We start from the raw sequence: 144,179 nt of genomic DNA on the forward strand, positions 1-144,179 counted from the left end.
CATCTGATTAATTTACAAAGCTGAAGTGTTAAAATATCAACCACTAAATATAAAATCAAGTACTCTTTACTTATTAAGTTCCATAAGGTAATATATTTAAACATTATGTGTGTTTTCATAAATTGGTAAATGGAAAAATGTTTAATATTGCTTTGTGTCTGTGTCTTTGCTAAAACAAGGTTACTAAGTGTTAAGATTCTATCATGTGTAATTTATATACAAAGAGTAGAAAAATTTTCAGTTGGGTTTCAATTATAGTATTATAGTATTATAAAAAACATGAAAGTCTTTCATCTTATTAAAGTGGAGTAATTTGTCTAAATCAGAAATTTTATAAGAGTTGTTTCAAAATGTGAATTTATAAAAAGGGTTAACAGTTAAAAAAAAGAGATAGAAAAAGATTCAAGATGTGGAAATATATTTTAATATAAAAGGTTAAAGGAGAAAGAAATGTTTTTAGATGAGATAATCTCTGTGTGGTAAAGTAAAAAGTTGTAAAATGTCATTTAAAAAAATTTTGAGGAAACTAGACTTAATTTAAAAGCTTGAGAAAGGAAGAAAGAAGAAAAAGGTATTTGTACATGGCAGATTGAGACAAAGCTTCTCAATGGAGTTTAAAAAAAAAAAAAAGAAGCCTTTGGTTGAAGGGCAGCCATGTAAACTAACATTGAAGCGATTTAAACAAAATCTAACCCTCGTTTAAAAGAGTGAAGCTGTAGGTGGTGAAAAAGTACATTTAAAAGTACAGTATAGATGATAATTAAAAGGCTTTAAAAGGTTAAATTGAAGGTGGTTAAAATGCCTTCATGATGGAGGAAAGAAGCTTAATCTTAAAGGCATTACTTTAAAAAAAATCGGAAGATAATAGGATAAAAGATATTTAGATAAAGAAGATTAAAAATTTAAAGTGAAAAACTTTAAAGACAGAAGTATAGAAAGTTAAAAAGAATAAAGATAAAAAAGATATAGGAAGATAGAAAAGATGTAGGAAGACAATAATTTTAAACCCACAAAATAGGAAAAAAAAAACTAGGAGGAAAATAAGCAACTAAGGGTAAAAATACAAACCTTAGGAAAAAAAAAAAACTAGAAGATAGAAATAAGATAGAAAATGGTTGAAAATGTCAAGTAAGGTATTACACAGATAGAAAATGCAAAAAGCTAAGACAACTATTAGATACAGACATATACTTATTAAAGCAAAAAGAGGGAATTGGAAGGGGGTATATATCCCCCAAAGATAAACTTAAAGTAACGCTTTTTACTCTAAACTTTTTAAATTTGGATTCATCAGGACTTAGTGCTGCGGAAAGGCATATGTATCCAAAAAATGTACATAAGCCTAAAGTACTTTGGAAAGATATTCTAACAGGACAATGGAAAGGTCCTGACCCAGTGATTGTCTGGAGTCGGAGGTCTGTTTGTGTTTTTCCACAGGGAGAACAGCAGCCCATTTGGATTCCAGAGAGATTAACTAAAACAGTTTCTACAGATCGAAAAGAAGATGATTTGACTTAAATCCATAACAGCTGATATCCAGAACTCCAGCTTGGCCATTCTTACATCTGCGACAGTGATTAACCAGGATGCTTTTTTCAATAGCTATTTTATTATTGCATTTTTCCACATCATAAGGTTCTATTTTAATTTTTTGAGCTCATACAAACCTAGGTTAATGTTTTTCTGATCAGTTTTATTTTTTGACTGTGGAGTTTTTAAACATTGCAATGGAGATTTCACCTAGGTAAAGCTACAAGGCCTTTACTATTTTCTTATGTGTTGTACGTTTGTGTACACTCTTGTGTTTTGTGTTGTATGTCTGTATGTGCGTATGTCCATATTTCTTATATGAGGAGCGCTCATGAAAAAATGGATCCGAATTATTATTATTTTTTTTATTCACGTGATTTAAATGGTTTAATTTAAATTATGTAAACAGCTGTTAAGGATTGTTTTTAAAGGTGGTTAACAGATCTGTTTGTTTACTAATTTAAATTAGGTAAAAAGCTGTTAAGGATTGTTTTTAAAGTAGGTTAACAGATCTGTTTGTTTACTTTCACCTTTCCTTTTCGTTATATTTAATAATTCTTTTCAGGATAATGTCTCTTTAGCATCATTGCCAGAATTCCTATCTCCATCCCAGTGCCGGTGAAGAACTCAACAAGTAATGCTCAAAGAGTCAACTTACTTTGGGAGGAAACGGATTTTGGGAGGAAATGGACATATTGATAGATTCCTCTGCTTTGAACTGCTTACAGAACTTGCCTGGACTATGTAACTATCGTTTGGTGCAGCGAATTGTGGTAATGCTGGCATATCTTTGCTGATGGTGTCACCAGTGATGCAATTTTTCCCAAGGAGCCGTCAATTGGCTTGGTGTCGTGGCATTTCTGTATCCTCCTCCCTTCTGCTAGTGATGGTCTAAAATTTGGGGGCCAATGGCTTATGCTGGACCGGTAGTCAGTGACGGGTATGATCCAATTGCAGTGGTATCAACCTAAGACAGGAGGCTGACGCCTAAAGGTCAGTTTTCCGATGACGGGTAAGAACCATATGTTGAATTGGACAACCTACCAGGCACGGTCCATAAGCCACATTAACCTCACTCCCCCACTGGCACCAAGGCCAAATTTGGGGGCCAACAGAGGTGAGGCAAAGAACCTCACCCCCCCACTGGTGCATAGACCTATCCACAAGTATGGCTGTATGCTGGACCGGTAGTCAGTGACGGGTATGATTCAATTGCAGTGGTATCAACCTAAGACAGGAGGCTGACGCCTAAAAGGTCAGTTTTCCGATGACGGGTAAGAACCATATGTTGAATTGGACAACCTACCAGGCACGGTCCTTAAGCCACATTGCTTGTTGTTTAATTAATCAGAAGGGGGGAGATGCTGGGAGCCATTAGCCAAGTAGGTATGACAATTTCCTTGCCAGCGTACCCCATGTTGCTGACATGTTGCAGTGACATTGAATGTAAGTGACCTTGCTCAAGGACCAAGGCAGATTAGGGTGTTCCCGGTTTTAAGATAATCTTGTTTAGGGCGTTCCCAGTTTAGGTTCCAGGTTTAAGGTTTAAGATTATTCCTGCTGGGAATAGGGCGTATCCTGCTGCCTGAGTTCCCCTTGAGTTCTCACGGGATTCAGACAGTATATTTTGGAGATAGAAGCCCAGTGGAGGGGAATTTGGGAGAGAAGGTGGATTTGGGAAGAGAACGTGGATTTCCCCAGAACGTGATTGTAGACGGCTGGTGTGAGTTCGGGAATAAAGAGTTGCTGTTTGAATCTACAAGCTGTGTGGTGGCTCGTGATTGTGTGCCCAGCCAGACTGCGGCATTTGTGCCCAGCCAGACTGCGGCAAACTTTTTTTTTTTAAAAAAAGGAAATGAGCACATAGAACAAATAAAATTAATAGTGAGATGGTAAATTTAAACCCAAATATCATTAAGTAGATTAAGGCAAAAGAGGGAGGGAGTCAAAGTCAGCGTTCTCTTAATTTCAGACCCAATGAACATAGCACAAAAAGGAAACTGAATCTCACTGTAAAATATGGAGACGAAAATTTGAAATGCAATATTTGTGAACTCATTCCATCAGGATGCTAAAAATACTATAATTTGAGCATGTGAGAGTTTTTTATTCCAGGAGTTTGGGGTCCTAAAAAAAAAATCTGTGTAACTGAGGTATCCTTTAGTTCTATAGCCATCAAGCATCACCTGTCCTTTCACTTTAATACTCTGAACCTCACTGGAGTCCTGATTCTGCATAACTGCAGGGTTGTAGTCCTGGAGGATACTTAAAAATCCTGCAAATATGCCCTGGCTGTCCCTTATCACTTAAAACTATCATTTTTAGAAAGCTATCTACTTTATGAAGATTATTTCTCATTATAGCTATATTTCCAGGATGCTGTTGCAGAAATTATAAGGAAAAAAACTCATGAATTTTTTTCTGTGTAAAACCAAAATACTTTCATCATTTTTTTAAATGGGAGAAGTAATATGGAACATATGTAACAATGTGTTACTTAATATATAAAGCATTCTATAAATTAGATAATTTTAATTCATAAAATTTAAAGTAAAAATTAACTGGAGGTAAATATAGAAAAACAGCAAAGGAAAAGGTGTAGAGAATTCTAACACAAAGAAAGTTAACCAGTAGAGAGATTGTTAAGGCGAGATTGCAATAAATCACTGTCAGGGGCTGCCCTGCGCACCATCAAAGCAGCCCACTTCAGTCTTGAGTAATGAAGGTATTGAACCGGCTTCGAACGCCAAGTGCTGTGCAAAGCAAGTGGGTCTTAGCTTCACTCAGCAAGGAAGTGCTTCAGCTCTGGGCTTGAGTGTTACCAAATGGGATTGGGCAACCAACCCCCTCTGAAATTCTATTCCCTACCTTATTTGGGTGGAATATTCTATCGAATAAATAATGAGGTTCTGGGTGCATTCGTTCTCTTGCCTTCCACTGAGGAAGAGGACCCTTGAGGTCGTAGACTAGAGTCCCACCCTCGACCTGAGAAACTCATGTCTGTGTGTTGCGTGATTTCTTCACCATTTTCTTAATTTAATGTTGCAGTCAGCTCTTTTGAACCTGGCTCGTCTCATCAGCCAGACAACTGACTAGAAATCACTGAGTCCATCTTAAAGTAGGAGATGGAAACTTTATTCACCAGCAGGCATTCTGGATCCACTAGCTGGGAGACCAAGGGGTAGGCTGCAAGTCTATACCCTTTGACCCTCTCCCAGGGTTTGAGTACACCTTTTATAGTCCAAAACCATATTAAAGCATAAATACCTGTTGCTATGATTTAAAACCATAAATGAACGTCATGAGATCTTGATAAGCTCGAGTTTGGGACCCCCAAAAGACCAACAGAGACCAAGATCGATGTAAGCAGCCCAGAGGCATTTATTGCAAGCTAGCTCAGTCCTCTGTGCACACACAACAATTGGTGACACTGAGAGGTCCCAGGGTTTGCAGCAGTTTTATACAGTCTTTGGGGAAGGCAGGGACTTCACAAACATCATAGCATCTCTTAGCAAATCATCACACACCATGGGAAAATCATAAAACAACTCTAAAACATGATTAGCACATTCACTGGCGGGAACAAGTTGGGTAAGGGTGATTGGCTAGTACAAGAGGGGGATTCGTTTGAACTGATTGGCTTAAGCCATGTGGGGTGTACATGCTAAACTACATGGTTTCCCAACATGTTATCAACCACCATGAACTAGCAGATTGGTGGTTGCTAGGGAGTTGCTATGGGTCCTCACCTAGCCTGATTGAGTCAGTGACACCTAGCACCCGCAGATCTCTCCTGTTATTTACAGACAAACAACTCAGCAGGGTGGCTATCTGCCTGGAAGTGCTCTGTGGGTTTTCCAAGGACAAGGGTCACGCCCCCTTTCTTGGACAGGCTTTGCTCTGAGGTAGAGGCTGGTTTCTCAAAAATGGAGTCACATCAGTTTCTCAATCTAAAATCATAAGCAGAAAAGGGAGTGGGTCAAAACATCCCTAGTTGGGTACAAGTTAAAGAATAATTACTCTAGTATGGCAGTATGTAAAAAAGTGGATGTGTAACCGATGTGATTCTGCAATCTGTATACGGGGTGAAAATGGGAGTTCATAATCCACTTGAATCAAATGTATGAAATATGATATGTCAAGAGCTTTGTAATGTTTTGAACAACTAACAATAAAAAAATTAAAAAAAAATGTGAAAGATTCATTCAAGACTCTAAAATGATTAAATTAGAAAAACAAAAGAATTAGAAAAAAAAAAGAATAGTTACTAGCATCTAGACAATCTCTGACAGGGTACATTGTCCAAGAAAAATGGGAACCAAAGAGAGGACACTTCCACATTGTATAAGAATTGCCATTTTGTGTTGTCAAGCATGCTATGCTAAAAAAACTGTTTGATGGGTACACAGGTAGCTTTCTATGGGAGAAACTTTCTTATATGACGTGGAGTCTCAGGGCAAAATGGTTATTTGGTTATTGCCCATATAGTCTAGCCCATAACAAAATAAATAGGTGTTCAACCTAACCATTCACATATTTTTTTTAAAGAGAGAGACAGAGAGAATTTTTAATATTTATTTTTCAGTTTTCGGCGGACACAACATCTTTGTTTGTATGTGGTGCTGAGGATCGAACCTGGGCCGCACGCATGCCAGGCGAGCACGATACCGCTTGAGCCACATCCCCAGCCTGTAACCATTCACATATTAAAGCTACATTGCAAACTTGTATTCCATTGTAATGGATTGGCAGTTTTTAAAAAGGAATGGTAATATCTGGTGTTGACATAAGAATAATCACTTGAGGGGTGTCGTCGCAATGGGCAAAAGGTGCGACTTATGCAGTCCAGGAGGAGAAATAAAGAATGTCTATACACTTCTGCCCTTTCCAATGTTTTATTCACTCAAATTGTTCAATACAATTTCACTCTATAGGTTCTTAATCAAGAAAATGACAATCCTTAATGCTAGCACTGCAATAGACATAGTCAATAAACAGCAAACAATTCTAGATTAATTAATTCTAAGCACTGCAAACACATTTAATCATGACAGACTAATGACAGACATTCCCTCTGCGTGATAAGTTCAAGTGTCAGATCAAAGTCTCAAGCCTTAGGCTTTATGTACAGCAGATGCACACTCACTCAGACCCTGGTGATCAGATCAGGAACCAAGGCAGGCTTCTCCTGGGGTGGAGCTGATGGCCGGCTGAGGAGGCAGTCCTAGGGAGAAATTGTGGCTTTCACCAGGGTCAAGATGTGGCTGTAGAGTTTGAGAGCGTGAGGACCACGCAGAGGATTAGGCAAACGATGACAAGCGATGGAATGTCAGTCCAGGTCCTCATCAGGTTCTCCAGCTTGTGTGCATCAGTGTCAGATGGCTGAATATCTGTTTATTTGCTCTATTATTTATACTAAATTTGGGGGCTTTTGACCTCCCTTTCAATCCTTATCAGCTACCACCAGGATTTCTCAGTGACATCATTAACCCTGGGGTTAAAACTTCTGGTCTGGCAGTCCCCACCCTCATCTTTTTGTCTTTCCCTCTTATCAGGCAAGGACAGCCTGCCAGAGGCTTCACTCTGAGTTTATCAGGGTCGGGGGAAGTAACTTGTTTGTGTCTGCGGGCCATACTGGAGGGCTCCATTAGGCGAGCCTCGACAGACTGCAGGTTTCAAACTGGAGTTTTTAAAATGGAGTTACTTAGGCTCAGGCCTCAGGCCATCCTCACAAGGGGAGAGTGTGAATGGATACAAACTTTTTAAAAGGGAAATTTTCTGAATTATCCATTAGGCTTAGTTTCTGAAAGCAGAGTTGACAGATGTGTTGTACTCCTCAGAGCTTTTATCACTTTTAAATTGGGTCGAAGATGTGTTCTGACTCAGATCCAATTCCACTCCTTCTTCCTTCTTGACATCTTTTATAATTTCTTTCTGCTCTGGCCCTTTTTTTTTTTTTTTGGCAGTGCTGGAGACTGAGCCCAGGGCCCAGTGCATGCTGGGCAAGCCCTCTAACACTGAGTTATAGCCCAACCATCTTGTATTCCTTAAGGAGGCAACTTGCCATAAGGAGAAAGCAAGGACTGTGAAATCAAACCTGGGATTAAACTCCTGTTGTTCCCCAAAGTTGAACAAGCAGATTAAATTTCTGAGTCTCTGTTTCCACACCTGTGAAATGGGAGGTGATAATATTTGCCTCACAAGATTATTATTCAACTTAAATAAGATTAGGTATACAAAGAGCCTATAACATCATAACAAAAACCTAGTACTTCATACTGCTCAGTAAGTATTTGCCATCTTTTCCCTATGAGCTACACTATGCACAAATGCAACTTGGCACTTGATGTATACCCCTTCCTTTTGTTTCCAAGGTTCTTAATTTGTGATTATCCTTCCTCTCCTAATTAGATTGTAATCTCTTCCGGTTCAGGGACAATATCGCCTTTGTCTTTTGTACCCAAAGTTTAACGAATGATTTTAGAGTCAGAGTAATGCTTATTTGAGGAAAGATGACAAAATACATTCCTGAACAACACTGTATTATGTCATAGGTGTCTTCATAGCAGATCCAAGGGCTGTTTGAGACCTTGAAGAAAAGATCTGCAGTTGCCATGAAAAGTATAAATGATAAAAACGTAATTTATCGTGCAAAGTGAGAATGCTACCTTACATTTAGGAATGCTCCCTTTGAGCACTGGAAATCCCAGGCTGGAGCCTGTGCTGGCTATCATGAACTGCTGCCCCTAAAACTAGCATCTGAAGTCATACATAATACCTTTTCTGGGCAAGAGTCCCATTGGCTTAATCTTGCTAAATGGGTGTTTATTAGATCTGACTGTTGAAAAATACCAAGTTAACATGGACAGTTAAAAAACATCAACACGATGCCCATAACTGGTTTAATTTATCTTTCCTGTTCGATAATCCCACACATTACCTACTTATTTGCTGTAATGAACATGCCATTCAGCTAAAATAAGATTAACTGCTTAAACCATGGCATTACAGGCAGAGAACTTCAATGCCGCTTTGTATTTCATTGGAAGGTTCAGCAGTTAAACGATATGGAGTTGTCATTTCTTCTTTTGTAATCAAGACGGTTTCACTTGGGATTAGTGCTCCCCAGCCGATTCTCCTGATGGAACATTTGAAGCAGCAAATTTATATGTCTAGGTTGCAGCCTGGCAGCAATAACAACCTTCAGAATCCAACCTGTTGGCCTCATCAGCACTCAAACTGCACTGCCTTTTGTGGAGTCCCCCTCTGCTCTAATGGTGATGGAAATCTCAATCTCACCTGCCATCAGACTGTAGGAGGAAAATTGAAAGGGGACTTGGTCATGCATCTGGAAAATAACACTTTGATGCCTTTGATGGGAGTTAGGGTCCAGAAAATTAACCCAAGTTCCCCTGCCATGTGAATGAACCTGTTCTCCACATCAAGATTAGATCTACTTCTTTAATGGAGGTTTCTGGATCATTCCAGCTCCACTCATATCTCTTTTCTTTTTTCTAATTATAATCATACTTCTCCCTGCATTACTTAAGGTTGATTACTTATTGATTTGTATGATTCATATAATTGTTCTATATGAGCATTTACTGTCTTTTTCAGTTAGACTTCAAGTTCTCAGAAGCCAAGGACAAATAACTGCATGGTCCTGTGTTCCTTGGGAGAAGGAAATACCCTGGATACTGCCACCTGTTCTCACTGTTCTGCCTATCTGGTCTGGAGTGTGGAGGCAGCTTCGGCAGAGTGTACAGGAGGAACCCTGTCCTTGTCCCTTCTCTTCCAGGGAGCGCATCTCATTTTTGGGGTTCATAACACCTAGAACCACAAAAAGAGTCAACATGATGATCAACAGATTTGTTCATCTGTTTGTTGATTTGTTCATTAAGTACTTATTCAGCTTCTTTAGTTTATGAACCAACAAGCTCCTTTGTTAGAGTCTGTAAACAAGTCAAAATAACACCTGGCATTTAGCCAGGGGAATGTTAGAGTTCGTAAACAAGTCTGGATGGTGCCTGGCAAAATGCCAGAGGGAGTGGTTTGAGAAGTAACAAAAGTGAGCCATTAAGTGTAGAGATTCCTTATTGGTTGACTGATGTATCTAGTTTATGCTAATTAGATAAGGTCTGTGGAATGTATAAATACTGCTCCTGTCCTGCAATAAACGGCTCCCACTCCTGCTGTATCAAGTACACAAGTTATTCGTCACCCCCTGGCTACTTTGCTGCAGCCAGACAGACTGCGGCACTCCTTGCTAAGCATTTTGGCAAAAATGGGAGAAAGTTTAAAAGAGCTAGAGGAAATCTCATTTCTTCTACCCATCAATCTCTACTGTGGACCAGGAGCAAATTTCTTTCCTGTGTTTTTTCACCTCTTCTCCCCCTTGTCCCCTCCCCTCCCTTGCCTTCCTGGATGTGATCATGGCAGGCTATTGGATTATCCTATGTGCAGCTAGTTTGTTCAGCTCTCCACAGGTGGTCTGCCCCTGCCATGTTGGATGGATTCCAGGTAATGCTCATCTGGATGGGATTTAGTCTGATTTAGGATTCCTTCCATGGGTGGGAAAGAGTGAGGAGAGAAGGGGGAGATTAGATTGGTTCTGCCCTCTCAGCCTAGGGAATGACTTTTTTAGCAAAACAAGAAGACCTGGAGTGGATTCCACACCATCCCCTCACCCCCGTGATAACAGTTTCTTATTGCAGAACATGTCTTAACTTAGAGAAGAAAACTTAGAGCCTTAACTGCCTATGGGATAATCTGAGGCTGGTTTGGGGGCGTGTTGTAATAGGGGGAGAGAGAGAAAAGAATGTTGGAAATGTGAGATTAAGGGAATAAGTCTATAAAGTGGGCCCATTGTGCTGACTCACACATACTTTTTTCCTAAAAAAGAAATTTACCTGCAGCCATGCCTGGCTTAAGTCCGCAGGAGATGTTACATTCCTCAGCAAACTACCTGTTATCTGCAGGAGAGATGCAGGCCCTGAAATGCTAATATGGTGAACACAAATTATCCTGAAGGGGATGGGGGACTTCTGTCATTCTTATACAGACCAGAGCCCAAAACTCAGATAAGGATAATCCCCTCTAACTATAAAATCTGTAAGAATAGTTTCCACTTTGATTGTTGGCCAAAGTGACCTAGAGCTGTCAGGGCATTGGGGACTTGAAAGTCCCATGTGATCCTGCTATCAGTCAAAAGTCAAGAGGTGCACCTGGGTGGGACTCTCTGGAAACTTCCGTGGGACCCCCAATAAAACTGGAGGGCAGTAGAGGCAGGCCATGCTATCCCCCTAGTTGGGAGCAGTGGCACACACCTGTTAGCCCCGCAACTGGGAGCCTAAGGCTGGAGGATCGAGAGTTCAAAGCCAGCTTCAGCAACTTAGCAAGACCCTAAGCAAACTAGTGAGACCTTGTTTCTAAATGAAATATTTAAAACGGGCTGGGGATATGGCTCAGTGGTTAAGCACCCTTGGGTTCAATCCCTGGTATACCCAATAAAATAAAATTGTCCCCCTTTCCTGTTTCCCATCCCTTCTAATAAACTCATGCTTGCTACTTTGAGTGACATGGCTGAGATCTTCCTGACCTGATCTCAAGAACTGGGGTTTGAAGGGGGGCTTTGACCCTGCTTCAGTTCCTAGAAGACCTTGGTTCTGTAACAGTTGGAGCAGCCTCCCTCAGAGTAGGACCCCTTGGGAAACCTGAGCTCAGGCTCTTGATAGCTGGAAGTCCAGTGGTGATGCTCCCTATGTCCTTGTCTCTTTTGTTTTCCAACTAGAAATAGGACATATACTACACTATTAGACTGTTACTCAAAACAGACATTAAGTACACTTTATTCCAGGCCTCTTTATTTCTTGGAGAAAGAAGTTACAACTTAGTCTAAGAGGCATACCTAAGCAGACAATCGTTAGTGGCAGAGCTGGAACTGTGACTGCCAGGCTTGCTCCCTTTCCATGACATTCCTCCCTCTGGGCTTCTCCAACTTGGTTCCCACCTCATTTATTTGCCTCTCAATCTATTCCATGTTCCGTGATTACCTTACTATTCCTCTTCCTTTTACAATTTGAAAAGCAAAAACCATCCATATGAAAGGAAAAATAAGGGGCTGAGGACATGGCTCAGTTGGTAGAGTGCTTGCCTTGCATGCACAAGGCCCTGGGTTCAATCCCCAGCACCATTAAAAAAAAAAAAAAAGAGAGAGAGAGAGAGAGAAACAAAAATGAGCAAAACCAGTTTTCCTAACATTATCCTAAATAACTTTGACTTGTCCGTAGTTGGCTAACAAATATTTCTTAGATTCATTCCACTGAATTTACTGTGGACTTGTAGAAGCTTGTTAAGCATATTTCTAATAGGAAGAACATTCTACTCTTCTCCTTTTAAGTTCAGGCTTGTTTTGATTACAAGTGACAAACCCAACTAGCTTAAGCACAAAAGGAGATTTATTGGGTCACATAAGTGGGAATTGATTTAGCGGGAATTGATCGAGCTTCTGATTTGACTAGACTCAGGAATTCAAAGAAGGTGGCCATCTGTATCCTCTGCCCACTTGTCTATGTTGGTTTTATTCTTTCCTACCACTGATTGATGTTGCAAGAAAAATGGCTGCTGGTGGTCCCCATTCACATACTTCCAAAACAAAGTCCTCTCCTACTCCAGCTCTGAATGGAATACCAGAAAAGGACACTGATTGGCCTAGACTAGGGCACATTCCATCCCTGGAGCAATTACTGTGCCCAACAGAATGAGATACCGTGATTGGCTGCTTCCACCACTACACAGGAACACACACACACACACACACACACACACACACCTTTAGTCAGAAGGTAGAGTTCTTCATTTGGCAACTTCATCACAATTAGAGTGGCATAGGAGCAGTTCCCCACAAAAAGACGTCTTGAAAATATAAAATTGGCAGATTCCTTCTTCAAACATCCTCCTACTTCCTCTCCATCAAACACTCTGCTTCTGTATCCTCTGGAGTAAATCTCTATTGATAGTCTTTCTATTCCCATTGAGCACCCCACTTGTCATTAACCATGGACAAGGACTGCGCCATATCTGCTCCCTGGTGTCATCTCCAATCTCTCCCTTTCCTAATCACTTAACGCCCTACTGGGTTAATATTGTTACCACAACTCTGATTGTATTTGCTTGTCTACTTCGAAACCTATACTAACACTCCAGTCCTAAGAATTGTGGAGGTGGTCACAAGGTAACAGTATGGACATGCCAGGAGGATGCCATGGCTACTAGTTGACTCCATGCTCTTTTGTGAAAGATACTATACTGTTACACCCAGCTGTTCCCATCTTTTAGATATGACACATATTCTGTAATTCCAGTTATGGCTAATGTAACATCCAATTTTGTGCCTTGACTTCTTGGTGTGTTCAGGTTGTGGCTCTAGTCTAGGACAAGTTCTTCTGGGGCTCACATTTGGAAATTGTGCTCTGAGAAGAGTCTGAGGTGGGGACAGAGTGGGACACAGTACAGCTTTCCAGTTTACTCCAGTTTACTAAAAAAATTTTTTTTTTTAGTTTTTGATTCACCTTTATTTTATTTATTTATACACAGTGCTGAGAATCGAACCCAGTGCCTCACATATGCTGGGCAAGTGCGCTACCACTGAGCCCCAGCCCCAGGCCCAGCCCCTCCAGTTTACTTTTGATTGGACACCATACCACGCTGAGGGACTGAAAATTACTTTAAATGCCCTCCTTTAACTGTTTGAAATGACATAGATTAAAAAAAAATTCCTTGCCCGTCTTTCCTATTAACTGTAAGGAAGAAGGGGAGTGGCAGAAAGGCAGGTATCTGTGTCAGAATCTGCTGTTTCCAGTATTCTCTCTATATTTATTTCATAGTTACTGAAGTTTAGCTGGACCCATGACTTCACAGAATAAGGGCAAAATTTCTCAGCATCCCTTCTACCTAGGATGGCATCCAATTGAGTTCTAATTATGAGCTCATAGGCAGAAATGTTGAATGGCAACCTCCAGGATTCTTTTTTTTATTTGAAAATTTTTTAATAACTTTATTTTATTTATTTTTGTTTGTAGTACTGAAGATTGAACCCAGTGCCTCACACGTGCTGGCAAGCGCTCTACCACTGAGCCACAACCCCAGCCCTCAAGATTCTTGTTTTAAGAGAAAACTAGTGTAGTTCTTTGTCTTTCTCCTGACTCTGTCCTGCTGCTTGCAATATGGCTGTGATGCTAGACCTTCATGTTAAAGATAGGTTGAGGCCATGCAGAACAAGACAGAGGGGGAGCTTGCGTGCAAGACACCCGGGAGCTCCCTACCAGCCCTCACAGCTCTCCCATGTTTTATATGATGTAGGAATAACTTCCATCTTTTTTATGCTGCTATTCTTTTGAGGTTTTGGTCATTCACAATGAAACTTAATACAAACTGATTCAATATAATTCGAGTGAGCAGATGAGAAGGGGAGAGATTCTGCTTTGCACTAGGGACAAGAAAATGTGTTGGATTATCTAAAATAGGTGAGTGTATGATAACCTGATGTGGAAAGGGTGAAAAATGAGATGCTGGTTTGGGGGAGTTGCAGGAGCAATGGTATTACCTAAAAGTAACTTGGGCAAAGGCTTTTCATCCCTTCTGTCTCTGCCATTGATCCCTAATCTACCAGTGCAAATCCCTGGAACACTCAATGTCCAAGTGGGGAAAGACAAATAGTGTCCTGTGATGTGTTTGGCTTTTAGTTTCACAAATAAGAAACATTGAACCATCAATAAGAAATAAACATTCTCAGAATTTCAAATGGAAATAATGGAATAAGAGTTCCAATTTATTAAGTTGTATATTTTATAAGTACTGTGCTGTCCCAAGTGCTTTAATAATAACTTATGCTTAGATGGAAAGGTTAAGTGCATCTAGAACATGTCTGCAGGGCAGGAGTGGTAACTCAGCGGTAGAGTGCTCGCCTCACACTTGTGAGGCACTGTGTTCGATTCTCAGCACCACATATAAATAAGTAAATAAAATAAAGGTCCATTAACAACTAAAAAATATTTAAAAATAACACACCTGCCTGACCCCAAAGACCATATTCCTAAACAATATTTGGATTGAAGTTGAGAAGGAAACCTATTCTGTTCTCTCTCTCTCTCTCTCTCTCTCTCTCTCTGTCTCTCTCTCTCTTTAGTTTATAGATAGACACAATACCTTTATTTTATTTTTTAATTTTTTTATGTGGTGCTGAGGATTGAACCCAGTGCCTCACACATGCTAGACAAGCATTCTACCACTGAGCTACAACCCCAGTCAGAGGTCTCTTTTTTTAAAATTATTATTATGTTTTATTTGCTCTTCTTTAAGATATACATGACAGGAAAATGTATTTTGGCATATACAAAATGTATTTTGGCACAAAAAAACATATACAAACTTATCCTAATTAAGATCCTCTTCTTGAGGTTGTACATGATGTGGAGTTTCACTGGTTGTGTATTCATATATGCACATAGGAAAGTTATGTCCAACTAATTCTACTGTCTTTCCTAAACTCATCCTCCCTCTCTTCCCTTCATCCCCCTTGTCTGATCCAGTGAACTACTATTCTTCCCTCCCCCATCTAGGTCTCTTTTAATAGCTTCCTTTTGAAATGGAATGTCAGTAGGTGTATCAGTGAGGCTCCCATAGAGAACAGAATTCAGATGGTTCAGTGAAGAGACTTTAATCAAAAGACTGAGAGGTGTAGGCAGGGTTAAGGAAATGAGGAAATTTGAGGCACCCAGAATCTGGCACCAGCAGGTCATTTTCCCCTTAGGATAGAATAGTCAAGGGAGAAAGAAGTGGCATTGGACTCTGGTGAGAGGGGCCTCCTGCTGAGAGTGATAGGTGTGGAGCATCACAGCTGCCCAGGGAGACTCAGCTCCTAAGCCAGTGTGGGCAGAGAATAAAGCCTGCCCCCTCTCCTTCTGTCCTCTGTTCTAATGTGCTGAGAGGCTCATGCAGCTCATCCTGCAACCCCACTCTGTCTGTTCCTTGATGCCTTGATGCCGCCTCTCCAACCACCCTTTAGCATAGACTCAACCTTTATTGCTCTATTCCTATGTGTTACAGGGAGGAGAAGCTCCTGTCAGAATGCAGAAGGGAACAGATAGTGGTCAAATAAAAAGTTGCTTCAAATACCACTATTTATGTATAATTATTATAGGCCAATAAAAAATTAATTTAAGAAGTCTTCAATGACATGTATTTCTTACTTGTACCTACTGTACTTGGTTGTTTTGTTTTTGTTTTTTTGAAAATAAATGAATATTATACCAACACGAACCAAAAATTTAGCTTCGAATTGCAGGAGACACTTCTTACCTGACAAGTAACAATGGATCAAGGCCAATACATATCACTACTATCAGTTCTGTGTATTTCATAGTACCCTCGAATCTGCTTAAGAAAAGGAAGAAAGGTGCAGGGAATTTGTGGAACAATATTTTGAGTGAAATGAAGAATAAACAAACTGATGATAATCTATTGTCTTTTGACTTCCTTAGGAGGAAAAGAATTCAAAAGTTATAGATTCCTCTCAAATATCTTATACTCAGTAACTATGAAAAATAACGTTATTGCAAGGAAAAAAGGAACAGATAAGTTCTGATCATATGAGCCTCTGGGATGCAGGAGTGATACTGTCACCTAGAGCATAATCCCGTTTTAATGAGAAAAAGTCTGAAAATTTTTCAGCAGCCTACATGGTCCAAATCTTTTTCTGTTTTAAGCAGGTATTGACACTTTTGGGGTCACTAGAAAGTAAAATCTAATCTTTGGGCAAATTATAAGACAATACTCTTAGGAAATATGAAAATCATGACTCATTCTAATTCTAAAAATGTGGTAGTAGAATCACATTCTAACTCTGCTTTTGTGGTTAAACCTCATTTAAATGTAGTTTTAAAAATTCTATTTTAGTAAAATTGCTTTCTAACTTCATGTTCTTTCAGAAAAACAGTTTTGGTGTATCTTCCTGATGGTCACTAAAGGACTATTTTATTAAAAAAAAAAAAAAGAAAGAAAAAAGAATGGAAGTCTTGGCTTCTATAAGCAAAACAAACAAACAAAAACCCCAAAATATAAGGGGAAATATATTTCTTTCTTATTTAAAAAAATATAAATATGTTTTGGGATTTTAAACTTTCGTTTTGGCTTTTGCTGTGCCTTATAAAAAGGAAATGAAGACCCTTAAAAGTGTTGACATTTAAGGGGAATTTCTTTAGCACAAGAGTAAAAGTACTCAATAAGTCAGTATTTCCATAAAATATTCTGCAGCATTCTGGTTTTGAGAAGTGATATATATACACATGCACATGCTCATTCTCTTAGAGATTCATAATATTCATATAATGTCAATATTAAAAGCTCTGAGAATTACAACAATAAGTAAATCTGCTTAATATATGCTCTACTCACCCTTTTCTGTCTTCCACAAAACCCTATTAATCTCCCTTGTAAGTTATTAAGAAAAAATTAAAAGCATGCTTCAGGGAATGTGGCCTTGAGCTGAAGTTCCCTTAACTACAATATAACCCATTGTAAAGATATTTGTTGTCATGTTGTTTTAAGTTTTAAGCCATCCTGGGAGGAATCTGATTTCAAGAAAGGTCCTGCGGGGACCAAGTCTAATCTTTAAGCTGGATGATCTGCCCAAATGTCACATGACCAGCGCCAGAAGAATGATACCCAGGACCCTTGCTTTGTTCTAAGCCTGTGAATCATTTCAATTGTCATGTTCACACTCCAAGCTCCCTGAGGAGTTCCTGAGAAGTTCATGAAGTCCTCTGCCTGAACTTTCCCCTTATCTCTCATTTTTTTTTTTTTTTGGCCTCACAAAAATCCCTTGAGGGAAAAAACTAAAATAGCACATTTGATACTTTTCTGGTGTTGGCTCCCTTCCTCTGCTTTGATTCACATTTACCCCTTGCATTCTATCTCCTTTCAGCTACTCCAGAAATAATCCAACCAAATTCAATTTATCCCAAAGCCTGGTGCTGGATTGTGTCCACTCATTCATTCATTGAAGAAATATCTCAGGTCGCCTAAGACGAGGCTGGCAGTGTGCCAGGCTCCAGGGCTGCGGCAGAAGTAACCCGGACGGAAGTGTGACTGTACAGAGCTTGGGATCTCATGACAATGCCATTGGGTCTGCTCCTGCCCAGGACAGGATCCAGGTCAGGACCCAGGCCCTAAACCAGGGATTACTAATTATTAGTGATCACTGAGAATGGAACTTAATTGTATGTAAGTACTTTAATTTTATTTAAACATTTAAATTATATATCTTTTAAAACAGAGTGCTTGTTTCTTTTTCTGTTTTAATAAAGAATTCTAATATTCCATGAAGAGTGAAGTTGATTATAAAAGCATGATGATATCCCTCAGGTGAGCCCATCTTAATATAACCCTACTGAGTTTACTTCGTGGCTGCATAGTATAATTTCAGTAAAATAGTGGAGTCTCTTTTCAGCGTCACCATCTTAGTCCGAGCCATCCATCTAGCTCATTTACAATGTCCTCTCCTGAGCTCCTTAGCACCCTCTACCACCCTCTTTTGCCATGTACTGTGATTGGAGTTTATTTGCCCACCTCTCCAATACTAGCTCAGGGCCTGGTTTGTTGAATCAATGAATATACTTTCGGATGTCAAGTGAATGGAAATTATTCATCAGAAAGAGAAAAGAATTCATTATAAAGACTATTTCTGGGTACAAACTCTTTTGAACTGACAATTATTATTTTATCTGGGTGCAGCTCTGGGTGGGCTTGGAAGGAACTCCTAGGTTTGGAAAACTTTGAAGAACAGCAATGTTTCTGATATCTGAGCTCAGGAAGCCTGGCTTTAGTCACACAGTAATCTCTTTTTCTCTCTATTTTCTCTTTGTGAATATGCAATTCCACTAAGTCCAACTTCTCCCCTTTCCTTTTGCTGACTGTTTAAGATGATTGAGCTTCTTTCCCAGGAACGGAGATGAACGCTCTTTTAGAAGTTTGGGATCTCATGACAATGCCAAAGTCAAAGGTGGTGGACTCGAGGGCTGGGCTAAGGTGTCACTATGGAAGAAGCTACTGGGGAAGCAGGCTGTACCCACCCTTTTGGGGCAGGATGTGGACAGGAACGACTCCAAAAAATCCTTCACCAAACATAAGGTTTGTAGTACCAGAACAATAGCAGCAGTAAGCATGCAGGAGAACAGTCTAGATTAAAATGGCAGGAGCTTTCTTCCATATTATGTGCCCATTTCCATTAAAATGTGTTTATTACGTCCACTGCCTATTAGGTCCATAGGCAGTGGATGATTCCTGATTCTACATTGACAGCCCAGATGTCTGTTGTTACTCTAGTTTCACCCTCATTGATTCTTTAAAATGTACATATTCCCCAGGAGGAATTAAACCTTAATTTATGAGTCATAGCTCATCAGATAGCATGTCCAAAACAGAATTCCTAATTTCTCATTAAGTAGGTACCAATGTCTCTTCCTCCTAAGGCCAGTTGCTCAAATTACAAACATACTTTATCTCTTAATGTGCCTTATGCAGTCTATCACTCTTTCTTTTCAGTTTTTTCTTCTAACATGTATCTACTTCTCTATGTACCGGTCTGTCTGCTTTTTTCAGTTGCTACCATCCTAGTCTGCACCCCCTGTACTGTGATTGAAGCTTATTTGCCCACCTCTCCCCACCAGCTCAGGGCTTGGTTTGTTGAATCAGTGAATGAACCTGAGCAAGATTCTTTTCTAAGCTGCTTCTGGAGACAGGTTGTGAATTCTATTTAGTATGCTCAACGAGAATATTCTTTCTCTAGATCTGACTTCTAGACACTTAAAGGAAATTCCAGATCTATTTCTAAGGATAACTTGGCCTGAAATGAATCCAAATCAGTTTAGACAGGAAAAGACTCAATTTAGAACCAAGAAACTTTTCTGGATTCACCTATCAAAGAATCTCCAGAGAGACCATCTGTTGTTGAAATTCCTAATGATGCACACTGTGAAAGGATTAAGAGGAAATTCTAGCTAAATTAACAACTGGGATAGTTTTGAATTATTGGGAGTGGTCCATGCAGAGAAAAGACCTCTTTTAAACTTTTTGGACTTTAGGTTCAAATTGTCAGGGAGGAAGAACAGCCACCTTTACATCTGGATGGTTTGAGGGTTGACTATGCAGTGTCTGAACATCCTGTCATTTCATTTCTTGTCCTTGTTGCTCTAGCTCCCTGCCTTCCTCCAAGGTAGTATGATTTGCACTTCTGCCAGCAGGTACACAGGGAACAAGAAGAAAGGCTCTGGAAAGTTAATGTAAACTGCTTAAAAAATTTAACTGGGAGCAGGTTGACTTTACAGCACAACACTAAGAACTTTTTCTTTGAATCTTTTTCTGTCTCTTCTTGCCTTCTTCATTTTTAATTATATTTTCCTTTATCCTTCCTCAGACACATCTTCTTCCAATACAGACTCACTCTTAGAATGAGAACAGTTTCAACTGGTTTCCTGAGGAGGAAATTGAGGCTCAGAGATATGAAATGATTTGCCTCTGACCATTGGAAACCAAGTACTTTGACTCATGGTCTCAAATTCTTTCTCTATGTAATGCCACTTTGCTTTTCGAAAGATAATAGTAAAGAGAAAGAAAACTCCAGTCATTGTTAAAAAAACCAATTTCTTTTATTGGAAAATATAATATCAAGAACATACATGCATTTGTGACTTCAGAGTGCTTTCTTAGTTAAAGAGCTAAACACATGTAAGAGAATTTTAAAAATCCCAATTAAATAAAAATGTGTTTAATATCAGTTTAATCCTTAGATTTCTGATTTGTTTCTCCAGTTAATTTGTCAACTGTCCAGTACTTTCCCCTTGCCTGCCTGCCTCCCTCCCTCCCTCCCTTCTTTCCTTCCTTCCTTCTACTTAGGATTGAACCCAGGGTACTTTATCACTGAGATACATCCTCAATGCTTTTTATTTTAAGACAGGGTCTTGCTAAGTTGCTGAGGCTGGTCTTGAACTTGCAATCCTCCTGCTCCAACCTTCCAGACTGCTGGAATTACAGGTGTGCACCACCACCTCCAGTCTCAGTATTTTTCAAGTACAAAACTCTGATAATGACCTAATCACACTCCATTGAGCAACGGGGACTCTCAGTCCCAGATGAATTCAACAGGCTTAGAACTCACTTGTGTACCTTACTCGTTTTTTCACTCCCCTCCCCATGGATTTGTTTGACTATTTTCCTTCCACATTCTCAGATATTTGAAAGGTATCCATCCCATATCTCTTTATCCAAGCATACCATAAAAATTAAAGTGGCAACAAAAGTGAAATTTCTTAGAGTTGTGCTCCATTTGTGTACAATGAAATGAAATGCATCCTGCTGTCATGTATAACTAATTAGAAAAAATAAAATAAAATAAGTTTAAAAAGTGAAATATCAAAGAGATTGCTTTTGACAATGTTTCTAGGGAGGCTGCTTCCGAATCAGACTTGAAACATGAGTCTTTAATTAAAGTCTGTGTCTTGCTAGAAGAAACAGACTGAGCTGTAACTCATGGTATAATGTGATCTGTAAAGCAAAGGACTTGTGTGTGTGTGTATGTGTAATTCATTAGTAACTTTCCCTCATTTGGATGCTGAGGAGGAAACTGAGACTCAGAGACATGAAATCATTTGTCTCTGGCAGTTGTAAACCAAGTCCTTTGACTCATGGCCTCAAACCCTTTCACTACATAATGCCGCTTTGCTTCTCTAAGATAAGAATACATTTCTTAAGGCCAAAGTTGCCCTCTTGGTACTCCACAGATGGGCCAGCATATACACAAACAGGAAGCATCCACTGAGCTTTCTGTGAGAGAACCTTAAGAACCAGTGGTCAGGCTGGACCCCTGGCCTTGTTTAGCCTGCATGACCCTGTGAACTGACCTCACCTGCTTCTCCCAAGCTCATCTCAGAGTTCTCTCCTTATTCACCATGCTCAGCTGTCTTCCTCAAATTCCACCTGCCAATCTGTACTTCGAGGCCCTGCCCCTGCTGTCACCTTCCCTTGAGCTAGAACACCCTCCTAATTTGGGACTGGCTCCTTCTCCTCCCAAGGGAAGCCTTTTGGAGGCACTTCACCTGAAGGAGGTGCCACCTCTGTCTACACACTCTCCTGCCCATCATCCTATTTGCTTCCCTCATGGCACCTGGAGTGACGTCATTGAGTTAATTTTTTCCTATTTGTTGTCTGAGCCCCTCTGCTCCCTCAAAAAGGGAAGTTCTGCAAGATTTTGCTCATCTTGTTCATTATACGTATCCCCAGCATCTTAGCACATAGCATCCGGAAGATGCTAAATATTTGTTGACTAATGGATTCATAACTAAAATAAGCTGAAGGATTGTGGACTATTGTTCAAATAGCAATGGGTTGTGTAGTTACAATGCCAACTGGATTTGGAATTGTTTGCCGAGAATGAAGTCCCCAGAACATCCTTGTGGAAGGTAAGACACATACACTCATTGGCCCAAGGCAGTTGCTTCTAATAGGAACTATCTGTAAACCTGACAGGCACCCCGGTAGACCCACGTTATAATTCCTGTCACCTTGCAAAACTGTACATTATTAGGACTTTTCCACACATCAGCCTGAGATCTAGATGAGAGAATGCCCAAGCAGCACGGGGTCCGTGCTAGGGATGTAGGAATGAGGAAGTCACCATTCCCTTCTTTAAGGCTCTTGTCATCTAATAGGGAAGACATGGAGTGCTTCAACTTTTGTAAGTGGCCCAGAACACAGGCTTTTCATTAGCACGTGAAGCCATCTCAGCAGTGCTGTTCTGCAGTGTGGGATGTTGAAATGGTTCTCAAATTCTTCACCTTTGGAAACTAGGACCTTTGAACTTCACTATAGTGTCCAGTGTTTCAAAACTAATACTGGCAGAAATTACCCATTACTGAGATATTGCTATGTGCCAGATTCTACCCTGGGCATTTTTACATTGGCTTTTTATTTTTATTTTTATTTTTTATTTATTTTTTTTTTAAAGAGAGAGTGAGAGAGATAGAGGTAGAGAGAGAGAGAATTTTTTAATATTTATTTTTTTTTTAGTATTTGGCGGACACAACATCTTTGTTTGTATGTGGTGCTGAGGATCGAACCCGGGCCGCACGCATGCCAGGCGAGCGCGCTACCGCTTGAGCCACATCCCAGCCCCTACATTGGCTTTTGCCCCAGGTAGTTCCAATTATATTATACTCACTTTTATGTGTGATGAAATCGAGACTCAGGAAAGTTCAGTAACTTGTCCAAGGTCATCACATAACTAGAAAGTGCAAGCCACAATCAAATCCAGGTGGGTTTTTTTTGGTTTGGTTTGGTTTGGTTTTTTTTGCTTCTGGACCTGGGGATTAAACCCAGGGCATTCTATCACTGAGCTACCGCCCTTTTCTTTCTTTTTTGTGGTGCTGGGGATTGAACCCATGGCCTTGGGCATCCAAGGTAAAGACGCTACCAACTGAGTTAAATCCCCATCCCACATTTCCAGCCCTTTTAAATTTTTATTTTGAGACAGGGTCTTGCCAAGTTGCTGAAGGTCTAAGTTGCTGAGGCTGTCCTTGAACTTGGGATACTCCTGCTTCAATCTCCCAAGTAGCTTGCACTGGCAAATCCAAGTGTTTCTAATAATAGAGCCCATGTGTTTTGCAGTATGTCACAGGCTTTTGTTTATGCCAAATCATAAAATAGAGAGGTGACTGACACAAGACCCTTAATGGGCTCAGCTCGGGCTTCCTCATTTATAACTGCAGAGCCCTTCTGCATGACAACATTCGTCCCATAGGTCCGTCTAGGTACCTCTCATCTTTTGGTTTACCATAGATATTTTTAGTCCTTAATGGTCCCCTATGAAGTGTTCATCGATGAAAAATGGCTGTGTCTCCCAAGCAGTGCTGCTTCCCAAATGCTTGGGATTCCCACTGGAGCTGAAAGTCACCTCAGGGAAGCAGCTCTGCTGCTCCAAGCTCTTTTGGATATGCTTTTCATACTTTTTCCTTTATATATAACTACAGTACTTGGAAAATGTGATTTTATTTCTATTCATTAAAACTTATAAATGTTATAATTTGACAAGTCACATCCCCCAAGGAGTTTCCTCTTCATAAACTCAGTGCTGTTTGACAGATAAAAAAAAAACTAGGTAAGGAGACTGGAGGCAGTAGGAATGCGGGCAAGCACCCCCCCACCACACACACACACACACACACACACACACACACATGCCTGCTTGCTTTCCATATCCATAATCCACCAATACCAGGACACAGCCAGCAGAGGACAAATGTAAGAGAGGAAAACTTTGAAGAGTAATTATTATTCTGAGGTAATAAAGTTGACTTTCCTTAAAGCCACTTCTTTGGATTACCAGGCAAATATATTTTGATATTTTCTCTTTTTTTCAATTGTTTTTTCAGTACTGGTGATTGAACCTAAGGGTGCTCTACCATTGACCTACATCCAAAGCCCTACTTTTTAAAATTTTTTTATATTGAGATAGAGTCTCATTAAGATGCTGAGGTTGGTCTCAAACTTATGATCCTCTTGCCTCAGCCTTGTGAGACTCTGGGATTACAGGATTATAGCACTGCACTCAATCATTTTGACTATTTTGACTTCTCTAGTGTGAAATGTTTTGAAGGTACACATGGCTGTTGACTTCAAAACAAGTCAGGCGTGGTGGTGCACACCTGTAATCCCAGCAACTCAGGAGGCTGAGGCAGGAGGATTGTGAGTTTGAAGCCAGCCTCAGCAACTTAATGAGGCCCTAAACAATTCAGTGAGACCCCGTCTTTAAATAAAATATAAAAAAGGGCTGGGGATGTGGCTTAGTGGTTAAGCACCCCTGGGTCCAATCCCAAGTACAGGAAAAAAAAAAAAAGCTTTTGGATCTCCACTGGCTACTTTCTTGTCTACGCGTGTTTTATAGGAAGATAAGTGTTCATGGTGGGAAGGAGGGAGAGAAGGAATTAGGGACCTGCAGCGGAATAAAGAAGGGCAGTAGAACAGGGTAGAAAAAAGCAGGGACCAGAAACAAGGGACATAGGGAGGTAAGTGTTCTTCCTCCTTTCCCTTCCACTAGCACAAATGATGGGTGCACCAGAGAATTTCAAGTTCATTTGAGCTGTGGTTGGGAGCTGGTTATGGCCTGAGGCACCAGCTGCCTCTCAGAGGAAAGCTTGGCAATAAGAGAGGCAGAAGTCAGACAGAAAGGCCCTGCCTGACATGTGAGCTGTGGAGGGATGTCAACAACAGCTGACCCATCATGAGACCTTAGGAAGAAAACCAATAGGAATCTTGTTTCTGAGCTTCTAGAGCCTTGTTCGCTCCCTGCTAGGTGCTTGGAAACAGATTGACTAACATAATGGAGTGATTTTGAAATCTGTCATAATACCATAAGCCACAGATCCACAGACTTTGACCCCTCACAGGTATAATAAGCTCCTTTATTCAGCTGCACATGTTCTCCCTATGGGGACGGAAGGAGGGGTCCCTGCTTCTAATTACACAACCTAAGCATATGTTTTGCTGGAACACAAAGCATTATATTCATTAGCAACAATCTTATAAGCCAGGTTCTTTTTACTAGCCTGTTAACTAATTGACAGTTAAGAATTTGTATTAATAATATCCTGCAGCCAAGCATGGCTTAATTTGACAGTTTGATTAAGAATGTAGGCAAGCTCCGCAAGCCGGCATGACTGTCAGCCTTTATGTAGGAATCCTGCTTTTCAAAGCTCATAACTCGCCTGTAAAACAATATCACTCTGCCAGAAAACTGCTCTCCCAGGTCGAAGTTTGGGGAGTCAGCAGAGTCACTTGCTTGGAGGAGTTTAGTGACACATCTAAATAAGGAAGTGATTTTTGCTGGTATTTTCTTGAGATCTTTTTTTAAAAATATTTTATTTACATTTTAGTTTTCGGCGGACACAACATCTTTGTTTGTATGTGGTGCTGAGGATCGAACCCGGGCCGCACGCATGCCGGGCAAGCGCGCTACTGCTTCAGCCACATCCCCAGCCCCTTCTTGAGATCTTATTGGTGTGATTCACTTGTTCTGCACCAAATGGTTCAGGGGGTGGATTCTCCTAACTCTTCCTTTCTGTTTTTCTATATCTTTCACCCTCTTTAATTTTTTCTTTCCTTTTATGGAATGTAGAAAGAATGACACCCACAGCAACTCCATTGAAAGTGGTGTAAAGCGATGGGAGAAAGGACAAAATTGAAAACCTATCCTGTCACACACCGCTCTTTCCAATCTTTGGTTTTGAAATTCTACCCAGTTTTAAAGACTGAGCTTCAATCTTCCCTCCTCCATGACACCTCCCCCATGGAAGGAAATCAGGTATTTTCCTCCTCTTCTCTCCCAGCACATGCACCATCTTCTCTTCTAGCTTTCTGCTCACCTGATCACAGCCCGCTCGGTCACAATCTGTCCCTTTCTTCCAAGACCACACCAAAGCACATTCGTCCACATTCAAATCTCTTTCCTGTGACCCCTTATAACTCCTCTTCTGCCTTAGCTCACTCATTTGTTTGGGTCTTATACATTCGGGCCCCTGGAGGTGGTACTGTACCTTATTTAACCTTCTAACTCTACCACAATAGGTGGAATCTGGTGGGGATGAGACGAGGTCATGAGGGTGGAGCCCTGAGCGGTCTGCAAGGCTTGAGGAAGGAAGATGTGAGTTCAAAGCCAGCCTCAGCAAATTAGTGAGGCCCTAAGCAACTTAGCAAGACCCTGTCTCTAAATGAAAAATTTTAAAGGGGCTGGGGATGGGCTCAGTGGTTAAGTGCCCCTGGGTTCAATTCCTGGTACCAAAAAAAGAAAAAAAAAAGATGAAGAATGGACCTGAACTCTGTTTCTCATGTGAAGGTATGGCGAGAACTACAAGCCAGGATGGGGATTCCTACCAGGAATCAAATCTGCTAGCACCTTGACCTTGGACTTTCCAGACTTCTGAACTGTGGGGTGATAAATGTGTGTTGTTTAAACTACCAGGTCTGTGGTATTTTGTTATAGTAGCCTGAGCTGACTACAGTGAGTTTTATCTATCTGATGTGTTTTTCTTTCTTCTATAGAAGAATTGCTTGATTTTAACACAGCAAACTATACCTTGTTGGCTGGAAAAGAGAGGTTCTCCAATGTCAGTTGAAGTGTGTGTGTTCCCTAATACCATGTCTGGGAGATGATTACATCCCAAAATTTATGCCTTTCATCACCTATAGCACATTCCCATGATTGGCTTATTGAAGAACATATTTAAAGGCAAAAGAAAAATGAAAGTCATAAAAAATCCTGGAATTGTTAATTATGTAAACCCATGCTGCTGGTCAATTATTTTGACAAGTAATTGGAAATTTTTGTTCCCAATCACTTTAGTAATTCAGGCCCCACCCCTCTTTATTTCTGTCTGCTGAAAATTCTAAACTATACCCACGTACAGTGGTACATGACTGTAGTCCAAACAACTCAGAAGGCTGAGGCAGGAAGATTGTTAAGTTTGAGGATAGCCTGGGAAACTTAGCAAGACCATGTCTCAAAATAAATAATAAAAAGGGCTGGGGATGTAGTTCATGGTAAAGCACCACTGAGTTCAAATCCCAGTACTGGGAGTAAAAATAGTCCTAAACAATTTGCAAAATAATATTACTCAGTTGCAGGAAAGAAGTTCCAGAGGCAGTTATTATTATTCTTTTTTTTAAAGATTTATTCTGATATTTTCTATTGCAAATTTCTTTTTTTAAAGACATTCCCAAGGTCTAATTTGCATACAACAAATGCACCCATTTGATGGGTTTTAATAAATGTTTGCATGCATCCATATGAACACAACCACAGTCAAGACAGAGCATTTCCATTGCCCCCGCCCCATGTCTTCATTCTCCAGCAAAAATTGGATACAAAAGTTCCAATGTGTCCACTGTAAAAGGATTTTACTTTCCTAAAATCTAACTCTTGCTTCTGTAAGAAAACTGATATGACTTTGTAGAAGATACTTAACAGTTTCTTTCCAATAGGTCCTGAACAATGCTTATTTGACAAACTGTTTTAGTTATTGGTTAATTAAGAGTCCCAGGCTTGCTTTCTGTCCTTATATTGAGAGATGGCTCAATGTTAATTTTTCCCACTTCTGGACCCTCAGTCATGGCCAGGAGAGACTTGAATGCCCCTTAAATACATCACATTCAATATCCAATAAAATGCAACATCCACACTTTTCTCACGTGAAGTCCTATACTAGGAAACCCTTCCTCCAGGAATCAGCTCAAGCCCTCCATCTCTCAGAAGACTTTTTCAACCAACTAAACTTTTGGAGATCCCCCTTTCTCCAGAATGTTGCATTTGGTATTGCACAACATGCCTTGTTAGCATTGCCAATATGGGTGTCAGTCTCTACTGCTGGACTGTGCACTCTTCAAGGGCAGGAGTTTCCCCTCAGCCCAGCAGTATCCATTCCACTAAATGACTGAGCCTGTGAGACCTTCCTGGAACAATATGTTACATTTGAATAGATCTCAAACCACTTTGTGACTCATGACTGATAATTGGATACTTATCCCAATTCTGCTTACAAAATTAAGATTTGCAGAACAATACATTAGTGGGATAGGGCACATAGGACACATATTGAGCCATTACACAGGGCTAGAGGTGGTGACAGTGGTCAGCTGAATACATTTTTTGTCTAGTCTATATCTCCTTCTTTTCTACTTCCTTAGGAGGTAAATTCTGTTACTAGATATATATATATTCTTCAAGGTATTTATATAGATGGGTGTATACATCTACATTCAGCAAAAAAGTATTGAACTAGCATCAAACTATTCATACTGATTTGCACTTGCTTTTTTCACCTGAAATTTTCCAGAGCCAATAATCCCTACCTTTTGGCCACCTAATCCATTCCATCCTCTGAATAGAAGCCTAAATTCTACTTCCAAAACACAAAACTGATCATTCCATTCCCCTACTTGAAACCTTCATTGGCTGTCCACATAGTCAACAGGACAAAGTCCAAATCCCTTAGCATGACTTATAAGGGCCTAGCCTTTCTAGATTGATTGTTTTCTAGTGCCTTCTACCTACCCCATGATTCAGCCATGGTAACTACCCATGATCCTCTCTAGTCATGGAGCCTCCTCTTGCAAGCTCTTATCTTTTAAGAAACAGTTCATAAGTGTTTCTGTCTATGTGAGACATCTTGGCTAAGGTTATTCACTCTTCTGAAGCACTTTGGCACCTGGTACCCAATGCTTTTGTAACATTTAGCCTTTGCATTATCATTATTTTTCTTCTCATCATTTTTCCTACAAGGACAATCAGCTCCCTATAGACAGAACCTGTGTTTTATTTATATTCTGTGCCCCATGCTTAGTAGTTTCTGGCACCATCACTCAGCTGTTGAATGAATGGACTCCTATAGAATATCTGAAGTAGTTAATTTTTATTTCAGCTGACCACTGTCACCACCTCTATCCCCGTGTAATGGCTCAGTATGTGTCCTATGTGCTCTATCCCACTAATGCAGATATCCCTCCTTTTCAGCTTCTCCAAAGAATCTATCCACACTAAAGCACTAGCAACCTATGCAGATCTTAGCACCAAAACAAAAAATAAAAAAGGGAAGAATGTAGAGAGTTGGGGAAATTCACTATAATTTTGTTGCCCAATAAAAGAGGATATGAATGTTCTCTCTGATGTGTGGATACTAACACACAATAAGGGCGGGGGAAGGAAGAATAGAAGTTCATTGGATTAGACAAAGGGGAATGAAGGGAAGAGAGAGGGTATGGAAATAGGAAAGACAGTAGACTGAATAGGACATCGCTTTCCTATATTCATACATGAATACATAACCAGTGAAAGTCCACATCATGTTCAACCACAAGAATGGGATCCTAATTAGAATAAGTTATACTCTATATATGTATAATATGTCAAAATATACTTTACTGTCCTGTATATCTAAAAAGAACAAATAAAAAAAGAAAAAAATTAGTTAAAACACCTACTGTGTACTAGGCATCTGTGCTGAGTATTGAGGATCAAAGTAGTATACCTAGACATAGACCTCCCCTCATGAAGCTGTCTGTATTTAGATATTTAGGGGGGTGACAAACTTGAAATAAATGAACAGCTAAACATTAAAATAAATAAATAAATACTCTCATCCAGTAAAGACATTTTCCCTAAAACTGAATTCTAGATAAAATTCACTACAAGAAAACTTATGTGGGGACATTGGTTTTCATGACAATGTTGTCAATCTGAGATCTGAAAATACAGAGAAACATTATTCAGATGGACGTTCTTCATCACTTTCATCCAAAAGCCTATGGAATAATATTCAGGGAAGGCTTTCCTGAGGGCAATGAAAATAATATAGTCTGGATGCAGTTTTTTCCTGATGATTTAATGACCTGAAGTTGACAAATAGATTGCATACATGCTGAAATGCTGAGCTGCTATCCCTACAGCAGACATTACTATTCAATCACAGCAGTATTTCCTGCTGATCTAGGACAAAGATCTCAACATAGCAAATGCCACTAGTGACTAAAGTTAACATATAAGGTGAAAAAACCAAAGTCCTACCATCCAGCTTATTTAATGCCTGATAGTTTTTGTGTCTTAGAGAAACACTCACTACACTTTGTGCTTTGTTCAAGGCCAAGTTTATCCATCTGATGAATCTTTAAAATTATTAACATTTACTTAAATAATCAACAAACCTTTAAATATTCATACACAAATGAATCAACCCAAACTTGATGGATTTATCTTATTTATTTATTTATTTATTTTTTGCAGTACTGAGGATTGGACTCAGGGCCTTCCACATACTAGGTAAATATTCTACCAGCCCTTGATGAATTTAAATAGGTTGTATTTCTCCAAATATTTAAATATTGACTCAAAGTTTATTTGACCAAACTCTTGTAAATATTTAATGCAAATCCCAAGTCCATCTTATTAGGATCTTTTAAATGCTGTAAACACTTCAAAGGGCAGACAAAACAGGACATCACAAGAATTAGTAAACTGCATGTTTATACTAAAATTGGCTAGAAAAGTCAAGGACTGAAGATTTAAATGTTTGTTTATGCTTATCTTAATCTCATTTTAAAAACTTCCTTAGAGTTACATTTTGGGTGGGTATAGTGAATGCTGTAGTATGCCACCAAAATCTTCTGACAAGATCAAGACAATCATTCTTAAAGCTTCCAATAATTATGAGGTGATAGCTCATAGCCAAGTCCCTCCCAGAGCCTCTCTGTCAGTAGGAGCTCTAAAGTGATGACTTCTCCCAAGGGGCTTCCTGTATCTAATGATTGATTCATAGGAAGGAGCAAAGGCCCAATCTTTTGGCTTAAAAGTTGAAACATCTCTGAAGGGTCACTGCAGCTTCACAACATTCTGCAAGATTTCCTGAGACATTTGTTATGACTGTATTGCAGTTCAGCTTAACCCTCTTCCCCTTTCATACATAGTGATTATAAGAGCACTTCCCAGAGAGCGTCCTTATACAATCTCAGAATCCTGAACAACCTGAACCATGATGAGGAGGATGCACAAATATTGCTAAATACTATATTCACACTTTCCTGGGGTTGTACTAATTTTACCAGGACTAAAAGGATAAAAAACCAAAAGTGAAACAAAAACATCTTGGAACAACCAAAGACAGAATTTAGGGTGTTGGCTGATTATTAGTTGGGAACCAGGACTTGGTTAATCAGTTCAAAGAGATCCACATTAGACCACGGGAAGGTCACTCCACTGGTTCCTCTTTATAATTTGATCTACTTTATTTCATCATGGGATAATTAAGTTCCTACTTTTCAATTAGGTGTTTATCTTTTGAATCTTGTTTTCTTTTTATGCACACAATAACTTTATTTTGTTTATATATTTTTGTTTTTTTCTCATTTCACAGTTTTTATTATTATTATTATTTTTTTTTTTAAAGAAAGAATTTTTTTTTAAATATTTATTTTTTAGTTTTCGGCGGACACAACATCTCTGTTTGTATGTGGTGCTGAGGATCGAACCTGGGCCGCATGCATACGAGGCGAACACGCTACCACTTGAGCCACATCCCCAGCCCCAGTTTTTATTATTTTTAAATTTTGTTCTAATTAGTTATATATGACAGTAGAATGCATGTTGACACATACATAAATAGAGTACATCTTCTTACTCTTCTGGTTGTACATGATGTAGAATCACACTGGTCATGAAATCATATATGTACATTGGGTAATAATGTCCAATTCATTCTACTGTCCTTCCTACCCCTGTGTTCCCTCTCCTTCCTTTTCTTCACTCCCCTCTGTCTAACCCAAAGTACCTCTATTCTTCTCTAGCCCCCACCCCCTTATTGTGAATTAGCACCTACATATCAGAGAAGACATTTGGCCTTTGGTTTTTTGGGACTGGCTTATTTCACTTAGCATGATACTCTCCAATTCCATCCATTTATCTGCCATAATTTCACTCTTCTTTAATGTTGAGGATTATTCCATTGTGTATACATACCACATTTTCTTTATCCATCCGTTGAAGGGCATCTAGGTTGGTTCCATAGTTTGGCTATTGTGTATTGAGCTGCTATAATGTTTATCTATTTTTATGTGGTGCTGAGGATCAAATCCAGTGCCTCATATGTGCCAGGCAAGCGCTCTACCACTGAGCTACATCCCCAGCCCCTCTTGGCATATCTTTTAGGACTGATGTATCCTTTATGCTTTGCAAGTAAAGCCTGGCTCTGCCTCACTGGTTGTGCTGGGTCTTTAAATATATTAGAAACACATGTTTGCTTTGTCCACATCTCATAATAATTAGGAAGGTGTACCAGTAATTCTCTTTCTTGAAATACTTTGGAAATGTGTCACCTTGGTGCACAGATTTGACTTCTCTTTTTTACTAAGCGAGCGACTTCCAGTGTTGATCAGCTCCCAGAGAGAGCTTTTGGCCTACTTCTATTCACAATCCCCTGGGCACATCAGGACTTTTGTTTTCTGGTTGAACACCTACCTCTTCAGGGCTAGTTTGTCTCTTAAGTTCTATATTCATTGTTTTCTTCTTACACAATTTAAAAGAAAAATCTGTGCTTTGTAAACCAATTCTTATACAGAACAACTTCTAAACAAAACCAAAAAAAAAAAAAATTAAACCTATCCTATCACAGTCACCCTTTTGATTTATTCTAACTTCTACCCTTTGCTACTTTTTAAGAATGTTTCTCCTTTGATTATGACTATAAACTCATGGCTATACAAATTCAAGTAGTTCAAAATAACTGTCATACTACTACTTCTATTCCTATTATTACTAACTACAGCTACTACTGCTGGTACTAAAAATATCTAATATCAATATTATTATTTTTAATGCTCACATTGTCACAAGATGGCCAATGGAAATCTCTTTTAGTTGGCTTCCTTTGCTTTCAGTATTGCCTTTGACATCTTTGCTTTTTGCAAAGACTAGGAAATACCAGACAGATGGGGAATCCTTTCATGGAATTGGCCACCCGCTAAGACATCCATTTTGTTTAGTGGAGAATACCATTAGAAAATAAAATATGGGTGTTGGAAGTGTATTAAAGCATAGGTGGTGGCTGGGGTTGTAGCTCAGCAGTAGAGCACTTGTCTAGCATGTGTAAGGCACTGGGTTCAATTCTCAGCGCCACATAACTAAGTAAAATAAAGGTCCATTGACAACAACATCAAAATACTTTAAAAAACATAGGTGTGAAGGCAAGAGAAGTACCACAGTGGGGTACTTTCAATGATAGAGCTGGGAAAAACATTTCCTTGTTATGTTGTGATTTTACATTAGTATTTCACACTATGATAATTTATATGTGTCTTACTTTAAAAAAAATTATTGGTGTTTTAATTGGCCTAGTGCATCTATGTAAATTTTAGGTGTGCCTGAAATAGTAGATCTGAACATTTATTTTGAAAAATTTATGGTAAACCAGGTGTGGTGGTGCATGCCTGTAATCATAGTGGCTCCGATGGTTGAGGCAGGAGAATCACAAGTTCAAAGCTAGCCTCAGCAAAAGTGAGGCACTAAGCAATTCAGTGAGAATGTGTCTCTAAATAAAATACAAAATAAGGCTGGGGATGTGGCTCAGTGGTCCAGTGCCCCTGAGTTCAATCCCTGGTACCCCCCCCCCCCAAAAAAAAAAAATTCTGGTAGATGGCAACAAAAAGTTTTGTTATAACAAAGTCAGAAGTATATGTTAGAAGGTTGTCTTAAGGGAGGAGCACTTTTTTCTAATTTGCTCATAGCTATACATTGACCACCATGACTTTCTATTATGCTGACAGGACATAAAGATGGAACTCAGAGAACTGAAAGGAAAAATGGTTAATAAGTCCTTACACAGTAACTCTTAAACAACATATTTCTCAAGAATTTTTGGCATGTACCAAGTTCATGTCTAAATTTTATGGTAATTATGTTATAGAAATTTTGAAGCTGGATTAGTTTTCACATTTTACCTAGTTCTGCATAGATGTGAGTCATGTGGAGGGTCTTTAGGCAGAGCAAACATTTTTTCCTCTCAAATTTCCCATATAATCTAGATCAGAGTTGCATTTAACTTGGTGGGGCCTGGATCTCAAAGACAGTGAGTAAAATGAAAATTGGAAGAATCAATATTAACAAGGATGATTTTTGCTTTTGTCCACGAAGGACTAAAGATTAACATAATTGCCTTTCCACCATAAATAACTGAAAATTAGACCTACATTTAAAATGACACTATTCAAACATTGGACAATTAGAAGTGCAGATCTAGAGCTGGGGTTGTGGCTCAGTGGTAGAGCACTCACCTAGCTTGTATGAGGCACTGGGTTTGATCCTCAGCACCACATAAATTTAAAAATAAAGGTATTGTGTCAAAAAAAAAAAAGAAGTGCATGTCTGTAATATCTGAGAGAAGAGAAAGAAACAGGGTAGGTCTTGTCGGAGTTCTAGTTCATTGTATGAACATTTCTAGGTCCTGAGGCAAGAAGAGGGAATCTAATCAGAGCCTGATGGTCTCATTGAGTTGAAAGACAGAAATCAGAGTTGGCAGAATCTGATACTCTGAGTATCAGAGTAGAGAACTCCAGAATGCTACCGTGTGGGCCCTTTGGTTAAAAACTGATCTGAGCATGTGCAAAAAGAAACTCCCCAATGCCTGGGAATAAACCACTGAAAACAGTAGGATTGCCAATTCCCAAAGTTCACCCTAAGCTGGTAATAGTTTGGATTCCCTTCAGCCAGAGCAGAGTTAGAGTTCTCAGAAGAACCTTACTCTAAGAGTGGAGCTAAATTAGTTCTAGAATAGTAACTGTTCTTTAGTGCATTTCTGTTGGTGATTAATTCTGCCAGCTTTTCTCTCTGAAAAAAATTTTCTTTTACTGAAAGATATTTCACTGCACAGAGAATTCTAGGGTTTTTTTTTCTTTTCAGTTCTTTAAATTATTGCTCCATTGTCTTACTGTGTGCCTCATGTCCAAAGGAAAAAAAAATTGCCACCATACTTCTCTTTGTTCCTCTGTATATAACATGTATTTTTTCCTGTCCTGCTTTTAAGATTTTTTTCTCTTTATAACTGATTTTCAGCAATTTGATTATGCTGTACCTTGACATAGTTTTCCTCATGTTTCTTATACTTGAAGGTTTTTTGAACTATTTGAATTTGTGGGTTTTGGTTTTTAATTTGGGAAAATTTTAGCCATTAAATTTTTCCATAATTTTCAGTTCTCTCACCCACTCTTTAGGAACTCCAATTATGTATATGTTGGGCTGTTTGAAGTCATCCCACAAATTGCTGATGCTCTGTTTGTTTAAAAAAAATTCTTTTTATCATTTTTTAAAAATTATTTTTTCTCTCTTTATTTCATTTCATATAGTTTCTTCAAAGTCACTATCTCCAATGTCTAGTCTGCCATTAATTTCATCCAGTTTAGACATTGTAGCTTTAATCACTAGATTTAGGTATTTTATTTTTATCTTCTGTATATTTATTTGACTTTTTAGATGTTTGTTTGAGACAGGGTTTTGCTCTCTTTCTCAAGTTGGCCTTGAAATTCTGGGCTCAAGGGATATTCTTATCTTAGCCTTCCATACTTAACTTTTGAATATATGGCAAATTTAGTTTTAATAATTATTTAAATTCTAACATCTGTGCTAGTTTTGGATTAATATCAATTGAGTTGTTTTCCTCATAATGTCATATGTACTTGCTTCTTTGTTTACCTGTAATATTTAATTTGATGATAGGCATTGTAAAGTTTACCTTTGTGGGTGATAGATAGCTTTGAATATCTATAGATATTATTGAACATTGTTCTGAAATAAATGCTGGGGCTGGGGATGTGGCTCAAGCGGTAGCGCGCGCTCACCTGGCATGCGTGCGGCCCGGGTTCGATCCTCAGCACCACATACCACATACAAACAAAGATGTTGTGTCTGCCGAAAAACTAAATAAATAAATATTAAAAAATTCTCTCTCTCTCTCTCTCTCTAAAAAATAAATAAATAAATAAATGCAATTAAGTTACTTGGAAATTATTTGGCCCTTTTTTGGCCATATTTTTAAGATGTTTTAGAATTAACAAGAGTAGCATTTAGTTTAGGATAATAATCATTTCTCACTACTGAAACAAGACTCTTCCAAGAATCCAAGAGGATTCAATACTCCATGAAATATGATTTTTCTCTGGCTGTTGGGAACAGATACAATTCTCAGACCTATGCAAGGGGCCATTCCTCTGACCTTTTCAAATAGTTCCTACTCCATCCTTGAGTTTTTTTCCCCCCCCCGCATGCTCGGGCTGATAGGTACTCTGTTGAATATTTGAAGGAAATTCTCTGAAAATCTCTGGGTTTCCCTCCAAGTACAGCTCTTTCTTCTCTAGTACCCTGTCCTGTGAACTCTAGGTCTTGGTCTCCCAAGAATCTCAACTTTGTCTCCTCAACTTAGGGATTCCCAATAGGGCCCTCTGGGGCTACACTTTTCTTTGCTGATGCCTGGGTACTCTCTTAGGGCAGTAAGCTAAGACAATCCTAGGACTCACTGTATTTGTTACTTGTCTCTCAGGGATCACTGTCCTTCATTGACTGATGTCCTGTGTCTTGAAAACTGCTACTTCATAATTTATTCTGGATATTGTTATTATTGTTCCAAGTAGGAAGGTAAACCTAGTCCTGGTAATATAAGTTACCAGGCATGCAAAAGAAGAAGTAAAATATGAGCCAAATCTATCATGACTATAAGCAGAAGTCTTAAAGTCTTCTCTATATTTTTTCCTGACAGAGCTTTAAAGAAAAAATTGAAAGGATCAAATTCATCTTCAAATAACAGTATGTGTTAGTCAGTTTTTTGTTGCTTTGACCTGATGGGGGGGGCAACTTAGAGGAGGGAGATTTATTTTGGCTCCTGATTACAGAAGATTCAGTCCATAGTTGGCTGGCATCATTCCTTGGGGCCTGAGGTGAGGCAGAATGTCATGGTGGAAGGTCATGGAAGGAGAGCTGCTTAACTCATGGCAGTTGAAAGAAGAGAGAGAGAAAGAGGGAGAGTGAGAGGGAGAGAGAGAGGGAGGGACTGGGGAGAAAATAAACCCTTACAAGGCACACTCACAGTGACCTACTTTCTCCAACAAAGCCCACTTCCCTGTAGTTTATTCAGCTATCTGATGAGGTCAGAGCCCACATGATTTAATCATTGTATAAATGCCCCACCTTTGAACCTTGCTGCATTAAGGATCATGCTTTCAAAATGAGACTCTGGGGAACATTCCAGATTCAAAACACAATCAAGCATGTCTAATTTACAACAAAATCTAACATCCAACAATATAAATTCACAATGTCTGGTATTTAATATAAGTTACCAGGCATGCAAAAGAACAAGTAAAATATGAGCCAAATCCAAGAAAAATAAATCAACAGAAGCAGATGCATAAATAACAGAGGTAGTGGAATTAGCAGATAAAGAACTTAAAGCAGGTATTAGAAATCTTTCAAATAGTTTCAACAATATTGTGTGAGTCAGCTTTCTGTCGCTGTGAATGCCTAAGATACACAACTTAAAAGGAGGAAAGGTTTATTTTGGCCCAGGGTTTCAGAGATTTCAATCCTTGGTCACCTATTGCTTTGGGCCTATGGAAGCACAGTATATTATGATGAGTGCATGAAGGTCTGTTCACCTTAGAGCAGCTGGGATGCAGAGAGAGAGGGAGAGAAAGACAGAGACAGAGAGAGGAGAGGACAGGGTCCCAATATCCCCTTCAAGGGCACATTCCCAATGACCTAACTTCTTCCAAGTGGACCCCACTCTTAAAAGTTCCACCACCTCCCAAAAGTGCAACAGCTGGGGATGAAACCTTTAACACATGAACATTTGGGAAACATTCCAGATAAAAACTATGGCAGATATAAAGAGAAACTTTTTTTTTTTTTTGGTACCAGGAATTTAACTCAGGGGCACTCAACCATTGTATCCCCAGCCCTATTTTGTATTTTATTAGAGACAGGGTCTCACTGAATTGTTGAGACTGGCTTTGAACTCACGATCCTCCTGCCTCAGCCTCCTGAGCCACTGGGATTATAGGCGTTCACCATCGTGTCCAGCAAGAAACATGTATTTTAAAAAAGACCTGAAGACTTAGATTTTGTGTTTCCACAAGTTTGGCTGCTTCATTCCTAGGCAATACCTCCCTCCTCCTTAGGCTGATGATATCCTTTTTTATACTCTCTCCTTCCTTCTCTTCTTCAATCTCTTTCTCATCCAATAAATTCTATATCCTGAAATAACTCTCAAATCCATCCTCATGTCTCCATCTCTACTTCCCCGTCATCTCTCCCCTAGAGGGCAGCAAGGCTCTCAGATTCCCACCCTAACCACCACTGCCTCCAATCTGTTTTGCCCACAAAATATCCAGAGGGATTTTTCTCAAATGAAAAATGACTCATGCCTCTCTTATGGTCTTTCACTGCCCCTAGGATAAAGTCCACAATCTGGCGGAGAGTGGTGGCACATGCCTGAAGTCCCTTGGGAGGCTGAGACAGGAGGATCATGAGTTCAAAGCCAGTCTCAGAAACCATGAGGTGCTAAACAACTCAGTGAGACCCTGTCTCTAAATAAAATAAATAGGGCTGGGGATGTGGCTCAGTGGCCGAGTGCCCCTGAGTTCAATCCCTAGTACCAGCGCCCCCCCCAAAAAAGTCCACAATCTGTATTGTAGACTAAAGGCCCTTCTTGGTCCAGTTCCATCTGCTTCCCCCTTGAGCCTCTTCTGGAACCATTCTTCCTTTCCCTCCTGACTCTACTGCTATCCTTCCATTTTGATTCTTCCTTCTTGGGACATTTCTCCCAATGACTTTTCGTTCAGTAAATATATGTTCCTTTGTTAATTTTCCAGTTTAAATACCAGGGGAAGATTTCCCTGACCATCTGTGAGCCTTCCCATCATTCAGGTGCTGCTTTTGCTATGTGCTTTCAAATACCTCTATTCAGTGGTCACATCACTTTATCTTGCATCACGGAAATTGCTTAACAGCCCCTCTCCATGCCAACCTCTGTGCCTGTTACCCATGGCATCCTGGTGCCTAACCCAGTGCCTGATTCCAAGAAGAATGAATTAGTGTTTATCCTCCATAATATATTTCGGCTCTGCTCTTTCTATCCCATCCCCAAAGTCCTATCCTAGGCCATGACACCTGGTTTCCTGAAAAGCCTCAGCTCAGTTTCCCTGCCTGAGCGTCCCTCCATTTAATCCACCCTGCTCACAGCCACAAGAACCATTGTCCTCAAGCACCATTTTGATCATATCACTCCTCTTCTTAGAAGTCTACAACAGCTCCAATTGCCTCTTGAATTAAATTAAAACTCCTAATCATGGGCTTCAAGGGTCTCTACCAATTAGCTGCCTCCCTACCCCCACACCTAACTGCTGTCGTCTTTGTACAGTTCCTCAAGCGAGGCTTCCCTGCTGCCCCTGAAAATCTGCTGCATGTCCACTTTCCTCCCAAGTCTGCCTCCTGGCGCTTTTCTTTTTTTAGCTTTCTTTCTTCTCCTACTTTAAAAAATATTGCTCAATAATCATGTTCTCCACGAATCCTTCCTAAACCAAGTCCATGTGGCTTTGTCCTTTCTATCACAACCTGTTTTTGAGTGTGGGGGACCATTGGGGTTGTATGTGTGTTGTTAGTGTCTCATGCTCTGTGGCTTCTGCTCATTTATTTTTGGTTCTGTCTGCCCTATTAGGGTCCAAGGACCAAGATGATGTCTTTTTTAAAAAAATATATTTATTCTTTTTTAATTTTAAGTGGACACACATCTCTTTATTTTACATGTATGTGATGCTGAGGATCGAACTCAGTGCCTCAAGCATGCTAGGCAAGCACGCTACCATTGAGCCACAACCCCAGCCCCCCAAGATGATGTCTTTTCATTGCCTGTGACTCCCTGGTATTGGTTCTCAGGCATGCTCTGTGCTTAAGGTCCTTGTTTACCTTTGCAACAGAGATGGAAAGGTAAAATTTCCCGAAAAGTGGAGATTTCTCAAGGAAACCTTTTTTTTTCTCCTTCAAGTTTCCAAGCTCAGACTCTGGGTCAGTGTGACCAGGTGCGGCCTGGGCTGAGCAGTAGTTTGTCAGACTCCCCAAGGTGAGAGAATCTTAGTGTGGTAGTGAGGAAGAGAGACAAAAACAAACATTTCTGGACTGGAGTATAGCTCAGTGGTAGCACCACCAGATAAAACACAACGCCTGTAGCAAAACTTTTGAGCACCCACCCTATGCCAGACATTGTATTAGAAGCTTTATGTGTGTTATTTTATTGTTACCTCCTAACCATGTGATGAATTAGGAGATATTATTCCTGGTTTACAAATTTATTAGTAATCTCAGAGAATTTGTTAAGCTGCCTCATCACTGATACAGGCCTTTCTGGTCATCACCCCCCAACATCCACCAACCCCCGCCACAAGTGCTTCTATTTTCATATAAAGGAAGGTGTTTCTGAACAAGAGGACTTTCTGAAAGTATCCCAAATCTAAGCCCAAACTAGGATACGTGCTCTGACAATGGTCCCACCACCACTTGAAGTCTCAAGACCGTGGTCACTGTGTTCCTACCACATGGTTCGGCTTATTTAGTTTTGTGAGACAAGTCTCTTCCAAAAACAATAGAAAAAATTTAAAAATTTTTAAAATTGAAGCTGACAATTCCTTTAAAATGTTGATGAAAGCCATAGAGTGTCTCTCAGGAAAGTATGTAAGCACATGAGATTTACCTACAACATCACCGGGTTGCAGACTCTTCTCCCTTTATTTCTATCCCTAGCTTTTCCTAAATCCCAGGTCTAGAACCCCCATTCACGGAGAGAACGTGTTCTCCTTATATCTTTCTTATTTTGTATAATCCAGAGACTGTTATCAATAAATTTTTGTGGACTCTGTCAATGTTGCTTATATGCATGTTTCAAATGACGGATTGTATGGAGTCTGGAGTTATTTAGATGAGCAAAGCCTAAAATAGAGACCTAAGAGAAAACCAAGGACTAAAAAGAGAGCCTAGCAAAGAGGCTTTTGAGAAAATAAATGTAATGATCATTCCTCTTGCTTGTGTTTCTATAAATCTTTGGTCCTTGCTGTTGGCTTTAAGTATAACACCTCTACTTCCAGATCTGCTTTCCTGGTGATTATGGATAACACTGTTACTGCATTTCAGTTTAACTTTTTGGAGTAGCAGATCAGACTCTCTCTATTTAAAAGGTGAACCTCCTTTCAAATGCTAGGCTCGTTTTCCTGGGAAACTTCCCTTTGTGGTTGAGGAGAAAAGAAAAGAAAACAAAACAAAACTAGAGTCTTTCTGGAAGGTTGGGGGGGAAGAGTGTCTTTTGAGGCTAAAGAGTGACATCTCTTGGTGGAGAGATGGAAGGAGCTCCTCATTGGGCCAGCTTCCATTGGGACAGGAGCATCCTGTCAGAGGGTCTATGAACCCTCTAAAGCGGTAGGCAAAATTTGGGGTTTGAAGTTGTTCATTTTTCTGAGAAAATGCTCCAGAGCTTTTATCAGCTTCTTATGAAAGATTAATGGTTGGGCCTGTGTTTTCTCAAAGTGTTTGAGGTTGGAAATTACCCACAGCAGAACCACCAAAGAGTTTCAAAACAGATTCCCGAGCCTCACACAAGATCTTTAGCATTAGAATCTCCAGGGGTCTGGCTTGGAAATCTATAGTTTTAACAACTTCCCTAGGTGATTTGGTTGAAATTGTGAATTAACTAGAGAATTCCAAATGTTTAACATCATCTGTTAGAGTAGGATAAATAATTATGGTATAGGGAAGTGCTTACATTTATCCCAAAAGCTTGGGTTGAAATCTCAGCTTGGCTGCTAGTTTCTGGCTATTTATCCTTGGCAATTATAAATCTCATTGATACTTACTTCCTTCCTCTATAAATATGAGGTTAAATAATATCTCGGTCTTAAGATAATATCGCCTACTACATAGCAGGAATCTAAGAAATATTATTTACTTTTTGCAAGTTATCAAATTTTCTCACATCCCCTCGCCCCCGCCTGAGGATTTTACCCAGTAGCATTTTACCACTGAGCTACATCCCAGCCCTTTTTAGTTTTTGTTTTGAGACACAATTTCACTAAGTTACCGAGGGTCTCTTTAAGTTGCTGAAGCTAGGCTTGAACTTGCAGTCGTCTTTCTCAGCCTCCTGAGTTTGCTGGGATTACAGGTATGCACCACCATGCCCAGCTCATTCATAAAGTCTCTTAAATGATGAATATTCCTCCAAACTCTCCAGATTCAATATTTGTTTTTAAAAGTGTTTTATGAGATCTTTTCCCATAAAGATAATGTCCAAAAAACCATTTTCTACAATGATGCACTAGCCACACATGAAGAGGTTTTCTTGAGCCACCAAATATATCCAAACTGTAAACTTTAAACTAAAATTCTCTTTGTTTCAATTTAATGAAAATCAGGGGAAAGGCAGCGGAGCACAACAGACACTAGTATGGCAATATGTAAATCAATGGATGTGTAACTGATGTGATTCTTCAATCTGTGTATGGGGTGAAGGTGGGAGTTCATAACCCACTTGAATCAAAGTGTGGAATATGATATGTCAAGAAATTTGTAATGTTTTGAACAACCAACAATAAAAAATAAAAAATAAAAAAAAGAAAATCAGTACTATTGGCATTCTGCAGACTCTACCACACTGTAACTCTCTCTGTGGATTCATAGCAATTTTAGATATGATATTTATGGAACAGATAAATGTCAGTAACTATTTTAATGACCAATAGGACAAGATCTTCCATTACTCTGTGTGCTTAATAGTCACATTATTGGGGAAAGTGTTTGATTTTATTAAGAATCACTCGCTAGTATATCTCCAGAAGCAAACAGCAAAAAAAGAGAAAAATAGAAATTCTTATTTTTATAAAACCAGTTATAAAATCTTCTGTTTTGAGTGGAATTCCTCCCCCTTTCCCCATATATAGAGACTGAACTGATTTGAACAAATTTCTCCCCTCTGCAATTCTATGGGTTCATTCTGCCACAACCATATGTTTTTGCCACAACTACCATAGAAAAAAGCATTAACACCTGTGTTCATTTTTTATATACCTTTGAACATTTCTGTTTACAATGTGAGCAGAAAATCTAAAGGAAAAAAATGTCTAAATAAAAACAACGTAGTCTACTGATTTATGTTCACATAGATTAACCAAAGTGTCACTCCCTAAAGAATCTAAGAATTTGTCTCTGGTTTTATATATATATATATATATATATATATATATTTTTTTTTTTTTTTTTGAGATTCGACATTTATTTCAGTCCTCAATGGAAGCAGAAACATTTGGAGCATAAGAAGTCATGACTTTGTGAAGAACTAGTATTCAAGAGACAGAATACGGTGATCTGTTTACCTTGAATTTGTCTCCTTATCCTTAATTCTGTTTACCAAAATCTTCAGTAGGGGAAGCTCTGGTTTTGTATTCTTTGATTGCCATCTGCTGGTGGTCCTCAATACCAGAAAATAAATTCCTGTCAGGCTGCAACGACATGGTTATTGCTTGATTTTAGTAGCTCTTGCAACCTCAGAGAAAATGTTCTGTTTTCTTCTTTTCCTCCTACCTCCTTTTCATTCTCTCTCTCTCTCTCTTTTAGACAGGGTCTTTCTGTGTTGCCCAGACTGACCTCCAACTCCTGGGCTCAAATAATTGTCCTGCCTCAGCCTCCAAAGTAGCTGGGATAACACACTACCACGCTAGGCTGAGAATGATATTTTCTTAATACTTAAGATCATGTAAGAGAGTCTGAGGCAAAGTTAGGTAATGATAATAGCAGTTATGACCACAAACTTCATTCACTCAAACATTTATTGAGCATCTACTATGGTCTAGATACCAGGAATGTAGAAATAAACAGGAGACACAAAATTTGTCTTCATAAGGATTTGATTCTAATACAGGAGACGGACAGTAAGCAAATGAGTCAATATAATATCTGGTAGTTCCAAGTGATATCCAGCAAAATAAAGCAAGACAGCGAACTTGGAAATGATGGGCGGAGAGGGTGCACTATTTTAAACAGAGAGGCCTGGGAAGGCCTTTAGGAGGTGACATTTGCAGTTGTGAATTTTGTTGAATATTTCTCCCTGCAGCCAGTGAGAGTAGCTTCTTATGTAGCATATTATGTAATCCTCTTGACACCTATGAGGTAGGTATTACTTACAGTACCCTGATTGTACTAATGAGTGCCTTGAAACAGAGAAATGGAGTTCATATCCAAACCTAGGTGTTGTCCTTCCATACAACTTAATAACTTTACATAGCTCTTTCAGGCAAATGGAATAATATATGCAGAATTGCTTCAGGGATGATAAAATGCTATGCAAATGCAAGTAATTAAAATTATAACTATTTTAATGTAATCTGATTTGACCTTCATGGCATCCCTGTGAGGGAGATAAGGTGGGTAATATGATATCATTCTGTAGACAAAAACACACACCCACTGCTGTGCAGTGCACCGTGAATTGACTTGACCAAGGTTACCAAAGCAGTTAATGGCGCATTCCGAACACGAACTATGTTTCTCAGGAGTATTATTTTCGAGTTTTTTACTTTCATCTCTTGAGATGATAAATTATACTAAATATTTTTCCTGCCAAGCTTATTTATAACTACATTAATCATTAGAGTTAAAAACAGTTTAGCATTCATGAATATGTCTTCGAATTATCCCTCCTTCTGTGTCTGTGATTCCACTCACTCCAAGGCTCCTGCCTTCTCCTCCCCACCTTCCCCAACTCTCACAGACACTGACACACCCTAGGCACACACTGCAGGAGGTCGAGAGCTGCTCCTCTTGGTTAACACAAGGAAGAGGCATTTGTTTCCCCAACAGAAGGTTTTCCCATCATCAACTCTCAAGGGAGTCAGAGAGCAGCTAGAGGAGGAATCAGGAATTCTTAGGGTGCCTTATACAGGGTTTGCAAATCATTCTTTGAGGGATTAAATGTGCTTGATTTTACATGCTGCAGGTCAGAGGGATCTAGCCACATTCCCAATGTCAGACTCATTCAGAACAAATGGTAGCATTCATTCATCCCTCCATCCAGTGATCTAAGGCTGGCCCTTCACTAGACATTGAGGGCCAATGCCAGAGGCTGTGAGGATGGAAGATTTCAGAAAACCACACAGGGGGAATTTGGTATGAATGATGTTCTGGTGGCAAAGTGGCTGGGTTAGGGGCTTGAGCATGCTTACCCTAAACACTCCTCACCCTGTACTTTCCATCCTACCAACTCCCATCCCCAATAAAGCCTGATTCTGGACTTGTTCCCTGAATCTTTGAATAAATTACTGCTTAAATCTACTGTAGGGATTAGAGTTAACATTGTAACTAAAAGGAAAAAAAAATTCTAGCCCCTTAGCCATGGGCAAGGAAATCTTGAATGTGATCAGAAGGAGCCCATCCTCAGAGTGGAGCAGTAGGGTGATTTTTATAATGTGTTACTCAGGAGAGCATTTAGAAGCATCCTTTGAAGAACAGAAAACAGAGGGGCTGAGAGCATGTTACATAAACTTGGCAAAGCCATCCATTTTTATAAAGCAAAAACCCAGCAATCAATTTTCCCTCTGTGTCCCCCTCCTGTTCCTTCTTCAAGTCCTCCTTTCTATTTCTTCCCTCCCTGGAAGAGCAGCCCAGATGTCCAGTGCCTCCACTTTTCCCTGTCTTTGTTTCCCCTTTGGATTCTTGCAGATGTTTCTCCCCATTTCAACTACTGCCTTACAACTACTCTTGATAATGTCACCTGTCAGTGACATTTTGTCAAAATTACTGGTTCTGTTTTGGCAGAAAACTAGATCCTGATCATGTTTCTTTTCAAAAAAGGGAACAAGGATCAAGTAATTTGGGAAACCTCATATTCTATACCTCATCTTAAAGATTTACATGCCTGTTAACAATTAAGTAATTTGGGGTGCATTTCAACTCCCTTTCTTTTCCTTATTCTCTCTCCTTGCTTGGTCCCAGTTTAGGACCCCATTATGCCATACCTACAGGTGATGGCTGGGTCACACTGGCTGTAACACTGTATATACAACAGGCTCACTGTTCTCTTGCTCTCTCACTTCTTAGGCCTTTGTAGCTGAAGGCAACTGGGCCACTCTCATCTCTAGTGCTGAAACTCATTTTCTGCAGGCATTGGTAGGCTGAACCTGAAATCAAAGTTTTTTTCCTTTTAATTTTCCTTACCTTGCCCATTTTACAAATGGTATAATCATAGAATTTGCCTATATAGTCCAGATAATGTCATATGAGCTTTGAAGACCTTTACAAACTGGCTTGTTTATTATTATCTTAATCCTGTAACTGGGTGACTTTGCCAAACTGGAGGTGAAATCAGATCTTCTGGAGAGTGGAGCCTGGTGTCCCTTTTTGCCTTGTAGTTATTATTCACTGGTCTTCATCCGAACTGAGAACCCTCTGGGTAAAATACTTGAACCCTGTCTCAGTTGAAATTCAGAGATATAAAGACACATCTGTGTTATTGTTTGGATGTGAGGTACCACCCAAAAGCTCATGGGTGAGACAATGCAAGAAGGTTCAGAGGAGAAATGATTGTGTTATGAGAGCCTTAACCCAATTGGTAAATTAATCACCTGATAGGATGAATTGAGTGGTAACCAAAGGCAGGTGGGGTGTGGCTGAAGGAGGTGGGGTATTGGAGGCGTGATTTGGGGGGATAGATATATATATGTCTGGTGAGTGGAGTCTCTCTCTCTCTCTCTCTCTCTTTCTCTCTCTCTCTTTCTCTCTCTCTCTCTCTTTTCCCTCTCTCTCCTTTCTGATTATCATGTGAGCTGCTTCCCTCTGCCACATTCTTCTGCCATGATGTTCTGTTTCACCTTGAACCCCGAGGAATGGAGCCTGCTGTCTAGGGATTGAGACCTCTGAAACCATGATAAATAAACTTTTCCTCTTCTAATATTGTTCTGACCAGGTCTTTTAGTTACAGAGGCAAGAATAGTTAAGACAATCTGATTGACTGGGATTGTAGGTGGAAGCCAGGTTCTGGGAGAACACATTGGTAACTAAGAGGAATCTGGTGCAGACAGCAGATGGTAATGGACCCAAAGATGCACATCTCTGTACCAGAGTCAGAATACCTGGATTCAAAATCTTCCCCTACTGCCCATCACCTGTGTGATGCTTATTGTGATGGGCGTATTTCTTCATTTTTCTAAGTTTTCTTTTTCCTCACTTGGAAAGTGGGAGCAGTTATAGCTCCTATTTCATAGGGCTGTTTGAGGATGAAATGAGCTGAGCTGATGTATGTACAGTAGACAGCAATGTCTATGTTATTAGCAATATAGATTTAGCATCAGCAGTGGGTGGTGAGCAGTTCTGGAGAGAGAGAAAGTTGACCCTAGAACTCTCATGACATTTGTGTGCACTGGGGAAAAATTGCTTATGTGTGTGAGCTGAAGGTTCTGCCACCTGATGATGCTCAAGAAAGCTTTCTGTAGACTTCTCTACTGGACCAACTATCCCTACCCCAACTTTAGAGATTTCCTACTATCATTGTGTTAGTCATGGTTCTCTAGAGGAATAGAATCAACAAGAGGTATGACTATAAAAAGGGGATTTACTAGATTGGCTTACACAACCAGAAGCTGGATAGTCCACAATGGCTGTCTGCAGGTTAGAGAGATGGAGAAACCAGTACTCATGCTGTCCAAGATGCTGAAGCCTCAGAACAAGAGGGAACAATGATGCTACCCCATTCTGAGACCCAAGGCTTCCAGAAACTCCCTGGAGAATGACTAGCAGAGTCCACTTTGGAAAAGTAAAGAAGTGAGAGTCTGATGTCCTTAGGCAATTAAAGCAGCAATCAAGAACCTCTTCAAGAAGAATCGAGCTTGCATCTGCTGCTGCTTCCTTGTTCTTCCAACTTTTATTCTAAATGTGCTGTCCACATTTAGAGCCAGTCTCCATTCCAGTTCGCTATCCCTCATGTGAATCATTCCTAGACTTACCCTCATTGACACACCCAGAAATAGCTTAATCTTCGACATCTATTAATCCAAACAAGTTGACAATTTAAATTAACCATTATGATCATCTAGACAAACAAGATAGGTAATACTCAAGTATATTGTTTTTGTAAGAGCAAGGTCATGGATTTAATCAATCAAGATGCAAAGGCGCCAGCATTTAGGGAGTGGCACCAGCAGCGGAGAGGTAAAAGGCAATGACCTATTTTTGAGTCCTATTGTAGTCTGCACTTGTACTTTATAACCTAATTAGCTATCACAGAGAGCAATGAGAAAGTCCAATCTGGACCCATAGTGAGCTCTCTGGGTTAGTCATACAACTGCTGCATGAGGTTGGATTTCTGGAGCCTGCTAAGTGGGGATAGAAAGCTACCAAGACTGGATGAATGAACCTACATCTAGTGAAACCCTAGCTACCTGGGCTCCATTTATGTAGTAATAGCAGCAACCATTTATCACTTACTGTTACTATGACCTGGCCTTGTACCAGGTTATATGTTGATTCATTTTTTCAAGATACAAAACTCTGGGCTACGGTTATGGCTCAGTGGCAGAGTGCTTGCCTCACAGGGGTGAGGCACTGGGTTCAATCCTCAGCACCACGTATTCATAAATGAATAAAATAAAGATACATTAAATTTTTTTTAAAAGATACAAAACTTTATAAAATAGAAAAAGTTTTTCACATTTTACAGATGAAATTGAGTCGTTTGCCTTAGATCATTTAGGTAGTAAGTAGGAGAGCCAAGTTCTTTAAAACAAGTTTTTATTGGTACATTATGATCATACATACTAGTGAATTCATTGTGATATATTCAGAAATGCACATAACATAATTTGATCAATTTCATTTCCCAGTATCTTCCATGAAAGCCAAGTTTTGAGTTTTATTGTGATTTGGAAGCCTGTGCTACACTGTTTTGCTCCTTCTATTCTTCTAGACATATCTTTCAGTATTGTTGGACATACTCTTTAACTTTGACTATCTCAAATCTATCTCATCAGTTTGGTCTACAGTTCTTTCAACTTTTGTTTTTTTCAAATACTATCTTTTATGCTGTTCAATAAGCTTTAGAGCATCTTGCCTACATGACAGTCACTATTCCCTTTAATCTCAGCATATTTTCCATAGCAATATACACTTGCTGCTTTTTTCTGTTGACACTGGATTTGAGAGAGTAACCACAGCTTGCCACTCCAGCGTACTTCCTGGTCCAGCAGCATGAACATCACGTGGAGCTTGTTAGAAATGCAAAAATCACTGATCTCATCCTATATCCGAGTCAGAACTTTCCCTTTAATAAGCTCCCCAGGGGTTTTATACACATATTAAAATTTAATAGGCACTGGCTTATAGCTTTGAACAGAATCCCTGAAGCCAACAAACTTTGGGGATAGGTCCTGATATTTTACAGAGATTTTGAAAGTTATTAGGCTACTGGTCTGAGTAGATTAAGAGCTCTCAAGCTGGGTATGGTGGTACATATCCATAATCCCAGCTCCTTGGGTTGGGGGTTCTGAGGCAGGAAAATTACCAAGGCCAGCCTGGGACATTTAACAAGATTGCCTTTCAAAAATAAAAAATAAAAAATAAAAAAGGACTGGGGATGTAGGTCAGTGGTAGAGTGCTCCTGGGTTCAATCCCTGGGGTTGAGGGGGGGGACCCTCAAGATCATCTTGATGAGACCTCCTGTGTCTTTCAACACTTATTTTAGCACTAGAGCAGGATATAGGTTGTCATGGTGATGGGAGACATCTACAATGGGAAGAGACTGTGAAAGATGCTTCAACATGAAGAAGGATTTAACCTACATAAAGGACTGTGCTGATTCTAAAAATTGGCTGTTAGTTGAAATCCACTGAGGGAGATTCTGATATAATTGCTATGGGGGTACCCAAGGCATTGCAAAATTTGTAAGTTCTCCAAATGAAATCATAAAGACAAAACACGCCCCCTACCCCCCTCGAAAGAAAGAAAGAAAGAAAGAAAGAAAGAAAGAAAGAAAGAAAGAAAGAAAGAAAGAAAAAGAAAAAGTTCTCCAAGTGATTTTTACATGAGGTTTACAGAGAGTTATAGAGAGGTTTAAGGACCACTGAAAGCTTTCTAATTTTGTTTAATACAATTTTGGGAACTAGGCTGTATTCTTCTAAGATAGTTTAAACAGTGTTTCCCATACTTTTCATTTTAAGACTTACCTAGGATATACTTGCTGAAAATACAACTCCTGGGCTTTATCCTTTACTCACTGCCTCAGAATCACCAAGGGTTTGGGAGCTGTCATTTTAACAAACACCCAGGTGCTCTACTTCTCTTGGGGAAGTTTGGGAAATATTGCTTTCAGAGACCAGAGGATTAGTAGCTCTAAAAACTTGCAGCAGTTGCCTGCTTCTGTTATCTTCCTGTTTCTGGAAGGGCACCTAATCTTTACCCATAGGGAACTACATGGTTTGCAAAGGAACAGAGAAATGGTCTCAGCACTGTGGTGTAGCTTTTGGAAAGGAGATGTTTTGTTATCAAATGCTCAGGCTGGCTGGAGTCTGGAGCCTAGCATGGCTCTTGGCACACGGCCTCAGTATTTAAGGAAATGGATGAATGGTTAAATAACTCTGCAGAGGAATACCAGAGAGTGGGCGGAGGAAAGACCCAGCTATCAAGCTGCCAGCCTAGAGTCCTTACTTTTGACCTCCTGGACATACCAAACTACATTTGTACACATTCAATCAGACAAAGTATTATGCTTCAGTGAACTTGACATGTGACAAACACGCAAGTTTGGAAGTGATTATTGACTGTGCAAAAGGATCATTTGATTTATGAAAATTACTCATTAAGTGGTGTGGTTCTCAGACTGGCAGCAGCAGCAGCAGCTGGAAAACCTATTAGAAATGCAGATTCTGTCTTGGCATGTGGTGGGTGGGGCGGGGCAGCAATCCATGTTTTTACAAGCTACACAGGTGATTTTCATGCAACCAGTTTGAGAACTGTGTCAGAGAATTTTTTAAATGAGAAGCTCATCACGTGATAATACCTAGAATGTTCAAGAACACACTAAGATGAACTTATCTGTATTTAATGATAGTGTGTAGCTGTATGCACTTTCAGAAGGCTTCCAGGCTGTAATTATTTTTACAAATAATTTTATATATTTATAAATATAATTTGTTTATCTTTAAAATAAATACATAGAATAAAAGAAAAATCACTCTGTGTCAGACATGATGACGGTTAAATATTCTTCTATACCATTTTTTTTCAGTAGTATGCTGAGACACAATGTAAAATATACTTCTTATTATGAATCATGGTCAAAAAGCATTTGAAAAGTATAGCTGGATAGGGTAGTAGGTTTGGTAGTGGTTTCCCATCCATGAGAACAGGGAATGCCATTATAGACATACAGAAGGGTTAGTCATAAGGGTCAAATCAGCAATCCTTGATAAAGAAGAACTTTTTTTTTTTTTTTAAGATTCTAAAAAATCTTTTTATTTCTGTGGTACAGTCTCAGGTTGGGTGTTGTCTGTTTTTGTCCCCTGGAGTGTCTGGGTTTGGTGAGAGGAGATGCAGACACTTGGCAAACCACTTAGATGTCTATGCTAGATTATAAATATGTGTGTAATACTATACTTAACAACTGTTAAGAGTAACTTATTTATCATTTGTCTATCAAAGAAGTAAATGACAATCAACCAAATAGGAACAAGCAGATGCTATTTATTCAGAGCTTGCTATAGCAAGGGGTTTAGCCATCTCTTATGTTTGGCAGAGACTCAAAGCCAGGCAGGAAAGTATGAAAGTTTGAAAGAAAAAAGGGAAGGCTTTAGGTGTTCTCTGAATGTAGGTTGTTGGCATGGCAAAGCTGGAGGGAAGCTAACTAAAAGTGGCTAAAACCAATCTTGTAATTGGTTTAGGGAGCATATTTGGCTGGTTGATCCTGATTCGGAAGTGGGGCAAAAAATTAGAAAACTGAGAGTTGTTGACCAGGTCAATGCCAATTGTTACAGAGCTTGTGGTCTGGCTTCCTGGTCTGGTTACTGGGCAAGTTTATTCATTTATTTAACACTATAGTCTCTTGCCAACTTGGCCAGTAAATCAGAAATTAAAACGAGGGCTGAATCTATTCAATCTGTAGGTCAAAGTTTCCTTCCCCTTATCCGATTAGTTAGTGTTGGCAGGCATGGCCCATATCAATGTGCTTTTGGCGGACTGGAAATTATCGCTGATGCTGAAACTTCTTGGCTGGTTAACAAACAGTTCTAGGGTGAGTGCTCAAAGTTTGTATTAATCTAACGTTGGCCATGACAGCTGGGAACTTTGTAGTGGCCTTAGCTACTCACTCCTCTGGATTTAGGGGGATATAATTATGTGATTGACAATTACTTCCATGCATAATTTTTATCACTTCCAGGAACACACCTTCAACCCAAAAGGCAAACTCACCTAGCCTTGTAATATAAAAGGGTGATACACCTTGATTCAAAGTATGAATATATCCCTTGAAATAAGTAGGTAGTTGAGGAGAAACATTGTTTTAAATGAACGCACTCAGAAATGACTCTAGAAATTTCTTCTATTTATCAGATTTAAAAAATGTAAGCAGAATATTTGCTTCCCTTGGTTAAGCTTTGTCTGAAAGGGAAATCTTAGAAAGAATGCACTCAATATGCAGTGTATACAATAATAAATGGTATTAAAAATTTTATCTGGGCTGGAGGTGTAGTTTAGTAATAGAGCACTTATTTTCCCAGCATGCACTAGACCCTGCATACAAACCATTGTTGATGAAAATCATACAAAACAGAAGTTACCAGAAGTCTTCAGTTTATAGAGCACAACCTAAACTAGTTGTAATATAAATATTAACTTTTATACCTAATTTTATAATCATGTTTTTGGGGGATACCAGAGATTGAACTCAGGGGCACTCAACCACTGAACCACATCCCCATATTTATTTAGGGATAGGATCTCACTGAGTTGCTTAGTGCCTCCATAAATTGCTGAGGCTAGCTTTGAACTTGAAATCCTCCTGCCTCAGCCTCCTGAAGCACTGGGATTACAGGTGTGTGCCATTGCACCCAGCATAATCACACTTTTTTTTTTATGAGAGTCCCCAAATTTTATAAGCTGCAAGACTACAAATGACAAATGTTTACTTTTCGATAAGGTGATTGATGTTTTTCTGAATTTAAGTTTTAATCTTAGATTTTTTTCCTTTTTTTTTTTTTTTTTTTTTTTGGTACTAGGGATTGAACCCAGGGGTACTTTACCACTGAGCTATATTCCCAGCCCTTTTTTATTTCTTATTTTGGGAGGGTCTCCCTAAGTTGTTGAGGATGGCCTCAAACTGGTGACCCTCCAACAACCCTCAGTTGCTGGGATTACAGATTTGTGCCTCCAGACTGGGCAAGAATTCTTTTCTTTGTATTCAAATATATACATTTGAAATGATCTGGGTGAACTCTTCCATTTATTTATGTCTACTCTGCCAAGTCACATTTCTATCTGGGTGGGGAATTTTATTAAGGGCTAGTTTATGGCTTAAGGTACAATGTGCATCATTGTTTTTTCAGTAAACTATTTGTATATGTTAGTGTCTTAGTCTGCTTGTGATGCAGTACCAAAATGCCTGAGACTCAGTAATTTATGAAGAATAGAAACTCATTTCTCACAGTTCTGGATGGAGGCCAGGAAGTCCAAGATCAAGGTTGGGTGTCTGGTGAGGGACACAGTCTTCACATTCAAGATGGTACCTTGCTGCTGCATCTTCTGGAGGGAGGAACCCTGTGTCTTCACAGGACAGAGCCAAACATGGAATACTACATGAAGCCTCTTTTATAAGGGCCTTGATTCCATTCATGAGGGAGCCTCCCACCTGGGCTAAATACCTCTTAAAGGCCTCAATACTATGACATTTGGCAATTAAATTTTAGCACTTGAATCTTGAAGGGCACAAATTCAAACCACAGAAGTTGTTAAAGTATAAAAGTAATTCACAAGGAATGACCTGAGTTTATCAATGCATCATTGACCACTGACTTTAGTACAATTAATTCTCAGCTTTGTAGTCACAAAATAGGGATAGGAAAAGAACAATATTAACAAGTTCAATATTTCCATGAAAACAAAGAGGTCAGAATACAAACTTTCTTACAATACTAAAGGAAAATCACAGCCCCTGATTCCTTTTAAAATTGTTTTGTGCTGTGGCTATGATTCACACCTGTAATCCCAGTGACCCCAGAGGCTGAGGTAAGAGGATCTCAAGTTGGAGGCCAGCCTCAACAATTTAGTGAGACCCTAATAAACTTAGAGAGACCCTGTGTCAAAATAAAAAATAAAAAGTGTTGTGTATGTAGCTCAGTGGTAATGCATCCCCAAGTTTAATCCTCAGTACCCTTCCCACCAAAGTTTGTTTCATGTTTTAGAGTTGAGTATAAACTAGTCTTATCTTTCCAACTTACACCTCTTTTACATTTTCTCTAAAAATTAGATTGTGGTTTCATTGTGTCATTGGAGCTTCAGAGAGTTAGGGAATGAAAAATTTGCAATGATTTCATGCTATTACTTTGTCAAATTTCCAACATGTAGCTAATGATTTAGAATTTCAACTGGAAGGTTTTTAAAAATTACTTTGTTGTTATTAGTATTATCATTATGATAGGGAGAACTTTCCATTGATAAGGACAAATAAAAATAATTAATTTGTTTTAGAATAAATTTAACCTCTTAATGGAAGAAAATTCTGTCTCTGAAACAGGATAGTAAGAAGTTTAATCCCTCCTTATCAATGGTTTTGCTTTGCAAGATTTCAATTACCAGGGGTCTATCACAGAAAATATTAAATGGAAAATTTCAGAAATAAACGATTTATAAGCATTAACTTATGTGATGTTCTGAGTAAGTTTGATGAAATTTCATGTCCTCCTGCTGTGTCCTTCCAGAATGTGAATTATCCCTTTGTCCTGTGTATCCATGCTATATACACTACATACCCTTTAGTTACTTAGTAGTCATTTCTGTTATTAGATCGGTTGTCTAGGTATAATAGTACCTGTGATCAAGTAACCCTTATTTTACTTATAACAGCTCCCAAATGCCAAAGTAGTGATGCTGTCAAATTTCATATGCCAAAGAAGAGTTATAAAGGTTTTCTTTAAAAGGAAAAGGTGAAAGTTCTCTACATAATATGGAAAGAAAAAATTGTATACTGAGGTTGGTAAGAGCAAGTCTTCTATTAGCGGAATTGTGGAGAAAGAAAAGGAATTCATGCTAGTTTTGCTGTCATATCTTGAACTGCAAAATTCATAGCCACAACATGTAAGCACTTAGTTAACATGGAAAAGACATTGTATTTATGTATATGTTTATAGAAAAAACATAATGGATGTAGGGTTTGGTATTAACTGTGGTTTCAGGCATCCACTTGGGTTCTCAGAACATATCCTCTGCAAATTAAGGGAAGACTATTATACTGTGTGTATGAGGGGGAAACAGGAAGAAGACTGGAAATAATTACATGTACTTACTTAGTAATTTGGTTCCTTCCAGTCTCTTTGATCCTAACTCCATTAAGTAGAAAACTGAATAATGACACTTATAGCTATATAAATGTACTTTGGTCTGTAGGAATGTAAGTCAACACCAATAGTATACAAGAATGACTTAAAATGAAGGCATGATTTGTTCTAAGAAAAAAGTGAATTATTAAAAGGAAAATACAAATAGGATTTCTACACCTGAGAGGAAATGATCTACCTAGCAACAAAAATAAAATTAAAATATTCACATACAGACACATTAATAGATAATACTAAAATTCTTTTTATTTTATTTTTAAGATATTTTTAGTTGTCAATGGTCCTTTATTTTATTTATTTATATGAGGTGCTGAGATTCGAACCCAGTGCTTCACACATGCTAGGCAAGAGCTCTACCACTGAGCCACAACCCAAGCCCCCTAAAATACTTTTTAATGTGAGCAATTACACTAAGGACAAAATGTGTTTGTAGCTTTGCTTCTTCCATCTTCATTTATTATTGTTAAAATGTTTCACTAAAATGATCTCTTAAAAGATATAGTTGTGTAGGTTAAAATAACTATGAATCAGAAATTGTGATGAAATTAATTAAAGGTATGATTTAGATTTGCTTTGGATACTATTTGGGTAGTCCGTTCAATATTGATAAGTTCTAGGATAAGATATATTTATGGTTTTAAAAATAGAGGACGCATTTTCAAAATTTTAATGTGCTTTGGTTAAAAAATTTATATTTTAGATTGGTCTGGGAATTTAGGAAGTTAGTGTAATTTGTTCAAATTGTTATTTCATGGTTAAGTTGGTTCAAGCCAATTTATGCATGATCCCAGAGCTGCAGTGAAAAGATTACTCCTGCAGAAAGTCAGAAGGGGAGTATTTATCATTAATAATTTATATTGCCACAAGGTTATAAAACTGATGTATTATCTTTACACAAATGCTGAGTAAAACATAATTGGAGTAATAAAAAATAATCACTTCAACATTATTAAAACCTGGGAAGATTTAACAGATTCAACATAAACAAAAGGAACTTCAGGGTCCTAACGACTTCAGTTGACCCAGGTTTGTGACTAATTTGTTTCTGCAAGCAGGACAAATTGTTCTTTCTGGGCATGTCACGTGTGGGTGATCATGATGCTGTGTGGACTTCATAGTACAATTTTCCCTTTCACTTCTGTTTTATTTTTTTTCCCTCCAATAGTCTTTGGAATCTTTATTCAGGAAAAAGTGAGGGGGAAATGCAGAGAAAATAATTTTCAGAACTTTCCTTTCAAAGCAGGTAGGTGGGAAATTTGAAAGGAAAGAGAGAATACATGTTAATATATCTGTTCTGAAGGAAAGCATAACTAATTATGATAAATATTAGTTCTGAGGACATGAAATAAAAGAGGATGTACAACCAGAGTTCTCCTCTAACAATGGAAGGCATATTGAAAAGGCGTTTAATTAACTGACTATAAAGTCTAAAAATGAGCCTTCAAAATGTAGTGCAATATTTGGTTCTTTTAAAATATACCACCTTGCCTTTCCTTTAACCTGCACAGCCACCGTTTGAGATGGGTCTGGTGGGCTACCCTTTTGACACACCGGGGCAATGAAGGTGCTGGGACCGACGCAGCCAAGGCTGCCGCTGGACTGCGGGGTCGTGAGTCCCGCGCCAACTCGGCTGACACCGGCCTCTTGGGGATCCCACTACAGGGAAGAAGAGAAGCTCTAGAGAGTTACTGCAGGCTCAGACGTCCTTCTAGGAGCAGATTCCTGCCCACCTTCTGTAGAGGAGAGTTCTAGACGCTCTCAGGGAAATGCGATATGATGCTCAGAAGCACTGGCTTTGTGGCGTCAGAGAGCTCTGGGGTTGAATCATCAGGTTGACCTTGGGCAAACTCTTTGAGCCCCAATTTCTTCATCTGTAGAGCGGGCATGTTTTGCTTTAGTCCATAAGGTTCACCGACGCCTAAATGATACAAAGAATAAAGGTCTTAGCCTACTGCTTGGGTCGTAGAAAGCGCTAGTGAACTGGTGGCTGTAAATATTAGCAGCTTTGGCCAGATAGGACACTATCTGTGTAGGACTGAGGAAAATGGGCGCAGACCAGACCTCAGTCTTAGGGAACAAACATTACTTTGCAAACCGAACTACAACAACCTCCACCTCGCCTGTTCCGAATGATACTTGTTTCCAAAATGTGGGAGCTGGAGGAGTGGATAAGAACCTAGGAAAACATTACCAGGGCAATTAAAAACCAAGAGCAAGGATAGTAGAGAGAGGAGGCAAGATTGCTCCAGATAGCCGGGAGAGCACCTCGGAGAGCCACCTGTGTTCTGCCCGGCCAGAGAAGACTTCCTTGGGACCCTACAGGTACACTCTCGGAATCCCGTGTGGGGCCCCGGGAAACCAAGGGGAGGAAGGAAGTGAAGACACTCCGTCCTAGGGGCGGGGCCTAGGGCAGGGCCAGCAGGAGGTTGGAGGCGGGGCTGTGACTTGGGGGGCGGGAGAGGGGCGGGGCCTCGCAGGATTTCTGCGCTGCGCGCGCCACGTCTCCCTCCGCGAGCGTGCTGGGAACTGGAGGGGGAGGGAAAAACCGAGCGGGCAGGAACATCTCGCGAGAGCCAGCTACGGCAGCGGCGGCGTGTCCGTGAGAGTAGCGTGGGGGCGGGGAGGAGAGGAGGAGGAGGAGGCGGCGGCGGCGTCGGCGTCCGAGCTACGCCACACCGGGCCGGGGCGCTGGGAGCCAGGGCGCAGAGCGGGGTCGTGGCGCCGGCGGTGAGAAGAGCGAGGAGGAGGAGGAGGAGGGGGAGCCATGGCGGGGCAGCAGTTCCAGTACGATGACAGTGGGAACACCTTCTTCTACTTCCTCACCTCCTTCGTTGGGCTCATCGTGATCCCAGCCACATACTACCTCTGGCCCCGAGACCAGAATGCCGGTGAGTCTTGCGGGCGAACCTGCGCAGGCCCCGGCAGCCCCCGGGGCCCTCAGCGCTCGCCGCCCGGCCGGCCCCAGCCTAGCCCAGCCTAGCCTAGCCTAGCCCGCCGCGTCGCGGGTGACACCGCCCGCGCGGCAGGGCCTCGCGTCCAGACGCCCGGCGCCCGCGGGGCCCGGGCTCTGTGGCGTTTCTCCGGTGCCTCCTCACCCCCCCCCCCCCATCGTCGGTCTCAGGAGTTTCTTTTTTCACCCTCTCTCCATTGTTCTGGGTGCTCTTTGAAGCCTCCTCCTGCCTCTTTGTCTTCTCTGCCTCTCCTTTTATTGGGTACTCTTTATGGAGGGAGCGGGATGGTCTGGGGAGGATGGGAATTGGGAGATAAGAGAAGAGTTGGCAAAGCAGGAAACCAAAGGTGCATGCACAACTCTGAGACTCGCCTCGCCCCCTATCCCCCGTCCTGTTATTCTTACAGCCCCGTGCCCGTGTTCCAGCTGTTACAGATGTTTGGGGCACCCTATGAGCTGGGTAGCATGTTTAGGACTCCCAAGTGAGCTCACCAGCCTCCCGCCCCCGTCACTTCCTCCCATTGCCTTTTTCATTTTGTTCACTCACACTGTGGGGGTTGGAAGCAATGCCGTTATTCTTCTTAGCAAAAATAGGCTTTTCTCTATTTCCTTTCGGTTGGAGTTTCCTGTTTATGAAGGAAAAAGTGCAAGTATGAAGGATCAAGTCTCATTTAATTCATCTTGTAGAGAGTTATGAGGTAATTGGTAATTTGCTTTTTTTTTTTTTTTCTAAATCTTTTCACATCAGACAACATATTAAAACACAGAATAATACAGATTTCAAAGCATTTTATTTTGGGGTAATGTTTGGATTCCATTTGTTGCACTCTGCTAGGACATAGGACAGGTGGTATTCTTAAAGCTGATGGAACTGCAAAGGTCTAATGTATTGGTAGTATTAACAGTAACCAGTAGCTTTTGAGTATTAACATCATTTAGGGGAAGCTGTCTTTTAAACAAGAGCTATGCTAAGTTGCCTGAATATCTTAAGTTGGGTGTGGTGGAGACCTAGGTTGTCCAGGTTATGTACAGTACTTTGGGAAAATTATTTACAGTGAAGCATTGAGTCAGCTCAGAACTTTTTATGCTTTAAGACTGAATTCAATACCCTGTAAAATTCTTGAGTTACATAATGGAACTACAAGTGAATTTAGGATAAAGAGCAACAAAGGTTTCCATCTCTTTGTACATTTGACAATAAGTGTAAATGTCCATTAAATGCAAAAATCTGCCCAAAGTTATCAGACTTACTATGTCCTTATTCAGTAGCTAGTTTATGAAATTTGGATTTTTGGACTGTCATTTCTTCTTTTCTCAAAGTGCATTTAAGTTGTGTGGGTTCTTGGACAGTGGTTGTGTTATGAAGTCTAAATACTGTAATGGTTTCTCTTGTCTGAAAACCTAGGCCATTCTTCTAGTATTAGGAGTTAAAAGGGTCTACTTTTTAGTATAGTAGTTCATTTTCACTTATGCATTTTTTGTGTGCAGTTGGTTGTGTAGAATACTTTTAAAAAAGTATCAGGAGAGTGGGTAGAAAGTTTATTTAGAATGTGTTTTGAGAAGTTGCCCTGATTCAGTTAGACATCCCTTCAATCTAACTGGATTTTTGAAATTTGGAAGTAATTTTTATGGTAGGTTTTGCATTAAAATTAGCATTTCAAAATTACCTAATAAGGTATCATAGGCAAGTCATACTTCAGCCCTTTTAGCTTATAAGTGGTCTTTGAAGAAGTGATGATAGTAGTATAGGTGGAGGGAATTAATATTGATGATTTGTAAGTCATGGACATCAAATGTTACTTTATATAATTCTTTTAAACATGTAGAGAGGTAAGTACTATTGTTTCTACTTTCTAGATGAAGAATTTGGAAGTTGTAGGGTGTAAATAGGGTGAAGGGTGTAAATAACTTTCCTTTGTGGTGGAGCCTGGATAAGAATATTAGTCTGCTTTAGCTTCAAAGCACCCTGTTTTTCTCTACTGCTAGATAGAAAGTCAGATGAGCTATGGGTGTATATTTGTTCCTTCTTTACATATGACTGTTTCAGACTTGTCTTAGGTACATCAGCTTGCACATATATGATGTATTTGTTTGATCTTGTCTAAAACATCTTTATGGAAATTAAGGCAAACACTTATGCTATTCTAATCATTGTGGAAATTATTGGATACCACTTGGAGTTTTTTCATGAGTATAACATAATTTGAGTTGTTTCTTTAGAATTAGTGGTATTAAAAGAATGTTTTCATCACAGTCCATTTGCAGTATCTTGAACATCAAAGAGAAATCTTGCATATAGGCTCATCTCTGTAAAAAAAAAAAGCATTTCAGATGGTTGCAGCAAAGTAAGTTGATAACTTTCCTGTCAGGGGCTTCTCAGTAATTTTTACTTATCTCACTTAGAAAAGCGTCATTCCTTTTTTTAAGGAATATTAATTTATTTGGTTTCTGGTGCTTTGTTGATCCTTCAGGGCATGTCAGGGTATAAACACTGTATTATCTTTTCCAAATTTGAAAAATTGTGAAGCACATTTCTTAAGGGTTCTGAATGTAGAATGTGGACCTGTAGCAGTGTTTATTTTTGGGGTGGTGAGATAGATGGATTGAACTTCGGCACTTGACCACTGAGCCGTATCCCCAGCTCTGTTTTGTATTTTATTTAGAGACAAGGTCTCACTGTCTCACTGAGTTGCTTAGCCCCTCACTTTTGCTGAGGCTATCTTTGAACTCATGATACTCCTGCCTCAGCCTGCCGAGCTGCTGAGATTACAGGTGAGCTGCTGGGATTATAGGTGTTTGCCACTGCGTGCCCGGCTTGTAGTAGTGTTTTTGAATAACACAGCTGCATATTTTAATACTTGCTTTTGAAGCATAGTTTTCTTGCAAAACTGCTAAGTAGCCAAATGTAAAAATATAGGCATAAGCTTCAGTCTCATAATTCTTCCGATGATCTTGACTTGTCAGGCATATCTTGCATGAAATCATGAAAATATTTGTTTTGCTGACAGATATACAGCCTTAAGTTTGTAGTTAAGTAGTCTTTCTCTTTTCAAAAAAATGACACACTTGGGGATTTCAGGTTTAAAGTCAAAAGTTGTTTTGGTGTGACTCTTGGAATTATTGGGCTTGAACATTTGGAAAGCATATTGCCATTTTACATACTGTAAAACCTGGGGTTTAAAAAATAGAAATAGTTTGATCATTGGCATATTTGACATGGTAATTGAACTTTTCCTGTTATCCAAAACATTTACTTTTTGTGGTACTGGGGATTGAACTCAGGGCTTCTTGCATGTTATGCAAGGGCTTTATCACTAAGCTACATTCCCAGCCTTTAAAACATTATTAATGGAATTTCTTTTGCCTTGATTTTTGCCTAATATATTGGGTTAGGTGTATTTATAACTCATCCCCCTTTTAGTGTGAAGGGTCCTTTTTGTCTTACTTTTTGATTGTTTGCAGTTGGCTGAATAAAATGAATACTTTTTCAGACAATTATGGACAAAAACTGTGTGAAGAAATAACAACATGAAGGGTTTAGATTTTCTTACAACAATGGTTCTCCACTATGATTACACATTAGAATCACTCAGGAAGCTTTTAACAACAATACGCATCTTCAGATATTCTGATTTAATTGGTCTGAAGTGGGTGCTATGTTTTGGTATTTTAAAAGTTCCCTATATGATTTGAAACTAGAAGTGCTGCTTAGAGGAGGAGAGTTTCCTTAAAAAGGCCTTTTGCATTTTGGGTGGTGGTATATTTGTTTTAGTATGTGTCTTTACAAAAAAACAAAACAAAACAAAAACTAAAGACCTTAACAAACCAAATCAATGCTTTAAATTTTTTGAAAGTTAGAAACACTTATTACAAAACTATGCTTCAAAGTTCTGGTAGTTGAAAGCCAAATATTTGTGATAAAACAATTTTAACAATATGGGTTTACAACCACTTTATCATATTTATTTATTAAATATTTCCAACATATTTACCATGGTACTGTGACTGGTGTCTTATATACTTTGGGTATTAAGATATTGAAATAATTCCAGTTACTTTTGCTACTATCTACCTTTGGTATTACTCATAAAACAGTACTTCCATGTTACCTTGCTCCTTGATTTTAGCTTTTCAATCTGTCTGGTTTTGAAACATGGCTCTGCAGTTTACCAGCTGTGATTTTAAACACGTTATTTAATCTGTGTTGTTTCACTATAGTCATCTGTTTAAATAGATAGTAATGTTTCATAGAATTGAGGTGAGAATTATAAATATTTGTATTTAGAACAGTGTCTAACACATAATGATGCTGTTATTTCCTACTGTTTTAATTTGGTATTTGGGTACTTAGATATTGTTTTTCTTTTTTTTTTGGTACTGGTGTTTAATCATTGAGCTACATCCCCTTCCCATTTTTATTTTTTGAGACAGGATCTCACTAAATTGCATAAGGCGTCACTAAATTGCTGAGGATGGCTTTGAACTTGTGATCCTCCTGCCTCAGCCTTCTGAGTTGCTGGGATTACAAGTGTGTGCCGCCATGCCAGGCTAGTTTTTCGTTATCTGAAAGGATTAATGAAACTTTAAGAAAATTATATTCTTTATTCGATTCCTTTCAAATAGTTTGTAAGTGAATCTATGCTCTTAGTTGGGAATATGAGTAGGAGTCCATTGTAGTGTTTGGTCTTGGTAGTATAATAAGAAAACAGGAATTTGAAAAGGTTCTAAGTTCCAACCTGGCCCCTTCTTAGTTATCTCTGAACCCTGAGCCTCGTATTCTAGGGGTAATCATAATTACCCACCCAAAAGTGGTTACAAGAAGCAAAGAAAGAAATATGTATAAATATAGTTGCTAAACTAAATATGCTGTAGAAATTTCTTCATTTAGCATTTATTTTTAGAGCTTTACCTTTGTATTAGATCCTGCTTCTAGGTGATGGAGGGATCAGATTTTTAATGTGTGTGTAACTTTTTTTCTTGAGCTGCATATACCCAGTGCAGGAAAGAACCAAAGAACAGATGTTGCCTGTAACTCCATCATCCAAGTCACTCAAAGAAAACTACACATTTTGGTTTACTGGGTTTCACTACATTATTGTTACAGATTTCATGCCAAATATTTTTGCAAAAAAGTAGGGTGTGACCATTATGTGAAACTTTTTTTTTTAATGTGCCAGTATTAAAAATCATTTATTATTAAACTGGTGTAAGATCAGGATGCATGGAATATTCATGAGTATAGCTTAAAACTGAATAGTTCAAACTGACACACATCTTTTCTTTGTGATACTTTAGCATTTTTCCTGTCTGAAAAAAATGAACACATTAATTACTGATTTGTGTATTATAGTTGAAATATTACACTTAATTTACTATTGTGTTACAAAGTATGGACCTTCAAATTTTAGTCTGTGCCTGCTCTCATTGTTTTCATCATCTGACATGCCCACCTCAGTGTCCCTTCTGTAAGGTGTTTACTAATAGTGCTGCAATACTTTAAACAAAACACACATGTTGGCTTTCAGAAATATATTGACTCATGTACTGAGAGTGCTAGGCTCCTGGCTCACAGTGTTTGAGAGGACAAATGTGTATCCATATGCCTCTGGTGAATACTTTGCTGCTGTTTACTTTTTAAGCCATGTGAAGAATAGAATAGAATTATGCCATGGAAGAATTTTACAGTGAAAGGTTATAAACCAGTTTTTGGACTGAAAAAAATGATATGACGATTACACAGTAATGATGATTATGCGCTCAAATATGGTTTGTGCTCCACCCCTTCCTTACTGGGTATTGAACCTAGGATCTTGTGCTTGCTAGGCAAGCGCTCTGTCAGTAAATGACATCCCCAGGTCCTGCACTCCTTTTTTTCCACCTATAGGTATGATCATAATATATTTATAAATATTAATTAGCCCTGAGCACTGCTGCTTTTGTGTCCCATAAATTTTGATATCTCTGTCTTTTGAGTGGATATGTTGTGTTTTCATTTTCATTCGTCTTTAAAATTTTTCTAAGTTCTCTTGTAATTTCTTCGATCTGTTGATTGAGAGTGTGTTCATTTCTACTTTGTAAATTTTATAACAATGTTACAACAATTTTCTGTTACTGATTTCTCACATTATCCCATTGTAGTCAGAGAAAAGATACTTTATGATGTTTATCTTAAATCTGCAAAGTCTTAGTTTGTGGCCTAATATATGGTATCTCCTGGGAAATATCCTTTATGTGAGTGAGAATTAGCTGGTTTATTAAGTTCCCTATTTTTCGTAGTTGTCCTCTGTTTGGTTTCTCTATTGAGGAGATATTAAAGGCTTCCAACTATTATTGTAACAATGTCAATTTCTCCCTTCAGTTCTTTGTGCATCATATTTTGATGGTCAGTAGATGCATAAATGTTAAAATTGTTATGTGTTCTTTATCAAAGGTTTTTTTTTTTGTGTGTGTGTGTTTGTGTGTGTGACAATATTGGAGATTGAACTCAGGGCTTCATGCATGCTAGACAGATGCTTTATTACAGAGCTGCATCCTCAGTTCTTTTTAAATTTAATTTTTAGTACGATCTCACTAAGTTGCCCAGGCTGGTGGAGAATTTGTGGTGCTCTATCTGAGGCTCTTGAGTAGCTGGGATTATAGGCATGTTATATGTCTGGCTGTATCAAACCTTTTTGTAATATATAATACCCTTCTTTGTTTCTTGTAACCTCTTTTGACTCTAAGTTGGTTTTGTCTGATGTTAGTATAGCTACACTTACTTTCTTTTGGTTACTTATTTATATTGATTTTCCTGTCCTTTTACTTTCAGTCTGTGTCTTTGAATCTAAAATGAATCTCTTGTAGGTAGTTTATAGTTGGATCATTTTAAAAAATCCATTCTGCCAATCTCTGTCTTTTGAGTGGAGAGCTTAATCCATTTACATTAAAGTACTGAAAAGGAAAGACTTACCACTTGGGTCATTTTTTTCCATTTGTTTTTTATGCACCTCATAACTTTTTTGTCCTTTATTTCCATCATTACTGTTATTTCATGTTCAGTTTTTTAATAGTGAAATGTTTACATTTCTTCTCATTTTCCTTTTGTATATATTCTGGTTAGTGTATTAGTCTCATACATCATATAGAAAACAAACAATAGAGTTACATCCCATTTATAACAACAGTAGCTTTTGTAATTACCCATATCATTACTTTTAGTGAGATCTTTATTTACTCATATGACTTTTGAGTTTCTGCCTACTGTTCTTTTCCTTTTACCTTGCAGGACTACTCTTAAGTATTTTTTGAAAACAAAGTCTGGTGGTAATGAACTGCCTCTGCTTTGGTTTCTCTGAGAATGTCTTCATTTCTCACTCACTTTTGAAAGATAATTTTGTCAAATATGAGATTCTTGGTTGTCAGTTTTTTTTTTCTTTTAGCACTTTGAATATGTTGGTTCACTGTCTTCTGATGTCCAGATTTTGTGATGAGAAATCTGATAATCTTATTGAAGATCCCCTATGTGATAAATTGCTTCTGTTTTGTTGCTTTTAAGATTCTTTGTTTTTGAAGGGTTGATTATAATGTGTTTCATTGTGGGTGTCTCTGATTTCATCATTCTTGGTGTTCATTGTACTTCTTGGATGTTTATATTCATGTCTTTCATTAAATTTGGGCAATTTTCAGCCATTATTTTACCAAATATTCTTGTATATGGTCTGCTTGATGAAGTCCCACAGTTTCTCTATAATTTTCTTCAATCTTTTTTCTTTCTGTTCCTCAGACTTGATAATTTCCATTGTCCTACCTTAAAGTTAATGACTTTTTCTTCTGCCTACTGAAATCTACTTTTGAATCCATCTAGTGAATTTTGCATTTTAGTTGTTGTGGTTTTCAATTCCAGAATTTCCTGTTGCTTTCCTTTTTTTATTGACATTTCCATTTGCTCATCTGTTGTTTTCTGGACTTGGTCCATTTCTTCCTTTAGTTCTTGTTTTTTTTTTTTTTTTTTTGAGGGGGTGGTGGGTACTGGGGATTGAACTCAGAGGCACTTGATTATTAAGCCACATCCCCAGTCCTGTTTTGTATTTTATTTAGATACAAGGTATCATTAAGTTGCTTAGTGCCTTGTTTTTGCTGAGGCTGGCTTTGAACTCACCATTCTCCTGTCTCAAGCCTCCAGAACTGCTGGGATTACAGGCGTGCGCCACCACATCTGGCTTCCTTTAGTTCTTTGCACAGCTTTTTTTTTTTTTTTTAATATTTATTTTTTAGTTTTTAGGTGGACACAATATCTTTATTTTATCTTTATGTGGTGTTGAGGATTGAACCCAGTGCCTCACGCATGCCCGGCGAGTGCACTACCACTTGAGCCACATCCCCAGCCCATGCACATCTTTAAGACCCTTTTTTTTTTTTTTTTTTAAGTTTTTGCTACGTCTGCCATTAGATCTTTTGATTTATTTCTGTTTCTGTTGATTTATTTTTTCTTTTGAATGGGCCATAGTTTCCTGCCTTGTGATTTTTGTTGTTGTTGTGAAAACTGGACCTTTGAAGCTAATAATGTGATAACTCTGTAATTACAGTCAAATTCTTTCCTTCCCTTGTTTTGCTGTTTTTTTTATTTTTCTTTCTTTTCTTTTTGTGAGTGTGATATTGTTCTTCTTTGAATTGTTTTAGGCTATCTTTGTGTAAGGGATCAATCTGAGGTGTAAACTTAAGATCTAAGATCTTTTCTGAGCATGAATATTTCCTTGGGCATGTGTAGTTACATTCTGATTTTTGCCTGCTTCTGTGATTACTTTTAATGTTTGAGTCTTTAATGTCTGGCTTCCAAAAGGGGAAGAAGAGAAAAATGAAGGAGGTGGGGGAAAAAGTGCTGGCCCTTTAAATTTCTGAAAGTTACTTCTCTGAAGGGGTAGGGTGAACAACAATGGCTGTGCCCACCTCTTTGAACCTCAGAAGCAGCGTGATCAGAGCACAGATTTCTGATATTTGGAAGGCAGAGTCCTTTGGCTCACTGTATTGTGAGCCCAGTGCAAGCTATTCTAGGCCCACCTGCCCAGCTGCCTGCCAGGGGGGCTGGAGTGGGATTAGGTAGCTGCTACTATGCTGAGGGCTAGAATTGACAGAAATAGTCACAGTCTAGGTCTAAGTCTTCCCCCAGAAGTTGTAAACTTTTATTAGAATGTAGCATTCAAAAACAGTTGCATAAAACTGGCTCTGCCAGTGCAATTGTCTAAGTAGGAGACAGATTCTCGGTGTTCTATTCCACCATCTTCCCGGAATCCTCTTTCGGGGATGACTTTAGACATAGTCCCTTTTGTGGGGGAAGGTACCATCTCCTGCCTGAGTCTGAGACTTATAACTATGATCTTTGTAATCTCTTCTCAACTCAGCTGTTATTTATTGATCGTTTATTAGCTTTGAGATGTGGCATCTTGCACTTTCATCAGTACTTTAAGGTAAATTCATGTATTAACTCTATGAGAAAACTGCACTAGAGTAAGGTAACTGACTTGCCTAAAGCCGTATAGCTATTAGTTAGAAGACTGGATGTTGGACCCAAGTCTGTCTTATGCCAAAGCTTCTCTTGTTAGCTGCATACTCTGTACTGCATCTTGTAATTAAATTGATGTTAAATGTTATGATAAATATTAAAATGATAAGTGGAAAATTCTGTGGAAGCACAGAGAAAGGAATGAATAATTCTGTTTTGGGATTTGGGTGTTTTCATGTGATTGAGATAGGTCTTGAAAGGTAAGTGAGAGGAGGGCATTCCACAAATATGGGAAGGTATATGCTAAAAGAGTGGAGTCTTCTGTAAATGATAAAGATTTAAAATGTGATTGGCAACTGGGACCAAGTGAGCCACTTTAAGAAGCTTGTACTTTACCCTGTAATCATTTGGTAAACAATGGAGGTTTTAAAATAGGTAATAACATGGTCTGTTTCACTTTTGTGGAGCATTTTTTGGAGGGAGAATGGTTTGGGGGATGCCATGGGAGATAGTGGTAGCTGGACAAGGAGAAACATGGAGGAGTCGTCCATTTCAGAGCTTATTCCATTGAGATGTTAGGATGTAGAGGAATGGTTAGATTAGAGAAATCTACAATAGCTTGGGCTATATATTTATTTATTCATTTCCATCTTATTTCTTATCCCTTTGAAGGTTGTTTGGTGATTGACCTAATTATTGGTTTTGGGATAGAGTGCAGTGAAAGAATGAGGATGTCCTGTTTTTAAATAGTAGATTTGGTTATATCAGTCTCTTGTTGAATGGCTGTTTTTTACATTAGAAGAAACTGCTTGATAACAGGTTTGTATTTGAAGAAGTTTATTTTATGAATGTTCAAATTTAGGTCACATAGTCTTTCTGAGATTTCAGATATCACCTGTTGGGTGTGTGTGTGTGTGTGTGTGTGTGTGTGTGGTGTGTTTTGCCATGCTGGGGATCAAACCCAGGGCCTCACATGTGCTAGGCGAGCGCTCTACCGCTGAGCCACAACCCCAGCCCAAGGTTTGTTCTCTTAATCATACTTTTCATTCAGACATAAGGAAGACTTTCATTTTAAAAAATAATTTTTAATAGTTGTATAGATAGCATGCCTTTATTTTATTTATTTTTCTATGTGGTGCTGAGAATTGAACCCATTGCCTCACACATGCTAGGCAAGTGCTCTGCCACTGAGCTACAGCCCCAGCCTTGTTTTTTTTTTTTTTTTTGGTATCCATACTTGCCTTTCTTTTAAAACATTTTCTATTATTACCATACTTTTTGCTGATATGAAATGTTGTTGTACCAAGTTGCCATTACATTGTTTCTTTAAAAGGCCTTGTTCATTCTTCCCCCCAAAATGTTCATTACTCTTTAGAATTCTGTTTGTGTCAGTATAGATGAAGGAGTTTTCTTATCTAGACAACTCAACTTTACAGATTTTTGCTTATGTAATTAAATCTAGTAGTTATTGAGTGTTCAGTTTGTACTAGGTACAATGAATGATATAAAGATATAGGTGATATAAACATAGTCTTATTTTGAGGTTGTAACCTGATTGGGGTGTGGAAGGATTAGGATTAGACTAATGCTTGAATTATTATATCTGGAACACCCCAAAGAAAGTGTAAGAGAAGCGAAAACAAATGTTGTGGAGGCTAGCTGGATAAAATATTTGCATCTAGTTGGGGATCTAGAGTTCAGGAAGAGTTTAAAAAAGTAGGTGGATTTTGACTAGACTTTTAAGGATGAGGAACATTTTAATGAGTAAAAGGGGAATCAGTATAAAGAAGAAATAGCATGATAAAAAGTATAGTGGCCAGACAGGCAACCAGATCAGTGAGAGGCAGGTTTAGAATGAAAAACTGTGAGAAAAATGCCAAAAAGATAGACTTTTGACAAGTCATAGAGACCCTAGAATGTCCAGCTAAAGAGTTTATCTGTGCACAGTGTTGCTGGCACTGTATCAAATTCAGACATTTTAGAACATATTTTTGCAGCTATACTAGATGCAAGTTAATTTAATAGCATCTTGCAAAAAAAAAAAAAAAAGACTAAGAAGCAGACAGAATAATAAATGTGGGCCTGAATAATGGTGGTGGCAGTAGGAATGTAAAGGGATCTTTTTCTTATTTTTAAATTCTTATGTTAGAATACATATAACATAAAATTTATGATTTATACCATTCTTAAGTGTACATTTCAAAATGCTATATCCAGTCTATTTCTCATCCTTCACTACCATCTAACATCCTGATTTACTGCTTAAATTGTTAACCTCTGAACTATTCTCTTTGTACCTACTCTTGCTTACTGCTGTCTATTCTTAAATTTAAGCAGTCCTTTTAGAATAGAAGAAAGTTCTTCTCAATTCTTCAAGGTCATCCATCTCAATCCACATAGAAAATAAAGTCTTTAGAATATCCTGTAAAGTCCTTCATGATCTCTTTGATCCCCTTGCCTTTTCTAATTCTAACTACCCCAGCCTCTTTGTTCTTAGAGCACAGTGATGTACACTGCTTCCTTTAGACCCCCAGTGTTGCTGCTCCCTTTGCCTTGAATGTTTTTCTTTTAGGTAACTACTTTACCTCTTCCCTCATGTCTGTGGTCTTTGCTCAAATGCCAACTTCTCAGCGGTATCTTCTTTGAGTACCTCATTTAAAATTGATGCCTTTCTCCTTACTCCTACTCTCTCCCTTCTCTCTGCATTATTTCCCTCCAAATATTCTAATATTCAATATGGTTCACTTACTTTGTCATTGCTATTTTCTTCATTAGAATGTATGCCTTGTGGGAGCAGGAGTTTTTGTTTTGTTTTTCTGCTTTCTTCTCAGTGTCCAGAAAGATTCTGGTACATACGTGCCAAATATTTGTTAAATAAGAGTTTATCATTCTCTATAAATATTTATATGATGCCTACTATATTTCAGGCAACTGATGAGAAAAACTGATCATTAATGAGTAAGATACAATCTCTGCCCTAGAATTTGGTATAGAGAAGTGAAATTGGCTTTTATGCTGGCTGCTGAAGAATAGTGGTGCCATGTATGCTAGTTAGCCCTCTTTATTTGCATCCATGGATTCTGTCAACCACAGATTGAAGATATTTTTAAAAATTGCATCCATACTGAATGTGTACAGAATTTTTTCTTGTCATTATTCCCTAAACAATACAGTGCAACAATTATTTACATAACATTTGCATTGTATTAGGTATTCTAAATATAATAAGAGATGATTTAAAGTACACATGAGGATGTACATAGGTTATATGCAAATACTTTGCCATTTTATATATGGCACTTGTGCATTCTCAGATTTTGATATTGGCAGGGGATGTGGGGGGTGTCCTGGAATCAGATTCCTACCAATACTAATGATGACTATATATTTAATATATAGTGCTGCCTTTTAAAGAAAGGAGCTATAAAAATGTATAAACATCTATAAAACCTAGTAGTAATTTCACTTCTGGGACCAGGTTCTGGTACCTACCATTTGATGCCTAGTCCATTGTTTTAGGCAGTGGAATATAGGGATGAACAATATAAATAGGATCAATAGTCTCATGATGCTTATATTTTGTGGGGTTGGAAAGATGGTGATTGGCATACTACAAAGGAATAATAAAAAATATCACATAGTGATAAATGCTATGTAAATAAGTAGAGAATTCATAGAAGGTCTTCTTGAAAAGGTGACTTCAAGTTGAGATGAAAGAGAATTGGGTTTTAATCAGGAAAGTGACATGATCTGATTTACTATTCTTCCATTTATTAATGAGATTAAAAAAAGTTTTTTGCCATCTTGAGTATATATCTTTTTAGTGAAGAAATCATATCTTTTTTAAATTTTTTTTTTAGTTGTAGATGGATACGGTACCTTTATTTGTTTATTTTATGTAGTGCAAGGATCGAACCCAATGCCTCAAAGGTGAAGCAAACACTCTACCACTGAGCTACAACCCCAGCCCCGTATCTTCTTAAAATGTTTAATTTATAAGTTTAGTTGTATGTTTTAAAATCACATGCTATTAAAAATACAGTTTTGTTTCCTTACATTTAAAATTCCTCATGTTTTTCAACCTTTGTGTCGTTTTTTTTTTTTCCCCTTTGAGATGCTACTTGTATGCTGACCAGGCTGGCTGTTAACTCCTGTGCTCAATGATTCTACTTCAGTCTCCTGTTTAGGTGGGACTATAGACACATGCCACCGCATGCAGCTCATTAAAGCTATTTTGAGTCATCTAACAGTATTCAGATTATCCTTCATTTTTATTTGGTTGGGATTATAGCATTTTTGAGTTTGAATGTGATATTCTTTTTTCTTTTTTAAAATATTTATTTATTTAGGTGTAGATGGACACAAAACAATGCCTTTATTTTTATGTGGTGCTGAGGATGGAACTCGGGTCCTGCCCATGCTAGGCGAGCGCTCTACCGATGAGCCACAATCCCAGCCCCTGAGTGTGATATTCTTACTGGAGATTTCTTCCAAGACAAACATATGATATTATATAACATTAGGTATTGTGATCATCCTGTAGGTGTGTTTTTTATCTTCATACTGTAATTACTTACTGTATTTTTAAAGTGTTTTTTTACAGAAGTTGCTTATAATGGCAGTTAACACTTATAAATTTGAGTTTCTACCCCTATTGATAATGTGTTATTGATTATTCTGCTTTCAGATGACACACTAAGAATTCTGAACAAGCATTAATTGAGATCATCTTCCTGAAGTTTTGTTGTAATTTGACTTCTTTAATCTTTTTTTTTTCCCTGGTACTGGGGATTGAACCTAGGGGCGCTTACCCATTGAGGCACATTCCGAGTCCCTTATTATATTTTATTTAGAGACAGGTCTCTCTGAATTGCTGAGGCTGTCTTTGGACTCCTCCTACATCAGGTTCCCCAGCTCCTGGGATTACAATACAGGTGTGCGCTACCTTGCTCCAGCTGGCTTCTTTGATCTTTTAAAATACATTAATGAGCGCTTCCTGTCTTCTCTGTTTTCCGAAAGTACTGCAACAGTGATTCTCTTTTTTTTCTGAAGGATGTATTTAGGGTAGTGGGAAAAGATAATTGTTTTCTTTTTACCTCTGTTTATTCTCCTAGCCTTTCCTTTCTTCTCCCTGTGTCCCTGACTTGTAGGTCATATCATTAAAGTTGCTCTTGATGAATCCTCGATGAGAGATAGTGGAGAGAGAGAGAGAAATTAAATCAGAGGCAATTTTCTGGAGATTTATTTTTTAATTGTTTCCACTGAGGATGTGTTTTTAGCATTGAGTGGGTAGGGACTATGATACATGGAATGGCCCTCAACATGAAAGAATTACATATTGATAATGCCAGGGTTGAAAAACCCTACTTCTACTATTTGTTAGAGAATCATAAAAGGGAAATAAAATTGAGATTTATAAGCATATGACATAGTTACATACTGCTGCCCAATCAGGAACCAGCTTTAGGAAGATAGAACAGCTCTTTTAGAATCATATTGTTTTACACTTCTGTTGTCCAGGTTGTCAGTGACGGTGGGATAATTTGCCTTTTTTTTTTTTTTTAGTTCAAGAACTCAGTTGCCTTCTGAGTTCCCTTATCCATTGACAGAATTTACATAGGGTATAGGTGTTAGATGAGTATCTGTAATCCTTCCAATTTGGAAAATCGGAGATTTGTGTGTGCTGAGTAGTGGTGAAGGTAAGTAGTATTTAGTTTTGTCTCTGTCTCTCCCAAATTAAAATGGTTCTGAACTAGCCTTAGGAGATAATAGAACCTTTATTTCTGTTATTCTGTTTTATGGTTGGGATGATGACTGTTAGATTTTTGGTGGGCTAGGGCAGTGATTCTCAAATTTTCTTTCCCAAGTTGTTATTCTCAGGTCTTCCTATTTTGGAACATTCTAAAAAACAATTCATGATTATAGTAAAACTGGTTTTCTTATTAAGTTAATAAAAAACTACAATTGTCCAAACAAGTGACTGAGTTAGTGTTACCACAGTGAGGTGTGATATAGGCTTGACCAGATGCACTGGGTAGGTAGAAAACTAATTTTTTTTTAGTCTTTTTGAAAATTTCTTTTGATTCTTGTTAATATTTTCTTGGACATCTTAGGAATTTAGTAATAGTTTCAGGAATCAGTATATTTTGGAAAAAGTAGCATGTCATTTTTTTCAAATAGTTTGTGATGAAATAAATTGTTATCTATATCATTGGCTTTATTAAGTTTAGTAAACTGTATGTAAGATATGTTCTAAATTCTCAATGATTTTTATAATCCTCAATAGTAAAATTATTTTAATGGAATAAAGAAGTCAACTTTTAAAAAACTTTTTTATTTTTCAGTTTTCGGCAGACACAACATCTTTATTTTATTTTCTTATGTGGTGCTGAGGATCGAACCCAGCGCCCCGCGCATGCCAGGCGAGCGCTTTACCGCTTGAGCCACATCCCCAGCCCCTCAACTTTTTTTTGACAGTTTGATTTTGGTGATTAGTTTAATGGTGAGGACTGCCTTTGCCAGTTAGGTTATATAGCTAATTTGCAACTTCAGATTTTGACAAAATATACTTAAAGTACATTGAAGCTATTCAACCAAACATTAGGCCATATTGACAAAAGTGGGCTTTTATTTAAATTAAATTTTAGTATAAAGTTTTTAACCCTTTTGAAAGTTTGAGATATCTACAAGTTCCTTGTAAGTGAAAGCATGAAATTTTACATTTTATTTTAATAATTTATCAATTTACAATATTGGTATTGTATGATAACACCAAAAATATGATGTCATAAAATTTAACATGTAAAATGTTAAATTTGAGTATGATAGAATTTACCACTGTTCTTTGACATATGACAAAACATTTAGAGGTAAAGTCTGCAGTTATGTTTGCAACTTATTCTAAAATTGTTCAGGTAAAGAGGAGGGGATCGGGGAAGAAAGAAATAGTGGAGCCTAGAGTACAAGATGTTAGCAGTTGGTGAATTTAGGTGAAGGGAATTGTTCATTTTAATATTTTTAAAACTTTTCTGGTGGCTTGAACATTTTCAAAACAAAGTTGGGAAAATACTTTAAACTCACAGAGAATAAAAAAATAAATTTAATAAGTATGTTTTACCATATGAGAAGTGACTTTTACCAGGTTAAAAATACATTACATTAGGATAAAACTATGTGGGGGAAGTAGAATGAAGAACTTATTTATTAATTTTTATAAGTGAATGATGATAAAAGGTATGACATTGGTACGGTTTTTAGATTTCATTGGATACATTTAAAAGTGGATAGAACTGTTTTATTTTGAGATATCAACTTTATGTGATGACATCCTTTGCAACTGTTAAATTTAGATGTTAAATTAGAAATCTAAAAGTTAAAAGATTTTTTTTTCTTTTGTGATAATCAGGCAAACAGGTATGAAAACCTCACTTTGGCTAATATTCTTTAAGCTCTTCGGGTTCTATGAATATGGTGCTAAGAGTTCACTTAGTTATACTGCAGATTGGCAGATCCCCCTGGCGTGGACAGATATGACTATTTTAACAAGGCACTGTGGAGCTTTTGAAGTACAGTTGCAGTCACCTCTCCCAAACCTTTTACTCTCCCTATAGCTTTACTAAAGTTATGCTGCTGACAGCAGTCATGATATATTTTTCATAATATTTTAAGTCACAAAATTAATTTATGACTTTGGAATTTACCTTTTCTACATCTGAATAGTTTCTTTTAAAACTATATCAAACATTAATGAGGGGCTGGGGTTGTGGTTCAGTGGTAGAGTGTTTGCGCAGCACGTGTGAGTCACTGGGTTCGATCCTCAGCACCACATAAAAATAAATAAATAAAATAAAGGTACTGTGTCCATCTATAATTAAAAAAAATTAAACAAAAAAACTCAAAAACAATTAATGATATTCCTAACATAATTTTGAGTTTCTCTGAAACTAGAAGTTATAAAATTAGAAGTTGATAAATTAACTTATTTTTATACTTCTAAGTGTCTTTTTTTTTTTTTTTAAATTTTTTATTGTGGGTTGTTCAAAACATTACAAATTTCTTGACATATCATATTCCACACTTTGATTCAAGTGGGTTATGAACCTTCTAAGTGTCTTATTAAAAATCATCAGTAAGGACTTGTGATAGTTGTGATAGATCCTTTAACATGAGGTTATTATACAAAGATTTGGAATATGTATTATGAATATTTAGTTATGTTGGGATATGTATTGTGAATATTTAGTTGTGTTGGAAATCTAAATGGTAATATATAAATCATAACCTGTAGTAGGTTTTTGTTATTTTTTATTTTAGTGCTGGGGATTGAATCCAGAGGCATTCTACTACTGAAATACATCCCTAGCTCTTTTTTTTTATTTTGAGATAGGGTCTCACTAAGCTGCTGAGGCTGGCTTCAAACTTTCGATCCTCTTGCCTCAGCCTCCCGGGTAGCTAGGATTACAGGTGTGTGCCATTATTCTTGGCTTGTAGTGCTTGTTGACTGATTTAAATATATTCCTGAAAGATTAAGAGTTAGTTTTTAGGTTGAAAGAGTGTGGCATACAGGTGCAAGTACACATTGTGCAAGAATATAGGGGCTGAAAACCATGTGTACTTTTTCTTGGTCAGAGACATTAGGAGAACATCATTCCTTTGAATAGATCAAGCTGTCTGGTTAATAAAGAGACTTTAGCTGGTTCTTATAAAACCTTATCAAATGTTTCCTTGATTTTATTTTTGAAAATGTGAGTTATAAGGCTTAATTTAATGAGGGGTTGAAAAAAATCAGTGGTGTATTTTCAAAAGTGTTTATAATTTAATCATGAAAAGTCAGAAAATTTAATATTACTGCGATCTCATTGTCAGATCTCATTCAGGTTTTGACACTTCTGTGATATTCTTTGTAGCAAGAGATCCAGTTCAGAACCACATGTAACATTTAGTTGACATGTTTCTTTAGTTTCCCTTAGTCTGAAATAGTCCTTTAATCTTTGCTTGACTTTAAATATTACAGGTCAGTTACTTAGTAGAATGAACTTTAATTTGGATTATCTGGTGTTTTTCATTATTAGATTCAGATTTTATGTTAGGCCAGGAATTTCACAAAAGTCTGTGCTCTCATTGCATTCTGTCAGTTGGCGTAGGATTTCAATTTGTCCTTTCATTAGAATAGTTCACTGATCACTTAAGATGGTGTCTGTCAGGTTTTCTGTATTAATTTCCTGCTGCTGCTGCTGCTGTAATAAATTACTGCAAACTTAGTGACTTAAAACAAGTTTGTTCTCTTATTACTACTACTATTACTATTATTATTATTATTATTATTATTATTATTATTATTTTTGTGTGTGTGTGTGTGTGCTGGGGATTGAACCCAGGGCCTTGTGCATGCAAGGCAAGCAAGCACTCTACCAATTGAGCTATATCCCAGCCTCTCTCTCAAAATTCTTAATGCCAGGAGTCCAAAATCAACATGAGTTATGTTGTTGGCAGGGCTGGTTCCTTTTTGGAGGATTTGAGGTAGTTTGTTTCCTTGACTTTTCCTCTTTTAGAGACAGCCTGTGTTCCTGGGCTTATGTCATCTTCCTCATCTTCAAAAGGGCGTCATCACTCCAATCTCTTGTTTCCTTTATATCACCTTTTCTGTCTTTGACCTTCCTGCTTCCCCCTAGAAGTATCCCAGTAATTATATTAGTTTCATTAGGGTAATCTCCCCATTTCCAGATTGTTAATGCAGTCACTTCTGTAAAGTCCATTTGGCCATTGAAGATAATGTGTATTTAATGGTTCCTGGTATTAGGATATGGACATCTTTAGGGGCACACTTACCCACTGTAGAGTCATTCTTTCCCCTTTGGTTATTTATTTATTTGTGGTGCTGGGGATTGAACCTCTTGCACACATGAGGGCAAGTGCTCAACCACAGAGCTACATATCCGGCCTTACCCTTGGTAATTTATATTTTGTGGGAAGGTACTAGGATCCTTGGTTCCTGCTAATAGAGAATGGTGTTTACAAGCCAAGATCTGGGTGCTAGCAGTGCTCACTACTGTTGGGATTTTGCTGTTCTAGACCTGCACTGTAGACAGAGCTAGGGAAATATGTATGTGTGTATATAGACCTATATTTGTATTTTTATGTTAAAAGACATCCATACTGATACTTTCAATTCTAATCCAATATCATGGATTCATTCTTCTGCTTTTTTTCATATTGTCACTATTTGCTCTGGCAGCGAAATTACTGACTCCGTTTTTCTTAGTGTACTTTTTAAAGCAGTCCCCCGTGTGTGTGTGTGTGTGTGTGTGTTTGTGTATACCAGTCTCTTTCTGCCACTGTCCTTTACCCTTCTTTACATCTAGTTCTGATAACCTCCTGTAGGTAACTAGCTCTTCTATGTAAATGTCGTCTTCAAAGTATGTAGTAATAGGGTAGTTGGACTTCTTATATGGCAGCTTTGGAGTATTCTGTTGTCTGCTAAGTTCTTTTACTTAATGTGGCATCTCATGTAAGGATTGTAGTTTGGTAAATTTTTAAAATATGTTATAAATATTAATATTTAGAATTAGCTGGACTCAGTTTTGATGGTGACATTCAAAACATCATAGGAGCTGGATGAACACATGCCTTCTCTCCATCTAGCTACACTAGTATCATACAGTTTCTTCACAGTCTGTTTGATCTTTACATCCACATGAATGTAAATCTTCTTCATATCTGATTAAGATCAGGGAGAACTTGATATGGCATATGATGAAGCTTGTTTCTTGTAAGGGCATTGTTCTAAGGATATTTGAGTTGCCTTTGGAGCCACAGTGTATTGAGGCTGCTGGAAGGTAGATGACATGATGACATGTCTTTTTTGTTTTTATTTTTATTTTTTTGTGGCTGTGGATACATATCAGCAGTGCTTCTTGGCTTTCAAAGCCCTTGCTTCGAATTTAGCTTATAAAAAGGTAGATTTTTACTTTAAAACTTTTTGTAAAAAAAATTAAATCTGGGGGTGAGTTTCTTAAACTAAGTGTGGTTAACTTAGTAAATACTACATTATACTTAAGCTTTAATTCCTTTTTTATTGAATTACAAATTTTTCAAAGTGACTAAAATAATAGCTTTTGTCAAAGATCTTATATAAACCTATGTTAAGTTCTTATGGGAAGATATTTTGGTGTAGGCAGTTATTTTCATGTTTGAATATAATTTCTGCTTAGCTTTCTTAATAAATCATATTTTAACTGTTTGATATATTTTGTTGAAGAAGAGAATAGAGGAGAGAATTTCTCAGAAGTACTGATTATATGACTAAATATTTTGGGTTCAAGTCAGTTTTTACATTTACAGAGAAAAGTCAAGCCTCACATAAAAAATAGTTGCTTGGTAAAAGTTTCCAAATAGAGCATTTTTTCTAAATGGCAGAAAATTGAACCTACAAACATCTTGTAAATGTTTGTAGAGGTTATTTGAACAACAGCACTTTCATGTTCCAATGAAATATTAGCATGGTAATGAAGGTGAGTATGGTATTAACTCTGGTTTTGCTTTCACTATGAGAAATGGCTTAACTCATTTTTCTTTCTTGGCAGAGCAAATTCGATTAAAGAATATCAGAAAAGTATATGGAAGATGTATGTGGTATCGTTTACGGTTGTTAAAACCCCAGCCAAATATTATTCCTACAGTAAAGTAAGTAATGGATTTCAGTAAAAATCATGCCTTAGTGCTTACTCTTCGGGTATCATATAAAATAGGGATTATAATGACTAAGACGTGCTTGAAAAGAAATTGTAGCCTGTAGTAGAGGTAAAATGTAATTTGTAAATTTGGGAACTGACTGAACAAAGGAGAAGGGTGAGGAGGAAAGTGACATTCAAGTCTTGAATGAAGTCCTTCTGTACCTTGTGCTATAATTTCAGTTTTATGTTAAAGCTATAGGGGAATTGTAAAAAGATTTAAAAGGCAGGGAGGTGATGTGGTCAAGTTTGCATTTCATGGTGATAATTAGAAGTTTATTGAGTACATATTGCGTACTAGGTGCTTTTTATGTTATTTAACTCTGTATCAACTTCAAGGTAAATATTTGTGCTTTTCCTCAAACCAAGGCAAAGAAAGATGTGATAACTTGACCAAAGTCATGCAGCTAAAGACTTAAATCTTAGGGAGATACTGGCAAATGAACAAATAATTATATTAGAGTTAGTGCCTTAGTCTGATTTCTGTTGCTATAACAAAATACCAGTAGCTGTATACATTATAAAAAAGAGAGGTTTATTTGGCTTATAGTTTTAGAGGCTGATAATCAAAGATCAGGAAACCCTGTTTGTTTTCTGGTGAGGCCCTTCCTGGCTACATCACAACGTGGTGAATGGCATTATGGTGGGAAGGAAGAGAAGTCATGTGGTGAGATAGGAAATCAGGGGCCAGTCTTCCTTTTTTATGATAACTTATTCTGGCAACCATGAGAACAGCATTAATCCCTTCTGAGGATGATACCTCTGATGACCTAACCACCTTCTGCTTTTATGAAGCAGCAAGGCTAACACACACCACACACACACAAAATCTCTCAGTCTTCTTATAATTTAGAGACTGTAAAGTTCAGCCACCTCTAGATATTGCCACATTGGAAACCAGGCCTCTGGTACATGAACCCTTGGGGGACAAAGCACATCTAAATGATAGCAGTAAGGGCTGGGAGAGGGGTGATACCATGAAAGAGTAGAAGGACTTCTACCTCTGACTCAAGACAACAAAGAATGCTTTTCTGACAGATGTAAGTTCACAGTTGAGATTTGGAAGAGTTATTAATAATAGACCATAGCTTATATGAATTGATTCTTTACTATCTGTCAGCTACCTTCTAAATTCTTTATATGCTAAATCTCATTTAATTCTCAAACTCGCTCTGAAAGTTGGAAACTGAGATGTAAAAGGCTAAGCAAATCGCTAGCCTTTCTTAGTTAATAAGTGAGGAATGTGGGAGATGAGCTGAGGGATTTTTGTTCTGAAGCTTGTGTTCTCAATTCCCCTCTCCCTTGATAGTCAGGTCAAAGTGAGGGGATTTTCCACATATGTTTCCCTCTCTTCTCTGGGCATAGGTGGACATATATAAACAATATGGAAAAAACAGTTTGAAGTGATATGCCTTTATTAAGGTTTAGAGTATTGTCTTGGCCAAATGAAAAGAAATTTATATCTGATTGCCAACTGTGTTTAAGCTATCCTGGGATTAGTCAAGATTGAATAGTATTCTATCCAGCCGTCCAAGGAACTTGGAGTGGGTGAGAAGAGAAAGTCATGTTTTGTGCTTCTTTGTGTCTTTAACTATAGTCATCTATTGATCATTTTGGCAAAGGTTAAGGATTGCTTTTTGGAGGATAGGTCACTTGACTTGAATATTTAAGGAAGAATAGAGTTTGGGTGAGCAGAGATAGGGAATGGAAATTTTTGGTAGAAAGATATGAGAGAAAAGCATGATGATAAGGAAAGCTTAGGGAATTTTGAAAGATAGGACTTGTTTTGTTTGAAAAATCAAGGTGATAAAGGTAAGTGGATAGGTTGAAACAAGATCATTTCAGATGAGTCTAGATGAAGAGGCTTATTCCAAATGATGAACATAATTAAAAACTATGTTCCTACTCCAAGAGTTTAAACACATAAATTTTTCTTTGTAGTTCTAAAAATAAGTCACTCCAATTTTATTTGACTTGTCCTTCTTTGATTCTTAATATGTTTTTGCTAACAAATCCTGTTTGGTGTAACAAGTTGTTATCCAAAGAGCATAAAAAAGTAAAAATAATTTAATGTCCTTACCTAAAGAGAGCTACCGTACAATGATTACTTTATATGTTTCTAATTTTTTTATTTCTAGAAATTGGATAATATTTTAAATAATTTGAAAGCTGTTTTCTCTTTTAAATTTAACAATACAAGGTAAATAGTCTTTCACAGGAAATTTTACTTTTATTAATTGAAAGTATTTCTCTGTATGGTTGTAACAGTTATTCAGTAATTTTTGGATGAGTATTTAAGTTTGTTGTTTTCTTTTATTACTACTTATATCCATAACTACCCTTTTATACTCCACATACTTCATTCTACTTTATTCTCTTCTAAATTTCTTGATTTGGAATGGATTGATAGACTGAAATGGTGTTATTTTTGAGGTTTTTAATACCTTATTTCCAGATGTCCTTCAAACATGTGGAGGAAGAAGAAATAAATTTTTTGTCAAATTATATGTTGTTTTATATCTTTTTTAATTTTAACTAATGCACATTTTTATCTATTGGCTACAAAATGTTACCTTGTATGGCTGCATCATAGTTTACTTAATTCTTTATAAATGATTTATTCATTTAGTTTCCTGTAAATGGACATTATATTATTTCCAAGGATTTACTACTGTAAACAATGCTGTTTATTCATCTTTGCACAGCTGACCAATTACTTTTTTTAGTTTATCATACTAAAAATGTAATTGCTAGGTAAAGAGCAATTTTTTTTTTACATTCAGTAGCTTATTGAATACTTAATATTTATATATTTTGATTACTGAATACTTAATATTTACATATTTTATCTAATCAAGTAAGTTAATAACTTGAATTAACCCCTGGACTTGAAATTCTACAAATAGTAAATAGAAAATTTATTGCATGGGAGGCACTGTACTAGATTTTACAGAATTCAAAAGTGAGAATGATATTATCTTTGCTTTAATGGGAATATTCAACTCAGCAGCTGTAGAATTTGAGTGCTATGAAATTAGTTTATATTGTTTTATGCCTTAACTTCCCTATATCATTAGACTCAAGGAAAGCCATTCACATGTAATTATTTATACCTCATGTATCTTTTTCTTAACAGGAAAATAGTTCTACTAGCAGGATGGGCATTGTTCTTATTCCTTACATACAAAGTGTCCAAAACAGATCGAGAATATCAAGAATACAATCCTTATGAAGTATTAAATTTGGATCCTGTAAGTTGTATTATTATATTTTGTACTTTAAAGATCCCATTAAAACACAATAGGTCCACATCTAAAAGAAATTGGACCATGCCTAGAGAAATCAGACTTCAGTCAGTTAAAAATTTTTTATTAAAATAAGATATGAATTTATTATCATTTTAACATGCATATGTATATATATTTAAGCTGAAGCTATTAATTGCCATATTTTAAGTATTGTTTTGTAATTGCTAAAATATTTGAAGATCAGAAGTTAGCATATTTTAAAAGACATCTCTGAGGGCATTTATGTTAGTTGAATGTTAAAAATCTTATGCCTTTGTGTTGATAGACATGTAGGCAGTATGTTAAGTCTGGTTTGGGGGATCTCATTGAAAATTTGTCTTTTGGGTGTATCATTAGAATGTTAGAACTGAAATTAATGATAGAGATCATCTAGCTTTTTTTCAAATAGAGAAAATGAGGCTTGGAAAATTTGTGTCTTCTCTGGTGTTTTGTAGCTTCTTAGTAGCCAAGCTAAATCTAGTGCTCTTTCCATTTTTCCCCCAAACCACTTCTTCTAATTTGCTCAACAGATGGCTTGATTCAGAGATTTATATAATACAGAGTAAGGAGTAATTTCATCTTCTAGTTTTCTGCTTTGTAGAAGAAAAGTTTGCATATAATATGATTCTTCTTATTGTAACAACTGTTGTTATGGCAGTCAGGAGTTTGAGATGGTTTCCAGTCCTTCTCAGATTATAAGGGAAACAAACCTTTGATTTGAGCATTTTTGAGCTAGTCTTAATTTACTGTGATCATTTTTTGATAGATATCTGTGTACTTTTGTTTAAATGTGGCATTCTGTGGCTTCATTTTAAAATCATTAATGCCTAGTACTGCAGGATATATTAATTCCATAAAATAAAAATACTTTTATTTTAAAATGTGTGGGGTGAAATTTATGGTACAAAATATGTAGGAGGAAATGTCAGTTTCTTTTGTCAGAATATTAAGTAGTTTATTGTCAAAATAGGTTGGATTATTTCTTTACCACATGGTGCTTGCTTTTACTAACCAAAGCTTTCCCTTTTAGGGAGCAACAGTAGCAGAAATTAAGAAACAATATCGTTTGCTATCACTTAAGTATCATCCAGATAAAGGAGGCGATGAAGTCATGTTCATGAGGATAGCAAAAGCTTATGCAGCGTAAGTATCATAGGACCCATTATGCATTTTGTAGAGGGGAAAATATAGTTTTGTGTTTTAATAAAATAGTAAGTAAAATAAGTGTCATACACTTTTGTTAAATGCTGACCTCACATGCTGTGTTATTTATGGAACTATTCTGCAGCCCTAAAATTGTGAACTTAGTTAAATTAAGTAGTAAGTGATGAGTTCATTGAGCTATTTTGTAAGCATCTCAAGTGGAAGAGAGTATACTCGTACCTTGTTTTCATTTTGAGGCTTTTATTAGGCTAGTTCTGTTTCTCTCTCTCTCTCTTTTTCTTTTTCTTTTTTGGCAATGTAGTTGCCTCATTTAAACTACTTAAAGGCAAGTTTAATATTTACTTTCAATAAATACTTCATTTTTGATATCTTTTTACAAATTCATTTTAGTAGATTATTCCTAGTTTATTGTTAAATACTAGTTGAGAGGTGCTTTTTTAAGGTTTTTTAAAAAATTCTTATTTATTTACTTATTTATTTGCTAAGAAACGTTTTCTTTAAGAAAGTTTTCAAGCATGCAATGGAGGAAGGATAGCATCTTCAACAAATGGTGCTGGGAAAACTGGAAATCCATATGCAACAAAATGAAACTGAATCCCTTTCTCTCGCCATGCACAAAAGTGAATTCAAAATGGATCAAGGATCTTGATATCAAATCAGAGACGCGCCGTCTGATAGAAGAAAAAGTTGGCTACAATCTACAGTCGGTGGGGTCGGGCTCCAAATTCCTCAATAGGACACCCATAGCACAAAAGTTAATAACTAGAATCAACAAATGAGACTTACTCAAACTAAAAAGTTTTTTCTCAGCAAAAGAAACAATAAGAGAGGTAAATAGGGAGCCTACACCCTGGGAACAAATCTTTACTCCTCACACTTCAGATAGAGCCCTAATATCCAGAGTATACAAAGAACTCAAAAAATTAGACAATAAGAGAACAAACAACCCAATCAACAAATGGGCCAAGGACCTGAACAGACACTTCTCAGAGGAGGACATACAGTCAATCAACAAGTACATGAAAAAATGCTCAACATCTCTAGCTGTCAGAGAAATGCAAATCAAAACCACCCTAAGATACCATCTCACTCCAGTAAGATTGGCAGCCATTATGAAGTCAAACAACAACAAGTGCTGGCGAGGATGTGGGGAAAAGGGTATACTTGTACATTGCTGGTGGGACTGCAGATTGGTGCAGCCAATTTGGAAAGCAGTATGGAGATTTCTTGGAAAGCTGGGAATGGAGCCACCATTTGACCCAGCTATTCCCCTTCTTGGTCTATTCCCTAAAGACCTAAAAAGAGCATGCTACAGGGACACTGCTACATCGATGTTCATAGCAGCACAGTTCACAATAGCAAGACTGTGGAACCAACCTAGATGCCCTTCAATAGACGAATGGATAAAAAAAATGTGGCATTTATACACAATGGAGTATTACTCTGCATTAAAAAATGACAAAATCATAGAATTTACAGGGAAATGGATGGCATTAGAGCAGATTATGCTAAGTGAAGCTAGCCAATCCCTAAAAAACAAATGCCAAATGTCTTCTTTGATATAAGGAGAGTAACTAAGAACAGAGTAGGGTCGAAGAGCAGGAGAAGAAGATTAACATTTAACAGGGATGAGAGGTGGGAGGGAAAGGGAGAGAGAAGGGAAATTGCATGGTAATGGAAGGAGACCCTCAGGGTTATACAGTGGAGGAGGTAGAGAGAGAGGAGGGGAGGGGAGGGGAGAGGTGGGGGGGGGGAGGGTGGAGGATGGGAAAGGCAGCGGAGCACAACAGACACTAGTATGGCAATTTGTAAATCAATGGATGTGTAACTGATGTGATTCTGCAATCTGTGTATGGGGTGAAGGTGGGAGTTCATAACCCACTTGAATCAAAGTGTGGAATATGATATGTCAAGAAATTTGTAATGTTTTGAACAACCCACAATAAAAAATTAAAAAAAAAGATGACTCTAGGGCAAAAAAAAAGAAAAAAAAAGAAAGTTTTCAGGACTTGCGAATCATATTTTTCTTGTTGGGACTGGTGAATTGTATTGTTATTGTTAAGAAACATTATTCAAACATGCATTATGTGTACAGACTTTATTTATATATTTATAGACTTTGAGGAACATTTTTGCTGTCTTTTTTGTGGTGCTGGGGATTGAACCCAGGGTTACACTTGCTAGGCAAGTACTCTAACACTGAGATAGATCCCCATCCCTTGAGGAACACTTTATGTACACTTCGTGGAAGACAGAATAGAGTATATAACATTAAGAAGTTATTATTTCTTGGGTGTTAATACTACAAGAGACTAAAGTTAGCTAGAATCTTTAGGACTTAATGATGGGTACATCCCCACCTAGTTCTTTTGTTGAATTAAAGAATTATGAGGAATTGTGATGTATAATTTTGTCAACTAATTTAAAGAATATAAGTAGACTATGGATGACTCAGATTTAATAGCAAACTGTGAAAGTAATATGAATGACAAAAGTTTTGGAAACATGTTATTTTTGTGCTTAGTGAAACACAGACTTTTTACCTATTCCCTACATTTTTTTTGTGGCTTACTGGTTATCTTTGTGAAATACTGTATGATTCTGTATTAAAGTAACGGTATCTAGGAGCTTCTGAAGTAGAACCAACATTTTCTCCATATCTCTTCTCCAGGTTGCTGTTTTTCAGTTGTCTCCTTTTTCCCCCTTTCAACATGTTTTCTTCAAGCATTTACTATTTTTCCTTAATTATTGCTGTACCTCAATTGCTGTCTTCAGGTAATTTAAGAACTGAAGATTGTCAGAAGATGTCAGATAGCCAAGATTATTTAATTAGTAGCTTTAATTTTAGTGCTTTTGGTGCAGGGCTTTTTCCCCCCTCTTAGTCTTCAAGTATTATAACAAGTTTATGCTTCTGTTTTCAGGTTGCTAGCTCTGACTTTATGATGTTCAGTTCCTTTTAAAAAAGTTCAGAAAAATAATATAAGATTTTTAGTTTCAACTCAGTTATGTGATAAAGCTAGAGAATATTTTGTGTGTAAAATATTTTAAATACTTAATGGCTTATCAGACCAATGAATAAGTAAAATGTTAGTGGGACCCATAACTTTGAGATTTTGTAACTTGTATGAGTCCAACTAGATTAGGCAAGATGTCTATTCTATTAAATGTAAGTTTTGAGTAATTGAGAAGTTCTATTTTACGAGTAAATTCTCATTATCCCAGTTAATTCAGGCAGCCTTTGCAGTGCATATATGTTTGATCTTCAGTTTGTTTCAGAATTTGCTTTGATGATTTTATATAATTTCTTTTCCTTGCCCATTATAAATAAATTTTTTTCCTATTTTCACATGCCAGATGTAGCTTTTAAAAGACTGGTTATTTTTAAGGAGTTAGACCATTGAATTCTCTGGTTCATTTTTCTGGGCAATAGTTAAAATTTGGCTTTCAAGTATAAAACATTTCTTTAAGATATATATAGTAAGTGGACAGCATAGGTGTTACTTTGAAGATATTTTCGTGTGAGGCACTGGGTTTGATCCTCAGTGCCACATAAAAATAAACAAAATAAAGGTATTGTGTCCATTTACAACTTAAAAAAAAATGTGTTCTTGTGCTCCAGCACTTGACTATGTAATTTAACTCTACAGAGCCAACTCAGGGTTGCTCACATATAATTTAGTGAAAGCATTCTCTACATCAAGATTTACAGTAATCTGGGGTCTCTGAAATTATTTACAGAATTTATTTTACTTTTTTACAGTACTGGGAATTGAACCCAGGGCCACTGCTGAGCTACATCTCCAGCCCTTTTTTAGTTTTGGGGATGGTCTCACTATGTTGCTGAGGCTAACCTCAAATTTGTGATCCACCTGCTTCATCAGCCTCCCAAGTCACTTGAAAACTAAGTGTACTTTTTTTGCTATCTTGTGAAAGTATATCTTCATTGCCTCTCACCTTAGAGGTGTGTAGAAGGTGTGTGCCAACACCTATTCTGTATATTGCTTGTAGTATACAGAATTTATATGAATTTGTAATGTGCATTTTCCCTGGGGACAGGGGACACAAGAGTTCATTACATTCTTAATAGGATTTGTGTTGCCTCTTTCCAAAAGTTAAGGGATATAATCATGTTTAAGAAACTACATTTATTATTATATGAATTTTATTATTATGGAATTTTAAAAAATTATAATAGCATCATTGGTCTGTTTAAGCTTGTTATATATGATCTATGCTGAAATCACAGGCTTATTTAAGGTACTGCAACTGTATATATATATATACATATATATATATATATATATATATATTTTTTTTTTTTTTTTTTGTACCAGGAATTGAACCTAGGGATGTTGGGCACTGAGCCACATCCCTAGCCACCTTTTTTCTTTTCTTTTATTTTTTTGGTACCAGGGATTGAACTCAGGGGCACTCGACCATTGAGCCATAACCCCAGCCCTTTTTTCTATCTTATTTAGAGACAGGGTCTTACTGAGTTGCTTAGAGCCTTGCTTTTTGCTGAGGCTGACTTTGAACTCCTCCTGCCTCAGCTCCCTGAGCTGCTGGGATTACAGTTATGCGCCACTATGCCTGGCTCTTGTCTTGCTAAGTTGCTCAGGGTCTCCCTCTGTTGAGGCTGGCTTTTAACTTGTGATCCTTCTGTATCACAAGCCTCTTGAGCTGCTGGCATCATAGGTGTGTCACCACACCTGGCAACTCTAGTTTTTACTTTTATTTTTAATGTTGAAATATTTTATTTGTATGTATCCATGACATCCCTGGAAAAAGAATCCTATGATTTTTTTCTTTGTGTGTGTTTCATATTTCTTCTTCAGAAGATATTGTCAGAAGGAATTATCAGCTATGATTGTTAGAACAGTTAAAGCAAACTGAAGGGATGGGAACAATTGTTCTGCCATTTTTCTAGATCTTTGAATTACACATCAAACCTGAGACTGGTCACTTTGTACTTGTTTTACCTGATTGTGAAGTTCACAACAACTTTCTCAGCTCTATGATCATCATTGATTTAAATTTACCATTGTAACCATGCTTCATCATCACAGAAACTGGATGATGACTTTGGATCAAGGCCTAATAAGAACTTGGGGTTTACATCTTTTTTTGGCCTGTAGAAGCTCTTGAGAGCATTAGCCAAGACATTCATGACCACTCTCATGATGGTGTGGAGAGTTAATGAACATTAACTCTTAGGAATGCTTATACTGAAGCACTCATAGGTAGTAAAAAATCACTTGTTTTTTTTTTTAAATTGACTTTAAATAAAGTTGCTGATTTGCTTGAATCATTTACTTGAAATAGTTGCTTGAATTTGCTTTGAGTGTCTAACATGGTGTCTTTCACAGTGGCACACCACAATTTGATGAATGAGTTAATGTCATTATAACCAAGTGTGTACTGTTTACAAAATCAGAAAATGATTCTGTGATATGAGCTGTGATTTACAATTGCAAGCTTTTCATATATTGTTTAGAAAACAGGTTCATTGCTGCCATCATTAGAAAGGCAGAGAGGACAGATAATTGGGGGGGAAAATGTTCTCTTTACGAGACAGAATATTGAGAGAAACAATAGCTAAAGCTCGAGGTTTGGTGGACAGTTGTCCAGGGAAACCAAAGCAGAATATTTTGAGAAACATCCCTCTGTAGAGAAGTTGTAGCATCACTCTTATCTATTTGCAAGCAGATACTTTTCACTGGCTCCTGTATTTTGCTGTGGCATTGGGTCAAATAAGTGAGTTACAGTTAAACAAGGACCAAAAATATCAAGGCACAAATCATTGAAACCTAAGGGTGTTTTTTATTATCTTGTAAAAATATTTTATTGCCTCTCAGTAAAAATGATTTGTAGGTCAGAAACTGTGTTGCCTTATCACCATCTGTGCTAGCTGGTGACCTAATGCTGGGTTCACAGCATAACTGAAGAAAACGACAAGGAAAACATACAAATACACAGAAGTACCTTTTCAAATCTGTGTCGGCTCTCTGACTTTAAGGGTCCATGGAAAGAGAGCTCCACTGGAATTCTTTATTCTTATATAGGGGACACACAAGGAGAGGATCTATGGAACATTTGCCCAAAAAGGGCAAAGGGGTAGGATTACAAAGAACAGGTGAGTGTAACTCAACCCCTGCAGGTGATGACCACTCTTGGAGCCACGCCTTGTTTTCTGAGCTGGGGTAAATATGCCCAAGTTACTGGGACCTGGCACTACCGTGCCAGACTGAAGGCAATAATTGTTCAGAACCCTGGTGCATCAGAACTTAAAGGCTTCTGTATCCAGGTCAGCTCCTGACATTGCCTCTTAAGTTCTGGGGAAAGAAATAGATTTGAAAGTAAACAGAATCTTTGCCAGTTGGTCCACCAGAATGCCTTTCTTTCAGTGATCAATTTTTTTATGGGTTTGCGCTATCTTCCTTGACTACATTGTGAAGTTTTTGTTTTGTTTAAGGTTCTGGGGATTGAATCCCCAGGGCATTATTTTTTAGTTTTAGGCATGGTCTCACCAAGTTGCCCAGGCTAGCCTCGAACTTGTGATCTCCTTGTCTTAGCCTCCTGAGTAGCTGGGATTGTGGGTGTGTGCCATCACACCTGGCCATTGTAAAGTTATGCTTTTTATAATATCTACTCTGGAAACTGAGATAATACCATCTTGACTCTGTGTCTTGAGCTCTGTGTTTAATGACTCTAATGCCCTACATTTATAGCAAGGTGTTAAAAAATCATTGTGTTGCATTCATCTTGCCTGGAGTCTGTTGGTTAGGAGGTATACTTCTTGTTCTGCTGATGGTTGGCTTAGAAGAAAATTCTGATCTCATAATTCAAATGATTTTTTCCACAACATTGGAATTTTACAGGTGGTGTTCTTTGAGAATATGCTCTAAATGTTTTGGAGGGACCTACCATCATGCATTATTTATATTTTTTAAAGACATTGTATTTATCATAAGCTATAACCATGTTTATTGAAGAGGTTTTGGAAAATATGAGACTATAAAGGGAAAATTAAAGTCACCTATAATTCTCCAGGAAAAATTAAAAGTCACCTATAATTCTCCTTGCTTTTTCGGAAAATGTACTGGCTCAACTTGAGAACTCATGAGTTAGCAAGGAATATGTATCAAGGCTTAGTAGTTAGCAGTTTTTATTAACATAGCAATCTTTGCTCCCTGCCTTTTCCCCTAATATCAGAGAGACTTTTATCTTGATTTTCTGAATTAGTATCTTCTGAGAAATGAGTTGGTTGGTTAATGTAGTTTGTCTCTTCAAGTATATATTTTTCATATGTGGCTTTCTAATGTTGCAGCTTTATTTTTTTATGCTAGTTTAACAGATGAAGAGTCCCGAAAAAATTGGGAAGAATTTGGAAATCCAGATGGGCCTCAAGGTGCAGTATATGATCATTGTAAAATGTTGGTTATATAGTATATATTATGAAAATATATAGTATATATTATGAAAATGTATATATTGAAAGGAGCATTTTTATTTTCTTAGTTTATGAATAGGAAAATTATAATAGTTAAACATGCAAATTGGGTTTCCTTTTAATTTTCTTTTTGAAGACTAGTTTGAAAACTTTGAGAGAGAAGAGCAGTAACTGTCATTGTTCTTTCCAGTAGATAAAAATTAGGTGAAAAAAATATTTTTTGTAAACTAATAACAGACTTTCTCATTCATAGTGTTTATATAGACTTGACATATAAAAGAATTTAGGTTTTTTAGGAAGAAAGTTGTGTATGTAAATACTTTTTTCTTGTTTTTGAAAAACTTGTACTTAAATAGGGTTGTTTTTCTTTTTTTTGAAAAATTTGAACTTTTAGATATAAAGTATCCCTTAACTTTTGTCTAATGATGCCCACATAATGTAATCTTTCTGTAGGTATTTTTAGGAAGGGGAAAGAATGTAGAATTTTGAGATATAAAAAATGAAACTAAAAAGTAGAGATTCTTCAGAAACTATGATATTCTTCCTATTTCAGCCACAAGCTTTGGAATTGCCCTGCCAGCTTGGATAGTTGACCAGAAAAATTCAATTTTGGTGAGTACGTTTAGATAAGACATATCATGATGTGTTTGTGGTAATTTTTGTTATATACTATGTGTTTTGGTATAATCTAAAGAACTTTTACAAAGAAAATACTGGTATAACTTTTTAAATTTAACTTGAACATATTCCATATTTTACAAAATAGAGAAAACAATTGGTTCCTATTATTGGGCTGCTGGTTTGAGGTAGTATGTTCTAAAGTTTATTTTCTTTCAAAAGTATTTTCAGATAAGGTCCTAGTTTTGGTTTGGAGAACACTGGTTTTTATGATACACATTTAAGGACTACTCAAAATTGAAATCCTTTTTTTTCCACCTTTATTCAGGCTAAACTAATTTTAATGTATGTTAAGTTAAACAATATGTATTCCATATGGTACTTCAGAAGGCAGTAGGACATCAGGTTGAATCAGTGAGAGTTGGTATAAGCCTAAAACTTTGGGAATTATTTTACCTATTGTTCAAGAATAGATGATTCCTTACTACAACTTTCTTGAAAATAATTGTCTAGGAGCTACTTCTGAATGCATTTGTTTTGCAAATGGCCATTTTATGACATATTGAAATTGTTTGTAGGGGTAGATAGTTGCTGCATATAAGTGTTTGTCATGCTTAGGGTTACTTTGTGGGAATAGGAGGTAAGTAAGGAAGCTACACGATTTAGGATCAAGCAGTAGGGGGAAAATTCAGTAGATGTTTATTAGCAAACAGAAAATTTTGAAGTGTATCTTGATGGGCAGTTTTTCAGGGACTTCTATTGTCATTTATTTCTAGGGCACTAACTGCTTGTAAGGTGTGAGTATATGGAATACTTGACTGGAAGGAAAACAATTTATAAAGACATTTTGCCATTTCTGTATTTTGTCAGTAAATAATAAATCAAAAGATAATTTATTATGGTGTATGAGAGCATAGGCTCTATAGATTACTAGATCCGCCACTAGCTTGCCTAGGACCAGCTATATAACCTTTGTGTACTGTATTACCCATCAACAAGAGAAAAACAATAGTGATTCCGTTCTCATAGAGTATGATAATAAGGATTAAATGAGATAATTCATGAAGAGTACTTTTAACAATGCTTTCGTATTGTAAACCTCAAAAGAAATGTTCATGAATGTTGTTATAATTTATCTGGTAAAGGTCATAATTTTTTCATTTCTAGGTTTTACTTGTATATGGATTGGCATTTATGGTTATACTTCCAGTTGTTGTGGTAAGTTCTAGCCCTTTTTATTAACATTTTTTTTTCTTTTTTTGGAAGGCATTTTTTGGAGTCTCCCTATAATATTTTAATTTGTATTAGAGTGTACTTCATTAATCCTTGAACTTAAGAATTTTTGCTTAGCTTACATTTAAAGATCTTCTAAAGGTGAAATTGCTTGAGTTACTTAAGAGCCTATCTTTGTAATCCATAAGTAAAACATACCTGAGGTAATACAGGTATATTTAGAGTTTAAAATGAAAGTTTATTTTCATTTGTCCCCAACTTTATTTCTGTCAAGGATAATTACTCTTTGTTTCCTCTTTCAAATTTTACGTGCACTTTTTTTTTTTTTAATCTTTTATATAATTTTACTGTATGTATTTTTCCTGTGACCTTTTTTGTTTTACATTTGGAGCACAGCATATAAAGCAGCCTCATTTAAAAAAACATAATAACTGCATAGTACCATAATATGGAGATATACCATAAAGTTTTAAGATTTTTACCATTTACTACTTTTGTGACTTGTGTTCTTTCTGATCCTGGAGTTCATCTGGGTCCTAAAGTGAGGCTAGTAATTAACATGTCTTGCCTATAGAGGATTTTTGTGTGAGAGCCAATCATATGAATTACTAGAATGAGAGTATCATGTGAATTGTGAAGTCATTTATTGAAAAAATTTTAAACGTGCTGTCCATTGGGAACTAACATACTGTTTATAGCTGTGAGTGGTCTTTTTCCTGTTTTGTTTTTAAATAATTTTTTCCCAAAACTAAGTTCTTTAATCATACACATATAGTAATTTACATTTGTATTTAGGCTTTTGGCAATAGAAGTATTTGTTCTAAAGATCAAGTGCTTTTATTAATTATGAGTATTTTATGTTGAATTGAAATATAAAGAAGATTTGTCATGAACATATTTTGCATGAAACTTAACATTTATTAATGTTGTCTTGCTTTATTGTTTTTTTGTTTGTGTTATAGGGTTCTTGGTGGTATCGTTCAATACGATATAGTGGAGACCAGATTTTAATACGCACAACACAGATTTATACATACTTTGTTTATAAAACCCGAAATATGGATATGAAACGTAAGTCAAATTAAATAACTGAAATTAGTTATATTACTTTCTGATTAATTTATGTGGAGTTGATATATATTCTTTAACTCTGTATTGGAGAAATTGCATTTTATAGTTTCATAGCTAATCAGTTCATATAACTGAAGCCAGAGGAAAGTGCTGTTTACCCTTTATCACATTTTTTTGACTTGTATTTATATTATTTCCAGTATTTATATATTTTATCAGAGATTTTATGATAAAACTTTATGTTTGCATTTTCTAACATTACTAGCCAACTTTTTTTTGTTGTTTGTCTCAGGTACTATTAAGGACTGTCCATTTATTACCTCAGTTAATCTGTATTATGCCCCCATCAGTAAATGCTGTTTTTAAGCATGTTTTTTAATGAGGACTGCAGCACAGAAAAGTTAGCATGTCCAAGGATACACAGTGACAGTACTAGGGTGAGCCAAAGGCAGTTTGGTCCCTGAGCCTTCACGCACTTCATTAAACCATATTAAATGAGTAAAAATAGATGTTTTGGGTGTGTTGAAAGAAAACTGTCAGAATATTTCATTCTCAGGGTCTTATTTAAAAATTCCTTTTTGGGGAAGAAAAACGCATCATACTGAATACTTTCTTTGATCCATAAAACACACTTTCTAAAGTTCATATCACTGGAGAATGCAATTTTGTTCCAAAACTGAAATGGACTTCTTTGTATTTGGGATTTGTCAATTTTACTAATTTTCTTATTTTTTAGTTGTCATTGGACACATACCTCTATTTATTTATTTCTATATGGTGCTGAGGATTGCACATGCTAGGCGAGCGCTCTGTCGCTGAGCCACACCACAGCACCACTAATTTTCTTGATAATGAGAAAAAGATTCCTCAAGATCATACGACAGTGTGCACACAATAATTTTTTTAGAATTGAGTAGATGTTTCTTTTTCTTGTGCATATATATTATTATTATGTTATATTGAAATATTGCTATAAAACCTTTCCTTATTGAAAATGTTTCATGTTTATAGTGTTTTGATGTTTGTTTTTTTTTTTTCCTCAGTGATCTTGATTTCTGAGGCTGGTTCTTAACCTTATATTAATTTTGCCAGAAAAGCATTATTTAGCTGGTAGATTTGTTTGTTTTCAGGAAAGATAGTAATGGTAACCATTTACACATACACTATGTTTGTTGTATGTCAGACACATGTAAAAAAACTCAGGTGCAGAGAGGTGAAGAATAGTGCTCTAGGTTCTTTAACTTCAGGGTTTAGGCTCGCTAACCTCTGTATAGTTCTGCTTTTTGTGTATTTTTTAAAAGTATTTTCTGCGGTAAGGTAAGATTGATGACTGTAGTGCCAGTCCTTAAAGAGCTTATAGGCCTGACACTTGCTGGGAATCTTACGTATTTCAATTGTTCACAAAACCGTCTAGGGTTCCATCATTTTCTGGAAATTGCAGTGTATTTTTGTTTACTCAAAGGTATGACAAGTCACACAGTGAAGAAACCTTCAACTCTTTTTAACGCATTATTTTTAGTGTGTTTAACTATAGGGCCCCCTTTTTTCTTATATAACAGTTATCAACATCACACAGAATGCTAATGCTCTATAGAAAATTTTTTGGAGCAGCTGGTTAAGTCTAGAAAAGGGTGCTGTTATAAGTGATTTTAATGTATCCAGTTTCTTTGGTGCCTTAGTTTGTAATACATTTTTCTTCACTTTGGGATAGGCAGTATTGTCCACATTTTAAGAAATAAAATGTTTTTTTTTTTTTAAATGGGAGAAATTAATACTTGTCAGTAGTAGAGTTGAGATGATTTTCAGAATGGTTTGGGATTAGAAAAGTGCTTTTAGTAAGTAGCATTAAGAAAGTATCTCAAGAAGGAAAATTGATCAATAAATTTATTTATCTTCATTTTTTTCTCTTTGTTTCCATAGGTCTCATCATGGTTTTGGCTGGAGCTTCTGAATTTGATCCCCAGTATAATAAAGATGCTACAAGCAGACCAACAGATAATATTCTAATACCACAGGTTAGGCACCATAGTACAAATTCTTTGATGACTAGTTGAGTACTAAAGTGGATGCTTTTTTAAAGTATATATTTTTGAATAATTATTTTATTTACTTTAGCTGATCAGAGAGATTGGCAGCATTAATTTAAAGAAGAATGAGCCTCCACTTACCTGCCCATATAGCCTGAAGGCCAGAGTTCTTTTACTGTCTCATCTTGCTAGAATGAAAATTCCTGAGACCCTTGAAGAAGGTATTTGTGATTCTAATATCTACAGGGTTTTAGTAGAATCAAAGCAACAGATTTAATTAGATCTCATGGTGCATTGTTTTTGTCACTATTTTTTTTGCTCCATCAAATAATTGCTCAAGGACTCCCATCCCCCCATTTTTGTTTTTTTTAATCTATAACGCTACATAATTGCTTCACATAGTTTGAAGGTCGAAGTTGGATATTTTGGCAAATATTAAAATTTAGTGTTTCAAGGTGAGAGAATATTCTGAAGGAGAAATGTTTAGTTAAATTCAGATCATACAAAAAGTTCCTAATGACTTTTTAACAAGAAATTTGTAAGCTTTCTAGAGGGACAGGAATGGGTTTCACAAAAAATACCTCCACTGAACACTAACCCCCACCCACACACATCATCCCTCCTACCAGTGTTCTGAGTACTATCTGTTTGATCTTTATTTAAAGCTACATAATGTGTGTGTCTGTCTCTGTCTCTTCCTATCCCCTTTCCCATTTCTCCATTCCTAATCCTAAATACTGTTTTTTTTTAATTTGTTTTAATTAATTACATACGACAGTACAATGACCTTGACATATCATACATTTGAATCACTTTTAAATGAAATCTTACTGTCCCCCATCTCCTTTAATAATGTATTCAAATGCTTCAAACAAGGCTACTTGATACTTAGAAATTGGATGCTTATTCTGTCATAAGAAAGGATGCTTATGATAGAATGAAGGAGTACTGTTCAAGCATTGTCACTGAAGTTGCTTTGAAATTTTAGTAATTATGCTGCTAATGTTCTGTATAGATACATAGTCATCTTCATTTTTACCAATCTGTAACAGGGAAAACATTTTTTTTAGGTTGAATGTCCAATAGTAGTTAAGACCTAGTAGTTAAGACTTTTATATGCAGTATAGATGACTCTGTGTGCCTTGTTGCCCTCTTCCTCATTTCTCTGTATTTAATTGACATTTATTCTCATTCTTAGCTTTTAGAATTAATTAATACTTAAGGAACTTACAAGCACAAAAAGAAAATTCTTGAGGTTCTCAAATGGCAGCAAGATTAAGATTAAATTTATGATTAAGGCTGCTTTAAAACAGGAATTAACTTCTGAAGCTTAACATAATATTAAAATTTTCCTTTGACACATCTGAGTGGGGGTTTTCTGGCCATTAACAGTGATGCAGAGGAGAAACTGTAAAATGCTGAAATCCTGTGAAATGTTTGTGGGACAACTTTTTTAGAATTAGTCTTGGGCTATGATGATGAAGATGCTTTAACTATGAAATTAGAATTGTTTCAGGTTTTTTATTGTTTTGCAGATCAGCAATTTATGCTGAAAAAATGCCCTGCTTTGCTTCAAGAAATGGTTAATGTAATCTGCCAACTAATAATAATGGCCCGGAGCCGTGAAGGTGAGGAGGAAATGTAATTAAATTGTTTTATTTATTTATTTATTTTTTGCAAGCATGTGCAGATTTTACTTCACAGTTTTTAAGATTTATGAGGAACTAATTGTAATTCTGTCTGCCAGTTCAATCGGCTTTCTCAATTTTGCTCATGATTTTTCTCATTGTTTCATAGTTTTATTGTTTGCTCTGCAGATTTAATATTTCCTTTTCCTTCTGATTATTTTTGGAGTTAGTTTATTCTGTATTTTAACAGTGAGTTTGAAATATTTCTTTAACAAACTTAATGATGATTCACCTGGCATGTAATATTTTTTGTATGGAAGGAAAAGAATCAGGGAATTGTTGCTCAGTAATGGAATGGGAGAACCTTAACAAATAAGACAGTGCTTATGGGTTGTTGTGGGAGATGTTAGTATTTGCATGGTATCAGTACATTCATGATGCTGATAATAATTGATAATTTAATGTTACTTGAGTTAATGCAGCTTTTTTTTAATGAAATCAGTGCTTATTGCTGGATAATATACATTTTCTGTTTGCATGTTAATATCTTCTCCAGTAATTTTTAAAAGAAAATCAATATCACGATCTTAAAATTTGTGTTAAAGATATTAATGGTGTGAAAGATATGAGTATGATTTGGTTTTATGATGAATTGTGTACTCCGGAACATGTAAAAGTCCAGCCCTGTTGTTTCTTCTTTTTTTCTGTTCTTTCTAAGAAAGGGAGTTTCGTGCTCCAACTTTGGCATCCTTAGAAAACTGCATGAAGCTTTCCCAGATGGCTGTTCAAGGCCTTCAACAATTTAAATCTCCTCTTCTGCAGCTCCCTCACATTGAAGAGGACAATCTTAGAAGAGTTTCTAATCATAAAAAGGTAATTCTCTTCTGTTTTGTACTTCAAAGTTAATATTTTGCAGTTTGATATGTCACTTAAAGGTAATATGAATGAAAAGTTTTCAAGAAATGGTTCCTATGAATTTTTTAGATTTAGGATATCTTAAGTGTTATGAAACTATCTTTCAAGTGGTTCTGTTAACATATTCCTGATTAGGTAGTTTTTAATAATATTTTACTATTGTAAGTAATGTTACTGTGATTGGGGGGGCTTGTCAATGCATTTTAGCAGTTGACACTTTGCTTCATATGTTGCCAAAAATAAGTGTATGTTATACATTTTAGTAATTTCTTTTTTGGCTTAAAGGTTGAATATAATGGGTCTTTGTTTGAGTATGAATAAAAAAATTAAACATTTGAAAAAATACATTAAAGATAATTCTTATTTAGAAAATATAATCTATGGTAAAGATATAATGAACTATTTAGATACAGCAAAAATATGTATAAAGGAAAAACTTGAGAAAACAGAAGTAAAATTACAAGTCTAGTGCAAGATTTTAAACATTACTTTGCATATATAGTAGATAAAGGGAGAAAAGGTAGACATTGGATTTGGTGTTATATTAAGGTAAAGTTAATAAATGTATATTAGAAATTTGTATTAAGAAGACAGTGCTGTCTTTTAAAGTAATTGTGTTGCCCCTATCAATTTGATCATGTTATGTCATAATCATAAAAATCTTAAAATTCAAAACCAGAACTTTACCTGTCTTATAATCTAATTTTTGTGAAAGTACAAATTAAATAATTAACACCAAACAACTGAAATTAAAGAACACTCTTATAAGTAACCATTTTGCCATGGTGGATATTATTACAATAACAGTCATATTTAGAAAAGTAACAAAAATTAAGAATATTGCATAGTTAAAACCTCGAGAGTGTATCTGTACTTGTGAGGTATTTATTCTTAAAGTTTATTTTTAATAAGGTTGAAAATAAACAAATTGAAGACAGTAGTTTTACTTGGGGGTAGATTCTATATGAATGTCACTAACATCTTTTAATTTTTTTAAATTAAAAAACAAAGGCTGAACTGATCCTTAATTTAAGCGGCATTGGAGAAAAGAATCACGAAATACTATTAGTTAGTTGTATTTTCTGCTTTGAAATGCATACAATATTAACATTTTTCTTAAAGTTGCTGGATTTTATTTTAGTTAACATAATTTATTTTTACGAAAAGTTTCATGAATTAGGGATTTATAACTTTTATTTTTCTTATTCAGTATAAAATTAAAACTATACAGGATTTGGTGAGTTTAAAAGAATCAGATCGTCACAGTCTACTACACTTTCTTGAAGATGAAAAATATGAAGAGGTCATGGCTGTCCTTGGGAGTTTTCCCTTTGTGACAATGGATATAAAATCACAGGGTAAGTGATAGGTTTCCTCGTTGAACATTGCTTCCTATTAGATTTGTTCTCATTCATTTGATTCAGGACTTAACAACATAACTTGCAGTGAGACTCTGCAGAACTGTAGTTTTCCTGTCAGATTTACCATGTTGGAAATTGATGGAGACTTAAATCTTTTTGAGAAAACTTATATAGCCCTGCTTTATTTTTGTTAACAGTAAGATTAAGTGCAAAGACTGTTTTGTATTTTAGCTTTCAAGAATTTAACTTTTCAGAGATTTCCAAATGTAATGAAAAGAATGAGATATGTGAAATACATTAGAAGAAATAGTGTTAAAAGAAATATCACTTAGTATTGACATTAATTTTCAAAGCCCCAACTTATTTATATTAATTAATCCTTGAAAATTGCCATGTTTCTGCCAACTTTCATGAGTTTTTCTCACATTTTCTCTAACTTTTCATCTATTTCAAGAAAAAAATGGAATATTTTTCTATTTATATAACTGCCCTGTGACCATTTTAATAGCTGAATAATAGTATCTTAGAACACTGACAGAATTAGAGATTATCTCCTCCATTCCTTCTTTTTTTTTTTTTTTTAAGAGAGAATTTTTTAATATTTATTTCTTAGTTTTCGGCGGACACAACATCTTTGTTTTTATATGGTGTGCTGAGGATCGAACCCGGGCTGCACGCATGCCAGGCGAGTGCGCTACCGCTTGAGCCGCATCCCCAGCCCCTCCATTCCTTCTTTATGGTGGTGTTCTATGCTGTAACATTCGCTAAGTCACTGTTGTGAGGGTGTTCTTATATGTACCAAGAATACAGGGACATATTAGGAGAAGTTTCTGTCTTTAAAGGACTTATCATCTGGTTGAAGACATTGGATTAAAAACAAGAGAACATAGGCTAAGTATTAAGTAAATAACAGACATTGTACCCATGTTCATGCAATAAATACTGAGTGCTATCTTATCTCCTGAGTGCTGGAGAAGGGGAGGTAAGACAGTCTCTGCCTTATTGAATTTATCTTTTGATAGACATTGAGCTTGGTTAAATGGCTTTCCAAGATTATAGTGTTTGGGACAGGAAGGCAAACAGTGCAATCTGGTTTCCATTTGCCTAGAGTTGACTGTGTAACAAGTATAATACAGGTAATGAAACCTTGGATCACTTTGGGAGGGATTTGGGTCCATGAGTTTTCATCTTTAAAAACACTAATATAAAGGGTACATTTAGGATTACACTGCTTTAACCAGAAATTGTTCAAATTAAAGTTAAGTTTAGGACTTAAGAGATAATCTTTGATATAATCAAGGATAGCAAAAAGTAAAGAGATTTTTCTTACAAGATATAAGGTGAGAGTATTCACTCTGACTCATCTGTTCCACTTCAGTAGTATCTTGTATAGACAGTTTATTTTGTATTTTTATAGTGCTGTCAAAACATGTAATATGAGTGTTATAATTTGAAGAATTATAAAAGCAAGAAAAAGGCATTGATCAATACAGTAGTGGAGATGATGGCTTTCTCCTTCCAAGTTACACTAGGGGCTGTGTAGACTCTCATGGTAGGCTTTTTCTTCACATTAAAATTTCAAGTGGCATGTAGATATTGATACTTCAGTTATTTTACATGTACTGCTCACATGTGTAAAGCTTTGCAAATGAAAAATGTGGATGGATATGTGATTCAGATTTGAGTTTTGATAAGAGAGTCTTCCAGGCTGAAGAAGGGATACATAACCTTTGTTGATGCCCACCTGTAACACCTCATAGCCAGTAGTGGGGTGAGCAGTTAAAGGTTGTTGAAGGTTATTGTTTTCCAGTTGTTGGTGTTACAGTAAAAGCTAGAACAGAGTATATGCGAATCTAAATCTGTGTAACAAGTGTAATTTAGAAAAACTATAGTCAAAAATATATAGAGAAGAAATCTTATAGATAAAAATCAATAATAAAAATGAATTTAAAGGCTGGGTATGTGGTTCAAACATAGTGTGCTTGCTTAGCATGTGTTTGATAAGGCCCTGGTTGGTTGTTTGGTGGGTCTGCCTGCCTGCCCCCCTGCCCCCGTGTCTGTCCGCATGCCTCTCTCTTTCTCTTAATTTTTTTTTTTTTTAAAGAGAGAGAGAGAGAATTTTTAATATTTATTTTTTAGTTTTTGGTGGACACAACATCTTTGTATGTGGTGCTGAGGATCGAACCCGGGCCGCACGCACGCCAGGCGAGTGCGCTACCGCTTGAGCCACATCCCCAGCCCCTCTTTCTCTTAATTTAATTTTTGTTTTGTATGTAGACATTTTGGGGATGTATGTGGCAAATGTGATTTAAAAATACTAAGTAGTTGGCAAAATTTTATTGTTAGGGTACTATTTATTGCAAAAAAATTTCAAAGTGATTTTTAATATAAAGAGAATATATTGACGTTCTTACCTTTAAAAATTGTTTTTATGGTGATTTAATATGTTTTTATTATTTTATTCTGATAGGCATTGATCACATGGGCAAAGTCTTGTGAATATAAGCTTTGCACAAGAGTGACATTTCTGTAGTTCTAGTATCATACTATGTTTTCAGAGTCCGGAGTTTGAAACTTGGCAGTGCCAGGGCAGCAATTGTGTGGTCATTTTACTTTATTTCTGAACCTTGGTTTCTTTTTTTGAAGTGGAAGTGATAATAAGTAAAAGCACTTTGTAGAGCTGTTTTAAGGATTAAAGTCCTATTTACCATTGGATTTTTACAGTACATATACTAAATTGCTAAAGGCATTTATAAGAATTTTATAGATGGTCACACTGTTTTTTATTAAGCTTAAAATGTAGTATGCTCAAAATACCAAATTGATTTGGGTAAATTAGATTTTGCTATTTACATTTACCTAGAACTTAATTTTTACTTTTTGCTGTCTTTCTTTCCTTTCATCTTACAGTATTGGATGATGAAGATAGCAACAACATCACAGTAGGATCTCTAGTCACAGTGTTGGTTAAATTGACAAGGCAAACAATGGCAGTAAGTAGTCTATATTTTTATGCTTTAAGAGTTATGTTTCAAGATTTTTATATTTATTTTTCTTAGTTTAAGTAGAAATTTCTCAAAGTTGAAACTAATGTAGTAATGAGAACTGATTTTGCAAGTTCTGTTTGTTGTTTATTAAAAGAATTAAAAATTACAGTGAAAATAACTTTCTGATAGTGTGAAAAATTTATGCTCTCTGGGAAAAAATTCAAGCATTGGAGAAAAGTTTAGAAAAAAATTAATTTAGGTACTGGGGATTGAACGCAAAGGCACTTAACTACTGAGACACATCACCAATTTTTTAAATGCCCTAACCCATTTTTACCTGTGGAATTAATTATTTTTATCATGGATCCCTTATCTCACTCATCTCCCTGAAGAAAACCTATTGTCAACCTCTTATGACCAGAATTCAGTTTATGTGTATCCTTTCATATTTTTCCTCCTGTTCATATTTACAGTTGGACCTTCAGGATACATATCCTTTTTCTTACTTTCTTTTTCTTTTTTTTTTTTTTTTTTTTTTTTTGTTAAATCTAGACATTGTGTTTCCTGCATTTTGTTTTTCTCCTTTTCTGTTACATAGTTATGTTACCTTCCAAGTCAACTGGTATATTGTGACTCATTATTTTTAGTGGACCTGTGCTATTTCAGGTTATTCAACTAATGGTAGATCTTACTCTGCTCTGGAGTTTCTGACTATTTTCATGAAATATATGTTGCATTAAACCCCATGTTAAATATTTATCAAATAAAAATGTTAATTTTATGATAGCAAGTGGTAAGGAAGCATTTTGTGTCATGGACTTGGGGATGGATGGTGCCTCCTGGGAGAAGGGAATGCCAGGCTAAAATTAAGTTCAGAACCTAAAATTATAATTTTCACATGCTGTGGAATTCCCAGACTGAGAAATGAGCAAAAAAAATGGTCTTGGGCTATTGACATTTCTGTGGTAGTTGTATATTTATGTGGGTGTGGGGGGGCATAGGGGGAAGCCTGACTGGACTAAGGAAAAGGATTAAAATCTTTTCCCTTCTATTCTAATCAAGTAGTGTTGTAGAATTCAGCTAATAAATGAATAAATGAAGACGTAGGAAGTGCTGATATAATTAGACTGGGGAGTGGCAACCTTTTTCTATAAAGATCCAGATAGTAAATATTTTAGGTTTTATAAGCTATGTAGTCTTTGTAGCAATACCTGAACTCACAAATGGCATGGTTGTGTTCCTATAAAGCATTGTTTTAAAAATTGGTGGCATGCCATAGTTTGCTACCTCTTAGTTTCTGTTTTAGAGCCTGATCATTGGAATTGTTTTTAATGCTTCCAGAGAGTTTATGAAACACAACCCACATCACTTGTCATCTTCTAGTATAGTCTTACTAGTATGTAAAACTTTATTTTACAGCTTCTTTATTGATTCTAAAAGGATTTTATGGTTGGTGGATATATCTTTAGTATATGTAGATACTCTTTGTGATCCACAGATACAATAAGCAGTGTCACTGACAATAATGAATAAACTAATAGTAGGGGTTTTTTGAAATTCTTAATGTTAGAAAATAATCTGATGTTCAAATTGTCATAACATTAGAATATTCACATTTGGTTGCTGTTAAGTAAAAGTAAAATTTTAAACTGAAATTTTTTGTACTTAATAATGAATTTGCTTATCTTAGAACTTTATTTCATTAAGTAGATGATTCTTTTAAATGTATTTAAGACAGACATTAAGACTTTAGAAGGTAGCTTCCTGCGTATAATACATCATAAGTTAATAACTGCTGAGTCTACTACCCCTCCCTCAGTTGTAAACAGCTTAAAAAAATAACCGATAACACATTTTAAAAACATTTCTTTGTTTATCTGAAGGGTAAATATAGGCTGACAGAGTTTATCTTTTTCTTCTTGCCACCCCTAGGAAGTATTTGAAAAGGAACAGTCCATCTGTGTTGCAGAGGAACAGCCTGCAGAAGAACAGCCTGGGGTAAAAGCTGGAATTTTATTAACTTATCTTACTTAGAAAGAAATTTTTATTTACTTCCTGATGGGCTTATATTACTGTGGGAGAGTAATTTAGCTTATGAAGACATTTAGTTTAGCCATTTCCATCTCAAAATTACTGACTTTCAAATGAAACTGTTGTTATGATTTACAAAGCATGATGTGTGTTGTGATTTACAGCAGCAGCAGGGTGATGCTAATAAGAACAAGACAAAAGGAGGATGGCAGCAAAAGACGAAAGGACCCAAGAAAATGGCTAAATCAAAAAAAAAGAAGCCTTTAAAAAAAAAGCCTACACCTGTTCCTGTTCCATTATCACAGACAAAGCAACAGAAACAAAAGCAGGCAAATGGAGTCGTTGGGAGTGTGAGTATATTTATTATCATTGTAACTATTATTGAGGTAAAATATACTGAAATGTTTAAATCTTATGTGTACAGCTCCTGAAGTTTTAGATGTAAACCCAAATCAAAATTTAAAATTCTTACTAGCATCTAGAAAAGCTCCCTTTTGCTCCTTCTTAGTCAGTGTCCCCTTCATCTGCTTGGTTTCATTCAACTTAATGTCCATGGTGTTCATCTTTTTGCATTGTGTGTAGCAGTAGTCCATTGTGTGTGTATGTGTGTGTACATGGTATTTCATTGTATGAATATGCTATAATTTAATCTCTGTTCTATGCTTGTTGGACATTTAAGTTATTTGCAGTTTTTACTTAATATGTATAAAGGCTCTGTGCTTATTCTTGTGCGTTGCATTTTGAGGATAAATTACCGGGTTATAAGATGTATTTTAACTCACCAAAGAGCCTATTTTCCAAAGTTTGCCATTTTATGCACTGTAATCAGAATATGAGCGTGTAGTTGTTCTGCATCCTCACCAGTACTTGGCTTTCTCAGTATTTTAGTCTTTCAGTTGTTCTGTGGTAGTATTATTTAGGATGGTTTTTATTGGTATATACCCGATGACTTAACATTGTTGAACACCTTATCATATACTTGGTCCTTTTTTCCTGCTGGCTTGTTTGTCTTATGGATTTGTTGGTGTCCCTTATATATTCTGGATAAGTGTTCTTACTGCCTGCCCCGATATATATATTAGTTTTTTTTTTTAAAGTTGCTGCTGATGGACCTTTGTTTTTATTCATATGCAGTGCTGAGAATTGAACCCAGTGCATTACACGTGCATTACACGTGCCAAGCAAGCACTCTACCACCGAACCACAACCCCAGCGCTGTTTTCCCCTCTTAATGGTAGCTTTTTGATGGTTCTTAATTTTAGTGAAGTCTGTGTCATCAGTCTTTTGCTTTAGGGTTAGTGATTGTGTGTCGTGTTTAAAATATCTCAGTGTAACTCAAGGACATTGACATATTTTTCTGTTTTCTTCTAGAAACATTATTGTGTTACTTGTTACATTTAGCTCTATGATCTGTCTTGAATTAATTTTCATGCATGGTATGGAATACGGGCCACCTATTCCAGCACTGTTTATTGAAAAGATCCTTTCCTCAGTGAATTTCAATGGCGCTTTGTGGTAAATATTGTTTATGATGTGTTGGTTTATGGAATTTCTACTCCATTTCATTTATTTACTTGTGTGCCAGTTCCATACTGTCTTAATTATAGCTTTATGCTAAGTCTCAAAATAAGACTTTACTTAGACATCTTAGCTATTTTAGGTCCCTTGCATTTCCAACTAAATATTTAGAATAAGCTTAAACTACCAAAGTTATTAGTATTACATTGAATTTGTGGTTGAGTATGGAAGAATTGACATTAACAATGCTGAGTATTTTTATTCATGATCATAGTTTATCTTCATTAATTTGGAACTTCCTTAATTTTTCCTCAGCAGTGCTTTATAATTTCTAGTGGCAAAGGTATGACAAATTTTACATTAGATTTACCTCTCTGTTTGATGCATTTTCTTGGTGTTATTGTGACATTTTAAAAAATTATTCTTCAGTGTTTGTGGCTGGCATATAGAAATCTGGTTGCTATCTAAATATTGCTCTTGTATCAAAGAGTCTTAGCTATTTGTAAAAATATTTTAATGAAGATTTTCCACATATGCAGTCATGCTCTGTGTGACTGGATATAGTTTTGCCTTTTTCCTTTTAAGCCTAATGCCCTTCTTGTCTGCCTTGCCTTTCTCTGTTGGTTGGAATTTTCAGAGTGATATTGAGTAGAAGTGATAATTGTACACACCCTTTACTTTATTTTTTATCTTAGGAAGAAAGCAAAACAGTTATTTTACTACCAAGTATATTGTTAGCTGCAGGGTTTTGTATCCTTCATCAGGTTAAGGAAGTATTTCCTTCCATTTCCTATTTGCTGATAATTGTTTATCATGAGCAGATAGTGGATCTTATTAAATGCTTTTTCTGCATATATTTAGTGATCATTTTATTTATTTTTTCCTTTTATTAATGTGGTGAATTGTATTGGCGGATTTAAAATTTTTAAATCATACTGGAATTCCTGGGTCGGACTCTTACAACTGTTTTTATGAGAGGATATTGATGTTTCTTTTTTTCTCTTTTTAGAAGAAAATATTGGTGTCTTTTTTTCTCTTGTAATATCCTTGTCTGCTATGATATCTGACCTCATTAAACGAGCTAGGAAGTATTCTCTTTTTTTCCTGGAAGAACTTTTTTCCTTCTTATTTGGAAGAATTCTTTAGGGAAACTATGGAAAAGTTTTAAACATAAGCTATTTCTTCACCTTGTTTCATGGGGTATATATTTTATCCTTTTCTTACCAGTTTATGTTAATTATTTTCCAGGGAATTTGTCTGTTTCCTCTAAATTAGAAGTTTATTGGTATAAAACTATTTATAATATTCTTTTATTTTAATGTCTGTTGGATCTGGTTAATCTTATTTATTTCCAGTATTTTGTATCCTCTTAAATATTCTTGCTTAGAGACTTTCAATTTTACTAATCTTTTCAAATAACTGTCTTGGTTCTTTTGTTTTCTTGATTTCTAGTCAATTATTTACTTCAACTTTCTTTGCATTTAACTTGATACTCTGTTTTCTTGCTTCTTGAATCGAACACTATTATTTTTGCCTTGGATATTGACTTTCCTTAATATGTTATAACCTGTTACAGAAGATGACCCTACACTCCAAAGACAGTATTTTTCAGTAAACTGCCCATTTCCTCTCCTAAATAAAATGTATTGTATAATTGATACTTTTGAAAGCCGAATCATCTTAGCTATTGTGGTAGTGTACTTTGAAAATAAATATTTTTATCTTACAAACTGTGAAGAAGGGATACAATTACTAATCTTAGACTTATTAGGTGAGCCAGATGTTAAAGTCTTCAGTCTTACTCCTTCATCTTTATAAATAAAAATGTTCATAATTTTCTTAAATTCTGCTTGGATAGTGAAAATTTAATCTTCAGCCAGCTTAGTTATGTTGACAATAAGTTAGCTTCAGGGATGCAAAATGATCAATATTACTAGAAATATTCAAAACTTTGTGCTTGCTTTTTTCCCTTTAGGAAGGTGGAGTGAAGGAGGATGAAGAAGAAGTTTCTGACAAAGGCAGTGATTCTGAAGAAGAAGAAACCAATAGAGATTCCCAGAGTGAGAAAGATGATGGTAGTGACAGAGAATCTGATAGAGAGCAGGATGAAAAACAAAACAAAGATGATGAAGCAGTAAGATGAATAGATTTAAATAACTGGATTATGCCCCTGATGATTGTTTTGGGTTTTGTTAGTGTTCCTTTGTTTGCTTGCTTGCTTTCAGTTTATCTGTCTTAGAACCTGTGCATTTTTTCATTTAATTACTTTGCAAATTTTTTAAAGGAATGCCAGTCAGAGTTTATAAAGAAAAATTGTTTCAAACTAGGATTGGAAATCTAATTTTCTTAGATCTTAAATTGCTAGGTAGAGTAGAACCTAGGTCTGAGGTGAAGTCAGTTTTCCTTCTTTAAGAAATTTTCAGTATTAGGGTATCTCTGGAAATATGAGTAAGGGAAGGTGGACTGCAAAATGGGAAGCAGTTACTTTGAAGGCCCTGACACAGGTTCCAGGTAGTGTTTAGGTGAAGAAACATTACTGTGGACTTTCTGTCAAGAGGTGTTAAGGGAGAGCTAACATTATGGAATGTCACCTTGTTTCATGAGTATATAAGACATTTAAGGAAGTTATTAAGATGGTTAAGTATGAAGCATGGGGCAAAAATCTCATAATATGAAATTGCGCATCATTTATAGAAAAACTATAAAGAAAGACTGTGGTGGACAAATAATGGTCCTTAGAGACTCACTGCAAACTGATGAGCTGTTTCCTTTGTGTTTGTTGGTGTTTTTTTTTCTTTTTTAAATGAAAATGCTAACTGCCTTTATTTGATCAGTACACATGGTATATGCATGCATTGAAGTATCATGTTGTACACCAAAATATGTATAATTATTGACTGGGCCTTTAATCTAAAAGTAACCCTTCTGGTTTGGGCGAGAATCCCTGAATAGCTTCTGAGGCAACAGGAGAGACCAGGGAGAGGTAGAGGGCAAAAGAATAAAAGGAGTTAGTGCACACATCCTTAGGAATGGTGGACAACAACATGGATAACTACTTTTACTTTTTGCTAGGCCTTGAAGGTTTTGTATTTTGAGAATTAAAATGATTGCCAAGAAATAAAATTTGTCCAAGAGATTATTTCCCTAGCTTCACTTTTGGAAAGTTGACATATTCTTTCTTGAGTGTCTTAGTGTTAATATAGGTGATCTTAAGATTTTAACAGACTTATTTTTTCAGATGACCAAAAATACATTCATGCAGCCAACAAATAATTACTCATGACCTGTCCCATCCCAAGCATTGTCTTAGATGACAAGGAACGCAAGCCAAATAGGAAACAGTTTCTGCCCTTGAATGATAACACAGGCTAGTGGTATAGGCAGACTTGTAAATATATGAGACTAATGTATATCTTATGCAAGGTATAGTGATGGCACAAAGGAAGCAGTGATCAACTCAGTTCTCAGACAGAAGGAAATTTGTAGTAGGCCTTATTCAGGAGTTTGTACTAAATTGGCCCTAAAAGAAGAACAAATAGGAATTTTCCAGACAAAGAAAGGGAAGAACAAAAATCCATACAGAGTTTAAGAAGAGTGAAATAGTTTGCTAACTTCAGTGAAGTATAGTCAGTTTGAAATAATGAGAATAAAAAGCATCAGGAGGAAAGCAATGACAGGAGATTAGCTGTAGGCCATGGTCAGATTATTAGCCAGGCACCATGGCACACACCTGTAATCCCAAGGAATCGGGAGGCTGAGGCAAGAGCATCACAAGTTTCAACCCAGCTTCAGCAACTTAGCAAGGCACTAAGCAACTCAGCAAGACCCTGTCTCTAATAAAATAAAAAAGGGCTGGAGATGTGGCTTGGTGGTTAAGTGTCCCCTGGTACTAAAAAAAAAGGAGGTTATGGAGATTATTAATGGCCCTGTAGTGCTATGGGAGTTAGAGGGATTGCAGGTTTGAGCTAGGAGATGATTTATGGGACTGAACTTGTTCTAACCTAATTAGTTAATTAGCATTTTTAGGAATAATAGAAACTCCTCAAAATGGGCAAACCCTACCAGGTTTCAGATCTTTTTATTCTTTACCAGGAGTGGCAAGAATTACAACAGAGTATACAGCGAAAGGAAAGAGCCCTACTGGAAACCAAATCAAAAATAACACATCCTGTGTACAGTCTTTACTTTCCTGAGGTGAGTTACACATAGCCTATTCACTTTCTCTTCTCCTCAGATATTTCTTATTTGGATTTTATTGCTCTTTGGAGTGTACCTGCTCAAATACACTAACTGTGATATATTCCTGATTATGTTTTTAAAGGATACATTGCAATGTGGATTGTTTTTAGTGAATATGTTGTTTGAAAGGAGGATTGTTAACTTTTAAAATACTTCTGTGATTTCCTGTGCTTCTGTCTTTTCTGAGCTCATATTACTTTTGTGCTTAATGATTATTTCTCATTAGCAGTCATCAGTATTTATCAGACAAATGTATATTTTGCCTTTGACTGCTTGACAGTCACAAACCTCAACCCTGTCAAGTTCTAATAGGATGAAAAAAATTCTTAAATTTTCTTTCTGAGGATTCTGTAGTTGCCACCTGGAACCATTAGACTTGCTTTGATCCCAGTTATTGCCCTAGTCTGTGGAAATGAGTGAGCCTGTGGCTGTGGGACCAGCTGTGTTCTGAGCCCTGAGCAAAGTTCAGTAAGAGATAGGCATGACTGAGTCTTAAGCTCAGGACAGAGCATCATTATAATGCTATTTGTTCTCTTGTTTACTTTGTTATTATGCCTGTTCAACTTTTGATCTATTTGCTAGCCTATGTTATTTGTCTTTCAGATTACTTTGGGATTCTCTTAACACTTTGCTTTTGAGGATGATTCTGTCTGTGGAGCAGAGGTCAAGAACTGGGACACTGTTCCACAGACTGCCACACAGCTTTGCTCTTTATTCACATTTGATTGTGCTCTCATATAATAAGTCTGCTTTCTGCTTGAGAATCTCAATCCAGAAATGCTGGGGCTGCTTAAGGCAAATTCCTAAATAATTTGGCTCTCTCAGTAATAAGTGATTGGCTCTGCACAGACTGTTGTTTTGACTTGGATAGAAGTCTTCCCAGGATTCCATCTTAATGCACACACTGATCTTCTGGCGTGTCTTGAGCTTTTAGCCCATCTGTTGAGGGCATTTTGCCCACTGCAGAGGTAGTCTGCCAACACCAAGCATCCCAAAAATCAAGTGAATAAATTCTACTCATTTGATTGGTTTAAAAAGTGCTGTGGGATATGTATACTGCATAATTTGTACCCAGTTTCATTTTAGACCATGTTTTATTGGTAAATTAAACATCCATTCATTCCTTTAGAACATTTTATCAGTGGAAATGCCTTTTTGTAGTATAATGTGTTTATACATGATAAATATCTCAAACTGTCATTTATCACATGCAATTTTTTTAGGATCTTCCTGACATTTCCTTGTCTATTTTCTGATGTACCTAATTACCCTCTTAGTAATAATTGACTTACATTTTATTGAAACTCATTTATTAGTATGTTAGGAATGGTTGAGAATTGCACACAACTGAAGGATAATTTTCAAAAAAAGTGCAAATAACTCAATAGAATGTCAGTTTCACTTTTTAAACAAGTAAATCAGTACCTATGTACAGTGTCATTGATTGACATTCATCAGCTTCTTGTAAATATGCTGGAGTGAATTTCATTGTAATTAAACAACTTGAGAGTGAAGGGAAAGGCAGTTTCTAAATAGTGAGGTAAATAAGAAATGCACACTCTTGAACATATCCCTATGCTGCTTATAGTACATACATGATATGGTAATGATGTTTCTGACACATCAGAACCACTTAAATGAGAGATTGAGGTTGTAACTCATTCTAATAATCATAACTGTCATTTATTATACCCTGTATGCTGACAGAAATCTAACATGTATTTTCCTTGTATTATCTCATTTCATCTTCACAACATTCCAGGCACTCATCATTTAACAGAGAAGGAAAACTAGATTTAGAGAGGTGAACTAACTCAGGTATAGGTAGCTTTAAAGCAAGTATTGGCAAAATATAGGCTGCAGGCCAAATCTAGCTCCCTGCCTGTTTTTGTAAAAAAATCTTTATTTACAATAAAGTCTTAATTAAAATACAGTCCCACTCCCCTTTTTCAAGGCAGATCTGAGTAGCTACAACAGAGATCCTGTGACCCACAAAGTCTAGATTCTAATATTCCATTTTGAGACTATCACACTATTTTGTATACAAAAACGCATAGGCAAATATTATATATACAGCTATCCCTATTACGATTGTCCTAACCCTATGGCTGGACAGATGACTAAACAGTTATTGACAAGAGCTGTAATACAGCAGTGGTTACTGAGCACATTGAGGTTTGGTGCTTCCTTGTCTTTCTAAATTTTTTAAAGAAAATAGTTTTTTGCCCAACAGAAAATAGTTTTCTGTTTCTTCCTGCTGCCGTTGTGCATTCTGATGGCAGTTTCTTTACCCAACTTTTTTAGTGTTCCTGATTTTTTTTTTTTTAAGTTGAACTAGAAATGCTTTTAATATATTGATTTTTTTATTTGGCTGCCTGAGTTCTTTCCACTCCTACTTTGTAGCTTTTGCTTATTATGTGTTAAAAGATTATTTGTTACATGATATTGTAAAAGTCAATATATTTTTTAAGAATATCTTTTGTCATTTAAGGTGAATCAGGGTTTTTTAATATGGAACCCATCAGTAGATTTAAAATAAACCCCCAAAATTGCATATAAAATTATTTTTGAAGAGTAAGGAATGGATCTATAAATAGTTAAGAACAGTTTATTAATTTGGTAAATTATTGAACCAGGCACTGTGTCAGTGTTGAGGATATAGCAGTGACCAAAACAAGGACAGTATTCTGAAATAAGACAAGCCAAAAATGCTTCTCTAATTCTTTCTGATTATCGTACTGTTCGTTGTTCTTATTGTTTTTTTTCCTCCTCTTTCCAGGAAAAACAAGAATGGTGGTGGCTTTATATTGCAGATAGGAAGGAACAGACGTTAATTTCTATGCCATATCATGTTTGTACACTAAAAGATACAGAAGAGGTAATTACTCAATAATATTTCCATTTTTAACAATGTACAGCATCTCATCGTCATGCTGCTTGATAAAATCTGCTTAAAATATCAGTTTATCAGAGCTTACTGCATGTCGCCAGCTGGCTGGGCTGGCGAGATGAGCTGGGTTCAAAGGAGCTGGCTCATTCAATAAACTGAGAAAATGGCAAAGAACCCACACAAAACAGGAACATGAGTTTTGAGGGGGGAAATTCTCAGTGACCCCAAGGGTCTGCTCCATGCTGGATAGCACTGGAAGGAGCAAGATAGAGAGCACACCTGGACCCCCCCCCCCAATTATTGGGGAAAAGATATTTGATAAAATGTTCCACCAGAATAAGACAAGGGTGGGGTTTCAAAGGGTGGAGTCTTGCTTGGTGATGTTTTGTGGTCAGCAGATTGCTTGACGTCTTGGCAAGTCACACCCATCTGAAGTGCTGTGTGGGATCGCAGGCAGAGCGAAAGGAAAGGCACACTTAAATTGCACAGCCCAATCAGCGCGCAGTGCCAGGCCAGTCCCCTCATATGCTCAAATGTGCATAGCTTACACACATAGCCCATGGATGGCTTTCAACAATTGAATTGTGTTGTGTCTGTTGTCTTACTATTCCCTGATGTTTTGAGAGTGAGCTCATTGGACATTTATAAAGAAATATTAGAGGTAAGTAACTTGGTCACTCTTTTAAAAACTCATCAATATAGTTTTGGCAGTTTTTACTGTTAGTGTTCAAGAGCATTTTTCTTTGCTCCTCTTCTCCAGAATTTAATATTTTATAAACATTTATGATGTAAGAATTGGTGGATTTAAATTTTTAGAATAGAATTTTTGACTGAATGGCATTGCCTGCTTTTATAACATCATAAAAGTAGCTTCGTGATAAACATCATTTACCCTTGGGAATTGCATTCTGGGTTTTTTTTTTTTTTTCCCTTGATGTTTTTGGCTGTTACCTTTTCTAGGAAGAAGGTTCTGTTTGTCTGGACCAGGCAGACAAGGGCAAGGGTTTTGAATTTCAAGATATTTCTAGATGTTGATTTTTAGTACAAAAAATCTTTAAAATAATTTTTATAACCATGCAGTAAATGTGTGGAATAGCTAATACTTATTTGATGCTTAAAGATAAAGCCAACTCTTAAGTTGTATTTGTTTTGACCTTTTTTTAAAAATTTTTACCTGTTTTTGAATAGGTAATGCATTCACCTAAAATTTCAGAAAATATAAAAGTGCATGAAGTGAAACATCTTGCATATGTTTTCCATCACCTTTTCCTTTTCCTGGAGACCATCAGTATTATCATTTTTTTACGTATTCTTCATGTAATATTATATGTAAATTATAAACGAATACATACATTATTATTTCCCCCTCAGATTTTACACAGAAGATGGCATATCTGTTTTACACCTTCCCTTTTTATCCAGTAAAAAGGACATGTATCTATCTTCCAAGATCGGGGGAGCCTTTTGTTTCATAAGCGCAACACAATTATTATACTCGAGGAATTTAAAATTGGTGTGATATTATCTAATACACAGTCCATATTCAAATTTCCTCAAATTTTTCACTGATGTCTTTTTGTTTTGATTTGTTTCTAAGTTCAGGATCCTATCAGGGATTACACTTTGCATTTGGTTGTTGTGTCTCTTTAGAACACTTTCTTGTCCTTTTTCATTTTGAAATTTTCTTGACATTTTTCAGGAATCCAGGCAAGGTATTTTATAGAATATCAGTTAAGGGCTGGGGATGTGGCTCAAGCTGTAGCGCGCTCGCCTGGCATGCGTGCGGCCCGGGTTCAATCCTCAGCACTACATACAAACAAAGATGTTGTGTCCACCGAAAACTAGGAAATAAATATAAAAAATTCTCTCTCTCTCTCTCTCTCTCTTTTAAAAAAGAAAAAGAATATCAGTTAATATGAGTTTGTTTCATTGGTTACTCCTTATATTTATATCTGGCAAGCATACAGCACTAATGATGTACATACTTAGTGCATCACATCAGGGCGCGTTATACCAGTTTGCTCCACATTGATGATATTAAGATTGATCTGTTGTAAAGATACTCTCCCCACTCATCTGTGTGGCAGTATCTGGGCTCTGTGTGAATATCCTGTTCTCCCAGTCTTTTGCCCAGTCATTTTAGCATACATTGATGAATCTTATCTAAATCAATTTTTATGCTGCTCAGTGTAGTTTAAATTTTCTGTTTCTTTTTTAGAGTGGAACTGAACACTTTCAGTGGGTTCAAGACATATTTCTTTTTGTGTCTGTTTGTGACCATTCCTCATTTTTGTTGGGTCTTTTAAATGGGTTTGAGTTGTTCTTTTTTTTTTTTTTTCCAGTGATGTTAAGAAATCAGCCTGCTGTGACTGTGTGGCAAATATTTCTCTCTAGTACTAAGATGGTTTTTAATAAGCAGAAAACAATTTGTTTATCCATTTTCCTTTATTCTTTGTTTTTCAAGTATGGTTTATAAATTTTTTTTTTTTTGGAGCTTCTAGATGATGTTATAGTTAGAAAGGCCAAACTGAAGATGAGAGAGAAAGAGAGTAGGTGTGTGTATGTATGTGTGCACGGGTGAGCATGTGTTTCTGTACTGGGGTTCCATCCCAGGGCCTGTGCATGCTAGGTTAGTGCTCTGCCACTGAGTTACACACCAACCCTGAGGTGTTGTTTTTTTTTTTTTTTTTTTAAGATTCTCCCATGATTTTGTTTTTCTAGTTTTATTAAGTTTTTATGGTAGCCAAGATTATCTCAATATATAATCTTGGCTACAAAATATGAATTCTGGAGGTTTAGATCACCAAAGCATCCAAATGTCATTTAAAAAAATGTACTCTTCCTTCACCCAAGTGGAATTGAGATACCTGAGGGTGTTACTGTTTGTCTTTGTAGTCTGTGATTTTTAAAAAATATTTTTAAGTTGTAAATGGACACAGTATCTTTATTTATTTTTATGTGGTGCTGAGGATGGAACCCAGTGCCTCAAGCAAGCACTCTACCACTGAGATGTAGCCCCAGCCCAAAGTCTATGATTTGATGGGAATTCAAATACCTATTTGACCTTTTAAAGGGATTGGCCATTTATCCTTGTAATAAGAAACTTCAACCAGTATTATCTCCTGTCTATATTTTTATTAACTCCAGCATTTTATTTTACTTTTATACTCCACTTAATTTCTTCAGTTTACCCAAGATAATAGTCAACAAAGAACATGGTTGTTTACTTTAAATATGCTTTCTTGAATGGTGAAGATACAGATTAAAGATTAACCCCATCCGTTCTGCCTAATAGATTTCCTTTCTGTGTAGAGTATGTAATAGATAAACATATATTTCACGTATGTGTATTTGTTATTGTTGTTGGGCCTTTTGTAACAAGTCATGATTTATAACTTCCTGTATCACATGAATGAATAAAACATGACTGTTAAGTACTCTGGTCTAGTAATTTTAAGGGTATGCTGTTGTTTCCTCCTCAAAATGGAGATTTTTAAGTGTTAATTTTATCTTCTAGGTAGAATTGAAGTTTCCTGCACCAGGAAAGCCTGGGAATTATCAGTACACAGTGTTTCTGAGGTCAGACTCCTATATGGGTTTGGATCAAATTAAACCATTGAAGGTAAGAATAGTGTCTCTTCAACAAGTACAGTAGCCTGTTGGAGTAAATACTTGAGTGTGAGGGAAGCATTTCTAGTTTTGCAATGCAAAGTAATAACGAAAAAGAGATCCTTCCTTACTTTTTCAATAATAAACTTACATTGTTGAGTAGGATTTTTAAGAGGTATGATTTAGAACCTTGACTATAAATTATATTAATGATGTATTTTAATATGCCTTAATATGCTATAACTTACAGGGTCTCATCAATATGTTCATTTCTTTTAAAAGCATATAGATTTTACTGCATATTCTATTGGAGTGTTTTTTAATTATAAAATCATTTTTAAGTTCATCTTAGAGCATATGTTTTCTTTTATCACTTGAAGCACACTTCTATCAGTGTTTACCAGTTCACTTGAGCATTTTATAGAAAGCATTCTGTTAGGAAAAATGGTGCTGATATATTCTTGCATGGAAAAGAGTAAAATGAGCCTCTCTTTTCCCATGAGAGTTCTACTAGAGCTTACAAAATATCTTTTAGAAGGTCATATTTTAGTTTTTCTTTTTTGGCGGGGGGGGGGGGTGAGCACCAGAGATTGAACACAGGAGCACTAAAATACTGAGCCATATTTCCAGTCTTTTTTAAATATTTTAAGATATCACTCAGCACTTCTGCTCAAGAATTATGATCATTAGTTTTTTGTTCTACAGAAATACATCCATAAGTAGTTTTAACTTCTATAAGAGCAGAATATTAAACTATTAGAAATTTAATTATATGTTAAAGTAGATTGACATTTCTAGGATGAAGTGTCAGTGTGTTGAATTTAGAGTTATATCTGTAAAAATCTGTATTTTGCTGTGGTAAAAGAAAAGCTATTCTTTATCAGATATTTCTTCCATTATTTCTCCTTAATTTTCTAACATCTACATTCCTTCTTCATAGTTGGAAGTTCATGAGGCTAAGCCTGTGCCAGAAAATCACCCGCAGTGGGACACAGCAATAGAGGGGGATGAAGACCAGGAAGACAGCGAGGGCTTTGAAGATAGCTTTGAGGAAGAAGAAGAGGAAGAGGAAGATGATGACTAATCAGTACTATGAGTGGACCAGAGTGTTTGCACATATTTGCAAACTTTTGCTGTTTGGAAGTGTATAATAAACCAGAAACAGTGCAGAACCAATATTGAAGGAAGTGTTAGTTTCTTTACTAGAAATGGTTGCATAAAATAACTAGGCAATTGGTGGTGCCTTGGTATAATCTGGGGGAAAAAAAAAAAAGTTTAGGACATTTAGGGCTTATTAAAGTCTTTCAAGTATGGGATGGTGCATTTATTTCATCTGCAAATTATAATAAATCCTTTGTTATTATAACTGTCCAAAGTGTGGGCTATGTATTATCTGATCAATTTATGGTCCCAGTAAAAGTCAAGGTACATGAAAATTTATAAATGAGCAACTTTTCTTTGTTCAGCTTTAGTTTTAGTATGATAAACATCACATATGTTTTAAGTAACATCTCAAATTTTGCCTTGATAAGCTCTGTTACTCAATTTATTGATATTTTGCAGGTGATGAGACTATAATAGCTCCTTACGTGGATTTAAGCCTTTTATTTTCATCTTTCTTGGTCATAAGTTGGTATTCTCTCACATTCCACATAATATAGAGGGCTACATTTTGGGATTTTGTTTTCTTAATTGCCCAGCGTTATTCGAGAGATTATAAAGATGGCTTTTAATGGCTTAAAACATTTTTAAGCCTCTATCTTAGTAGATCAGGGCAGGATCTAATTCTTTTGATAAGCTAGCTATAGGTCTAAAAGTAATTGTGGGACCATATGTTCTCTGATGTTGGTGGTTTATGTTATCAATATCAAACCTTTTTTAAAAGGTTCACTATAAAAGCTGAACTACATTCTTAGCTTTTAATCTACCTGACTCTATCAGAAGCCTTTTAAGGAAAATAGTATAATATGCAAAGGAGGGATCTTTTTGTATTCATTTTGGACTCCTGTTAATAAAATAGAAGTTTGACTCATTTTATGTTTGCTATTGTCTTTGTCTTTTTATTTTTAGAGAAAGGACATAAATAGGGTAATCCATTCTTTTTTTTTTTTTTCCCAACTAAAAATTTAATATGACTAAGTGACTGCTATCTTTGTATACCATAGAAAAACCCCGGAGTGAGAGGGATTTCCACTCACATAGTACAACCAAAAGGGTTGTTCTTAATATAAAATAGATATGTATATGTGATGAATCATTGGGGTGAGAGGAGAATTTTTATTATACTAGACAGGGAGGAAACAAGACTATCATATTATAAGATCGATTATAATAATCCTCTCATCAAAATTTCCCCAGGCCAAAGTACTATTGGAGTACTGTGACCTTGTTTATTTAAAGGGTTGCTACTCTCCATACAGAATTACCATTGTTATTTTGTTACTATAGTAGTTTGAAATAAAATTTGGAAATTAGCAAAAGCATGAATGACTTTTGGTTCTAAATTTAGAATGCAATACTTGCTGTCAAATGGTCAGAGAAGTTTTTTTCATTAGAACCTTATTAACCAGTCTAGGGAGCCCTCCTCTTGGCAGGCAGGAAGCTGTGCCACTGAAGATTTGTTTCACGTTACAAGTAAGGGTGGGTTTACTTTTAAAATCAGGTTTGTGGTGAAGCTGCAGTGTGGGTTGAGGCAGCTGCTAGTAATGCAAATGATGTAGGGAGTGCTTACTCGAGTAAAAGGGGAGAGAGAGATCAGAGAAAGCAAAGTGGCATAAGGTCAAGGACATTGAGCAAATAAGATAATGTTAGGGTTCACGTTTCCTATACTTCTTGAAACATACTTTTAAGAAAAGAATTTATTTTTTTAGTGGTGATTTTGCCTTAAGGAGGTTTTGCAAAAGTTCATTGAAACAACTGACTTTTTGAAGAGGTGGATTTCCCACCCTAATAAGTCACCATAATGCAAAAACAGCCTCACCTCCGTACTAAGAGAGGCTCACCAATCTGTTTTCCTTTGCCCTTTCTTTGTGTGATGTGTATAACTATCCCAATCAAATAAAACCAATTAATGCATACCTTAGGTACCTCTTTCCATACTACAGTAATGGAAGAACGTTTGTGATTCTAATCTCTCCACTAAGTCACTGAACTCCACATCCCTTCTTTCTATGGAATGGGATTATAATTTACCCCTAGATTGTATTTAATCTCATGGAAATTTATTAAATGACGTTTCATTTTCCTATCAAAAAACAGTGACTTTATCAACAAAATAAATGAGCATCTAGATGAAAACAATGTGAACAGAATGAAATTGGTTATTTTTGAAATTATTTAAATCATGAATATTTTAATCTCTTTAAATTGGTAAAGTACCTATTAAAACCAAATACAGCCTTCCAGGAGACTTTATTGCCACTATTGAAAGTGTAATCAGTGGTAAATGTTTAGCATTATAAAATTTGATGTAGGCCCCCATGTGTTTTCCATTTAGAGATCTCAATCTCAAAGTTACTCAGATTGCTGGGCATGGTGGTGCACCCTGTAATCCCAGTGGCTCCGGAGGCTGAGACCGGAGAATAGCAAATTCAAAGCCAGCCTTAGCAAAAGAGAGGTACTAAGCAACTCAGTGTCTCTAAATAAAACAAAATAGGGCTGGGGATGTGACTTCGTGGTCAAGTGCCCCTGTATCGCCCCCTACCCCAAATTAGATATTCATGTCCTCTAAATTTTTAAATTTAATTGAGCACATTGAACTAGTTTCTCCATGTAGAGTAATTCTTTGTGCTCTGCTGTACTTCTGCGCTGGGGGGTTGGAGCCAGGACAGGCTGCCAGCTGTAACAGCCACTTTGTGTTGGGAAGCAGGGGAGCAGAGACACCAACATCTGATATGGAAACAGGTAGCAAGGCATTATTCTTGCCATGATGTTTTTCAGTCATCCGAACTATATCCTGTAATGTTCTTTAGTAGGAATTGATATTTCAAATGTAATCCAACATCTTACATATTTTTAAGGGATTGTTCATTGGTCATCAGGTGTTGACTGAGTTTCTATGTACCTGGCCTCTGTGTCTGGATTCTGGGACTATAAAAATAAAGTCTGTTAAGAACTCACTGGTGTTCTGTCAGGCAGACAGGTGGTGTGCCATCTCAACCCATTACCTTGGCTGGTAGCTGTTTGGAATGCCTTTTTTGTTTTGTTTTTGTTTTTCCATTACAGACAGAAGAAGTTATTTGTTTTAGAGATTAATTGTTTATTACTCTTTTTTTCAGGTAGGCAAACATCACCCTTTGTTTTTAAATGCTTCTTTAAAGAACTTTTCCTCTCACATTCTGATTCAGCTCCATGAATCCCCTATTTAGTCTGCCTTAAAGTGAAACAACGATCAGTGAACCATAACATTACATTTACTAACTGTGTAATGATTATTTCAGATATGTCTCAAGAAGTTAGCACCAAGCAGCTTCACACATTTAAACTTGAAGCTAGGGCTATTTTGCAAAACTCTAGAGAAAAAAAAAAAAAGATGTGATCTTGTACATTTTCCTGTAACTGAGCTAAAACCCAAATAACAGCAATTATTGACATGCTTTAGGGCTGTGATTTCAGGTGGGGTGGTGTACATCCCAGGGGTATGCAGATGATCAATCCATTGAGAAAATGTTAAAATGATTATTTGTATTTAATCTCATCCTTTAAAATTTCTATTTTTGTGTGTTTTATAATGTACATAATATATTGTACAATTGTACACTTATATAATTTATAAATAAATACATTTATTGGTGCATTATATATATTTTTTCTGATTGCGTTGCATGACCTAAACAACTGGACACCAATACTTGGTGGTACTGATAGGGTGACATTAAACTCTGGGCCTTTGGCATTCAACCATTTGAGATCACAAAGTGATGTACTCTGCTGGTGGCCAAGTTGGCATTCACTATGTCCAGCTCTACTGTTTTTCCCGAGAACAGAGTGATACTTTTGAGATGGAGTTGAATAGATTTGGTGTGGGGGTTAATTGAGAAGGCTTGGTGCTGTGGCACCACGTCTGTAATCCCAGTGGCTCCAGAGGCTTAGGCAGAAGGATTGTGAGTTCAAAGCCAGCTTCAGGAACTTGGTGAGGCCCTTAACAATTCAGTGAGACACTGTTTCCAAATAAAATACAGAAAAGTGTTGGGGATGTAGCTCAGTGATTAAGCGCCCGGAGTTCAATCCCCGATGCCCAAAAAAAAAAAAAAAAAGGCAATGGGAGGGTTCTAATCAGCATTGTCTGTGGAAAGGAAGTGGGGTAGGTAAGGTGCTGTGAATGTGCTAGTGGCTGCTAGCCAGGACTCTGAGCAAAACCTACACTCAGTGGGCCGGACAATCAGTAGCTGCTGCAAAGGCCATCCACTCTTTTCAGCACTGGGTTGTTCAGTATTAACTTATTAGCCTGTGTGCACAAAGGGAGCTGTGTTTCTCTTACCTTGTTGACCATGTCAGAGTTACACCTTAAAACCTGGATAAGGGCAGCAGTGAGTACTGCTTAGGCACCCAGTGGCTTGTATGAAGAGTTAACTTTTAACTATTTCCCTGTATTTTCCAGCTGGTTCCAGTAGAGGGCGGTAGGGCTATAATTTTCTTTAACAATGGTTTGGTTTGTGGGACTAGGAACCAAAATTGAACAAATGGTTTCTAACTTAGTTTTATCTGCACCTTCTAGAATTATCTATTCCTAATGTTTTATATTCACGTTTCTTACGTATGTCCTTTAATACATTAAATTTGCATTTAGGTTTTCTGTGTGGAAATATTAAACTCCTTTGCAGTGAACTCCAGAAGAGAATATGTATTCCTGTGCTATGACTCTATTAGACAGAGAGGTGGGCTTTCGGATAGGACACAGAAGTTCTTTAACTTTATAATTTTTTTTAATGGTTGGTGTAAACTATTTTTATTTAACTCTATGTGCAAGCTAAAAAGTTAATCTGCCAGTGTCGTGAGGGCTGGCAGAAGGCAGGGGACTCCTAGCTCAGGAGCATAGCAGGTTCCATGAACTCCATGACCCCACCGGCATCTCCCAAGTTTCATGCAGGTGCTGTGGGGTAGCCCAGGTGGACGCTGCACATGCAGCAGTTCACATCACAGCTGAGACACTGAACTTGGGAAACCTGACCCTTTTAAGGGTTAGCAAAGCCTGTTCAATCTTTATCATCCTGACAGCAATCTCGCCCTCTTCCTGGAAGAGAACACTACCTTCCAAGGCTGTTTGCTATACAAACATCCTTGAGAAGATAGTCTAGAAAAAAGCTTCTGTATCTCTGCTCATAGGTGTACAGAAAGGTGGGAAACCCATGGGAAATGGCCTCCCGGCAGCTGGAATTCAGTATGTAGAGAGTCACCTCTATTCACAAAGAGGCTCAGGGCATTTATTGTCCAAGGGAATGAATTCTTCGTGAAAATCAGGACCACCAAGGCCATATTGCTTGAGAATAATGTGTATTTAAACTTCAGGCAAATGTTTTATTGTCAAAGATAGTATTTTAGTCAGCTTTACATCACTTTTGAATAAAATATCTGACGACAATTTAGAGAAGGAGAAGTTTATTTGGGGCTCACAGTTTCAGAAGTCCATATACAGCCCTCTGCGTTGCTCTGGATTCCATGAGCAGAACATCATGGTAGATGGTGTGGTGGAGGAGTACTGCTTTATTCAGGGCAGCCAGGAAGCAGAGAGAGGGAGGAGGAGCCACAGTGAAGATGCATCCTTTCAGAACACGTTTCCGGTGGCTTACCTCCTCCAGCCTCACCCCACCTGCCTTCAATTACCACCCAGTCAGTCCATTCAAACCAGGTTGACTGATCAGGTTACATCTCTCATAATCTAATTGTTTGCCTCTGAATATTACTGCACTAATGCAGGAGTTTTGGGGGGACACCCCATATCCAAACTGTAATAGATGGTGGTGTTACAAGTGAAGATAGTTCACTTACTGTGCACCAACTAAAAGCTATCCAGAATTTTCAAAGTTGAATCCATCCCATTGTTTTAATGGAAAAGAGGTGTCTAAAAAATGAACACTATACTATTATGTATTATAATCCTAAAAGAATTTGATTATTAGCCTTTGCACATTGATCCAAACATACCCCTGCCCCTGCCTTCCCCCACAAGCTTCCCTTCCAGACAAACTGAACATTTGCCTCCAAGTGAGTCTGGCCATTTGTAGAATAGTTGCCATTTTTAAAGTGATACCCTTTTTCCAAATAGGCTATCCAAGCCCAGGGAGCCATTAGACCTCCTTTGGTTGAAATAACTGAGGAATCTCTGAAATAGTATTCTGGACAGGCTTACTGGAACCCAGTTATTCTGTAAGAAAGATAATGCTTTTAGCTGCAAAGTCATTTGGAGATGTTGCAGATGAATAGGGAGGGTGACCCAATTTGCTGATAGGCATTTTGCTCATTTTGACAAAAATTCGATGAGAAACTAAAAATCTTAATCTTTGACTCAGGAGATTTTGACCCTTTGGCTCTGAAGATTCCCAAGGAGACATCCAGTAAGAATACTGGGGTAACCACAGCTTCCCTCATTTGTATGCCTGTCTGCACTTTTATCTTAAATTAGCCTACTTTATAATCATATCCAAAATTTCTCCTGCTGCTGAGAGCCACGGCCGAGTCTGTATGGCCCCTGGCATTTTGCCAACAGTATTGATTGACAGGCGAGGCATTACTATCCGCCTCTGCCGCAACTTTTGAGTTCTCGCACTATTTTGGAGTTCTCATGGGGATTTCCGGGGATTCCCCGAGAGTTCCCATTGGTTGGGGAAGTGCAGGAGGAGGGATTTCCGGGAGAGATATTTCCGGCTGGGGGTTCCTGGACAAGCCTCCTGGCGCGTTCGGGAGGATTCCCCGGGAGCTGTGTGAAGTGTTTTCCTGCAGTTTAAAAATAAAGTTTGTTCCTGCTTCAGTGGCTCGTGATTTGTGCCCAGCCAGACTGCGGCATTTGGTGGCCCGTGCGGGGAACGTCTGAAGCTTCGGGGTAAGTGAAATTGCTTGCCCCTAAGGGAAGGCGAGAGAATGGGCGACCATTTTAAAAAACAATGTGTTCTTGTTTTGTTTTGTGTTTGTTTCAAGCTGCCTATCCCTAGAATTTTCTCAGGCAGATTGGGAAAAATGGTTGGCTCAAGGTTTGAAGTTGTTCGCCCCTGAGGAAGAGATAGAAATAGACCACAAATGCACATGTCAAGAAAATAGGAAAATTGATACAACGATTTTTTGTTCCGTTTTTGTTTCATTCTGTTTCGGTTTTGTTTTGTGTTATCTTACTGGGTTGCGTTATCTTTATAACAGATTAGAAATTAGTAAAAAACAAACTGAAAGAGTGTTAAGTAAATTGTTAGAGGTTCAGACCATGGAGAAAGACATTTTAGATCAAGCAAAAGAGAAGGTCTCTCAAGCTAGTCAGACAGAGGAAGAAAATTTAAAGGAAGAAAGCTTAGAGGAGAAACAGCTATTAGGGAAAAAGCTACAACAGGAGGCTGCTACTAACACCGTTCTATCACCAGAGGGCGTAATTCAACCAACAGCTCCCCCTATGGAGATAGCTGAGTGGCCCTCAAACCCCGTAGTTGATAGATGGGATCCTGAGACAGGACCTCAAAGATTAGCATGCCCTGTACTTGAGCAGGCAGGAGGGCAGCGAATTCACCATGCTTTAGATTTCAAAACAGTGAAGCAGTTAAAGGAGGCTGTAACAACCTATGGTCCTCAAGCACCGTTCACTGTAAGCATGGTCGAATCCATTACCAACTTGGACATGACGCCAGCAGATTGGGCTAGTATGTGTAAATCTGTGCTAAATGGAGGACAATATTTGTTATGGAAGGTTGCCAATGAGGAATTTTGCAGGGAGACAGCTAGACGAAATGCAGCAGCCGGTTACCCTCAAAGAAATCTAGATATGTTGTTAGGAAAAGGACCTTATGAGGGTCAACGGCAACAAATTGAATATGATCCTGGCGTATATGCACAAATTGCTGTAGATGCGGTTAGGGCATGGAAAACTTTACAGGGGCATGGAGGTTTACAAGGTCAATTATCTAAGGTAATACAAGGAACTAATGAACCTTACGCTGAATTTGTAGATAGGCTTATTCAAGCAGCTTCCAGAATTTTTGGGGATACAGAACAGGCAATGCCATTTATAAAACAACTGGCTTATGACCAAGCAAATCGTTGTTGCAGAGAGGTCATTAGACCATGGAGACATGAAGATTTAAACACATATATTAAATTATGTAGAGACATTAATGAACAAGGGCAAGTCTTAGCAGCGGTACAACAGGCTTTAGATGCCAGGCCAAAAACATGCTATAATTGTGACCAAACAGGACATTTTAAAAGGAGTTGCCCCATAGGAGGAGGGTTTAACAAAGCTAGATATCAAACGAATAGAATACCGGGTATTTGCCCACGATGCCATAGAGGGAAACATTGGGCTAATGAATGCCGTTCTCAAACCACCATAGAGGGTATTCCGTTATCAAAAAACAGACAAGGACCAAGTGTTTACCCACGATATCGTGGAGAAAGGCATCGAGCTCCATTGCCAAAAAACGGACAGGGGGGCCCAATGCTCCGGGGCCCACGACCACAAATGTACGGGGCACTGGAGGAACCCAGAAACACCATGGAGGAACCCAGCAACACCATCAGGGTAGTGCCCAGGACACATTATCCATCAGATCTCTCATCAGACGAACCAGAGGAAGCGCAGGGTTGGACATCTGCGCCTCCGCCAGAGCAGTACTAACTCCAGAGATGAGAGTTCAAATCATTCCCACAGGAGTAAAAGGACCTCTTCCCCAAGGAACAGTAGGCTTATTGTTAGGATGCAGTTCTTCTACGCTAAAAGGACTTATGATAAGTCCCGGGGTAATTGATCCCGATTATGAAGGTGAAATAAAAATTATAGCTAGCTCTCCAAAGGGTATATCAGTAATTTCACCAGGAGATAGAATAGCACAGTTATTAATAATACCCAGCCTACATGATAAATTTTCCAGTAGTACTATAGAAAGAGGTTCCAGGGGATTAGGCTCCACAGGTGTAGATTGGGCTATGCTGTCTTTAAATTTAGATTCTCGTCCCATGCTAAAACTAAATATTCAAGGACATGAATTTAATGGACTACTGGATACAGGTGCAGACCTTAGCATCATATCTCGTCAAGAATGGCCAAAACATTGGCCGTTACAACAAGCCACTCAAACGCTTCGAGGCCTAGGAGTGGCGACTAATCCCCATAGAAGTGCAATGGTATTAGATTGGAAGGATCCTGAAGGATGTGAAGGAACTATACAGCCCTATGTATTGGATCATCTTCCTATAAATTTATGGGGACGAGATGTCCTAGATCAATTAGGTTTGACATTAACAAATAACATCAATCCAAATGCGCCCACTATTAGGGCTAGACAAGGTTTCAGGAAAGAAAAAAGATTAGGAGAACAAGGCATAGCAGCACCAATTCAAATAGATCAGGGAATAAATAGACATGGACTGGGTTTTCAGAAGGGGTCACTGAGGCAATAAAAATTACTTGGAAATCAGATAGACCAGTATGGGTTCCTCAGTGGCCCCTGACTAAAGAAAAGATACAAGCAGCCCATGACCTGGTCAAACAACAATTAGCGGAGGGACATATACAACCTTCCGTATCTCCTTACAATACTCCCATTTTTGTCATTAAAAAGAAATCTGGTAAATGGAGATTATTGCAAGATTTAAGAGCCATTAATAATGAGATGGTTATTATGGGACCTGCTCAATCAGGGATTCCTCAATTGTCTGCTTTGCCAAAAACCTGGTACGTTTTAGCTATAGATATTAAAGATTGTTTTTTTTCAATTCCAATTCATCCTGAGGATAGTCCACATTTTGCATTTACTATCCCTGCACTGAATCATGAAGGTCCTGATCAGAGATATGAATGGAAAGTACTCCCTCAAGGGATGGCTAACAGCCCAACTATGTGTCAAATTTATGTTAACAAAGCAATCCAGCCACTTAGGAATCAAAATCCTAAACTACAAATATTTCACTATATGGATGATGTATTGTTAGCACACAAAGATAAAAACACATTGCTAGAATGTTATGCCACACTTACAAATTTATTAAAAAATTATAATCTAGAGATAGCAATAGATAAAGTACAATTACATTTTCCAATTAATTATTTAGGAGTTCTATTATCCTCAACCATGGTCCGTCCACCAAAAATTCAAATACGAGTAGATCAACTCAAATCACTTAACGACTTTCAAAAGTTATTAGGAGACATAAATTGGATAAGGCCTTATCTAGGCATACCAACAGGAGAGTTGGGACCTTTATTTGATATCCTAAAAGGTCCATCAGATCCAAATTCACCCCGCATGTTAACGCCTGAAGCAAGAAAGGCATTAAAAATTATTGAAACATATATGGAAAATATGCATTTGGATAGAATTGATATAACTTTGCCTTTATTATTTATTGTAATACCAACAAAAATATTCCTACAGGAGTATTTTGGCAAGAAGGTCCATTATTGTGGATACATTTATCTTATTCTCCTAACACTATTCTTACTAGGTATCCTGAGGCTGTAGGACAATTAATACTCAAAGGAATAAAAGCAGCAAAGGGAGTGTTTGGAATTTCTCCCAATAAAATTATTACTCCATATACTATGGATCAAATTGATGAGTTAGCTAATGAGTTAAATACTTGGGCAATAATCATGTGTAAATCTAATGTTTCATTTGATAATCACTTACCATCTAATCCTTTGTTGTCTTTTTGGTCTTCGCATCCTGTAGTTTTTCCTAAAATGACAAGAAAAACCCCTATCATGAATGCTCCAAATGTATTCACTGATGGGTCAAATAATGGTACAGCAGCAGTAGTTACCCCTGATCAAACTTTTACATTTTTAGTACCCAAACAATCAGCTCAAAAGGTAGAGCTTAATGCAGTTTTACAAGCTTTTGTGATGTTTAAAGATTCTGTATTTAATTTATTCTCTGATAGTCAGTATGTAGTTAATGCTATAGTATCCCTTGAAGATGCTGGCAGGATTTCCCCTTCCTCTACTGTTTTCTCTTTGTTTTCTGCTATACAAAGTGTAATCTGGGACAGAAAAGATCCATTCTTTATAGGACATATCAGAGCACATACAGGATTGCCTGGAGCCCTTAGTTTGGGCAACGATTTAGCAGATAAAACTACACATGACATACATATTTTCTCTACACTAGAAGAAGCTACACATTTTCATAAAAGGTTCCATGTCAATGCTAATACTTTACAAAAGCGTTTTAAAATAACTAAGGAACAAGCTAGACAAATAATAAAACAATGTCAAAATTGTGTGACCTTTTTACCACAAGTTAATCTTGGAGTCAATCCTAGAGGACTGATACCTAACCATATTTGGCAGATGGACGTCACACACTTGCCACAATTTGGAAAATTAAAATATTTGCATGTTACAGTTGATACTTCTTCCGGATTTTTGATGGGCTCCCTTCATTCCGGAGAAAAAACTAAAGATGTTATAGCTCATTGCTTACAAAATTTTGCCACTGTGGGCGTTCCAAAACAGTTAAAAACAGATAATGGTCCTGGTTATATTTCTACCTCTTTTAAACAATTTTGCTCATCATTTGGCATTACTCATATAACAGGAATTCCATACAATCCACAGGGACAAGGCATAGTTGAAAGAGCTCATCAAACTATTAAAATGTACTTACTAAAGCAAAAAGAGGGAATTGGAAAGGGGTATATGTCACCCAAAGATAAACTTAAAATAACCCTTTTTACTCTAAACTTTTTAAATTTGGATTCCTAAGGGCTTAGTGCTGCGGAAAGGCATATGTGTCCAAAAAATGTACATAAGCCTAAGGTACGTTGGAAGGATATTCTAACAGGACAATGGAAAGGTCCTGACCCAGTGATTGTCTGGAGTCGGGGTTCTGTTTGTGTTTTTCCACAGGGAGAACAGCAGCCGATTTGGATTCCAGAGAGATTAACTAAAACAATTTCTACAGGCCAAAAGGAAGATGATTTGACTCAAATCCATAACAGCTGATATCCAGAACTCCAGTTTGGCTATTCTTACATCTGCGACAGTGATTAACCAGGATGCTTTTTTCAATATTTATTTTATTATTTGCCTTTTCCCACATCATAAAGTTCTATTTTATTTTTGAGCTCATACAGACCTAGGTTAATGTTTTTCTGATCAGTTTTATTTTTTGACTGTGGAGTTTTTAAGCATTGCAATGGAGATTTCACCTAGGTAAAGCTACAAGGCCTTTACTATTGTCTTATGTGTTGTATGTTATGTGTGCACACTTCTGTTTTGTGTTGTATGTCTGTATGTGCGTATGTCCATATATCATATATGAGGAGCGCTCATGAATAAATGGATCCGAATTTTTTTATTCACGTGATTTTAATGGTTTAATTTAGATTGGGTAAACAGCTGTTGAAAATTGTTTTAATATGTGAACAAATAAGGAGGTTAACAGATCTGTTTGTTTACTTTCACCTTTCCTTCTCATTATATTTAATAATTCTGTTCAGGATAATGTAAATTGTTCAAAAAATTGTTTTTTTAGTGCCTGTTGGAATGTTACATAATTTTTTTCTTAGCATCATTGCCAGAATTCCTATCTTCATCCCAGTGCCGGTGAAGACAAAGATAAAACCAAACTACAGCTTCTTCGATAGTTATCACAACAAACTGTAAAAACTGATGCATCAATGAATAATAACTCAACAAGTAATGCTCAATTAAGGAGTCGATTTACTTTGGGAGGAAATGGACATATTGACAGATTCCTCTGCTTTGAATTGCTTGCAGACCTTGCCTGGACTATGTATCACTTGTATGCATTGTGAAGTATCTGTTGGTACAGCGAATTGTGGTAGTGCTGGAGTATTTTTGCTGATGGTGTCACCGGTGGTACAATTTTTCAAAGGAGCCCTCAATTGGCTTAGTGTCATGGCATTTTGCATCCTCCTCCCTTCTACTAGTGATGGTCTAAAATTTGGGGGCCAACAGAGGTGAGGCAAAGAACCTCACCCCCCCACTGGTGCAAAGGCCTATCCACAAGTATGGCTGTATGCTGGACCGGTAGTCAGTGACGGGTATGATCCAATTGCAGTGGTACCAACCTAAGACAGGAGGCTGACGCCTAGAGGTCAGTTCATCCGATGACGGGTAAGGACCATATGTTGAATTGGACTGCCTAACAGGCACGGTCCCTAAGCCACATTGCTTGTTGTTTAATTAAACAAAAAGGGGGAGATGCTGAGAGCCACGGCCGAGTCTGTGTGGCCCCTGGCATTTTGCCAACAGTATTGACAGGCGAGGCATTACTATCCGCCTCTGCTGCAACTTTTGAGTTCTCGCACTATTTTGGAGTTCTCATGGGGATTTCCGGGGATTCCCCAAGAGTTCCCATTGGTTGGGGAAGTGCAGGAGGAGGGATTTCCGGGAGAGATATTTCCGGCTGGGGGTTCCTGGACAAGCCTCCTGGCGCGTTCGGGAGGATTCCCCGGGAGCTGTGTGAAGTGTTTTCCTGCAGTTTAAAAATAAAGTTTGTTCCTGCTTCAGTGGCTCGTGATTTGTGCCCAGCCAGACTGCGGCATCCTGCTTTTTAATGTATTGATTCTCTGGAGTGTCCTTGGGACTACAGTCAGAGTATGCTCTATGTCACTTTCCAAAATCCTCCAAAAGCTTACTCTTATGAAAATGAGAGGGGGTGAGGGACAGGCAGGGAGAGAAAGGCAGAGCCAGAGAAGAGGTGAAGGAGACAGGATGGCTTGTTCTAGTTGCTTTAAGCTGCTGTTCCCGACAGCCAGCTCCTAGTTCAGAACCTGCAGTTACTTTTTCCCATATCCCAGGAGCTCTCACCCCACCTACCCACCCCCACTCACAAAATGCTGATCTGGGTCTATTATCATAGAAATTATAAGGATTATTGTGACTGTCAGCAGAGTGCTTTTGAGAATGGGGGATGAAACTCCAGTGTTATGATCCGCCACATTATTCCTTTATACACTGCAAACCCCCACATCGTTCCAAGTCTGCTGACTTAATGACAGGGTATCTCACTAAATGTCAGGAGTGACACTTCAGGAACAGCACATTTCAAGACAGAGTTTCAGTTTGGCAATACTGAGTTTTGAGTAGAATTTTGAATGTTTCAGTGTATTAAAATCGATCATTTTTTTAGAGTGAGAAAAAAAAATTTAAAAAGCTTCTTCTACATCATTCAGTATCCTTCCTTCCCTCCCTCCCTCCCTTCTCTTCCCTTTTTCCTTTCCTCTTCATTTTCTCCTCCCCTTCCTCCTTTTCTTTTTGTACTGGGATGGGACCTAGAGGCACTCTATCTTTGAGCTATATCCCCAGCTCTTTTATTTTGATACAGGGTCTTGCTAAGCCACCCAGGCTGGCCTAGAACTTGTGATCCTCCTACCTCAGCTTTCTAGGTAGCTGGGATCACTGGCTTCCCCACTAGGACCAGCATTCAGTATAATTTCCACAGTTTTCTTTGTATTTGGTACTAGGGTACTTGAACCAGTCCCTCTGTAATCCTCTCCACAGCCTAATACAAGCAGAGCTGGAATACAGGGCTGGAGAGAGAACCCCTGGGCGTTCAGGTGTGGGGCTACCTCCATGGGTGGCATGATGGCACCCAGTGCTCAGGAGGTGCTGTCTCTGCAGCTATGGTTGGAGCCAGTGGTACCCCTCCCTGTTGCAGCACAGAGGGTCAGACACAGATATGTGGGAAGGATACAGAAACAAAGAGCCCGAGAGAAGAGAAGGGGTTGCTCTGGCCATAGAAGTGGAGCTGGGACCCAGGCATCTTCCCCTGAAGGGTGCTGTGCCCCATTTCACAACCTTCACTCTCCATCTTCCCAACACACACACACACACACACACACACATACACACACACATACACATACACAGCTCTCACTGAAATGGATGCTGTTCTAGGTGACTGACTGCCTCTGTAGCTTACCACAGCCATGAGTGGACCTGGGCTTGCACTTGAGTCAGATCCTCCAACTGTCTCAGAGTGCCCATGCTATGTTAAAATGAGATCCTACTATGCCCAGATATGTGGGGTTCTGAGTCAGCTGAAACCACATTAGCTCAAAGCACAAAGGGACTTTTGAGATCCTTTCCTATTTAGAGATTTGAAAGTGCAACAGTCCGGGTAACTTGCCTTGAGAGAAGCAATAAATTCTCTTCCTGCCCTGAATGTGACTGCCTTGACTTAGGAGCCCAGGACAGTGACTTGGACAGCCCAGGCTGACCTCCTGCCTCTACTCTCTTTTTCTAGGGAGTGGGCCAATAGCCTTCCCCTTACCGTCTCAACAGAGAATATTCTGAAGGATCTGCTTGAGGTTCTCATCCTAAAATGTGGCTGCCTTCTTACCAGGCCAAGTACTTATTTCATGGAGATATTCTTTGATTGAACATAAATAATGCTTTCCACATTAGGGATAGGAACTGAAGCTGAAGGAAGAAGACAAAATAACCCCTCTGTGGAAAAGGGTGTCCTAGAAATGGTGGTCAGGCTTAAATTCAAGCACACTAAAATTTCTTCTTAAAGATCCTTTTTGCTGCCATCCAGTTACTAAAATGCAGTGCAGCAATATAGCAACATAAAATAAGATTAAAAACACTTTGGATCTCTCCAGGGCACTGGTCACCTGCTGCAAACGTTTCTTGCACATGCCTCTTTCCCCACCAGCATGAGACCTGAGAACAGCTGAAGTCTAACTCTCTGTGTGGCACATATTTTATTGAACTGGTATCTCAGCAGGTGATATGAACTAGCAGAACAAATATTTGAAGGTGGGTTTCCTCACATGGCTCCCAATAAACCTTTCCCATTCAGCACGCGCATCTAATATTTATTGACATGTCCCTTCATTGTGGAAGAGGTGGTGGCTGAGGACCTCATCACAATTTCGCCTCTGGAGACAGAAGCTTGCTGGGAAGTGCTCCTGACCTAGGAGCAGGGAGGGTTTCTGCTTGAAAGAGCAACTGCACAATTGCCCAGTGGCCTGGGGGTAACCTGCACCCTTCTGCGTGGGGAGGACTATGCAGCCCAATGACTGGGGGTGTGCGAGTCACCTCTGCAGCTAAGATCCCTGCCCTCTGGGAGCCATCTTTTCTGGGCTGCTGAGCAAAGGAGGATCTAGAGGTGGGGTAGGGGCAGGGGCAGGTAAGAGCCTGTGAGTCAGGGGAAGGACCGTGGCCACCTTAGCGAATGGATCATGGCAGGTTTTGCAGTTGTTGGTAAAAGAACTGATGGTCTTTTTTTAATTTCTGAAAATATAGAGAACTATCTACAGAGATGAATTTTTTCTTCTTTTTCTTTTCTTTCTTTCTTTTTTTTTTTGTGAGGCCACAGACCTACTCTTGTATGACTTTGTTGTCCACTTATTGCAGGAAAATCAGGCTGAGGTGAATATTCTTTGGCCTTTTTATGTGTCCATCTTCAGAGCTCAGCTCATTCAGGCACACACATCGCCTCCAGTTTCCTCCTCTAGACGTTGCTTTTTAATCTACTTCTTCAGGAATGAAGTCATTTCTGCAGTGCAGATCTTGAGCAGAATCCTCAAACGGATAGCCCGTCCTTAGAGGTCAAGGGAATGGCAAAGAAAAGAAAGTGCCATATTAAAATGATGCTAGCTTGTACTTATCCCTCAATATTTTGCAGGACATTTTCAAACACATCCTCTCATTTGGCTCCCAGAAGTTCTAGGAGGCCAAATGGATGAGAAGGCATCATCATTCCACAGATCTGCAAAATGCGAATGTGGAGGGATCAAGAGGCCCAGGCAGGAGTCGTGCTGTTTGGGACCACAGCGGGGCTGGAGTGAATGTCTCCTAAATGTCCAACCTGTGTTTACATTGCCCTGCTTCCCGCAGCACAGCTGTAACAGGGAGCTCAGTGGTCAGGGCTCCTCAAGGGGCTCCAGGTCTAGGGCCTCAGAGTTCAGGGAGGGGCAGAGGGCAAAGCCAACCTCTGCCTGCTCTTCCAGGTGCTTGGGAAACAGAGAGAACAAAGAAGAAAAGAAGCAGGTGCTTTCCACACATTCAAGAAGGCTGGTGCCAGGGGGACTGTAGGGGTGACCAATCAGCATACCTAGTTAAGTAATTTAAATGCCATATTTGAAGGTAATAATTGCTATGGAAAAAAGAAAAAGTAGAGCAAGGTAAGGAAGTGGGGGACATTCCCAATTGTCGCAGGGGCAGGTCCCAATTGTCACAGTGAGGGAAGGTTCCATCTTGAAATTGACACTTGAGCCATGGCTTGAAAGTGTGAAGATATTTCAGAGTGTGGCTACTTAGGGGAAGAGTATTCCAGACAGTAATGCACAGGCTCTAAGGAGGAGTGGCCCCACCTGTGGGGAACATCAAGGAAGCCAGTGGCTGGAGCAAGGGACAGCAGTGGGACAAGAGACAGAATGGGAGTTGGGAGTCGTATCAGGGAGTCATGTTGAGCAGGACCTTGTTGGTCATTGACTTCTATTGAGTAAAATGGAAGCCACTGAAGGATTTTGAGCAGAAAGTGACAGAACCAGACAGAGGGTTTGAGAGACCAGGTCATTCTGCAGCTAACTTTGTTTGGCATGTCCTGCAGGCCCTGCAGACCAGCCTGTCCTGCATCTAACACCCTCAAGCCCAAACGCCCAAGCCCTGGCTCAAGGCTGAACACTCAACCCCCGGCTCAGGGTTGAACACTTTACCCCCCTTGGGCCAACAAGGCAGCTTGCAGACCCAGAGACCCCATAGATTTGCGCTATTAAAACTCCATGTGCCTGTTCCTTCCCCCTATCATAAAGTTCATTCGGACTCAGGTGAGTAAAATTTCTAATCAAGCCTTGATCGTTCTTTCAAATACAAATATAAATTTGGGATCAAATAGCTTTGTGTGCTAAGGGAGATCACCTCAGAAATGGGTGTAAAGAGGGCTGACCCTTTGGAGAAGCAACATTGTGAGTCTGGGATGGTGGGGGTAATGGAAGAGGAAACTGAGAAAGAGTAAATAGGGAGGTAGGAGGCAAGAGAAGGGGGTGTCCTAGAAGCCAAGTGAAGATGCTGCCAAGAAGAGGGGAGCGTCCCTGGTGTCAGTTGTTACTGTGAAGCTAAAGAAGGTGAGAAATTGAGAACTGACTATTGGATTTACCAAGGGGAAGTGTTGCTGATTTTTCTAAAAGCAGTTTTCATGGAGCAACTGGGGAGCAAAACCCCTACTCCAAGTGGGATTAGAAGAGAAGCAGAATTAATAAAAACCACATGAAAATACCACAGTGTTTTACCACAATTCTTAGTGGTAAACAAACAAACAAACAAACAAACAAAACCCTGCAAGCTTTTCCCGAGATAAGGAACATAGCCGGAATGTCCATGTTCGTCACTTCTGCTCAACATAGGACTAGAAGTTCTTGCCACAGCAATTAGGCAGGAAAAAGAAATAAAAGGCATCAAATTGGAAAGAAAGTAAAATTATCTCTGTTTACAGGTAATGTGATCTTATACGTAGACAACCTAAAAGATGTCTCTCTCTGTCTCTCTCTCTCTCTCTCTCTCTCACACACACACACACACACACACACACAGTTAGAACCCATAAATAATTTTCTACAAAGTAGCAGAATACAAAGTCAACATAAAAAAAATCACTTGCATTTGTAGATACTAACAATGGACAATCTTAAAAGGAAATTATATAACAATTCTATTTTTAATAGTATCAAAAAGAATAAAATATTTAGGAATTAACTTAGTCATGAAGATGAAAGACTTATATAATGAAGACCATAAAACATTGTTGAAAGACATTCAAGAAGACATGAACCAATGGAAATGTACCCATATTCATGAACTGAAAGACTTAAACTTAGTAAGATATCAATACTACCCATAGTGATCTACAGATTCAAGGCAATCCTTATAAAAATCCCCAAAGATTTTTTTTTGTAGGGATAGAAAACCCATTTTAAAATTGCTATGGAATTTCAAGTCAAATATCCTACCTGAAATAGTCAAAACTTACTACAAAGCCACAGTAATGAAAACAGTGTGATATGTGTAAAGACAGACATTTAGACGAATGGAATAAAACAGCCCAGAAACAATCCCTTGTGTAAGTGGTCAAGTGGTTTTTCCATATTTCTTAGTGGTGCACACGGTTGTGCATAATGACGGGATTTGTGGTCACAGGTTCATACACGCACACATTGTAACAACGTAATTTGGCCAGTATCGGTCCCAGCACTCTCCTTTTCTCCCTACCACTGGTTCCTTTCCTCTTCCTTTGATTTTCATGAAATTTCACCCTCCTTTCTTTCCCTTCTTCTTCTCTAGTTTCCACACATGACAGAAAACATAAGACCACATTGTCAAGTGATATTTGACAAGGTTTCCAAGATCAATGGAGAAGGGATACTATTTTCAACAAATAATGCTGGAAAAACTGGATATCCAAAGCCAAAAAGAAAACAAAATCAAGTTGGATCCCTTACTTAACATCACATACAAAAATTCACTCAGAGGATCAAAGACCTAAATGTTAAGACCGAAAACCTTAGAAGAAATCATAGGATCAAAACTTCATGATATCAGATTTAGCGATGATTTCTTGGCTGTGGTGCCAAAAGCACAGGCAACAAAGTAAAAATAGACAAATTGGACATCATGAAAATTACAACTCTGTGCATAAAAAGTTGCTATCAACAGAGTAAAAAGGGAGCCCACCGAACGGGAGAAAATACTTGCAAATCATATGTCTGGTAAGAGATTAATGTTCAGAATATATAGAGAGCTCCTAAAACTCACCAAAACATGACCCGGTTCAAAAGTGGCAAAAGACTTGAACAGACACGTCTCCAAAAAAGATAGACAAATGACCAATAAGCACATAAAAGATGCTGAATATCACTAATGATCATGGAAATACAAAGACTAAAACTACAATGAGATGCTTTCTCACACTCAGTGGGATGGCTACCATAAAAAAATCTTTAAAAAATCAATAAGAGTCGTCGATGTGTAGACGGGAACCCTGTATACTGTTGATAGGATCATAAAATGGTGCAGCTGATGTGGAAAACAGTATGGAAAGTCCTCCAAAAATTAAAAAAAGAATTATTATTTGATCCAGAATCTACTTCTGGAGATATATATATATATATATATATATATATATATATATATACACATATATATTTTTTTTTTTTGAAAGAATTGAAAGCAGGGTCTCAAAGAGACATTTGTGCGCCATATTCACAGCAGCATTGTGTATAATAGCTAAATGTGGAAGCCCCCTCCCCAAGTGTCCATCAATGAATGAATGGATAAAACAAAATGTGGTATATGGAATATTATTCAGCCTTGAAAAGGAAAGAAATTTTGACATATGCTAAAACACAGATGAACTTTGGGGACATGATGCTAAACATCATGCTACATGCTATAAACCAGTCACAAAAGAGACCAACTACATGCTTCTGTTTTTGTAAGGTACTTAGAGGAGTCAAAATCTTAGCGACAGAACAGAAAGTGGTGGTTGGGGCTTGAAAGAGAGAGCAATGAGTTATTAATGGGTACCGAGTTTTGGTTTTTACAAGATGGAAAGAGTTCTGGAAATGGATGGTGGTGATAGTCCCATAGCATTGTGAATGGACTTAATGCCACCTTAACAACATGGTCATGATAGTAAACTTGATGTTATGAGCATTTTACTGCAATAAAAAAAAAATGGAGTTAAAAGGGGAATGGGAGTTAGCCTTTGTGGTATGGGACTAGAGCTGACAAACAGACCAACGACACAGAAAGGGAATCCAGAAACAGAACCACAACTGTGGTTGGACTCACAGACAAGTTGGTTCGGCAGAACAGTGCGGGAAGCGAAGGCTCTTTCAAAATGTGCTGCTGGACAATGGAGTATCCATTTGGGGAAAAGAATGATCCATGGCCCCGTCTCCTGGCTCACACAACAATTGATTCCAGGTGGCTTGTAAATCTAAATTTGAAAGGCAGAACAATAAAAGCTTTTAGAATATAATATAGGAGAATATATTCATGACCTTAGGGTAGGAAAAGATTTTTTTAAACAGGATACAAAGAGTATTTCCAAAATGGGAAAAAAAATGATAAATTGAATTATATTCAAATGAAGACCTTCTGTTCTTCAAAGACACACAAAGAAAAATGTAAAAGGCAAGCCAGAGAGTGGGAGAAGATATTTGCCACCCACATAATTGATGAAGAGCTTGCCTCCATAATGCTCAACCAAAATAAAAAGCAAAAAAAAATCCATAAATTGCTAAGAAAAAAAAAGATAGAAAACTCAATAGGAAAATGGGCCATAGACTGAGAAAAGAAAAGGTGCTTCACAACCCAGATTGGGTGTTCAGAAGTAGACCCTGAGAAGGAGTTTGTGGTGTAAGATGTTTAGGAATCAAGATGCTTATGGTGAGCTGAGTTGTATTTATATTGAAACCTAATGTTTTTAAAGCAGTTTTGGTTCTCCAATAACCCTCAGATGAATACTATCTACTTAATTTTAAAATAAAACTAGTTTTCACTAAAAAAAAATTTAAAAAAAAAAGATGCCTATGGTGAACCAAAGAGGGGGCTGGGGAGAGGGATTGGACAGAGAAAGGAGCCGGACTCCACGCAGGTCTGGTGAAGCCTGGGGCAACCTGGCAGGGTTGTCCATCAGGCAAAATTGGCTATGCCTTTACCCTCCCCTTGACCCAAAACTGGGGCTCCCCAGGAAGAGCATGACCTTGGCCAAGGTGGTTCTGTGCCTTGAAGGGGGAGCTGAGTGCCTTCTCCCGACTGTTACCCTGAGTCACAAAACTGGATAACCTAATGGTCAACCAATACCCGAAAAGAGCAGTTGAAGCTCTTCATCCATTAGGGAATGCGAATAACCACAATGAGATATCACCACAAAGCTCCCCAGGATGGCCAGTTGAAGAAAGTAACTGAGTGGAGGGGTTTGAGGCCATCCAACATCCACAAATCTTACGTACTCCTGGAGGGAGTACAGATTTGTAGATCCTTTCGTGAAACAGTTTGGCATTAGTTACTAATTTGCAGTAATGTGTGGGCAGTGGCTAGCAATGACACTTCTAGTTATTTATTGGACAGAAACGGTTGTATGTATGCACCAATAGACATGCATGAGAATGTTCACAGAAACGCTACCCTAACAGTCCCAAACTAGAAACAGCCCAAACGTCCATCAGTAATAGGACAGATTTTTTTTTTTCCTGTTTGTATAAAGATGGCAGAAGGCAACCTCCAAGATGGTGCCCCAAGGACCCCTGTGTCCTGATGCTCTCATTTGTGTGATTCCCCTTCTACATGGACAGGGTCAGGCTCTGTGATCAGCAGCATAGGGGCAGCAGGGCTGGGTTATGTTATGAGTGACTGCAGCTTCCATCTTGGGAGCTTTCTTGCCCACGGGAGCCTCTCTGCTCATTTGCTTTGGGGAATTTGTGTGAGGAGCAACCCACCATGGCAAGGCCCACATGGGGATCTAATCTCCTGACAACAGCCAGGGGAGGGAATTAGTTATATCTTGCGAGTTAGTTATATCTGCAGCCTTAGTTATATCTCTGGAGAGGACAGCTAGAGAGGTAGTTTGGCTACAACTATGTGGGGGGACCCTATGCCAGAATACCAGCTAAGACATGCTTGGGTTCCTGACTCAAAAAAAAATGTGATATAATAAATGTTAGCTTTAAGAGGCTCAGTATTTGGATCATCTATTAATGCAGTAATAGATAAGGAACATGGTTTTCTATAATGAAAATAAATGAAATGCAGTTACAACTGTCCACATGGGTGAATTTTACCAACATAACAGAGTGAAAGAAACCAACCATAGACATACGCTGTTACTCCATTACTGAATGTTCAAAAAACAGGTGAAGCTACACAGCATTTGGGGAATACATGACCAGAGGGCAAAAATAAAACACATCAAGGGAGTGATCCCCATGGCAGCCAGGATGGTTCCTTTCGGGGCTCCAGGAGGGCATTGAGAAGGGGCGTGGGGAGGGCTTCCGATCTCTTGCCAATGTTCTAGTTCCTGATCTGGTTGGTGGTACCAAGAGTATTTGTTTTGGAAAAATCCCATTAAGCTGTATAGTTCTATTTTTACACCTTTTCTCTATGTATGCTATATTTCACACACACGCCTCCATGCACAAGGAGAATGGAGGAGAGCACTCTTTAGAAGAATTTTGTTACAAAAAGGATTTTTAAAAAATCAGATAGTAACTGGAAGAAAATTGGGATAATTTTTTTAAATGATGACGTATGTTTTATGTAGGAGAAAATGATCCACTGGAGAGAAAAAACTGATAACACAGGTGAGGGGCATCACTGGAGCCCTGATCTAAAACAGGTGAGGAGTGGGTCTGGGCTGAGCCAGATGGAGAGAGAGAGAAAGAGAGAGAGGGCTGGGGGAGATATTTATTTTAAGGCACTGGCTCACAGGACTGTGGAGGTTGGCTAGTCAGAAATCTCCAGAGTAGGCCAGCAGCCTGGAGACCCTGGGGAGAAGTGATGTTGCAATCTCAATCCAGGCCATCTGGAGGGAGATCCTCTTTTCCTTGGGAGAGGTCAATCTTATTCCCTTTAAGGCTTTCATCTGATTGGATGAGGCTCACCCACATTATGGAAGACAATCTGCTTTATTCAAAGTCTACTGGTTTACATATTATTCTCCTCTTTAAAAATACCTTTAACATCTAGACCAGTGTTTGATAAAAAAAAAATCTATATCTTGTGAGTTAGTTATATCTACAGCCTTAGTTATATCTTTGGAGAGGCAAATTGTGGAGGTAAAATCTATCTAGGCAAATTGACACATAAAATTAGTCATGAAAATAACCTCGGTGTTGACAGTCTCTGCCATTAACATGCTTAGGGCTGAGGAGAAGGAGAGTGGTATGTGGGGTGTTAGGACAACTCTTGCCCTTGCTTTGCACTGGGAACACCTGCCCCTGAATTCTTGTTCAGTCTAGAGAATCCTCTTACAGCGTCAGAGAGAAGTAGAAGAGGCTGAAATCATTATAGGAATAAGTAGACTTAAGATATAAGACATCAGTCCTTTTATTTTGAGTTAGTAGGCAGAGCCTGAGAATTTATTTTAGCGGAAATGAGAAGGAGTTGGCATCTTACAGCGTTTTACATGCATTTTTCTTACAGATCTTACATTTGAAAACACAGGATCTCCCTATCACCCCAGGTGTGTCTGGTGGGGTCAACGAAGCTCTAGGCTGCCCGATGCTCTCAACCTGCAGCCGTGAGTTGGCAAAGGTGCTCTCAGGGGCTATGGGTGTCTCTCCCCGCACCCCCACCTCCGCCGGTCAGTCAACCAGAGGCTCCGTTCTGCCCCCAGAACTGGATGACCAAGTAGGAGATTGCTTTGGGGTCAGTATTAGGGCTGCTGGATTTAGCGAGTGCATAAAAGGAGATGCTGTGGGCGACTCATACTTGTGATCGCTTGATTCATGAAGATACTGAAGTGGTGTCTTCCGTGGAGTCACTTTCTTCTTCCCTGTCTCAGTACACTCTGTTCCCCAAGGAGCCTTGTCACTGCCTTCTTCTCCTTCCCCAGTCTAGGATTCAGTCCCAGACCTCCGGATGCGGGTGGCAGCAAAAAGAATGAGTGAGCGTCTTCTCCAGCGGTGGCCACCAGGGGGCGTGAGGCGGCCGGGGCGGGCTGGCTCCGCTGGCCGGGACCGGGGTTTCTGGTCCGGTTCCTAGAGCTCTGCGGAGGAGCAGAAGTGGCTGGAGCGTTGCTGCAGTCTCCCGCGACGTCCCTCGACCCTGCCCAGCCATGTCCCATGCCCCCGCCGGTCCAAAAAAATCAGGCTGGCCTTGGCTCTTTCTGTTCACTGAGCCAGAGTCCAAACCATCTCCCCTTGGCTCCTGAGACTGAGCGGCTACTCCTTGGACCCCTAGATACAAAAGAGGGTCACTCTTTCTGTGTCTGCCTCTCCCTTTCTCCGTCTCTCCCTCCCTCCCTCCCTCCCTCTTGGATGAGGCTGCCACCTGCCTCCTAAGGGCGCTTTCCCATTGATGGGTTCACTTTTCAGG

The 144,179-nt window shown here is 37.6% G+C and overlaps 1 protein-coding gene across 1 annotated transcript; it reads left to right on the plus strand.

Moving 5' to 3' along the window:
- Positions 1-58,462: 58,462 nt before the first annotated feature.
- Positions 58,463-120,002, plus strand: Sec63 (SEC63 homolog, protein translocation regulator). Its single transcript, XM_046430443.1, has 21 exons — positions 58,463-58,673; positions 79,796-79,895; positions 83,079-83,193; positions 84,260-84,372; positions 91,740-91,801; positions 92,397-92,455; positions 93,629-93,679; positions 94,657-94,765; positions 96,686-96,780; positions 96,881-97,013; positions 98,328-98,420; positions 99,139-99,293; positions 100,546-100,693; positions 103,607-103,689; positions 105,616-105,681; positions 105,879-106,064; positions 109,208-109,366; positions 111,325-111,426; positions 114,251-114,349; positions 117,879-117,983; positions 118,911-120,002. Exons 1-21 carry the CDS (start codon positions 58,550-58,552, stop codon positions 119,052-119,054), a joined length of 2,301 nt encoding a protein of 766 aa, XP_046286399.1. The 5' UTR covers positions 58,463-58,549; the 3' UTR covers positions 119,055-120,002.
- Positions 120,003-144,179: the final 24,177 nt, after the last annotated feature.

The sequence above is a fragment of the Marmota monax genome, unplaced genomic scaffold (assembly GCF_021218885.2).
Source record: "Marmota monax isolate L192 unplaced genomic scaffold, Marmota_monax_Labrador192_F-V1.1 WCK01_AAM20220418_F8-fsc00013, whole genome shotgun sequence".
Taxonomy (NCBI): domain Eukaryota; kingdom Metazoa; phylum Chordata; class Mammalia; order Rodentia; family Sciuridae; genus Marmota; species Marmota monax.

What these genes read in the sequence shown, in the direction of transcription:
- Sec63 (XM_046430443.1), top strand. Translation starts at nt 58,550, where the DNA reads ATGGCGGGGCAGCAGTTCCAGTACGATGACAGTGGGAACACCTTCTTC. An exon ending in CCGAAATATGGATATGAAAC is followed by an intron (nt 94,766 to 96,685) that starts GTAAGTCAAATT and finishes TTGTTTCCATAG; the next exon opens with GTCTCATCATGGTTTTGGCT. An exon ending in ACAGTCTTTACTTTCCTGAG is followed by an intron (nt 111,427 to 114,250) that starts GTGAGTTACACA and finishes TCCTCTTTCCAG; the next exon opens with GAAAAACAAGAATGGTGGTG.